This window comes from Heptranchias perlo, chromosome 18, assembly GCF_035084215.1.
Source record: "Heptranchias perlo isolate sHepPer1 chromosome 18, sHepPer1.hap1, whole genome shotgun sequence".
Lineage (NCBI taxonomy): Eukaryota > Metazoa > Chordata > Chondrichthyes > Hexanchiformes > Hexanchidae > Heptranchias > Heptranchias perlo.
Window position 1 is genome coordinate 34,732,955 of NC_090342.1, and position 105,368 is coordinate 34,838,322.

General features: G+C 40.3%; 2 protein-coding genes across 2 annotated transcripts; both read left to right on the forward strand.

Annotated features, from left to right (window-relative positions):
- The first annotated feature begins 18,139 nt into the window (after positions 1–18,139).
- Positions 18,140–75,829, forward strand: mkrn1 (makorin, ring finger protein, 1). Its single transcript, XM_067999688.1, has 8 exons — positions 18,140–18,663; positions 32,329–32,457; positions 44,475–44,719; positions 59,985–60,211; positions 63,731–63,945; positions 70,712–70,822; positions 72,734–72,878; positions 73,721–75,829. Exons 1-8 carry the CDS (start codon positions 18,578–18,580, stop codon positions 73,928–73,930), a joined length of 1,368 nt encoding a protein of 455 aa, XP_067855789.1. The 5' UTR covers positions 18,140–18,577; the 3' UTR covers positions 73,931–75,829.
- Positions 75,830–99,717: 23,888 nt separating this feature from the next.
- tmem121b (transmembrane protein 121B) lies at positions 99,718–102,451 on the forward strand. The gene has a single exon (XM_067999689.1). It carries the CDS (start codon positions 99,982–99,984, stop codon positions 101,137–101,139), a length of 1,158 nt encoding a protein of 385 aa, XP_067855790.1. The 5' UTR covers positions 99,718–99,981; the 3' UTR covers positions 101,140–102,451.
- Positions 102,452–105,368: the final 2,917 nt, after the last annotated feature.

The following is a 105,368-nucleotide window of genomic DNA, read 5'->3' on the forward strand; positions in this document are numbered from 1 at the left end:
TTTAGAAGGTTGTGGGATGATCTAATCGAGGGCTTTAAAATTACAAAGGGATTTGATACAGAAAAACTATTTCCTCTGGTCGGGAATCCAAAACAAGGGGGAATAATCTTAAAATTAAAGCTAGGCCATTTAGGAATGAAATCAGGAAGTACTTTTTCACACAAAGGGTTGTGGAAATCAGACATTCTCTTTCCCAATAAGGCTATGGATGCTGTGTCAATTGAAATTTTCAAGACTGAAATCGATAGATTTTTGTTAGGTAAAGGTATCAAGGGATATGGAACAACGGTAGGTAAATGTAGTTGAGGTACAGATCAGTCATGATCTAATTGAATGGCGAACAGGTTTGAGGGGCTGCATTGCCTACTCTTGTTCCTATGTTTGCCCGGCACCATTTTCTGGTGGCATTTGTAGATCACGTAACTGGTAAATGAAACTATTCAGTAGGCTTACCTTGGCAGCTTCCTTAAGGTGTACTACTTTTTTTCCACATTTTTTCCCAGGACTTGCAGATCGTGCATTAAGCCTGACCGCTATCTCCTACCAGGCACGCTGCTTTGCTGCCCTCAGGAAGGGTGCCCTGGAGTGGCAAACAAGACAACTCTCCTTGTACCCATTTGATGCAGTAGCACCTCCAGTTTGCCAATATTCAAACAGAAAGTTCACGAGCCCACAGACTCAGTTTCCTCCACTGTATTTATTGGGCCGGCCACTGGGTATTGCCAGCCACTGTTTTACCCCAAACAGCCTGTGGAAAGGCTGAAGTATGCATTACAAATATTTAGCTTTTTAAAAGTTGGGACAAATTTTGTCCCTATAGGCAGCTAGTTTCCTTTTAAGTGACCACATTCCTTTAGAGTTTCTCATCACCTCGTCAACAACCTCCCCCACTTCCCTTGAGCTCCCAGCAACAGGCTTATTATGGTTTGGGAGGTTACCCCCTTTATTAAAATGAGACTGAACCCAGAGTTCCTGGCTATATCAATACTCATCTACTGGACGGATGCTAATTCCACTGTGCCATTTTCTACTGAATTCATATGTGGACCTGCAATTGGTGTTAGTAAGCCATATGGTATCCCCCATTGATTTGAGATGCAGCCAATTTAATAAAAAGTCTTAAGTTGGTCAAAGAAAATCTATTCCTTCTGAAGTTGGAGCTGGAGTGACAGATTACAGAGCTGAACTTTCATGAACTTGTATAAAATGATAGAATGTAACTTTGAACTTCGCTGTCTTTTCAGCAGATAGCTTAAATGAAAAGGGTATAGGAGGTGATTGAAGCCACAGGCTGCTGGAAAGGGAGGGGGGCTCAAGCTTGTAAGGAACAGACAAGTGACAAGGACAGTGAATGGAAAGAGAGCTGCCAATGGCTGCAGCTTATATTTTCACTGCACCCACTACCTGAAAATGCAGCTTGCTGCCCTTGCTGTCTCCCTTTCCCACCATGCCATACCATCTGCCACCCACCATCTCCCACCTCAAAGGAAAAAGGAAAATAAAAGAAACAAGAGGAGTGAGAATCCACAGAGAAGCAAAGAGAAAACACAGAAACACAGGAGCAGAAAATCTGAGAAACAGGAAAATGAAGGTGACAGATACTGGTAAGAGAGACACTATTTTCTCCAACTTACTGCATGCAATACCTTGGGAGATGCAGTGGTGTGTCTGTGTATGTCCCGTTAAGTACAGTATTCAGGTCAAGTACGGTTGGAGAGTGGGGATAATTGTTCCCAGAGGAGGAGGGAAAGTGGGGAGGGGGGGAAATAGATAGGAACATGGTGGAAGAGGAAGATAGGTGGGGGAAGAGGAGGAAGGGGTGCATACCACTTAGTTACAGCTAAATTTCTTCCAGTGGGAGGGATTGCAATGGGAAAGGGTCCATTTTCTTCAGAGTGGGGAGGAAGGGGAGAGGAGGGGTGATTGGATAGGAAGAGGGGACAACATATGAACATAGGAATTGCTAGATGAAAAAACATCAAGGTCCATGTAGTTCACCGTCTACTATCTTGGTAGTCGCATGATACAATGATAATAAAGTTGTTGACTAATCATAGCAATCAAGGGAGAACAGGAGAGGGTAATAAAGGGGGACGAGGAAGGGGTGGTCAGTTTTCTTCTCGTTGGGAGGGGGTGCTCTGCTGGGTGAGGCTCCATTTCCATCTCGGTGGAGAGAGTAATTTTCTTCTCCGTTGGGGGGGGAGGGGTGGTGGTCAGAGGCTAGGTCTCAGGCTGTCGGGGATGGGGGGGTTGTGGGAGTGGAAGCAGGCAGGCCCCATCATTGTGTGAGAGAGCCAGGGAAATGGCGCCGGGAGAAGTTTTTTTCTCAGTGGGGGTGAGGGTAGGGCTGGAGATCAGTTGTTTCTCTAAGGTGGAGGAGGGGATATCCCTCTCTGCAAGGGAGAGGTGATGGGAAGAGGCCCAAGTTTCTTCAAGGCAGGATTTGCTTCGCAATTGTAGGAGTGACATAGGGGAAGGATGGAGTTTATTCTTGGTGGAGGGAAGAGCTCGCAGTTTCTTCTCCGTGGAATCCAGGAAGGGGTAAGAGATACACATTACTACTAGTGCAGATGATTAGCAGTCTCAGCTTACCATTCGCTACCAACTCACTGCATTTTTGGAATTTTGCTATTTGAGGCAGGCCCAGTTAATCATGCATGAGCATCTAATCACTTTCCATGTTTGCAGGCTACGCTATCTGTCCTTCTTTGTCTGTGTGGCCATCAGGTAAGTTAACACTTTTTGCACTTGCCGGTGGGGTTAGAATGTTATTAGGAAAAAAGGAAGAATAATCGAGAGGCATAATTCATAGAATTACGCAGAAATTACAACATGGAAACAGGTCGTTTGACCAATCTGTGTTGGTGTTTATTTTCCACATGAGCGGTAGTCTAATCCCATGTACCCACCCTGTTCCATTATCCTTTCGTTCCCCTTTCCTTCAGCCACCTATCTTACCTATTCTTAAATGTTGACATGGTCTCTGCTTCAATCACTAATTCTGGTCATGCATCCCACAGCCTCACAACCCTCTGTGTAAAAAAAAGTGTTTCTCCAGCTCTCTGTCCTAAATATCTTACTTTTAATTTTACATCTATGTACCCTCATTCTAGACCTCATAATCGATGGAAACAGTCTGTTTTTATCTATTTTGTCCCATCCCTCCATAATTTTAAACACTTCTATCAAATCACCCTGTAATCCTCTGTTATAATGAAAACAGACAAAATTTTTCAAGTCTTTCTTCATATTTGTATTTCCTCATACCAGGCAGCATTCTACTGAAATTGCACTGTGCCCTCCATTGGCGCAACGTCCGTCCTATAGTGTGGAGCCCAAAACTGCACACAGTACACCATTGTGGTCTTACTAAGATTTTATATAGATTCACCATTCATAATGCAATTAATTGCAAAAGCAAGTTTCAAAACTATAATTACCTTGTCACACAGTATAGTTCTTGGATCTAAGTGGTGATGCTGAATCACAACTGAATACAGACATCAGGGGCCTGATTTTACCAGGGGTGCGGGTTCCTGGCGGGTGGGCCAGTGGGCGCGTTGAAAACGTGCCCGGTGAAATTAGTGGGTTGCCCGCGCGATCGTAGCAGGCATCACACTAATTGGATCCACTTACCTTCTCCTCCGGGTTCCCCGTTGCTGATCTGCGCGTCGGGCGGGCTGCGCATGCGCAGTAAGATCTGTCAGCTGGAGGCGCTCTATTTAAAGGGGCAGTCCTCCACTGACAGATGCTGCCACAAACAGCAAAAATTACAACATGGAGCAGCCCAGGGGGAAGGCTGCTCCCAGTTTAATGATGCCTCACCCCAGGTATCATTAGATGGGGTGAGGAGGAGGGGGAGGACAGAGATCTTCCACCCAGCGGGTGGAAGGAAGCAGCCTGTCTCTGCCACCAAGAAGGCCTGGCTCGAGGTGGCAGAGGAGGTCACCAGCGCCACCAACATATCGCCCACCTGCATACAGTGCAGGAGGCGCTCCAATGACCTCAGTAGGTCAGCCACAGTGAGAACACGTAGTCTTTCCCCTACACTCCGTCTGCCACAACACTGCCCCCACCCCACATCTCCTTCGGCACTACCAACGCTACTCTGTCACATCACCCCTCATACCCACTCAAACCTCATCCTTATCTTACCTGTACCTACTCACCTCGCGAGTACTCACCCCGCCACTACCACGCAACCCAATCCTCATACAATCTCATGGCTCTATCCCATACTCACCCTCTCGTGCATCTCTCTCACGGCCAGCCTCACTCAACCTGCCACCACCTGTGCTGCAGCCACAGGGCATGCATCACATATGTGCAGTAGGCAGCGTAAGGCAAACGTGTCGTGAGCATGAAGGGGATGCACAAGGGTGTTTGAGGGTTTGTCATGGTTGTTACTTCTATTGAATTTCAGAACAACTCACATCACACATTCTATTGGCACCACTACTGCCATGTCTTCGTGAATCCTGTCCGGTTTGTGCAATAATGCCTGCTCCTGGGTATCACTATGAGGACCCACCACTGATGCCACCCAGTGTGTCACTGCAGAGTGGGTGTAGGTGTATTTGCAGGGCTGTTTTGCGCAGACGACTGAGAGACATCGGGGATGTCCCCGGTTGCAGCCTGGAAGGCTGTGGAGCAGAAGTTCGGGAGGGCAGTGGTGACTTTGACAGCGACAGGTAGGAAGATGGTGCACAGGCCAGCCAGGAGCAGCTCGGCATGAAAGAGGCTGCAGATGTCCACGGCTACATGTCGACTGACTCTGAGCCTCTGTGTGCACTGCTGCTCAGAGAGGTCCAGGAGGCTGAGCCTCGGTCTGTGGAACATGTGGCGAGGGTAGTGCCCTCTGCGACGCATCTCTCTCTGCGGTAGCCCTCCCTCCTGCTGTACAGGTGGATGTGTCACAGCACTCTGTTGTGGAGCTCCACGTGTCAGAGGTGGACAGCGTGGATGGCGAGGCTGGTGATGCTGTTCGCCCTCCGAGGAGGACATGACTGCAGCTACGGCGGCCCCCATCTGCAAGATGTACATCTGAGGGGGTCTGCAAGGTAGGTACATGTCTCCGGACCCCGGAGTAAGTGTGCAGGTTGGTGACTTCGACCATCAGGAGGAGGGTGGTGGAGGCCAAACTTTGTCCCAAGTGACAGAGCGGCCTCCTGCAATGGCTGAGGGTCTCCCCCACCCCCCCACCTACCTGTCAAATGGACCTTTGCAGCTGCCACAGGCTGACAGCTGCAACACGTCCATTTCAACTGGGAGTGTTTCCCCCAGTGTGTGAAACAGTCCCATGTTTATCCAAAATCACACACAGTCCCTTAATCAGGTCAGTTAATGACCTGAACAAGCAAAGTAAATACTCTCAAGTGGCATCCCGCTGGCTTTAATTGCCTGTGGGATTCCCACCAGCGGGGGCTAAGCACGCACGCCAGCGCGTCATCGGGGAACCCGGAAGTGGGCGGGATCGAGGCGCAATCCGGTCCCGCACCTGGATTTCGGGATTTTTGGGCCCCCCCCGCCGAGAACGCACCCGGTAGCGGGTGCTAAAATCGGGCCCCAGAGGTGTGCATACTGTGTCTGAGATCTGCATTGTGAAGTTTCTGCTTTTTACTGTGTTACTAAAAGATCCAACCCAAGTGTGAATATCAAGGAAGCTTTAATGTCTGTTATTCAGAAAACAAAAGTACCTTCATAGAAACTTACTACCATTGTTATGGATGGGATTCCAGCAATTTTAGGATCAGTAAGCAGGTTAGTTTTTTTTTTATTCGTTCATAGGATGTGGGCGTCGCTGGCAAGGCCAGAATTTATTGCCCATCCCTAATTGCCCTTGAGAAGGTGGTGATGAGCCGCCTTCTTGAACTGCTGCAGTCCATGTGGTGAAGGTTCTCCACAGTGCTGTTAGGAAGGGAGTTCCAGGATTTTGACCCAGCGACGGTGAAGGAACGGCGATATATTTCCAAGTCGGGATGGTGTGTGACTTGGAGGGGAATGTGCAGGTGGTGGTGTTCCCATGTACCTGCTGCCCTTGTCCTTCTAGGTGGTAGAGGTGATGGGTTTGGGAGGTGCTGTCGAAGAAGCCTTGGCGAGTTGCTGCAGTGCATCCTGTGGATGGTACACACTGCAGCCACAGTGCGCCGGTGGTGAAGGGAGTGAATGTTTAGGGTGGTGGATGGGGTGCCAATCAAGCGGGCTACTTTGTCCTGAATGGTGTCGAGCTTCTTGAGTGTTAGGAGCACTGCCTTTTGTCTTATTTCTATGTTCAGTCCTACCTATATGTGGAAATCTGTTTCCTTCTGCTCTTCAGTAAGTTAACACAAAATTACAGATCAGTTCTCAATGATGCTACACATCGGGGTTATGTTCCTAGACATCGAAGAATAAACCAGATTTCAAGAAAATAGTAAGAATCAAAGCATCTCTAAAGTTGCATTAATTCAAGAGCCTGACTACCTTGTGTTAATGCAAGGATATTTTATTTTAGTTACACTGAGAATAAAACTGAGTATATTCATATTACTATGAGTAGTGGTGTTTCATTATTTATGATTAGAAATTATTGCAGTTTGCTTCTTACTATTCTAGCTGGGATTACTGACACTTGTGGAAAATAACAGCCTTCAATCCAAAAATTTAATGACTGAAATTTTGTTGTCAAACTCAATTAAAAAAAAAACTGTCCTTAGCTGTGCTGAAAATATCCTCAGTCATATACCTGGTGATGGAGTACTATGGATTTCAGATAAGTGGTTATCATGCTGTTGATGGCACTCCTGTAATAAATGGCTCAATGGAGGTTTTGTCAATGGCAACACTGTAATGTGAAAGAGCCTGAACACTTGTGGCTGTTTATAAGACACAATTTTCTTTTTCTGGCTGCTGAGCTTTAAAATATTGGCCACTGCTGATGCTGAGTATCTCAAAAATTGAGCAATTTGCTTTCGAATGCAGATTGTTTGAGATAGTTACAACGATTAATTCAACAACAACTTGCATTTATACAGTGCCTTTAACGTAGTAAAACATCCTAAGGCGCTTCACAGGAGTGTTATCAAACAAAATTTGACACTGAGCCACATAAGGAGATATTAGGACAGGTGACCAAAAGCTTGGTCAAAAAGATCAGTTCTGAATGCAGTTCATATCAGATTAGGTGAGAAAGAGGGGCTCATTCAGCAAATAAAAACCAATGAGTTATTTTGAGGAGTTACTCAGTAACTTTTCGATAGAAAAAAGTAAACATGGTTAAGTTAAGCATCCAAAGTATTAACCAGGAGGCAACAAAAAAAGATTTTGACAAACCAAGGAAGATAGAAAGACAGAATCCACTCATCACTCATCACAGAGAAGAATTCTACTTTGGCGCAGCAGAGAGATTACTTTTTAAGTAAAAGTTATATTTGAATCTAAATTCCTATTCATATACTAGAGACTGAGACCCTATTGTTTTCTTAAGGTGGTAAGGGTTAAATGCTTTCCAAAAATGCTTATGCTATTGAGTGAACGATGACTTAATTAATGTTAATTAAATTGGATGCAGGAGAATTTGCAGTGAGCTAAATATGGCTACATAAATTTTAAACTGTAGGCATAAAGCAGTAAGTTCCCAAAATATACGTCCTATGTAACAGAATTTTTCAGCTAATCTTTCTTACATGGAAAAGACACCTTGAGGATGAAATTGGTCATCTATGATAATGAATTGGCAGCCTGTTTTACACCCTGTCTGATGTTCTTGCCCTTCTCATGAACAGGTGCAGAAAATAATCAATAAGACTAATGGAATGCTGGCCTTTATATCTAGAGGACTAGAGTACAAGGGGGCAGAAGTTATGCTGCAGCTATACAAAACCCTAGTTAGACTGCACCTGGAGTACTGTGAGCAGTTCTGGGCACCACACCTTCGGAAGGACATTTTGGCCTTGGAGGGAGTGCAGTGTAGGTTTACTAGAATGATACCCAGACTTCAAGGGTTAAGTTATGAGGTGAGATTACACAAATTGGGGTTGTATTCTCTAGAGTTTCGAAGGTTAAGCGGTGATCTGATTGAAGTTTCTAAGATATTAAGGGAAACAGATAGGGTTTTTTTTTTTTTTTTTTTATATTCGTTCACGGGATGTGGGCGTCGCTGGCAAGGCCGGCATTTATTGCCCATCCCTAATTGCCCTCGAGAAGGTGGTGGTGAGCCGCCTTCTTGAACCGCTGCAGTCCGTGTGGTGACGGTTCTCCCACAGTGCTGTTAGGAAGGGAGTTCCAGGATTTTGACCCAGCGACAATGAAGGAACGGCGATATATTTCCAAGTCGGGATGGTGTGTGACTTGGAGGGGAACGTGCAGGTGGTGTTGTTCCCATGCGCCTGCTGCCTTTGTCCTTCTAGGTGGTAGAGGTCGCGGGTTTGGGAGGTGCTGTCGAAGAAGCCTTGGCGAGTTGCTGCAGTGCATCCTGTAGATGGTACACCCTGCAGCCACAGTGCGCCGGTGGTGAAGGGAGTGGATGTTTAGGGTGGTGGATGGGGTGCCAATCAAGCGGGCTGCTTTATCTTGGATGGTGTCGAGCTTCTTGAGTGTTGTTGGAGCTGCACTCATCCAGGCAAGTGGAGAGTATTCCATCACACTCCTGACTTGTGCCTTGTAGATGGTGGAAAGGCTTTGGGGAGTCAGGAGGTGAGTCACTCGCCGCAGAATACCCAGCCTCTGACCTGCTCTCGTAGCCACAGTATTTATATGGCTGGTCCAGTTAAGTTTCTGGTCAATGGTGACCCCCAGGATGTTGATGGTGGGGGATTCGGCGATGGTAATGCCGTTGAATGTCAAGGGGAGGTGGTTAGACTCTCTCTTGTTGGAGATGGTCATTGCCTGGCACTTATCTGGCGCGAATGTTACTTGCCACTTATCAGCCCAAGCCTGGATGTTGTCCAGGTCTTGCTGCATGCAGGCTCGGACTGCTTCATTATCTGAGGGGTTGCGAATGGAACTGAACACTGTGCAGTCATCAGCGAACATCCCCATTTCTGACCTTATGATGGAGGGAAGGTCATTGATGAAGCAGCTGAAGATGGTTGGGCCTAGGACACTGCCCTGAGGAACTCCTGCAGCAATGCCCTGGGGCTGAGATGATTGGCCTCCAACAACCACTACCATCTTCCTTTGTGCTCGGTATGACTCCAGCCACTGGAGAGTTTTCCCCCTGACTCCCATTGACTTCAATTTTACTAGGGCTCCTTGGTGCCACACTCGGTCAAATGCTGCCTTGATGTCAAGGGCAGTCACTCTCACCTCACCTCTGGAATTCAGCTCTTTTGTCCATGTTTGGACCAAGGCTGTAATGAGGTCTGGAGCCGAGTGGTCCTGGCGGAACCCAAACTGAGCATCGGTGAGCAGGTTATTGGTGAGTAAGTGCCGCTTGATAGCACTGTCGACGACACCTTCCATCACTTTGCTGATGATTGAGAGTAGACTGATGGGGCGGTAATTGGCCGGATTGGATTTGTCCTGCTTTTTGTGGACAGGACATACCTGGGCAATTTTCCACATTGTCGGGTGGATGCCAGTGTTGTAGCTGTACTGGAACAGTTTGGCTAGAGGCGTGGCTAGTTCTGGAGCACAAGTCTTCAGCACTATAGCTGGGATGTTGTCAGGGCCCATAGCCTTTGCTGTATCCAGTGCACTCAGCCGTTTCTTGATATCACATGGAGTGAATCGAATTGGCCGAAGACTGGCTTCCGTGATGGTGGGGATATCGGGAGGAGGCTGAGATGGATTATCCACTCGGCACTTCTGGCTGAAGATGGATAGAGAGAAACTATTTCTGCTGGTTGGGGATTCTAGGAGTAGGGGGCACAGTCTAAAAATTAGAGCCAGACCTTTCAGGAGTGAGATTAGAAAACATTTCTATACACAAAGGGTGGTAGAAGTTTGGAACACTCTTCCGCAAACGGCAATTGATACTAGCTCAATTGCTAAATTTAAATCTGAGATAGATAGCTTTTTGGCAACCACAGGTATTAAGGGATATGGGCCAAAGGCAGGTATATGGAGCTAGATCACAGATCAGCCATGATCTTATCAAATGGCGGAGCAGGCACAAGGGGCTGAATGGCCTGCTCCTGTTCCTATGTTCTCCTGCAATGCATTGGCATAGTCAAGATTCTCATCTCACGTGGGCTGCAATGCTCAAACTTTTCTTCATGGCATACCCGATTCGTGTCGTACTACAAAATTCAAGTCTTGCAGATTTCCTTTTAGCACTCCTGTTTTATGTTCTTATGTTTCAGTGCTTAGGAAAAAGAGATTTAGGCACGGGGGAGGAACAGGGAGGACTTTGGTTGAGCACCAGTTGTGATGTGTGAACAGGCTGAGAAGGAGATTGGACTAAATTACTTGGTCTCCTCCCACTAAACCGGTTTAGTAGAAGGAAAACTAATTATAACGGCATAATTACTGGTCCTCTTTTTTTCAATTTACTCAATCTTTACAACAACATTTATTATAAAAATCTGTTGCCTACATCATGACCAATGGCAGCACATCAGCTGTTACAGTGCCAGTTGAACTCACCAGCAGCAGTTTGTCCCATTGGAGCATGATGACCTGTGACTTTCACCAGCAAGATCAGATGGCACTCTAATATCTGATTTTGCTGACATTTCTGGCTGGTGGTAAGGTCCGTCCAGATGCTCCCTGAGACTAAGTTTGGATTGAGTTGAGACTTGCCTGCGAGTAGGAAAAGCTGTGAATGTGAGTGAGTATTGAGCAGGGTGGGTAGGGGGCATTAGTTTGGGGTAGTGAAGAGTAAGAAAGTGGGGCAGTAGTTAATCATGGGTAGTGGGTGGAGGAATGGGGATTGGACTGTCGGAGCCAATAGGAATGATTAGGAGTAAAGCTAAGTAATTGAAAGGGGTATTGAGGAGAGCTTTGGTAGTAAAGGTTATTTTGTCATGATATTTTTGTATATATAATGTGAAATTCAATGTGTTATTTTCCTACTGCAATTAATTCAGCATAGACAAACTTATATTACTTGATATCAATTATTACTTATTATTAAGCAATGTCCAGATGTGTTCACTTATGAAAATTCTGTTGGTGGAGAGAATCCCTTCTTGACTTGGATCTTCTGACTGAGCCACAAGTCAAAGATCCCCAGCAGTCTCGTCTCTGAGTCAGAAGATTGTGGGTTCAAGTCTCACTCTAAAGACTTGAGCACAAAATCTAGGCTGACACGTCAGCGCAGTACTGAGAGAGTGCTGTTCTGCTGGAGGTGCCATCTTTTGGATGAAAGTTAAACTGAGGCCCTATCTGCCCCCTCAGGTGGACGTAAAAGATCCTATGGCATTATTTTGAAGAAGAGCTGGGGTGATCTCCCCCGTGTCCAGGCCAATATTCATCCCTCAACCAACACCTAAAAAATAGATTATCTGGTCATTATCACATTGCTGTTTGTGGGACCTTGCTGTGTGTAAATTGGCAGCTGCGTTTCCTACATTACAACAGTGACTACATTTCAAAATTACTACATTGGCTGTAAAGCGCTTTGGGACGTCTCGAGGTCATGAAAGGTGCTATATAAATGCAAGTTTTTCTTTTTTCTGCACCACCCACAATTCAAATTGCATTCACCAGCAAGGCTGCTGTTTCACCTTCAGTGCAAACTGTGATTAGATTTCATGTAATATGATACCATTAAAGCCAGAGAAGTAGCAGTACCAGTTGAGGGGGGGAAAAAATGGACTGATTTACCGTAGACACATTTTAAACACCAGTTGACTGAACAGAAAGTTATGCACATTAATATTGGTGGTCAAACTGTCACGGCAAGATTACTAATGCATCAACAAGATACATACCAGGGAGCAGAACACTTACACAGGTCATTAGATTGAAGATTGGAAGGTATTCAAAGTTCTCTGTGATCTGAATGGAGTGTTAGACTACAGAATGGGTATGATACATTCCACCATTATGGATCATTAAATTTAAATGAGCTACATCATTAAATAAAAATAAATTTAAAACAGAAATAGACAGTTTCCTAGAAGTAAAGGGAATTAGGGGTTACGGGGAGTGGGCAGGAAATTGGACATGAATTTAGATTTGAGGTTAGGATCAGATCAGCCATGATCTTATTGAATGGCGGAGCAGGCTCGAGAGGCCGATTGGCCTACTGCTGCTCCTATTTCTTATGTTCTTATGTTCTTATTTAAGGACCATGGAGATTTTTCACCTGCTATCCTGGCACGTGCTGGAATGCATATCAGGAAAATGCACACCCCAGCTTGTGATTTTCAAACTGGACAAAAGATCAACGGCTAGGGGTGTGCAATTTTCCAGCCTATACCAGGAGTGTTGAAGAGGAAAATCTCTCCTCATATTGGCTGCTATACAAATCCTCTGTGACCCATGGAATGAACAACATTATGTCAGTTTTAAGGGAAGTGCTGTCACATCTCCAAGCAATACTATAGTCAACTATTAGAAATGGGTTCTCGGAGCTTGGAAATACCATCAGACTAATGTCAGTCAGCTGAATAGCTGGCTTGAGCAACTGCAAACCATACTGGAACAGAACTCAGTACATCAAAGGCAGGACAATAATGGGTATGTCAGCAATTTGGTGGTGGCTCGAGCGTCTTACCTGCAGAGAGACATGTCATGTAGACACTAAGCCCATTGTTTAGATGATTGAAGATATCGCTTATTCTGATGCACAGGTATTAGTTAATGCTGATGTTTTGTATTTTTACCCCGCAAAAGGAGCAGCCATCTGATCTTCAGCTGGTAGTGCCATTACAGGGATGAGGGCCAGGGTTTTAATCCTCAGTTTGTATGCATTTGGTGAGGAGGTCTTCTAGGGTTACAAGGGAAATCCACCATGTTACGAGGATTAGGTGCAAACATTTTGTGTTTGTAAATAAAAATTTAGAACTTCACTTCTCCTAGTTGCCTCAGTAATTTCAAAAGTCTCAAATATCTCAAGTTGTACCATGTGTTTTGTGAATGAACTGTGTGAATTTTTTTCTTTAATAGAGCCTACTTGGATTTTGAGTTCATGTTTGTAACATTGCAATTGTATAATCATTATAAACTATTTCAGTCAAAAGCACAAAAGGGCACTTTGTTACTTAAACAAAATGTCATTTCTTTGTGTGAAATATTTTAAATTTCAGTTCACAATTTTGCAACTTTCTGACCTGCACTCTCTGCGGTAGGCTGTTTGATGGCCCTTTTCCCCCTTGTACATTCAATCTTGATCAATCTGATAAATCATTTTGTTGAACAGAGAAGGAAAACATCACAGATGTCGAGGAAACAAGCCCCACGTTGTCTTAAGCCTCCATGGAGGTGCTGTTGGAAGAGGTGAGGGAGAGGAAGGAAGTCTTTTACCCCAGCACTGGAAGGAGGCTTGACTAAGCATGACGTTCACCAGACCTGAAGAGGAAGGTGGCAAAGGTGGTCAGCTCAAGGAACATCACACCTAGAACCTGGATTCAATGTCAGAAAAGATTCAATGACCTCACTAGAGGAGCAAGGTTGAGTACAGCCCTGAATTCTCCATTTCTCTCAGTAACATCTGCCAACAGTCCTTCCCTCCCCCAGCACTCCGATCTATTCCTCCCCTCCCTCACTTCCCTCACCATCCAGCACAAGGGTGCACATTACCACCTCTCAGTTTGATTCCAAACACATACTCACCTCTTCTTTGCTCTCTTCACAACAGACACTAGCAGCACTCCCTTCTCACGGTACACTGCATAATGAACAACTTCTCTCAGGACTGTTTCCTCACATTACACTTGCATGCCATTCAACACCTCCCCATCCTGCTTGCATCTTGCTTCTTCTCCCTCTCAGAATCTGCACTGCAAGCAGAAGCCCACACATCTGCACTCTCCTTTGCTGGAGACACTAACTCTCACCCTCTCTCTCTGTAGGACAAGATAGCGCACAACATCAGGGAAAGGAGCAAGACCGGGGTAGGATCATCCAACTTCATGGTGCTGTTGGAGCTGGGTCAACGAGCTCTAGAACTTAGTGGCCCATCCAGAGATGTGTGCATCGGCTATTTTGAGGGTGGGAGTTTCACTGAACAGGGTCTCTGACGATGACAAGTATCCCTTCATTAAGTACAGAAAAATGTACAATGAATCAGCTTGACTACATCAATTTGCATTGTCATGTCTTCTGCAACTGTGCAACCTCTCATTGCCATCCTAACGAGGCCCACTTTCAAAAAGGGCACAAAGAATACACAAGCAACTAACAGAACCCAAGTCTACTTCAATACCTCGTGCTGGGTAGGCTTACTTTTGCAATCTTGCAAAGACTGGATCACAAGTAAACATGCAGATTATCTCTACAATAATAACCTAGTAAACAACAGTCTACATTTACTGACTTGACCAACCTATTTCACTTTTTTGAGGAAGTTCTTCTTCTGTTTGTATGGGTATCTCCCAAGATGATGATGTAGCTCCTGGTGCCAACAAAAAAGCCAATACCTCACAGCAGCCCATGTCACACTCTATGTAGCATAGGCAGCTGTTCAGGTAAATCACTCCAAGGGATTTAGGAACACAGGTTGAGGAGGAACCACCGGAGCATGAGTGAGGACAAATAAGTGGCGGTAACAGCAGAGGAACAGGAACTAGCTGGCTAAAGGGGAAGCTAAATGAAGTCCTTTTTCAGCTGCTGGGACCAGAGTTTGCAGCCTGCATATGGAGGAAGACTGCTATCTGATCATCAATACTTTATGCAGTCATTTGAAGATTCTGCAGTGACCGTGCAGGAATCCAGTAGCCATATATGAACAATGGTGCATGATTACCTTGCAGAACTGCACGCCACCAAGGAGCATATGGTACTTCCACAGTCATTTGCAGCAGAGTCCCCAGTGACAGAGGTCCTAAGCCCAGTCATAATTATTTTCCTAAATAGTCTGACTGAGGTTATTGAGACCTTGGGCTCCAATGTAAGGGAGTGTCTAATGGCCAGATTCAAAATGCTGGGGACTCGGCCAAAACAACCTTGGTGCAACGTTACACACCACTCAGTGCTGACCAGTGGTCTGTTCCGACAGAGATTCCTCCTGAGGGAGTGTCCGGCAGCTGGGGCGTGGCAGGAGTAGGAACCGGTAAGACTGCCATCTCTCAAGATGGGTCTACATTCATCCGAGGGGGTCATCAACCAAGGCTGTAGAAGATATCCTGAGTCCTTGTGAATCATAGAAAATTTACGGCACAGAAGGAGGCCATTCGGCCCATCGTGTCCATGCTGGCTGAGAAACGAGCCACCCAGCCTAATCCCACTTTCCCACATTTGGTCTGTAGCCCTGCCGGTCAAGGCTCTTCAGATGCACATCCAGGTATTTTTTAAATGAGATGAGGGTTTCTGCCTCTACCACCCTCTCAGGCAATGAATTCCAGACCCCCACCACCCTATGGGTGAAAAAAAATCTCCTCATTTCCGCTCTAATCCTTCTACCAATCACTTTAAATCTATGCCCCCTGGTTACTGACCCCTCCGCTAAGGGAAATAGGTCCTTCCTATCCACTCTCTCTAGGCCCCTCGTAATTTTATGGACCTCAATCTAATCACCCCTCAGCCTCCTCTGTCCCAAGGAAAACAACCCCACCCAATCCAATCTGTCATCATAGCTAAAATTCTCCAGTCCTGGCAACATCCTCATAAGTCTCCTCTGCAACCACTCCAGTGCAATTACATCCTTCCTGTAATGTGGTGACCAGAACTGTGCACAGTACTCAAGTTGTGGCCTAACCAGTGTTTTATACAGTTCCAGCATAACACCCCTGCTTTTATATTCTATGCCTAGGCTAATAAAGGAAAGCATTCCATATGCCTTCTTATCTACCTGTCCTGCTACCTTCAGGGATCTGTGGACATGCACGCCAAGGTCCCTCACTTCGTCTACACCTCTCAGTATCCTCCCATTTATTATGTATTCCCTTGCCCTGTTTGCTCTCCCCAAATGCATTACCTCACACTTCTCTGGATTGAACTCCATTTGCCACTTTTCTGCCCATCTGACCAGTCCATTGATATCTTCCTGCAGTTTACTGCTTTCCTCCTCACTATCAACCACACAGCCTATCTTTGTGTCATCCGCAAATTTCTTAATCATGCCCCCTACGTTTAAGTTCAAATTGTTAATGTATACCACAAAAAGCAAAGGACCCAGTACCAAGCCCTGCAGCACCCCACTGGAAATAGCCTTCCAGTTGCAAAAACACCCGTCGACCATTACCCTTTGCTTCCTGCCACTGAGCCAATTTTGGATCCAATTTGCCACATTCCCTTGGATCCCATGGGCCTTTCCTTTTTTGACCAATCTGCCATGTGGGACCTTGTCAAAAGCCTTGCTAAAATCCATGAAGATGACATCAATTGCGCCATCCTCATCGATCCTCCTTGAAAAATTCGGTCAAGTTAGCCAGACATGACCTCCCCTTAACAAATCCATGCTGACTGTCCTTGATTAGTCCGTGCCTTTCTAAGTGACAGTTTATCCAGAAGCCATTCACCTCGTCTCCGTCCACTTTCAAATAATGATGGCAAGGTGAATTGGCGGAAAATTAAGCTGTTGTGGCCCCTACCAAGTGATCAGCCATTAGCTTGTATTATTTGATACATGTGCTCACAGACAACTTGCACTTTAATTAAATGAACTCCATTTCTGTTCATGTATGCCAATGATAAGGGCATGTATGACCACATGCATGCCATCTGTGATTCTCTGCTATTTTAGGAAAATCTGCCATTCAGTAAAAATGCTGTATCTTTTCATGGTGCTGCCAACTTTCCATGGGGAAATTAAGAGCAAACAAGGCTTCTGTCATCTGCTTGATGCATTGGTGCTCAGTGGAGTGATTTTTGATAGGTATTACTGCTGGTGCTTGGAATGATATGGTAGCACCGAAATTCAAGGTTGTCGTCACCTTCATTGCTATCAACAGAGCTATCTCTCTGATGGATATTGTCTAAAGGTTTGACTCGAGAGATGGTATAACTTGTGTCACTACCTCCCTTGTGACAATTTAAATGTTTAGACAAATGATGCTCCTATGCATTTATCTGTTTCTTAAGTATGTTAGCTGACCTCGATTAAACCCTCAGACATGGCCTGTTGGAACACCTTGACCAGAGAAAGGAGGGTTTTACCTTGTGAAATAGTATCTGTATAAATCCTATACAGTTGATACAGTAATGTTTCCAAATATATTAAAACAGTTGACATCCTAATTTGAGTATCTCAGACCCAGCTTGAGGGGAACCCATTGAAATATGGTAGCACTGTGATATTAGTGGAACAAAACTAGTTCTCACCAGGATCCTGGTAAGCCCGGAAATTAAAAGATTGCTCTGTCATGTCACTACTTCCCAGGCAAAAAGGTAAACAACGCCAGAAGATGCGTGATAGTGGCCTGAAGTGATTTACTCACTGATTAACCCCTAAGCCCAAAGGAAAACACCAGTGCTCAACCCTCCTTCCTGGACAGCCCCGTCGTGGTAAAGAACTCGCTGACAATGGGACAAACTGTGGGCTCATCCTGCTTTTGCATCGCACATTTGCCAAATCAAAAACCTGCAGCACCGGACTGCTTGCATATTCCAGTAGCCATTGCTGTAATCCCATCTGATGTGATTAATAATGTCAGCTTCAGTGGGAATTAGGGTTTCAGAAAAACTTGTAAATTGTGTGGCATAAGAACAACACAATAGGTTTGTGACTGGTTAAAATGCCATTGCCATCTGTCACTCCACATGATTTCCAAATAGTGTTATAATAGTTTAGACTCTCCCGATTTATCGTGATTTTTATTCAGCAAATATTAGCGACTAGAAAATATGTATCTCCCTATGGTCCCATAATACAACTACCATTATATACAATATATAGTGTGAGTTATGATGATAAATGCCTCAAATGACATCGTATTTACGTTAACAACCTCCCATCCCCTTTGTGTTTAAATTCAGTATAACAGGATGTGACATTTTCACTCCGCCGTCCTGTCTCGCCAATCTCTCCCTGTCCAACTCGATGTCACGGTCACTCCCGCGCGTGCGCTCGTCGTCTCCGGAAATTACCGAAAGTTGACAAACCATTTTTTTCCGGAAATTTCCGATCACGTCTTCGGTGTGGTTCAGAGTCACTGTTGCCATAGAGATCCTGGACCTCTATGGTTATTCTCCATCTTCATCCTTTTACTCGTTCTCTTCCTCACTCGGTCGGATCTGACGTGTTTTTTTTTTATCTCTTACCTTTTTCACTCTTTAAACAGGAGTAGATATCGACCGCGTGGACGGGCAGTCACTGATCGGAACGAGCGATCCCTATCGTGGCCGTTGTTTTCGTTTACTGAAAGTACCGGTCATCGTGCGCTGGGGACGCCGTGCGCGAGCTGAAGCTGGAGCGAGCGCGTTCACGAGATCTGCGTGCGGGACCCCGAGCTCGAGTGTCTAAGCTTGAGTCCGAAACCTTCCTCCGGAAGTGGTGGCGCAGGGGCCGCTGGGAGGCCCGGCTGTAGCCGCGCGGTGACGGTGGTGGATAATGGCGGAGGCAGCGGCATCCATGGGGACGGCAGCGGCAGGAGGAGGCGGTAGTGGAGTTGGTTGGACTAAACAGGTTACTTGCAGGTAAAACAGATAATTTAGCACCTGTCACACAGCTCTTGTACGCTCGCGTGCAGCCAGCGACACAACGATAATAGGCCTGTTAGAGGCGATCTGTTTAAACATAAAAACACACTGCGAGTGGCGACAATAACAGAAAGCGAGTGGAACAGTTCCCGGTTGGACCAGGGCTCGTCTGTCTCTTGACCCCCGACATGGGGCTTTTAGGTGAGGCTTTTGACGGATAAAGCTGCAGATTTTTTGCTGAGTAGAAGAAATTGTCCCGTTAGCTGTCGGTTAAACTACCTCTTGATTTCGGCATTTTAAAGTGCTCCAAATAACAGCTGAAGACGGAACTTGATTTTATTAATCGTTAAAGGATTGTATACACCTTACTGTCATTTACTTTTTGAAGAGCTGTTTTTGTTGATTGTGAAGTGCTTTTGAAAGTTGCTAAGAAACTTTGAGGGAAATGAAGAAATGTCTTTTGTTTTGACGTGACGTCATGTTGTCAACCAAAAACCGCAGTGAGTTGAAGTTTTCTCAATTTTTACATGAGCTTAAATGCTTTAAAATTTATTGTACGTTTTCAGTTGTATTTAAACAATTGTTTGTCAACATTTTGTGTAATTTTCACGAAATAATTGGATGAAATCTTACCGTTTCTCTTTTACTGCAGATTCCACTGAGAAAATTGGTAGCTGAACTTTGTTTTCTCGTACCCCTGCCCACAAAGTGTAAACCTCCATTATTAGAATTTTGTTTAGTTTTATTGTAAGTTATTCAGTTTAGATGCTGTAACTTTGGGCACTTGGAGCAACAATAAAATATAGTGTACTAATCATGTATTAATTAATATTTTAGGTTTGGAGATGTAATTTGATCATCTTATAGGCAGATTCATAGAAATGGGAAGAACTGGAGAGAGAAAAATTATAACATTGAAAGCTTGGTGGCTTTGTATTTTTTTAAGTTTCTTTTTTAATGATGCAGTATATATTTTAATAGCAAATTTGTTGTGAATATTAAGGAGGAGTTCTTCCCACACCTGAGTGGTTTTCATGGCTTTCGGTCTGTGTAGTGCCATATTGCTTGAATTATAGCTGAGGCCTAACAAGATATCTATCATAAAATATGAAATGTTGGAAGGGAAAACAAATCCAGATTAAGCTTGGAAATATGTGATCATACATGCTGTACTAAAATGCATGTTTTTAAATGTATTTTACTTAGTGACGTCACTGCAAAATATTTTGTTTTTCATAGTTGACAATTTTTTTTTAGAAAATGTAATAATGGTGTGCTGGGCACCAACAGGACCTGTCCAAAAACGCCATTAGTATTGTTTGCATTTAAACTTTATATTTACACTAGATATGTTCTTAACAAGAGCTGTGGAATAAAGTTCATACAGCCCATTCCTATTACAAACTATCACTCAGTCATGCTGTCGTCACTTGTGAGTTACCAGGTCAGCTGCGCAAGGTTCCTTGGATATTATCATCATATGCAGTCTTGACAGTTTACAGTTACAGGTGCAAAACAATCTTAGATATGGTCTATGCTTATGAGCTGGAATCTGAAACTGACAAGCATTTTCCAATTTGCAAAGTTCCCTGACCAAACAATCAGTGCTTTGAATAACCTGAAGCTCTGTTTACTTAACATTTAGACTTTGTGGCCTTAAAATGTTATAACTCTCCTTACTGATACAGTAATACATTGTGTGTTACATTGTATAACTCCAAAAGATCCCAAGATAAATACAGATGAAGAATGCCATTCTCATCTTAAGCTCATTCTTCCAGGAAGACTTGATGGTCCTCTCATCACATCTAGTTCCTAAACAATTTCAGGGTTCCCCTCGCTACTCTGAAAGTTCTTTCTGTGCTTCGATCACTGTGTGTATAAACTTCCTCACATCAGTGCTCAATTTGTCTTTTATTAGTACTAACCTGTGTCACCTTGTCCTACTCTTGCAGTTTAGATGGCAGAAATATTCAGAATTTACTTTTTCCATACTTTTTACTGTTTTAGGTACCCGTGCAGAAGTACATATCTATTGCTTCCTTTCAAAGCTGAAAAGCCCAAGTTTCTGCAGTCACTCATAATTCAGTCCTGAACTGCTGGTAATCAAACCTGCAGCTCTTGTCTGAACTGTCTTCAAGGCCTGAATGTCTCCCTTGTGTGTCAGTAACTAGAACTGGGCACAGTGTTTGACCAGATCACTATACCATTTGAGCATGACTTCCTTTAATTTGTTTATTGTTCTGTTTTGGTTATATCATTCAGTATTCTATTTTCTTTGTTGATTACTTGTCCACTGTAGTTGGATATGCTGTGTCAAATCTGTTAAGACCACTGGATTTTTTTCATTTTCACCCTTTGCATTTTTCTTCTTCCATGCAGGATTCCTATGCTTATAAAACATAATTTTATTTGGCTTGCCATGAGCATTGTTACGGGAGAGCCACACACTCTAGACATCACACTCTTAAAGATGAAACTGAACCACTTTCCAATCTAAAATTCCTTGACCAAACAGTGATTTAACTTCAATTTAGCTCAGCCTCTGTTTATTTAACAGATAGACTTTGTGATCTTAAAGGCACTCAACTCCATTGTAGCTGAGTAATAATATGTAGTGCATTACATAATAAAGCACCTCTGTCCCTATATTAGAGCATAACATCCCTCTGACTTAGCATGAGCAATGGCATCCACTTCAGATCGGCTCAGTTGATAACGTTGTTGCGTCTGAATCAGGAGGTTGTGGATCTAAGCCTCACTCCAGGATTTAAGTACATAAATAGACTGACACTTCAGTGGAGTAAATAATGAGGACATACTGCATTGAGACATTAAACTGAGGCCCTGTCCGCCTGTTCTGTTGTCATTAATTATTCCATGGTTCTATCTAAAGGAGAGCAGATAGTTTTCCCAGTTCCCTGGCCAACATTCCTGCATCATCCAACACGAATAAGAGCAGATTAATTGTTCATTCATCTTATTGTGCTTGTGGGACTTTATGCAAAATGGCTTCTGTTATTACGCACATAACAGAAGTAACTGCACAATGTAATTCATTCTGAACTGCTTCAGGACATTTGAAATGAAATAAATTGTTACATAAATGTTATTTTTTTCTCTATGTATTTCTTGTGTTGAGTATGCATCCATCACATTCCAATTGTTACTATTTGCTACAGATGCAAAACAGTTGTATGACTTGGAGTCGGAAGTTTACAAGTAATTTACTGATGTCTAATTGACTTGAGAAATTTACAAGCAGCTACTGTTATCTGGACTCCCACAGGAAATACTTGAGCAGCAGCCTTGAAATCACCAGCCAGGTTAGAAGCTGAAGATCATAACTGTGCTTCAGAAACTCCAATGACCAGAGAATAGCATCACAGATAATTTACGAATATATTGTAATATATAAATCTTCCCCCAGGGTAAATCGCACTCAATCCCTTTCCAGCTTGAAAGTTTCTACTTATGTCTACTCTTTGTTTCTCACTTTTAATTATGCATGGTTACTAAGGAAAAAGGGTGACAAGAATTTTATGCATCTCCCATGACATTGCTCACGGTACATCAAATGAAGTGCTGCTTTATAAGGGTAGGAATGTGTTGTTCTTGTAAGATGGAGTGACCTTTTTAAGGTCATAAAGTCCAATTGTTAAGTATACAGAGGCCCTTAGGTCATTCAGAGTTTAATTGTTTGGTGAGGCCACTTTGCAGATTGGAAATCCCTGCAACATTCAAGTTCCAAGTTAGAATCGTCCAACTTTCTTAGTTTCTTATAAAGTTATTTTGTATCTGTAATCTTGATCCAAATTTGAATAAAATTTGCTACTAATCATATTCAGGGCTCAATAACAACTCATCGTTGTTGGGTTGAAATTATATTGAATACAATGCAAAATATAATGACGTGCGCTGAGTCCTTCCATACTCACCAGTTTTCTCCTCTGTTTTCAATTTTCATATTCCAGTTTATTGTTTTTTCAGAATATGAATTGGTATATAGTGTATATGCTTTTACTTTCAAAGTTACCTCAGTAAAAATTGAAGAGTTCATCCTTTAACTTGTATAAAACATCAAAGACAAAAACAAGTTTGAGTTACTTTTACTATCCTAAAAATATTTCCATTGCGGTTTTCCTTTTCAGTAAATTTCCATTGCAGGGGCAGGCTTTGTAAATCGCCATAAAATCAATGGTAAGCATTTCTAGGTGTAGAACATGTGCATATTAGAAGTTGTACTTGGCTAACTTGAGTCTCTTCAGCTAACATTAATGTCTGACAACCTGCATGTACCTGAAGTGCAGGCAGCTCCTTCAAATGCAGAAAATGCTATGGTTTAGATAGTTTAATCATTTTCTTGATATTTGTTAAGCTTTGGTATTTAAAAAGTATTATGTTAAAAGCCTTATATCTAGCAGCAAGTGCTCAGCTTAGTGGAGAACTCAAAAAGGAGACCAAAAGAAAATATACATATATGCACAGACAGATCTCCCATGGCATTGGTCACAGTGGATGCACTGATTAGCCCTACCTTGTGACCATGAATATGGATGCAGTTTGGCAGATTTCATTGTGCCACCCTCAGTGATGTGAAAGCTAAGTTTAAAATAACTGATGTCTTGTTTCAAAAACTGGCACTTAGAAGATCTACTAGCATATGATATTATGTCTTGTTGCTCATGGTGAGTCAGAGGATTTGCTGTTTTATAACAATAAGGGTGTTATGCCATGTAGAGCATAATATCAGGGTCACTGATTTACAGTGACTGATTCAAATGGTTGATCTCGCATTTTCCAGTTCAGGTTCCTCCATAATCATTTGGCATTAGGTAAGCCTTGATCTAGACATGGGTGCAAGAGCTGAATGCCAGAGGAGAGTTGAGTGTAGTTGCCCTCTACACAAGGCACTATTCAACTGAGTATGACACCAAAGAGCCAGAGGTCATTGGGGGCAAAGGAAAAATCCTTCAGTGGCTAGCGCCATATCTGGCAGAAAGAAAGATCGTTGTTGTTGTCTGAGGCCCTTGGCCCAATCATTTTCAGCTGCTTCATCAATGATCTACCCTCCATCATAAGGTCAGGTGTGGGGCGCTTCATTAATGATTCCACATTGTTCAGTTCCATTCACAACTCCTCCAATAATGAAGAAGCCCATGCTAGCCAACAACAGGACCTGGTTTATAAACAGGCTTGGGATGACAAACGATGAGTAACATTTGTGCCACATAAGAGCCATGTAATGACCATCTTGAACAAGAGAAAATCCAGCCAGGCTTTCAACAGCACCACCATTGCTGAGTCCCACACTATCAACGTCCTTGGGGTGACGAATGACCAGAAGCTTAACTGGATCAGTCATATCAACACCATGGCTACAAGAGGAGGGAGAGGCTGAGTACTCCAACTTCTGAAAGCCTATTTGCGATCTACAAAGCTCAACTCAGAAGTATGAATACTTCTTGTTGTCACTCATTTGGATGAATGGAGTCTCGGCAACAGTCAAGAGCCTCAATGTTATCCTGGACAGAGTAGTTTACTTGATTGTCACTCCTGCCACTGGACTTCTTACCCACCATCACCGGCTCACTGTGATTGCAGTATGCAGTGCAGTCACTCACCAAGGTTACAACATCTCCTTCCCCTGCGAATTCCACCATCAAGAAGGGCAAGAGCAGCAATGTTGTGGGAACGCCATCACTACCAAGCCTCCCTCCAAGTTAAAGACCATTCTTACCTTTTGCCGTTACTTATATCAGTGCTGAGTTAGTACCCTGAAATCCCCAATACCTCAGGGAAAATAAGACTTGGCAATTAATGCAACCCTGCCAGTGTCACCTAAATACTGAGAACAGCAGCAACAGCTTGCATTATCTTTTAACAATGAAAAAATGTGTCAAGGCTTCACAGAGGTGTAAAGAAACAATGTATACCGAGCCTAAGGAAAGTTTAGATGGGGTGACCAAAAGCTTGGTCAAAGAGGTGGGTTTTATGGAGGGTCTTAAGAGGAGAGGGAAGTGGAAAGGCAGAGGGGTTTAGGGAGGGAATTCCATTGTGCAGGGCCTAGGCTGCTGAAAGCACTGTTGCCAATGGTTGGGCGAAGGAGGGAGGGGATGCAGGAGACCAGAGTCAGGAACAGTGACGGCCATGAAGGGATTTAAACACAAAGCTGAGAATTTTAAACTCGAGGCACTAAGGGACTGGGAGCCCATGTCGGTCTGCGGGGGTGATGAGTGAGCAGAATTTGGTGCCGAATAGGATATGGCCAGCAGAGTTTTGGTTGAGCCAAAGTTTATGGAGGATGGGAAGCTGGTCAGGAGAGCTTTGGAATAGTCTGGTCTAGAGGTGACAGTGGTATAGATAAGTGTTTCAGCGGCACATGAGCTGGGGTGGGTGGAGACTTGCAATGTTATGGAGGTGGAAGCTGGCAGTCTTATTGGAGAGGATATGGGGTCAGAAAATCTGCTCGGTCAACTAGGATCCTGAGATTGCAAATAGTCTGGTTCAGCCTGAGATAATGGTGGGGAGGGGGATGGAATTGGTGGCATGGGTAGGGGTTTTGTGGCGGGTCTGAACACAAGAGCTTTGGTCTTCCCAATGTTTAGCAGGAGGAAATTGCAGCTCATTTAAAACTGGATGTTGGACAACAAGTCTGACAAGCGGCAGTGGAGAAAGAGAGATTGGTGTCGTCAGCATACATGTGGAAGTTGACCTCATGGTGATGTTGTCAAGATGCAGCACAGGAGGATTCCAAGGATAGATCCTTGCGGACCTCCAGGGGTGGGAAGAGAAGCCATTGATTGAGATGCTTTGGCTACGGTGTGATAGGCAAGAGTGGAACCAAACAAGGACAATTTCCCTGAGCTGGACAACGGAGGAGAGGCTTTAGAGGTGAATGGTGTGGTGTACCATGTCAAAGGCTGCAGAGATGATGGAGGTCAAAGAGGGATAATATGTCAGTCAGAGAATGTCATTTGTGGCTTTAGTTAGGGCCATTCCTAGGGGCGGAACCTGATTGGAGAGATTAAAGTATGGAGTTTCAGGAAAGATGGGCACAGATTTAGGAGGCATCAACACATTTAAGGACTTTGGAGAGAATAGGGAAGTTAGAGTTGGGGCGGTTCTTTGCAAGAATAGAGGGTCCAAGGTAGGTTTTTGAGGAGGGAATAATGACAGCAGTTTTCAAAGGGTGGGGGACAGTATTTGGAGTGGTAGTATGGGAGGGTAATGAATTCAGAGGAGAAGAGGGCAAAGGCAGCTGAGCTGTAGATTGAAATCATTGAGGATGAATTGTTGCTCAGTGCAGAGGCTGAGGGAGTATATCGGAGGGAGAAACTCTGGATGGGATTTGGGGCTGGTAGACAATGAAAATTTTAAAGTAGAGGTGAGAGGGGGTGGAAAAAGGTGAGATGCTGAATGGAGAAGATGTCCATGTGTAAGAGACCAATGTGTAAGCCCTAGCTAAGTTCTGCAAAACCCCTGGATTATTTCCAGGATATGAATGGAATCATCCTCAATAAGATTACAGATAGCAAGGGTCTTGTTCACAAACAGACAATTAAATTACTGGTGCTTTGACTCAGTTACAAACCTGTGTGCATTGTGAAAACTATAAATTAATGACTTTTTGCATATGATTTTGAATTTAATTTTATCTCTTACTGTTTTTAAAGTTGATAATACACAACAATATTGTACCTAAGATGCGCTCGTTGGAGGTAGATATCTGGTATTTCGCAGTAATAGGGCCGAGGAGTGGGGTTGAGTTGCACTTGGGGGCAGTCCTGGGCTTTGGTGACATGGACATAATCCTGGGGGAATGTCCTACATCTGTCACAAGTCACTTCAGCACAGCTTTTGTCTCTTACTGCCCTTGTCCCATTCGAGATCAGGAACATGAGATGAGAGTGAAACCTATTGTGTACTCCAATTATTATTATCTACTGTTGCTAAAATGATTGACCAGAGGAATCGTAATGAACTTATGTCAGTGTTGTCCCATTCTGTGGTGCAACACACAGTTACCGTTACTTTGTACCATAAAACCTTTGTTGTAAGTTGACTTTTCACTAACCAACATACTGCTCTAGTTTGCAAGAAAAGTTGAGAACTATTACATTTGAAACCTTGCCTGCTGTTTTAGATCTTTTTCTAGATCATGAAGAATATATTTTAGTATCCATTGTACTAGCAAGGAACAAGAGTTCAGCTGTATTTTTGGAAGAAGATTGTGTCGTGTTTTAGGATTTCTGAATCTATGCTACTGTGGGAGGATCTTGATATAATTCATGTTAAAAATACTACTAAAGTTAAATATAGATCTCAATGGGTTAAATTCACTGAACAGCCAAAATGGGAAATGTAGTTTCAGAAAGATAAGGTGTCTGAAGTACTGCTTTAGATAATGAGTCAATTTGGAGATTTCAATGAACGTTTATCCATCTTGTGGGATGTTTCTATTCATGTGAGCACAGCATGAGGTGTCTGCTGACCATATGCTCTTAGAGGGGATAGTTGGTTTGATTGACAGGACTATTGGTGAATCCCTGAAAGTGCAAGGAGTCAAAGGCCCTGCCCTTCCATTTCCTGTGATTATGCATGGAATATAGGGGCTAAAGAGACTTGGTGTAGTCAGTTGGCTGGCTGGGTCTGGGGAAGAATCCTGGTGTTTTGAGGGAACACACTCGTCTCAAGCCCAGACTCAGAAGTCTGACTAGGAAAATTTAAGCAAGCCCTCTAATCGGAATAATGTAGCATATTTATTCTCAAGGAAGGTTCTGTGGTTAGTTAACTTTGATTATATCTCTTACTCTGTACATTTACTTGCAGCTGAACGATTCTCTCACCTAATCTCACTAAAATGTTTCTGTTTGTCTTCAGAAAGATTGGAGAAGTGTACTTGAGGCCATGTCAATCCAGTTCAGATCACATGGGCATTGTATTGTTACACACGGATTATGCATTTATATAATTAAATATGGGGTGTTGGGCACACTCCTGATGCTAAGAGGCTTTCACTTGATCATAGGTTGATGCCTTTGTCTCCAAACCTGTTGAATAGTTCCAGAAATATTTGGAGTGGATTAATTTTACTTCAAGGCAAATCAGCAGTGGCACTCCCTCTGATGCTACATGCCATTGTGGAGTACTGCCTCCAGCACTTAGTCATTATAGGTTTATATGTTAGGGTGTAAAGTATTCTTGACTGCAGTTAACTTACTTGTCTATTTGGATGATATTCCATGAATGCTGCTTTATATGGATTTTTATTCCTGTATTACACCTTTTGACTTGTATATTGCTGTAAAATCCTTAAGGTGAGAAAGTTATTGGGAGAATAAAAATGTCAAATAGTGGAGAACAAACAACTGACTGTTCATTATGTTTTTTGAAGGCTTGGTTGCAGGGAAAATATGTGATCCAGTGTTCACACAGTGGTTCAGTGTTTCTTGGCTGCAACATTGTTGCATGGTTAGTTAGCTCAATAGTACCAAACTTTATTGATATAATCATAGTTAGGACCTCTTGGAAGAATCCCCTTGCATATCAGTTGCAGTAGAGATTGGATAGCTGCAAGGGACGATGTGCAGTGATAGACTAATTTGGGCTGCAGAAAGAACTGAGGTGGTAAAGAAAGTTGGGACTTGTGATGGGACTTGCGGGAAGATGATTTTTTATGTATTGGCCTTTTCTGAACAATTTTTGATACAGTTTTAGTTTAACGGTATTTATTGGAGTGAGGGAGAGGGGCCTGTCAGGAAAAACCTAAATTTGTACATGGAGATAAGAGTACCAGGGCATGGTAAATTCCACTTGTCAAAGATAAGACTTTCCAGCTTTGGTGAACTGAAGAAGGTAATTTGCCAAGTTACGCATAGGTGGTTCTGTCGCTATTGTCCTTGTTATTGTTTCTTTTATAATTTTTTCTACATGTATCTCGTCCCTTGTGTTGCTTTACAGCATTTTCTACCCATGTGTTTGGCTTTTCTGTTTTGGTTCCTTCTTGGGATTCATTTACTGATTGATGTAATCATTTGTGTTGAGTAGAACTTCAATTTAGACTTTTAAGGTCCTTTTTAAAAATCCCTTTGAATACTGATTTCTGGGGATTGGGAGATTGGTACCACATGGGATTGGTTAGGGAGCATCCCTGGCATTGGAGGATCAGTTACTGGTGAATGTAGGAGAGCGTGGAATGAGAAAAGCCATCACAGATCACTTTTAAGCTAAGATAGTCTTGAGTCCAGCTGTTTAATCTACTGAGGCACAGTTCTGCATATGTATCCCCTGATTTCCCCCAATGAAAATATGAAAAAAATTCAGCCCCCATCAACAATATTCCATCAATAGATGCAGAGGCAAAATGCAGTTCTGTGGGCAGTTCCAAGAAAAATCATAATCAGTAGGAATCGGCAGCTTGTCCCTTTGGCGAAATTTTTTATTTATTGCTTGTAGTTTCTGCAAAGAAAGACATTCAAAGAAGCTCATCTAACTGGTTTGTATGTTTAACCATTTCATGAACTGATTCAAAGTGCTGTATTTGGTCAGTAGTCCTCTAATGAATGGGTTTAGAGCCAAACTGGAGTTATGTGGTAATTTTGTTTTCCAGCTTTGGGTGCTTCCAGGTCAACATAGTTCACTGTGAAGATGTAGTTATTATTTCCAGTAAAGTAGCTCTGAAACAGATGGGGGAGATACCTGACCAATCTGGTCTCCCTGCAGCTCAGAAAATGAATGTATTTTTGTTAGGCAATCACAAAGTCCAAAAGAGTTTTGTCACTGATATTTTGCAGTATAAAATAGAAGGCTACTTTGAGTACGAACAGCCTCACCTGGAATTGCTGCCTTCAGTCCAGTTGCTTTAATATTTTCCAGTGTTTGTAAGATATTCATTCTTCATCACCTGCAGTTTCTCCTGCTACAACCAGCATTGACAGACCTACAATTACTAATACTTAACCCTACTGTTATACAGCTTAAAATAGAACCCATGTTTAGAAAGACAAAGTCTGTAATTGAGTGTTTTCAATGTTCAAGTGGGATCATTTGAAAATTTCATACCTCCCATTGTGTTTGACTGTAATTTGAGTGACTTGCCCAAAACCTAGGTCATGTCCTTTCCTCTGCCTCAAAATATTTTCCCATTGAAATCAAATATAGCTCTGAGAGTCTGTTCTCAGAACTTAGCTATAATTCATGAAACCGTCCTTGTTTCCGTTCTCCGAATATTTTGCAATGCATCATTGTCCTTGTTAAAATTTGGGTTTCTCCAGATGTTATTTCTAGTGCCCAACTTAAGGGTCAGTTCCCATAGACAAGCCTGCACTCCCTGCGAGACCCATGCTCAAAATAATCTGGGATGGCTTGCTCAGGGCTAACCATAGACCTGGTTATTATCTTTGGATTACACATAGGATTTTCATTATGCACCCATGTCACTTCAGAGGGCGATTTAATATCCATGACGCTAGATATTTTTGTAACAGACTAAAGGATCATAGCCACAGACTTGAGCAGTAACAGCCAGTTTGAATAATACAGCATTTTGAATCAGTTCATCAAATGGTTAAACATACAAACCAGTTAATTGAGCTTCTTTGAATGTCTTTCTTTGCAGAACCTACAAGCAATAGATAAAACATTTCACCAAAGGGACAACCTGCCGATCCCTACTGATTGATTTTTCTTGGAACTGCCCACAGAACTGCATTTTGCCTCTGCATCTATTGTGACTAGATTAAAGAACTAGAACTGATGTATACCAATTGTGTCCAAGCCTTGCACGATAAAACCCTTTTGAAATCAGTCTGTGAGACTGATGCACACTACTTCAATAATGAGCAGCTATTTCAGTAGAACATATACAAAGGCATATTGATGACCAACTGGGCTGTCCAACAAATGCTGTCTCTGCTGTAGCTGTGCTAATCATACTAACTGGGTGATGCACTTTAATAATTTGTCATTCCAGACACATAGTCTGTTAGTTATCAATAGTATTGTTTTGGCTAGCTTTTTTTCTGATATACTTTAAGCACAGCTGAAAGAATAGAAGATCATTCCTCAGCATGCAGTTGCAGAAGCTATTTGAAGGGCTGTATTTTTTTTAAAAAGCACTTTTTAAAGAAAATAAATATAACACGAAGGACTCATTTAACTACAGATAAACTACATGGGTGAAAATATTCTGTTTTTGTCCGTCCTTTTGAAGGTAATATGCCCAAAACTGCGCACAAACTGAGTATAGCCTAGCTAGTGATGTCTGCATGGTTAAATTAACATGATTTGACTGTCTAATGCATCAGTATTTGGTGGCTCATGGATCTTGACAATAGATGTTGCTGAGGAATTACCGAACCTGATCAGGGAGGTTTGGAGCTGAAATGTGGAAGACGTTTTTTTTCCGGAGATGAGCTGTGTTTTTCTATTTGTGCCTATTATTTTGTGTGCATGTTCTGTGACTATTCAATGCCAAATTTGGATCTCGTTGTAGAATCATAGAAATTACAGCACAAAATGTTGCAGTTTGCTCATCAGGCCTGTGCAGGACCAACTCCAATCCTATTTCCCAGCTCCTTCCCTGAATCCTTTTTTAAAAACTTCCTTTTTCAAATACTTATCCAAATCCCTTTTAAATTATACTGTCTTTGCTTCAATAGCCACTTGTTTTAAAACAGTCCATGTTTTAATAACCTGTGTGAAAAGAAATTCTTCTAATTTTCTCTGTTTTTTCCAGTGATAATCATCAGTTTGTGCACTTTGTTAATGATTCACCAATCAGTGAAAATAATCTCTCACTATTTGCCCTTTTGAAACCATCATATTTTTGAAAATCTCTGCTCTTTAATCTTCTCTCTTTCAGTGAAAAAGCCCCAATTCTTTGAGCCTTTTTTCAGAACTATAATGTTGCTTTCATAGTATAATTCTAGTGAACCTTTGCTGCACCTGTTCCATGACCCTAATATCCTTCTTATAATGGGGTGCCTAGAAATAGAAACAGTTCCCCAACTGTGGCATAGCCAATGTATTTTATAAATTCAGCATTACTTGTTTGCTTTTATATTGAATACCCCAGTGTATAAAACCCAAATTGCATGTGCCTTTTTAGGTCCCTTTTCTATCTGTACCCCATTTTTAAAGACCTGTGTATTTGCACCTCTAGATCTTATTTTTTTCTCCACTCTATTAAGAATCTTCCTCTCATTGCTCTTTGATTTATTTTGGAATGTAAGAAAGCTGTGGTAATTTAACACCACTTATTTAAGGAGCACTTCATTGTTTCCAAAGTTTAAAATTAGAAACATTCATAAAATGTATGATTCATTTTTTCAGACTTGTTAAAGTATCGTGATATTTTGTAGCTTTACATGGAGATTGTTTTAACTTGGAAGGCTTGCCATAGAATGTAAGAGGACTCCATACTGTCAAATATGAAAGAGCCTCTTTGATATTTATTTGTATCATCACATGAAATAATAAGATCCAAAACTGAAGAGTACTTCTTTTCTACTTTCAAGGGCAGCATTGTAACAAACCATAATCAGTGGGGAAACTAAAATTTACAGGGAGATACAGTGAAGCAAATGAGAATTTTTAATATTGTATTGCAGATATCAAGGGATGAATAGGCTAATACCAACTGTAAAACTCTACTTGTAGGTATTTCATGCATGGAGTTTGCAAAGAAGGAAACAACTGCCGCTATTCCCATGACCTAACAACCAGCAAGCCTTCACTGATTTGCAAATACTTCCAGAAAGGATGTTGTACCTATGGAGACCGCTGCAGGTAAGGACCACCTTACCGTGGCATTGTTAATCCTTATGTAGTCTTCAGAGATATTAAAGGTTTAGTTCAGAATTTCTTAATAGTGATTGCTTTTCTGCCAATTGATAGCACAGTGGTGAAATGTAATGGTGCTCCAGCATGCTGTGCCATTGAATGGTACACTATTTTGTGCACCTGTTCTTATCAAAAAGAGATGTCTTCTATTTTTAGCACTTAGATATTTCTCTTGTGCTCAGTGCCAAAGTCCACTTCCACAAGTGAGCCCTTGCTCCTTAACAATCAAAATGTGTCTTTATTTGCACAATATTGGGTAATCTAGCATTGCCTAGAAATCGAACAGAACCCTTTTATATTATAATAGTTTACTGAATTGACTTGAGCACTCTCATTTTCTCCTAGTCTGTTGAAGAATAAACACTCCATCGGCCTGTATGATTTAGGTATAAACTATAAATCAGATTTATTATAAATAACAATTACACTAATGGAAAATCAATACAGCAGATTTCACTTGATTACACAATGTTTAACTTGCATCTTTTTGGCTGTACAAAAACCACAAAATCGCTAACAGTCTGAATAATACTAAAACTTTGTGAGGTTTCATCTAACGACAATGGAGCCTTTAGATATTTGTCTCCATTTAATGAACCCAGGAGAACTGTTGAGTTGACAGCACACTGGGTAGGATCTACCTTTTATAAAACCATTAAAATTCAAAATACGAGATAACAAAGGGTCTTTTCTATAGTAGAACCAAGTTTATCAAATTAAAGCAATAGATCCCTAACGTGAGACAACAGTCTACTTACACTTGCTGTCAAGCATTTACCTTAAATTCATAGATTTCAAGCTGAAGCATGCAATCCGTGCTCAGTGGTTTCTGTTGCTTTGCAGTGAAAATGTAGTTGCATAGAGAATAGTGCCTTTGAAGTACCATTTTGCATACCATAGAATGATGTGTATTCTCTCCACCATGTATAAAAAGGATGCCAGAGACAGCATGCAATAATCAAATTTAAAGTGACTGACTACATTTCACAAATAAATGGATAAAAGTACTTGTAGACTATATGTAGACATTGATTTGATGTCACAATATGTTCTTATCAGAGAACGTTTTTTTAGAATATTTGGAATTATCTGTTAAGCCGGATAATAGGCTCTCACGTAACAGGGTTATTCAGTATATAGTTAAAGCCATTTTTGGTGACTTAATGTACGAAAGGAACGAGCATCAGTGGGTTGCATGGCCTTTTCTTATCCTGCCTCCTTTTTAATGTTCTTAGCTCCGATTCTTAAATGTAGTTTGTGCATCTGGAATCCTAGGTCATTTTTTTCAATTTCCGGTAGCTGACTCATTGGCAGAATTTGCAGCACCTGATTCATTGGCAGGGGAATTGAAATAGGTTGTCTGCTAACCTCTAAGTTTGGGAGGACATTGAAATTGTTGACAAAAATTCTTGTTACTTGATCGTGCATTATAAATAATTGTTGTGTGTGGAGGACTCCTTAAATAAACTCTGCCATTGGATGAATCTGACCAAATAAGACTGAATTTTTTTTTAAAAAACTGAATGTGCTGTGATCATTGGGTTACTCATTTGAAATGTATTGTGTTCAGCGTTTCTGTGGCATGTGCTCTGTGTATACTAGAGTACAAACAATAAACTTAATAAATGAGATAGACTTACCATGGATGAAAATGGTGTAAAATTTTACATCATGCCTACAAATAGAAGAAATAATATCAGAGTTTTAAAAATTGTGCAACTGCTTACTAACACTGAGCATGTTGTGTTATGCCATGTATGGTATAAAAATTGTTGTGTGAAAACATTCTAGATAGCTTTTCTCATGGGGTAAAAATGCAGATCATGGTATCGATGCTATATAGAATTTGTGTGTGTGTTGATTATATAAATATTGAAGAGAATCTCAGGCTGCACCATAATTGATCATGGGCAATCTAAGGTCTATCCGTAGCATAATTTTGTGTCATGTCCAGTGAGCTTGGCAAAGCGTCCAGAGCATCCGTAGTGCACTAAACAGACTTATTGGTTTAAGTTTCACAGTCACTGAGAAGGAACCAATCAAAAAAAAATTGACACACTCAAACATGTGCAGTGCACTTCAGCTCTCGAATTCCTAGTCACAAAAAATGAACTAATATCATCCCTCTAAAAAGATGTGTGTGTGTCTTCAGGCACCATGGCAGTTTTCCATTTTAGGGGCTGCCACGATGGATTCCCCAACCTAGCCTATTGTCTTCTATCCCCTACATATCTTAACTGGTCCCCTTGTCAATATCGTGTACATCCCCTCTTTTAACAGCTTAAGCTTTATATTTTTTCCCTTCCCAGATGTCCAATTGTTGACCTGCATTATTTGATAATGTTTTTGAGACCATTGTGCAATGAGCATTCTTTGAGCCACTAAGTTCATTATGACCAGCAAAATCTTGTGTGTGGTCGACTGTGTTGCTTTTTGCTCTTCAATGATGTGTTCAACACTTCTACTGATAAGCTAAAGGCGGAGTAGATGATAAGACAATGGAAAACAGAGCAAAAAAACCCAGCAGAACTGAAGAAACAAATAGAGCAAAAGGAGGAAAACAGTCAATAGAAGTGAGAGAAAAATTTCAGAATAAATTTACAGATCTTAAAAGGTTTAAAAGAAGTAAAAATGAAAACAAAAAGATAAATTAAAACACAGAGCCAAAAAATCAGTAAAGAAACAAAAGCAGTTAAGTAAAAGCATTGAGGAAAAGTATCAACAATGATCTGTGAAGAAGAATATAAGGCTGCACTTACACTGCTACATTTATATTGATACAAAATGATTTCAGGTCCCTCCCCGTAAGAGCCTATCATATACCCCTTGAGATTGATGCCAGTTGGAGTATAACTCCAGATTGTGACTGTCTTTTTTTTTTGATTGTCCTTGTTTGTATTTTCTGTAGCAGTTACAATTTCACGAAGTACGTTTGGGGGCATACCTTGGTGTGCTCTACATGTATGGATTCTGTGCTATGATCCCTGGTCCACGTTATTGTTTAAATAGATATTGAGCAGTAAAAGTGTGCCTCTGATCGTTGGGGAAATGAGCTCCAATTACGGGAGTGACCAGTGATGATGAGGCAAGAGAATATCTACTGGAGAATCATGAAATTTGTATCAACTGCCCACGAGCTAAGCCATGAGAGATCAAACAGTGTACATATTTTCTTAAAAACTGTTTTGCATCTTAGAAAACGTTTGCTGATCATTATAACTATTAGCACAATCAGTCCAAGTCATTGATGAAGTAATGACTAAAATGATCAAAGGTGTTTGGTGGTAATTACAGCCATAAATTGTTGGGGTCTTCCAACTAGAGATCAGAGATTGAATCTACATTTGATTGCTATTGAGACTTTAGTTTCTAGCATTTCCAAAATGAATGATGTTATTTTGCCTTGCTGGTTAGAAAGCATTTAAAACTGTGGAAAAAGAGTCAGTGTTTTTCCTCTTTCTAATTTGAGTTGGAAAGCTTCTCAGACAAACAAAAAAGCTCACATTATCATCACCTGTACTTTGTTGATAGTTCAAAAATGTAAGTCTCCTGGTTCCCCCAAAATATTGTCAAACCTAGTCTTCTTCCCTCCACATTCTTCATCAAGGAATAGTTCTCTTTGACCCTTAATCTTGATCCTCCAGCCACCCCTCCCCCAGTAAGTGAGACCCATGCTGTCTGTGGAGATCAGATGAAAAATTTTGGGGGAGGGAGAGAAGAGCTGGGGTCTGGCAGCTGTAGGATGCAATCAGACTAGGGATGTGTGGATATGACTCTTTGCCCAGTACCCATGTGCTGCCAGACCACTGTGCTGTCAGATACTGGGACCCTCTCCCCCCCCCCCCCCTCCCCCCCCCCCCCCATTCCTGTGCTGCTAGAAACTGCAATACCAAACTGTGCAGCTGGACCCCCAGGGCAACTCTGGTGTCTGCAGACCTTGCCCCCACCCCCCAAAAAAAAATTCTATCACAGACTACGCAACCCTTCCTTTTTCCTTTGTTACGGGCACCAGTAGGTGCAGCAGTTATGTCTATATTAGATTATTCATTGGATTCTTTCTTGCTGAACACAGCATCTGCAGGTTTGTTGGTCACTGCTTTCTGTTTCTGCAAATTGTATGGATTATGCATTACTGTGACTAATTTCAATCTGGTTATTCAGAGTATTTGACACAGATCAGTGAATCAAGCCATTGCAGTCTGCTCAATAAGTCAGCATAAGACTTTGGTTGGGTACAATGAGGCGAAGAAATATCTTTGAACTTTACCGTAAATGGCAGATATGTTAATCAATCAATTGCTAGGTAATTGACAAGATGTCAATCATTTGATTATATATAATTATGAGAGAGAGAGTTGCCTTTTGCTGTTTCTTACAGTATATCCTTAAATTATATATCTGTGTCTGAGTTACTGTTAATCAGCAGTCAGTCTGAAGCCAGCAGAGGGACTGAGCTAAATCAGTGGTTCTTTGCTAGAATTTTGCCACATAAGTGTGCAACCATATTTCAAGGATCACTGTTAATTGCTGAGAGGTATATAGCCTTCGTCTGATGGTGTGTATTCTTCTGCTTGCCAAAGATGACGAGATGACTTGGCAATGTGTCCATTCCAGAAAGCTGCAATACAGTGGCAATTGTTCTGTTTGATCCCTCGGTCTTGCTACATATACTTAGTTATTGGGGAGATAAAGACTTACTTGATTCACATGGAATATGAAATTGGTTTACAAGAATGATCAGTGATGCTCAATCCAAGTAGTATATCTAGCATAAAAAGCTAACACCCAGGTCCCTGCTCCTAGTACTGTCGAGCCCCAGACTCCCATGCTTCCAAACCTTGGATCCTGTCCCATTGCAGCCAGACCTCAGGAACACCTAATTGAGCCGAACTCCACACTTGAAACTCATTTCCATCAAAGGTTAGATTACACTCTACAATGTTGCTGAGCTCCAGGACCAACTGCACCCCTCCTTCCGTCATGGTGCTACTAACACTATGACTGTCCGTGTTACAAAACCTCAACACCTCCACCACAGCTCTGGCTAACCATAAGATCATTGCCCCCAGCTCTGCCAGTTATTTGATCTCCAGAATGCCATGTAATAATGAAAACTGACTCTGTCACAGTAAATCAGTAGCCTTGATGATTTATTGTGCATTAAATGACATGACAATGTTGCAAATCATTGTATCTTCCGATTCACCGTGAACAAACACCACACGGAGACTCTGTCCATGTATCTATAAATTCAGTACTTGGGTGTATGTTTCATTGAAGACGCTTAAATACCTGTCGTACACATTACTCCTGTAGGTGGTGCTGATATGGATGTCTGCAACATTAAAGTATCACACTCTGTAACACACAATGGCTGCTATTTTGTAGGGAGAATATTTGCCCCAATTGTGCAATCTGATCACCGGCTTCCCACAAAATGCTTTCTGCAATTTTCTTTCATCCACCATTTTTCCCTGTATTGCTGAAATTTCTTGTATCCACATTGAGGGTCTAAACAAAATTTCTTTAAAAATACTTTTAATTGTCTTTTGCATCTTTTAATTCATTCATTTAAAGTTCTTAAGGTCTCGGCCTTTCCCGAAAGCCTAAACTTGGACTTAATGCGACAAATCTTGGAGCAGCACATCCCCACTGGTTTGTGGCCCCCGCAGTTGGGCTGACCTCACCAACTCTGCTGGCAGCTTCGTGCCAAGTCCATGGCTGGATCTGAGGCCGCTGTCAGCGCTGTTGGTCCCCAGCCTCCTTGTGGCAAAATACGGATCAAGACACACAAAAGATAAATCGGGCAAAGAAAAATTGGTGCGCGCTTCACTTAGGAAAACAGATGAACTTCAGCCCAACAATCTTCCTTTACTGAAATTCTGGGTTTACCGTCTTGTTTATGTATTAACCAGGAAGTGCTTCATATCCAATCAATTACTTTTTGAAGTGTAGTCACTTGTTACGTAGGCAAATGCAGGAGCCATTTTGTGCGTAGCAGGGTTCCACAAACTGTACATTAGGTAACCAACCAATTAATCTGTTTTGGTGGTTTGGTTAAGGGACCAATGTTGGTTAGGACACCGTGAGAACTCCCTGTTCCTCTTTGAATAGTGCCATTAGATCTTATGTGCCCACCTGAACAGGCAGACGGGGCCTTGAAAAGACAGCAGCCTGACAATACAGCATTCCCTCTTCTGCACTGAAGTGCCATCCTATCTCTTGGGACATGAGTTCTGTAGAGATCAGTTCTGATTCAACTGATCATACTACAGTATTGTTATTTGAAGAGTACTTGTGTAAATTTACGCTGATGTCCCGGAGTGGTGTATGAACCTTCTGATTTAGAGGCGAGTGCTACAGCTCAATTAACACCTGGATTCCCACAGGGAGTACTTGAGCTCTATCACTACTCTGGCCTTCACTTTGCTCAACTGCTGCATTCCCTGGGCACATGTTGTTTTCCCCAGTCCACTGCTCTTCTCCCCTTGTTGCATTCCCCTCTTGACTGCTGCACTTTCCAGCTCATGTCCTGAACTACTCATGAAGAACACAACTGCAGATCTGCTGTCTTCCCTATAGAATATTCTTCCCTTTTAAGTACTAATAGAAATGCAACACCTTTGTGGTTAAATATGCTTTGGGTCTTGCACAGATAACAATCATATTGATTCTGTACATTACTTGAATTTATTTTTCAAACAAGACATACTTCTCTTCAGGCTACAAAATTAAGGCTACAGAATTACTAGACAGTGGGATCAGTAGGAAATGCTGTTTTAGCAGTTGAAGAGATAAAGGGCTGGATTTCTGTCTGGGGCAGGTTGATGACTGGGCATGGGTTGGGACAGGGATTCCACCCATCACCTAACCCAACAATGATCCCAAACTATCTACTTGGGTTGGACTCATTAAAAATGCAGGGTGTCCTGCCATGCAGAGGGAGCCATGCACTAATAGGCAACAAAATTCAGCGCGCTGCTGTACTAGAAAGTAGAGTGACAGTTCAAGGAGGCAGAAGCGCCCTGAGCATTTTCAGTATTGTTGATATGAAAGCTTCAGAATGAGCCACGGTCTCTCTTTTTGTAATGGTACAGGGGCAGTCGAGAAAAATATAGCCTTTACCAGGCCCCCTCCCTCCAACAGGACCATCAGTGGGCTTCCTGCTGCTGGCCCAGCATGTACCACCACTCCTCTTCTGTTATCAGCAGAGGAATCAGACGGTTTTCCTAGCACTGTCCTCTACGCTATTGTTTAAATGTGACTGGATGGTCAAGTGTCAGGCAGCCGAAATCCCTGCTGGGGGTGGGTGGGGATTTGGCAGTGGGCATTCTGCCCATTTTTCCTCCATCCCCCACTATACCAGTAAATCTAGGGCATTATAGCAGAGGAAAATCCAGGCCAGAATGTATATTTGCCTTTACATGCATACAAGTGATACAGTTTCTAATGTGTCCACCAAATAAGTTCTTTGTGCATGGGAATACTGGTCTATTGGGGATTCGTATTGCTAATTATTGGTCCATTACTAAATGTAGTGGGCTCAGCTCAAAAAAACTATTGTTTGTAAAATAATTATGTAATTGATCTCTGTCTTCTGCACTATGTAAAGATTGCTGACATCCACTCTTCCTCAAACCCAAGTGAATGTGTCTAGCTCATTCAAGCAACAATATTACATTATTCATTGAACCCTACCAATAAGGTGGTGCAGAAGTTAAATTAAATTTGTTGAAGTGGGAGGTTTATCATTGGGATGCCTTTCAATTCAGTTGGTCATCGAGAATTGTGATTAAGTTCAGTCCTCGCTTTCTGTCTTTGTTTAAAGATGTTATTGATCCTTTTGTACTGTAGTTGACCCTGAGTGCAAGAGTGACATTTGAGATAACTCTGTAGTATAAGTGACCTGATATGAAACTTGTCTGGAGTGACAGTAAGGCTATACGTTGTTAGTGACATTTTTTCTTGGGTTTGCCATTTTTAGCTATGCATTTCAGTTTTTTTGGCCTATTAAGATGGTCCAGTTGCATCAGGTAAGGTCCGTGGCCAGATCACAGTTGCAAACATTGTACAGGTTCCTGATATTGAATCTCCTCGTTTATACTTCAGGAAGAATTCAGCAGCAAATCAAGTACTATAAACGCAGCAGAGTTCCAAGTCTTTTTAGTGGCTTCAAACAACAAACCTTATGTATATGCAATATTCCTCCTGTTGTCAAAACCACCCCACTGTATAAACTGAGAGATTCAACACCAGTGGGAACTGGTACAGTTATAGAAAGCAGTTCAGTGTTATAAAAAGAGGATATGGGGAAATGATTTGATGGAGCTATTGAGCCCAAAGGCTTTGTGGAGCTAAATTAATATTCATAGACGTAAGGTGTTTTTACATTAATAATGTATTGTTGGCAGCAGGTACTCAATACTCCTATTGCCAGCGCAGTATAATATAAAGGAAGCAAACTCTGCACTTTGATATAACCCAGAGCCTAACATTTTATGGGTTGAAAAAGCAGCGATGGAGGTGTGGAGAAGGCAGGCCTCCTATCAGCTCTCTTAGCAAGAGACTGGTACCCTGCAGATGCAGTAAAAGGGGGAGAATGGTGCTTGGAAGTCACTGGCCAGCGAGGAACACTCTCCCAAAGCTCTGAAACCAATATAAAAGTGGCTGTACAATCATTATTGTACCATTCTTTGCTAAGTGTGTTAATTTATTTCCATTGTCGTGTCAATTTATTTCCATTGTCATGTTAATATTCCTTGCAACCAGCTTCCTTATATGACCAACACCCATTGCTTACATGAAAGAGTTTGATTTGTTCTCTTTAACTTTTATATATTTTAAAGGCATTCTAAAATGAACTTCTATCTTTTAATGTTAAAAATCAGTTTTACTTGTCACTTGCCGTAGTTCGCCTGCAACGTGAGTGGCAAAAACTCAGCAGAAGTATTAACATTTCAAAAATACTTCTTGGAGTATTAGGAATTTTGGTGCAGGTTTAGGTTCATCATTAATCTCTGCCTCAGTGCAAGTCTTGTATAACAGGTTTACATGCCATTCATACTTATTGGAACTGGTTCCAGGGGAATTAGTTCTGTAATATAGCCCAATATCCCTTGATGCCAAATTTGCCCTGTTTACATTGCAAAGTGGATTTAGAAACACTAGAACAAATGTGCAAAATTTGCACATATGCATGCAACTTCTGGAAAATTCCAAATGTGATTTCAAAGTAACAGGATATGCTCACTTTCTACAAAGTTATATTCATGACTTCATCGTTCTGGCTATTAGCCTTCTCTATCGAGGAAAGGTCTGTAGGGATCCACAGGGTCAAAACTGCTGTCAACCACCCTTGGCCAAAATACAGCAATGGACTTGATGTCAATTGCTGCTGGCGACCGTCATTTATTATTTCCGTGGCAGATAAAGCACTCAAGGTAAGGTTCATCTTGATACCTACAGGTGTATGAACACCACCTTATTTATGTTACAGCACTACCTCCCAAGACAGCACCATATCGTAAATGGCATATTACTGTTGAGCAAAGATTTAGGAAGTAGAAATGTATTCAAAACCTCATATGAATTTCAGGAATCCAATGTTGGCTTCAAGAAGATAAGTTGGAGAAAGTGCAGCGGACATAAATACTGCACTAACCTTGATTTATATCAACAACCCGCTTTGGACACCTTGGAGGTTTTTTGTGATATTTAGTTGAAATGGTTGCTTTTTATTGGGCACGTGAATTAGACCTAATACTGCAGATAGTGAATAATTTCCCTTTTAGATTTGAAATGTCCAATGGGCAACTTAATTTTTATTTTGACTGTTATAGTGGACTTGTAGATTTCACACAAGTGCTGCTGGATTAAGTTAGTACACCATGTAGCCCAGCATTGTTTTTTTAAGAACCAGTTTGTTTTGTTAACCTGGTGCTGATTGAGTTATTCACCATGGTCAAGGGATTGAGCGATTGCGTGGGTGTAATGTTCTTGGGATCTTTCTTCCATGTTCACCTGTCAGCATTTTACAATTATGATCTAGGAGGAAGAAAGTAATAAGGTGCAAAAAGGAGGTATGAAAAGAAATTGCAAGGGATATCAAAGTTAATAGCAAAAATTCTATAAATACTTTGAGAAAGAGAGTGGTGAAGGGGAATGTGGGCCCATTAAAAACAGGCAGATGAGACTATAAAGGACAGTAAGGAAAAGGAAGACTTGTTAAATCAGTACATTGTATCAGTTTTCACAGTGGAGGAAGAGGACAAAATACCAGCGTTACAAGGGAACCTAAAAATGAGTCAAGGGGAGGAATTTAGTGGATTTAATATAAGCAAAAAAAAATGGTACCGTAGCAAATAATTGGGACTTAAGATAGATAAACCTCCAGGATCTGATTGTTTCCACTCCAGGTTATTTAAAAAAAAGGCAAAGAAATTGTAGAAGCGCTAATCATAATTCTCCAAAGCACTCTAATTTCAGGAATTGTGCCTTTGATTTGAAAAATTGCATATGTCACTCCATTATTTAAGAAGGGAGGGAGAAACGAAGTAACGGCAGACTTGTCAGTTTAACATCAATTGTAGGGAAGTTACTGCAATCTATCATCAGAAACAGAGTGACTGAGCACTTGGACAACTATCAGCTGATCAACGAGAGTCAGCATGCATTTGTGAAGCTCGGCCATATCTGACTAATCTAGTTGTATTTTTCGAGGCGGTTACTAGCATGGTGGATAAGGAAGCATATATTTTTTTTCTATAAGGACTTCCAGAAGGCATATCTGAGAAGGTTCTGCACAAGAGATTATTAGCAAAAATGAGAGCACACAGAATTGGAGGTAACCTTGTGACATGGGTTGATAATTGGTTGTGTGGTAGGAGACAGATTGAGGATAAAGGGAATGTACTCTGATTCATGGGATGTGACTGTTGGTGTTGCCCAAGGATCTACTGGGGCTCAGCTTTTCACCATATATATTAATGACTTGGATGAGGGAAAGTTTGCAGATGACACTAAGTTGGGAGGCACAGTAAGTTGGATGAGGGCAGGAAGTTACAGAGGCATAGACAGACTAAGTGAGTGGGCAAAACTATGGCAAATGAGTTTAATTTGGGAACTGTGAGGTCATCCACTTTGGATCTGAGAGACAAATCAGAATATTTTCTTAATGTTGAGAGACTAGGAGCTATGGAGGAGCACAGGGATTTAGATGTCCAGGTACACATTACTAAAAGCTAGTGCATAGGTATAAAATGTAATCAAAAATGCTAATGGAATATTGGCCTTTAGCTCAAGGGGATTGGAATTCAAAAGTGAGGGAATGATTTTTCAGTTGTACAGAGCCTTGGTCAAACCCTTACTGGATAACTGCGTTCAGTTCGGGGCACCGAACCTTAGGAAAGATATATTGGCCTTGGAAGGGGTTATAGTGCAGATTCACCTGAATTACACCAGGGCTTAAAGGGTTAAATTATGGGGACAAGTTGTCTTGTATTTCCTTGAGTTTAGAAGATTGCGGGGTGATCTAATCAAGGTCTTTAAAATTATAAAAGTATTCAGTATGATTGATATAGAGAAGCTATTTCCTCTGGTGGGGGAATCTAGAACAAGAAGGCATAATCTTCAAATTAGAGCTAGGCCATTTAGGAGTGAAATCAGGAAGCACTTTTCCATACACATTAGTGGACATTTGGAATTCTTTCCCCAAAATGTGGATGCTGGGTCAATTGAAATTTTCAAGACAGGTCGATAGATTTTTGTTGGGTAAGGGTATTGACTGAAATGGAACAAAGGCTGGTAATGAAGTTGAGGTACAGATCAGTCATTATCTAATTGAATGGCGGAGCAGGCTAGAGGTGCTGAATGGCCTACTTCTGTTCCTATGTTCCTAAGAGAGAAGATTGTTATCACAGGTTTATGATGTTGCATTAATTGTAACATCCCTAATTGATATACAGGTATGACCACGTGAAGCCGTCAAAGCAAGGATTGTCGGAGGTTCAGAGTGGTCCTACGCCATTGATCCCGAAGGATTCTGCCACCGCATCAGCTACTAAACTTACTCCACTTACCAAATTAAATGGTGAAATGAGCACAAAAACAGCAGTGATTGAGGAATCCAGCCCTGCAACAACAAGCTCAAACCTGGAGGACTGGGTTAATGCAGCAGAGTTTATACCTGGACAGCCATACTGTGGACGAAGTAAGCTGATTCGACATGTTTACGTGCTTGATACTTAACGAAATAAAAAAAACCACAAACAACCTACTGTAGTATTTCTCAGTGTTTACTGTATATAGTCTCCAATATTCAAAGTTATTTACAATAACTTGTAACAAACAGTTCCCTATCTATTACTTGTATAGGGATAGGTAAATGGTTCAGATTTGATTTTCCTTTCTAAAAGAGCTTTTGGTTTCATATCTTTTTTGGATCAGATTTTGTGACAATCGAGGTTACAATGTTATAACTAAAAAAAGGGCAGTTATGGTGATTTATGTTAGATTTATGAAGGTAAGTTATGTGTCCCTATTACCCCCCCCCCCCCCACCCTGGCAATACACATACATGCTTTCGTTTGTAGCTGGAATTACAACGCTTCAGGAATGGCCTGCTTTTTTTCCCCACTTGCTGGTTCTCCCCTTGGATTCCTTCTGAAAATAACTTTATTCAAGATAATGTAACGTTGGATAAAAATACAACAAAATCCCACTGTTTATTTCACGAAACTCAGAAAAAAGGCATTTTAGAGTAAATGTTCTTTCTAAAGTCAAATCAAATGGGAGCCCTCACCCTTGGGACACAAAATGCCATTACGCTTTCAGGAATAAAGCTATAAATCGGTAACCCTGCCCAAAATCCATCTTTGCTGGAAGTTGCTAAGTAATGTTTGATTATTTGAAGAAGGGGATATACTTTGAGTATAGTACGTATTCCCTAGCGTCTCTCCTCAATTGTTTAATATTTTAATTGATTTTCTGTAAGAATACAGAAGGAAGATAACACCGGAAAACGTCATGACAGAGTTTGCAATCGTGATGCAGAGCACAGCATGCTAATCAAGGATAGGGAAGAGCTAGATGTAAGATATCTTTAGGTTCTTAGAACTGCTTTACCTTGTCAAAAGGTATTGTCAAGTGGAACCTGTGGATCGGAACTCCCTGGCATATTTCTGGAAACATCGAGGGAGGGGCAGGGACAGAGGGAGGCATAAGGACACCAGTCAGTGCAACCACCTGTCTGTTACTGGATGTCATCAATAAGTACTGAATAAATGTTTCTTAGGCTTTTGCTAAAATCACAAACAATAATTCCTGTTTTCATGAACTCTGGCCATGCTACATTTTACCAAACCAGCTCTGAAGTGGACATGTTTGCTAACTTCCAGTGCAGTAATCCTCACTGAATACATCTTCTAGCCACTAATGAGTACCATGTAGTGCTTTGTATAAAGTGGCTGATGAGCCATATTTAGATTTTAGTCCTGTTTCCCAACTTTCCTTTATTCAACTGTTAAGTGAGAATGCTTTAGTGGCTGATTTTTAAGGGATGAGGTGGCTCCAAGTGCAGATGTCTCAAGTGATGAAATTGAAAACTTTATTCACATCTGTCATTTTCAAAATGTAACTTTCTCAAACTTTAGTGGCTATGTGTATGGCTTAATATACTGAGGAAGTTTGCAGCTTCTGCCATTTCGTGAAGTTGCTGTATTTATGGTTCTAAGTAGTTAACATACTAAAATCAGCTCCGGTGGTTACCTATATATGGGCTAGCCTAATTTAGCTTTAACAGCTAATTTACAATGGAGCCCTCCTGGGATGTCGTACAGTACAGTGGAACTTCATATTAAAAAATTATTCTTGCAAACCTCTTGGTCTTTTTCCTGAGATTTAGCGGTAGCTACATAATTATTGAGGATACCTTGAACCACTCGTCAGAATTAGTACTTTACAGTTCCGCATTTGCTATAACAAGGCCTCTTGCAAAACCAAATATGAAAAGATCAATAAAAAGTGTGAGTGTAATGTAAGAAAATTGCATCCAAAATGCTTACATCTGTTTTTCAAATTGCAAGTGCTGGGAAAAAATGGTTGCGACTGAAAAGCCCAGTTATAAAAGTATAAATCTGAGATGAATAATTTACCATAATGTTTTTAAGCTAGCAATTTTAGTTATGTCTCGTATTAAAGCACATTCCTTGTGCCAGTAGATTTCATTATTAAAAACCCACCAACATGTTCAAGTCATTTTAAATTTTTGTCCAGGAAAATTAGTGTAAAATGAACATTAATGAATGGTTTAAATACACTTTTTCTTAAAAATCCTCATCAGGTGACAGATAAGTTAAACAATATTTCCTTTTTCCCAAAAGGATTCTCAAGTGCCTGATCCTGTGTGACTGCTTGTGGATGGTCAGGTACTGAAGCACATCTGGTTGTAAACATGTGCTGCTGTTGAAACCAGGAGGGGAAACTACAGCTCCATCTTTCCACTGTTCACCTAGTTTCAAGATGGCAGACTTGTCACAGCACTGTTGTGAATTTTTCTAAAATTTGGGTTTTTTTATCTTCAGTAGAATTGCTTTATCAACAATTCTCCCATAACCACATGATTTTGGCAGAGTAAATTTTTTTATTTGATTGAAATTTCCTTTTTAAAAAATAGTTGTACTCCTTTTCATTTTTGTCTTTGTTTATTATATACTTTCCCCAGCTAAGAGGAAGCTAGCTTCCTCAAATACCACTTTGAAACTGCCAGCCTTGGTACAGTAGTTACTCATGGCCTGATGATTCTTCTTGTGTCAATGAGATCTTGAAATTAAAAACAATTGTCTCAATGTATGCGTCCATAAGTACTATTTAATGCAGCATATACGTCTCATTTTCGCGCTAATTTTTATGAAGTGCAAACCGAGGCAATGTGACCTAGAATTTCTGTTAATTTTGACTATATATTCTAAGCCTGCATGAATTATACATGTATGAGGGGGGGAAGGAGTATATTTACATTTGAAGTACTTCTCCCTTTTCACTTAACTATTATTCCACCTGGGGGGAATATTGAGGGAGGGAAGTATGATCAACCAAACTGCAGACCATTTAGTCCGACCTGTAGAAGTCACTGAAGAAATCTAAAAGGTGAGACTTGAATTTGTCATCAGTGTTGTGATGTCCTAATTGATGGGCTGAAATCTAAGTATCACAGAAATTGGGAGCAAATTCAAATCTACGTATTTTTCATATTTTTAAATGTGTTCATTGAGTGCTATTGCTTTTAACTAATTGTGTTGGGTATACAGGCTTGACTAGGATATTGAATATTTTTCACTTTGGCAAGACTTTGAGGGAAGAAATTGTCAGAAAATAAAAAGCATTTTTCTCAGTTTAATGGTCGATAGTAATTCGTTCAGCTTTTGACTTTTAATTTCACTAGACAGGATGCTTAAAAAGGAATTGGTTTCCATAAATAACAAGTATTGTAAGTGCATGAACATCTTTGACCGGTTGCATATATTTGGCAGCTGGTATATGAAGCAATGATTCACAAGCATGATTGCAGCAAGTTGTAAATAAGGAGACACAGCTGGATTGAAATAGAAGACTGCAATCAAGCCTTCATCGGTTACAATCACATTATTGCTGTTCAGTCACACTTTACCTCTTCCCTGAATATTTTCATGTTACTGTTTGTCTTTATCTGGTAAGTCACAAGGTTTCTTTGCCTTTCCGCTGTAGTTGAGCCCTATGGTACTGTGTATATGGAATGTTTGTCCACCATGCTTTCAGACTTGCTCCAAACGTACAGCTTACATATTTTGCAGTGTTTAGTTTTTACTGTGTTATTTTGTCTAATTTAAAATAATGTTGTCTGCTAAAATTATAATGTGTCAGCATTTAAAGTAACATATTTTGTATAAAAGATTCATGTCTTTAAGAATTAAAACATTGTCAATTTAGTCACAATTGTACAAAAATGCACTTTGATCATATTTTGTCATTTAATTGATTTTTACATGTTATTTGATTTGTACTCCCTTTCCTTGTCTTCCCACCTCCCATAGCCTAGAGAGTGGGTAAAACAGATTAGCTTGTAGGTATTTTATGACCTGTGTCTATGCTGCTGTTGATCAGGACTAAGATCTCCTACCTGAGGTGAAATACTCTTTCACTGCAAGGTGGCAGCAAAACCCATCAATAGAAAACAACCAAGTTCAAATTTTTGTTTTATTTAATCCCTTTTTGTTTTGAGGTCATGTGCCTTTGTTCCTTCTGAGCTTTTCTTTACATTGTTCAAAATTCTTCTGTTTTTTTTCACTTTTTAAAAAAAAAGCTTGTTACTTTGAATTATATTTTTCCTCATGGTTTCATTTTATGTTTTTAAAAAGTTCACTTCATAGTTCACTATTAGGAAGGAAGGACATTTGAAGCCAGTTACTGTAGGTGGCTGTGGACAGATTCAACACCCAGTGGGAGATTTATTCACTGGTTTTGGCACAATTCAGGAGAATGAGCGTGAGAATGCCAGAAGATTATGGCATCAGATGCAAATAGTTTTGACACTAACTGGAGGAATGGAATGCATACAAGAGGGATTGGGGAGATGTGACCAGCCACACAGGGAAAGGGTTAAAGATCTTTACATACCTGTGAGAATTTTTGTTTTTTTTTCTTGTAAAGCCAAATGCTACTGTATACAGTCTATTCTCTGTGATTGAATCCAGTTTGGTGATATTAAGATTCAATTTTGAAATACCATTACTTGAAACCTATCAGACAAGTGGATTTAAACCAAGATCTGAAACTGGAATTGAATGTAAGTTTAAGTCTGCAATAAAGAATGTAATGATCCACAGTGTAGATTTTTTTTTAATCAGAGTAAGTTGTAGTCCAGGAATCCTACACTAATCTCTATTCAAAGTGGTATAAATGCAGCTAAGTCTCTTTCATAAGACCAACAGTAACCAAAGCAGGTATTGTCAGAAGTTCGGCTTCTCAAAATGAGCACCTCTGCTCACTATAACAGTATTTTAGCTAGGACCAGAGAATGTGGAGAATTTTTATTTATGAATTTGATGTGGTGAAGTGCTGTTTTGTGTTGGTGGAATTTTACTACAGCTGCTGTTTGGGTTGCTGTGATCCAAAGTCAGTCTGATATTACTGTGTGTATTTTTCAATAATGACAGTTAATCCAGTACCAAAGTTGTATGCCATTGACATGAAATATGGGGAGAGTTGGCACACAAGCCAAAAACTGAATTAAAACACCACATTAAGTTACAATTGTATATTTAATAATTTCAAAACAGTAAATTGTTCTTGTTAAGGAGCCAGTTATATATCTTTCCATCATTGCTTTTCTTGATTTATGATTTCATTTAAATCCTTTTAATTTAGATTAGTGTTTTGTATTCTCTGTGTAATGTGGTTAAAACATTACTTTGATTTATATTACTGCCGTGTAATTGGTCCTGAATATCCTATTGTTCGCCATTTGTTAATAGATAACTGTTGTGATCAGCTGACATCTCAGAAAAAGTAGTGTTATCTTAGAACAATCTGAGTGTAGGAAATTGACCAGTAGTTGTAGATTTCGGGATCACTTCTGCATTTTGATTTGAAGAATGAGCTGTAAATATTTTTGCAGTCCTTGAGCTATTTTACATGGATCAGGACAGAGGCCCTGTGTCTATGGTGCAGTTAATACAGCAGCATAGTTTAGTAGTATTAGCATTTGAGGTATAATTTACACACTTCTAGAATGTTTGTCAGGAATCTAAAAGAACGAGTTGAGTGAATTCTCCATCATTGTTAATTCAATGACAAGTCAAAAGAAGCCTTTATTCTGGACCAGAAATATGATCATTTAGACTAGGTCACTCTTCAGAGTCACTTACTTTCCACAGCAGTATAAGAAGCAAGTCACCACTATTGTATGTCTGTTCAGACAACTCATACTTTTGTGACCACTGACTGAATATCTATCATTAGTCCAGGCCAGTAAATTGCCAGAAAGTAGTACAGCGGGCACCCTGCAAACAGTGAGGTGATGGCTGCACAAGTATCTGATCAGTCACCCACATGAATTCACGAGTGAACCAGAAACTAGAAGAGATCAGATTGGCAAGATGTGTGAAAGACTTCCGACAAATCATGTCATCACTGGTTGAAGTGATTGTGCCATTGTCTATCATCCATTATCTCCTGGGCTCAGGAGACTACTTCAGATTCATTAATCAATGTTCTTAAGTACTATATGATCCCATCTGAAAGCAGGATGTTGGAAAGGCAGTATACATTGGAGTAGGATAATGAAACTAAACAAATTCCTACCTATGATGGACTTTGTAAAGAAGCATTAAGTCCGTGTGCTGGAATAAAACTGCCTAGCTCTCGGATCGAAACCCAATGAAACTTCTGTGGCTTTAACTGAAGGACTTGGAATACTTTGAAGACAACATTAGTTCAGTCACTTCCTGCTATTGGAGAGGAGTGGAGCTATGTCACACAGCAACTGTACCGATGTGATGACTGAGTCCATGCACGGCTGACCAGTCCATGAATGACAACACCACCATAGTTTGCTGCACATTTTGAACTGATTACAGTTTTTCTTTCAAATTGTCCACAGCAGTGTTCAAAAGAGAATTCTATTCTAGATTTCCAATGCATAAACAATTAAGTACAGGCTCAATAATGGAAGTACAATAATGCCACTATTATTCTCATCATTTAGCATATTTTTGGATAAACATGTGTAGTGTATAAACCTGATTAGAAATCTAATAGATCTGTTTGTAACATTTTTTGCTGTACCTCGACCTCTGATAAAACCCACGTTGTTTATGGTTCCCTTACGAGAAGAAAAAGTATACTAATTCTCTATTTCACCTGCCATATATTATCATAGCACTGCAATATTATAGGTCAGGTGTGCAAAGATGATATTTTATGTCTGTCTAACTTAATCAGTTTTCAGTTCCAAAACACTATTCCAACCTCCTGGATTAATAATTAGCCTAGTTAAATTGAATTGCTTTACAGAAGAAGGGTAACAGTTTGAAAAATCCAGAAAGTTGTTTCCTGAGTATCTGAACATAACTGGGTAATTCTGTAAATGTGATAATTGCCATGCCAGCGATAATTGTCACTTTTGTGCTGATTTTATCTGCATCCACATAAAACTCATGTGGCTAAATTAATTTCTTGTATGTATAGTTCTGCATTTGGAAATTTATACAGCATTATAGTGAATCCAGATATAGAAATTTCTAAGAATACTGTAGTTAAGAATGTCTGGATGGTTGCTCCTCAAATCAGAGAGATTTTAAAGATTAAAAAAATACAATTGCAGATTTAGAGATGATATGGGTTATGTCAGCATTGATATGCTAGTATGTATTTATGTGTTTAGTATTAACATATTGTTGAACTGATCATTACAATTTATTTTTAGTCTAAAGAAACTGTGCCTAATTTGCCTTGCTGTGCTTTAAAACTAAAACTTCACAGGAATGCTTATCCATGGCATTTTGAAGCAGGAGGAGCCATTAAATTTAGAATTTTCAACGTACATAATGTAGTGGTGGGAGCAGTTTCATTCCCCAGTGCCACTGAGTTATTTATCAAAGCATTGGATTGTGAAAGCACAAGCAGAAGTCAGGCATCTCCTTGCAAGGATAAAGATAATTTGAATGGGATGTTTCTGTTGGGCAGCTGTTATGTGAGCTCCTGATTGCTAAAAAGTATAATCACAACAACCCAGGAGTCATCCTGTCCTTTAGCCATATGAGTTGGAAGGCCGAGGCAAAATAAAATGCATGCCCTTATAGGAGTTACGTATTCTTAGAGAAAAACTAAAATCCTTCCAATTGTTTTACATTTTATATTTTTTTTGCCATAAAATAAGCTGAACTTCAAAAGTGTAGACGTGTCAGTTTAATACAAAATGCATCATTGTTTTTTTAATTAGGGTGCACTTTGGAACATTAAATTAATTAAATGTATTATTTGGTGCAAAATGTATTTATACAATGTCATGCATCACTCAGTTACTATTAACTTGCAAGTTATTTAAATGTGTACAGTGCAAGTACAGTACATGTCAAAGGATACAACTTATTAATATTCACTTAGAACATAAATTGTATTTGTTAACCTAAGCTGAAACTCTAGTAGCAATATGGTGGCCTCCTAGTGGGCAGTACTTATGCACTTTTCTTGGGAAGAACAGTCTAAAAAGAAGTAATAGTTTAAAAAGTTACATCAACATCCAATACAAATACATTCTCAATAAATTGTTAGGGATTCCCAAGTGGCCTGGAAAGTGCATTGTTATGTAATGTCCATCTGTTATAACCACCACACCTCTCAAAGCCCTTTTTTGTTCTTTTATGCATTATCTTCTATAAAAAGGGACTGTGATTGAATTTCTTCACTTAAACTTATACAAAAGCAAAAGGTAAATAGATATCCATTCCCTGGTACATATATAAATGAATTTGTTGCCACAGCTGATTAAGTTTTCTGGTTTCAGGTTAAACCAGTGGACATTCTTCCATGCCTGCCGCCCCCCCATATGAAAAATTTTGAAATATATTTATATGTTAACATGATCAGAATGATACCAGAGCTTAAAGGGTTAAATTATGAGGACAGGCTGCATAAACTTGGCTTGTATTCCCTTGAAAATGGAAGATTGAGGGACGATCTGATTGAGGTGTTTAACATGTTAAAAGGATTCGATAGGGTAGAAACAGAGAAACAATTTTCTCTCGGGGAGGGGATGGGGGGAGAGAATGAATCAAGAACGAGGGGACATAATAAAATTAGATCTAGGCCAGTTAGGACGTAAATCAGGAAGCACTTTTTCACACAAAGGATAGTAGATACTTGGCGTTCACTTCACCCAAAAGGCTGTGGATGCTGGGACAGTCGGAGCTTTCAAGACTGAGATTTTTGTTAGGGAAGGGTATCAAGGGATATGGAGTTGAAGTACAGATCATCCATGGTCTAATTGAATGGTGAAGCAGGCTTGAGGGGCTGAATGGCCGACTGCAGTTCCTATGTACTTTCTCCCCAGACTTCCCCCACGCTATAACTCTACTCGAGTCCAGGTTTACTGTTTCAGTGCCTTCTCTCCAGCTTTCCCATGACCTTCCATTCTTCAGTTGTGCTTGAGTCCAAGTTTTTATTTTAATACTAGTTTCCTTAGCCTGTTAACAATGTGATTAAAAACAACAACTTTCATTTGCATTGTGCCTTTAATGTAGGAAAACATCCCAAGGTCCTTCTCCGAGCACAATCAGACAAAAATTGACACTGAACCAAAGGGGTGACTAAAAGCTTGGTCAAAGAGGCAGGTGTTTAGGAGGGTCTTAAAGGAGAAGAGATATGGACTGGCAGAGGTATAGGGAGGGAATTGCAGAGCTTAGGACCGCTGACTGAAGGCACTGCTGCCATTGGGGAAAGCGAATGGGGGATGTGTAAGTGGCCAGAATTGGAGAATTCTCTGAGGGTTGTACGGCTGGAGGATGTTACAGATAAAGGGAGGGGTGAGGCCATGAAGGGATTTGAACACTGGATGAGAATTTTAAAATGGAAGTGTTGGTGAACCGGCAGCCAATGTAGGTCAATGAGCACTGAGGTTATGGATGAGTGGGACTTTGAGGGTTGATTTAAGGGCAGCAGAGTTTGGATGAGCTCAAGTTTATGCAGGGTGGAGGTCAGTCAGAAGAGCATTGGTGTATAACAAGCAGGCTGACAACAAAGACAGTGAAGGTGTCGAGAGAGGTGGTAGCGATGTAGAGCTGGGTGTCATCAGTCTACGTATGGAACCTGATGTCATGTCTTCGGATGATGTCGCCAAGGGGCAGTATATGGATGAGGAAAAGGAGGGGGCCAGGGATAGATCCTTGAGAGACTCCAAAAGGTAATGGGGTGGTACGAGAAACTATATTGCTAGAGTCTTTGGCTGTGATTTGATAGGTAAGGGTGGAGCCACGTGAGGCCAGTTCCACTCAGCTGCACAATAGGGTAACATTGGAGGATGGTGTGGTTGACCATGTCAAAAGCTGTAGGGAGGTCAAGAAGCATGAGGAGGGATAGTGTGCCATGGTCACAGTCAAAGAGAATGTCATTTGTCACATAGATTAATGCCGTTTCATTGCTGTGGCAGGGTCGGAAACCGGATTGGAAAAGTTCAAAACAGAGTTGCGGGAAAGATGGGCACGGATTTGGGAGGCGTAAAGACATTCAATGACTTTGTAGAGGGAAGGGAGATTGAAGATGGAGTGATAGTTTGCACGGACAGAGGGGTGGGTGATTACGGCAGTTTCAAAAGGGAGGGGGGCAATACCTGAGGAAAGGGAACAGTTTACAATGTCAGCTAGCACGAAGGCTAGGAACGGAAATTGGGTGATCAGCTGTTCAGTGGGAATGGGGCTGAGAGAGGGAGGTGGGTCTCATGGATATGATGAACTTGGAGTGGACATGAGGGGAGATGGGAGAGAAACTAAACAAAGACGCTGGTTCAGGGCTAGGGTGGAGGGAATCTCAGGGAATGTTTGGCTTGGTGCAGAAAGGGAGATGCGGCAGAGGCAGCTGAACAGATGGTCTTAGTGTTAGTAACAAAGAAGTCCATGAGCTTGCACTTGTTCGAGGTGAGGGCGGAGAGGGCAGGGGAAAGGGGTTTAAGGAGACTGTCATGGATAAAAGAAGCTGGGATTATCTTTGCGTTCCAGAATGATCCTGAAATAGTGAGCGGTTTTGGCAGAGGAGAGCGGGGCGTGATAGAGCTTGATATGATGCAGCCGGCTCTGGCGATGAATGGCTAAACCAGTTGTGCGTCAGATATGTTCAAATCTGAGTTCCTTGGATTTGAGGGAGCCAAAATGGGGGAGCGACAAGGTTGGGAAAGGGTAAGGGTTTTACTGGGGACAAGGGCATCAAAGGTGGAGGTGAGGGAGTGCTTGAGCAGATTGACAGCTGCAAAAGTATTGTGGCAAATGGACAGCCAAAGGCTAGACAGTTGGGAGTTTGAAAGAGCAGTTGTAAGTGACTTGGGAGAGAGTTTTTTGCAGAGCGGATGCAGAAGGAAGGGGATTGTGAGTGGCGAGGGATACAAGGAAGTGATCAAGATGGTCTTGCCTGTGGTTGAAACGATGGAAATAGAGAGACTGTGATCGAGGTGAATATGGGTGATACTTGGGATTTTCCTGCTTTTCACCAATTTTCCTGTGATTTGAACTTTTTTTTAAAAGAAATTTGATTACATCCAAAAATAAACACTGAAAATCATCAAAAGTTAATACTGAAAATTCTCCCGATACTTAACTGCAGTCATTTTATTTTAGTACTTTTTCTGAGTGTCAGTTTCACCATTCTGGATGTCATTGTTCACACTTAGATAAGGACTGAAGGCTATTATCTTGAATTTGGCAGAAATAATTTGACTAAGATCAATGGCCTCAATTTTCACAATGTGGTTGAATTATAAGGCAATAATGCAGTTGTACCAAGCAGTAGTTGAATTGCTGTGTACACCACATCCAGGCCCGGAGTTTCCTTGGCATTTGCACCTAGAGAGACCTGCAATCTGGACGCAAACAAGTTACACGGCTTTAAAGATTGTGAATATTTGGGTGTAAGTGAGTTTGCGCTCACGGGAGGAAACTCCAGGTCCCAGTCTCAGACTGTGCTCTTGAAATAAGCAGGGTATTTTTTGGACTCCGTCACTGATGCCACTTCCAGTTTGCAGTGTGAGAATTGTCATAACCCACTGAACTGAAATTTTTTTTTAATGTAAGTTTTGCTTTTTACGCCCATTATTGGAGTGGTGAATGGTTGTAGATTGGCTACAATCAAATATCAAATCTAACTGTCATTCCTTTAATGATAAATTGGTCAATTGGAAATGAAAACCGGCTTGTCAATAGAAAGGAGAAGAATTCTGCAGGGGTCTCTTCTGGGACCCTAGTATTTACACAATTCATTTAGAAAAAAAAATACAGAACAGGGTGCTGGTTATGAAATTTACTGATTGGACCAAACTGTAGTGAGGTGGCCAGCATAAGGGGATCAAAGTGACTTATCCAGATGGATAAATTCATCTATTAATACACATTGAACAGTAAATGTGAAACATGTATACAAGAAAGGATTTCACTGAAGAAAAGATTATTTCAGGATAGGCATGATACTGTTCTTTTAGAACAATATGTAGTGAAAGAGATTCCTGAGTCCCTTCAGCCCTCAGATAATTTAACTTAGCTGTGACCTGGAGTTGATTAACTGTATGCAAAGCTGTGGAAAACTGTGATACACCCATAGTTTTTCAGAAGAAAAAAAAGACAGTAATATCACTCGGAGTCAACTTCAGGAGACATCTGTTCTGATCACAGTTGCTACCCAATAAACAAAAAGTATATTGCTGTATTTTAAGAGAGACTTTTCCTGATACATATATATTAAAAAAGAATAAAATGACCCTGGAACAGCTGTCCAGGACTTCATGGTGTTTAATGGATGTGATCCCCCAAAGAATTCCCCAACCAGATGCCTAGTCACAGCCTGCAGTGCTTTATGGAGGAACCATTCAACTGCTCATTATTCCTCAAAAGTAGAAGGTGTATTTGCATCTAAAGTTGTGGGCCCCATAAGGAGGTAAGAAATCATCCTCCAAATATACAGTGAGGTTTTCCTTTCATGATTTCAATTTAACCTTTTGCGAAGACTTATCATTTTAACTGAAAAAATACACAACCTACTTGGGCTATACTGATTACATTCAAAGAATACTGTCAACATTGAAACCTCTTAAGTTCTATTAATTTTTGGTTGACAATTCTCAGTATGCAAATCATGGAATACTGGTCTTCTGAATGTATTGTAGCAACTATGTATACATTATGAAAGTTAGTGGGAAGAAAGTTGGGATTCATAACTTGGTCTTCAGTTGATTTTATTATCTTGTGTCTATATAAAAACCTATAGAAGTGATCCCAAAACTTTCATGAATGACTGGATTGCATTTAGCTCAGACTTTCTATGATCTAGATAATGTAAATTTTGTTTTTTTTAAAGCCTAAGGTATTGAAAGCTAAACTAATAACCCTTTGTATAGGACCAAAGTGAAAGTCATAAACCAATAGTGAGTATACAGACAGGAGTGGTATTGAAGTTTGCTTTTAGCAATGAAATGTGAAGTTTTTGTTTTCCTTTCATTGTAAACTAGCCCCTGCAATTATATAAAAGAAACCTGAATCCTCCATAAAATGTTAAGAGCACCTTAATACAGCTAGATTGTTTTTATTCTTAAGGTTTTAGAAATGAAATCACAGTTGTTATATTTCTTTGATTTTATAAAGAAACTGATAATATGTAATCAACATCCTGTGATCTATGCTGCTTGTATGGATATTAATTAAAGCACTCCTAAGTACAATTAAAAGTCTGACTGGTCCAGGCAACAGCAACCCAGGAAACCTTGCATATTCCTTTGTCCCTTGTCTTACAAATGCTTCAATCTGGAGAACTGCTGAGCTTTGTGAGGTGAAGCAAATACTATGAAGAACAGTAAAACCACCTGGTTATGCACTATGTAAAAGCCGACACTGGTGCACATGACATTTGGGAGATGTACAACGTATGTTTATGTTTGAGATGTCACATAAATTGAATATCAGCTCCTCCATTACCAGTGCAGTTTGTCCTGCTCTCAATTACCTGCCTTTCTGCTATAGTGGGTGTACAGCAGACTCACTTTGCAGCATTCATCCATTCTGGAAAAAATATTTGGAAGTTGCTCTCCACTTAATCAAGTAGAACATTTTTTTTTGAAATCTCCCAAAGTGACTTTTCACTCAAACATGTCTGCTTGAACTTTAAACAGAGGAAATGAATCCAAAGGAAATAATACATCCTGTTGGTATTGATGAGGAACTAGACTGGGTGGCAAAAGGAGCTGCAACAGGCCACTTAGGATCTGATCCAACAAGAAATTATAAAGGATTGAAGATGAGGGATTAGTGAGTTATCTGCCAGCTTTCTCGAGCTGAAAAAACAAGTAACTCACCTGGCTAGTTGTGATTTGAAATTTTCCAGCCCTTGTACACGTGGACAGGAGTAATATACAAGCCATACGTGATTGAATTCCCATCTTTTTGCCTGCTGTTTACTATACATAGAGGAGTTGAGAGTGAGACCTATATGACTCGTACAATGCCAGATGTGAGTGAATTGTTACCTTTTTACCTGGTGTATATTGTAATCTACATGTACTTTGGTAATTAACGGTTAGAAATAAACCGATTGCGTTTGCACTACTGACCATTTAGCTTGGCACAGAGTGACAAGCTTATACAGTACAATTGCACACGTAATTAATGTCTGCAGTTCACGGCTTACTAAAATTCAATGTTAAAACAATTCTGACACAGTTCCAAAACAATGGCTGTACTTCGAAATACCTTGTTTTTGGTTTACTAATTTTCTGGTTATGTAAGCAGGTTTGTAGAAATATTAAGCATAATAATTTTCCTTGTCTTCCACTTGTGCTCCTACTTCCACCTCTTCCACAAAAAATAAAACTGGTGCTAGGAAATTTCCTACCAGGCCTATAAGCAATGTCCATCATTAACTGGCCTGGAGGTCGTGAGTAGCACAAGGTGACTCGCCCTCCTTATTCTTCCCTGTGGAAAGTGCCTAGCCACCACTAACTGTCTTCCCATGATGGCCTGCACTCGAGGAATGTGACACAGAGCATTGATAAACCAGCACGTTAGGCCACCAGCTTTTTCATACAGGAAAAACAGTGGTGTACAAGTACTTTGGGAGGAAGGGCCTACAATTTAAAGTATTCTTTGCCTCCACCTCTTACCCATCCGATAGCCATTGTAAATAAAACTCTTCTCCTTTTAGAGGAATAAGTCAACTTTTTATAAGTGGCCAATTAGAGACCTACCATTTTTGGTCTTTGTCAAAAAACCTGCTCAAGCAATTCTTACAGTGGGTCCATCTTTTCTTGCCAAGATTGAATTTTTCTCATTGTATTGATGTACATGAATCAATCTCAGCACCGGGCAGGATCCCGATCCTTGTTTAATATAATGAGAGCTGCTTGATGGTGCGTACTGCATAAGTTACCTGAGCAAGTGCCTTTTTCCAGTCAGATGACCTAATGTGACAAGCATCATGCAGGCTTCTTTCTCATTGGAATACAATGGTTAGGAGAAGCTATAAATAACTTTTCTTACTGAATTTGGGGATGAAATTTCATAATGAAAACACCCCACTTCCCTAAAAGAACATTACTGCCCTTTCACGGCTAATTATTGCAACATTTTATGTTGGAAAGTCTTGTAATAAAGTCTAGGTAGACGAACATAATGGTAGTATATATTCTTGTGACATATAATTGTAGAGTCCTGTTGGTAATTAGTTATAGGACCATTTTAAAATTCTCGTTACAGCTGTACCAAATTACCGAGAAGCAAGAATGGAAGGTTTAATAATAGAAGAAAGCTATCAGGTTCCACAAACTGGTGAAGATGTAAAGAAACAGATGTGTCCATATGCTGCCTTAGGAGAATGTCGATATGGTGTGAACTGCGTGTACCTCCATGGAGATGTGTGTGATATGTGTGGTTTGCAGGTTCTTCACCCAACTGATGCCTCTCAGAGATCAGACCACATAAAGGCAAGTAACTGAACAACAAGGAAGGCTATTGTGCATAAAACATTTGGGTTGATGTAATTTATGATGAAGCAGAATTAAGAGAGAATTGATATGTACTTAATCTATATCAGCCTTAAGTTGTTACTTTTTTTTTTAAGTGTAGTTGCTGGGTAAAATGATTCCCATGCAGCACATCTACTTCACACTTGTGCAATTTGTTCTGTGGCCATTTTTCCCCTGTTGCTGCTTATTCACATTTAACACTTAATGGTAAGATTATTTAATGAGTGTTTCAGAATTTATTTAAACCTGCAGTTGAGATGTTTTACTGAGGACAATTAAATTATATAGAATATATATAGTGTCTATGATCATGAATTCCAGAAGTTTGCAGTTGAGTTAAAGCCACCTTGTCTCAATCACGCCTGAAGCCTACAATCTGCATGTTTTCTCGGCCTGCCCACCACCCCACCCCTACTCATGGAAAAAGTTCCCGTAGAGTGCAGACACTGAGAGCTCTGATTAGAATCATTATTTTCTTAGAAAATATGATTTTGTGCAGGACAGCTGATCAAATATCAGTACTGTCGTTTATAACTATGCTCAAGAATGTTTTAAGAAAGTAGGTTGTGAGAGAAACTGCATTATTTTGGAATACATACCATTCTTTATCTTAGTTCATGTAGTTTGTGAAAAATTAATAGCTGTGGACAATGCCTCTTTTGGAGCATTTTCGGTATGGCATTAGAACAAACCTTTTTGGGACACCTTTCTCATGCTTCACAAAGGTTGATGTGGTGGTCCGTATTGTCAATAAGAAACGTAGCCCTGCAAAACGGAATTTTTTTTTTCTGCTTAGAAAACTGTTTGTCTTGCTTTGAATTTGCTATCTTGAATTCTTAAATAATCTCATAGTTCAAGTAATGCATCTCGTCTGCCTGGGCTTCAGTGGTGGCAAGCGTCCATGTCTGGTGCCATTGTTTCTTGTCTATAAACCATAATGTTTTGTTAATTTTTCTCGGCTTCTCTGCTTATATTTAAAAAAAATACAATTTTCAGCTTCAAGACCGCATACACTAACCTATGTCCCAGCATCTGGCCAAGCAATTTTCATGGAGGTGGCGGGGGGCTTTGTTTCTCATTGGCCACTATTTTGTATTTGCCATTTTTTTGTTTTTTCTCCAATGAACACAATACCTTTTATGTATAATAATTAACATAATAAAGGAAATGTACACCATTTGTGACTTTGTACAGTTCAATCTATTAGAGCAGATCATTTACCACCATCCTCTTGTTCTAAAGCAGTTCATTCATCGCCCTTTCTATTTTTGCTCTGTTGAGAACATTTTCCCCCTATCGTTCTAACTAGCTATTTTATCTACATGCTGCAAATTGTTTATCATTTATTATGGCCTGTATGCCTTACCTCACTACCTTCCATACCATGGCCTGTATTCTCTCATGATATTGAAAAGCATGCCATTTTGATCTTGACATAATCAAATGTGTTTTTTCCAATCGTGCAACTTGCTGGTTCCTTGGTCCTTGAAACTTTCAAAACCAGTTTCCCCAGATTCTATCTGAGAAGAAAATGCAGTTCTCTGTGAGTGAACTGTGATTTGAGAACTTCTTTCAGACTGTCCAGTGGTGGATAGCAGCTACTGCGTAGTTAAGGGAAAGCAAGCAATATGATTATATTCTAAACTTCCAATTTTTAGATTCTCGAAGTAAAAGTGCAAGTACGTGGTATGGGGATGGTATGAATGATGGTAAAATAAGGCTTACAAGGTCTTAAAAAAAGGAGGAATAATTTGCAGTATGGGAGATAAGGTAGCTAATTACGGTGGTGCCAGGAATTGACTTCATTTGGAACATTCAAGGAGCCTTGTGTTGGAAATAATTTGTCAGTTAAACTAAGCAATTTACACTGGTGCTATGGAGGAGATTCTAGCAGGTATGTACAAAAAAAAGTTAAAATTCCTACTACTTTTTGGTCCCCAAAACCCCAGTATTCAGTTCAATCCCAGACCTTCTGTCACTTGGATGAGTTTCTAACAGAATCAAAATAGTCATTCATTCTATTTAAAATAACTTGTGCAATCTTTCCAGAAGATTAATTTATAGAGATAGATCTCAAGTGTGATTTTTTTCATTTGTAGATTTCTTGGGTTTCATGTTCAAAAAAAGAATGACCAATACAAATATCCTTTTCAGCTTCACATCCCCAACTGTTCATGCAATTATTTTCAGTGGTCCTATTTCTTAATGAAACATTTGTACAGCTGTCCTTCTTTTAATGGTCATTAGAATTTCCTCTCAGTCCTGTAAGTTCTAGCTATGTTTCAATATATCTCTTTCCTTGTTGACTTCGGAGAAAGTACCTATAAACATGAGGCTCTGTTTGAGATTTCTTATCTTTCAATTGCCTCCTTTCCAGTGGGCAAATTCCTAAAGGCAAGAGTCATTATCTACCAAAACATTGAGGGTATCAGCGGGCCATAACTTCTATACAGTTAAATCTTCTCTTTTAGCAGTCTTCAAAAAGATGATTGCTAGCACTTTTCAGTAAGAATAAAGGAAGCTTCTGTCTTGACATGGTGTGTCCAACAACTGAGTGTTCTGTCAGAGTTCAAATTACAGCCTTCATCACTATCTTTGACATTGTGTGGAGATGCCGGTGATGGACTGGGGTTGACAATTGTAAACAATTTTATAACACCAAGTTATAGTCCAGCAATTTTATTTTAAATTCACAAGCTTTCGGAGGCTTCCTCCTTCCTCAAGGTGAACGTTGTTGGAAAAACGTTTTTTCCAACAACGTTCACCTGAGGAAGGAGGAAGCCTCCGAAAGCTTGTGAATTTAAAATAAAATTGCTGGACTATAACTTGGTGTTATAAAATTGTTTACAATCTTTGACATTGGTAATGAATATATCCCTGGTAGACTTAGGGCTATATACAGACTACATAGACCCAACATACTAGATTCCAGTAGAGTCCTGATTGCACCAAGCAGCCTTGAACTTTGCCCAGTACAGAGAGTCTTGTTACATGACTGATCTCTGGACAAGCAACATGTCTTTGAATCAATAATATGAGTGTTGCGTAATATTACAAATGGGAAGGGATTTGTTTGCAAGTTTGAGAAAGACTGTTTGATTAAAATTTATGTTAAATAAATTGAAGCTCCACATGTTCGGTACAACACATGTTGTGATGAACTCTTCCAAGTGTTCGTGCTGTGAATGATGTAACAGGACAATCAAAAGCAAATTTGAGGACCACTGGTTTTAGTTCATTCATCATTTATGGTCATTATTTTACATTTACTGTATAATTTTACCTTTTATATTTTCATGACCTTTTAAGGGTGAGCTGTCTAAAATTTTGAATAATGCAGTATTCTGATCTATAACATTTACAGTATTTTAATCTGAACAAAGATATTAACTTGGCAAATTTGAGATATGCAAATCCAACTTAACTGAATTGCAATATTAATACGTTCTTCTGACTTGTGGATGTTCTTTGTTATAGGCTTGCATTGAGGCTCATGAAAAGGACATGGAGCTATCTTTTGCCATCCAGCGTAGTAAGGATATTATATGTGGCATCTGCATGGAAGTAATATATGAAAAAACAAATGCAAGTGAACGACGTTTTGGAATCCTGTCCAACTGCAGTCATACTTACTGTCTCAATTGCATTCGAAAGTGGAGGAGTGCCAAGCAGTTTGAGAACAAGATTGTAAAGTAAGTCCCTTGAATCTAGATTTGAAGAAATGTAAATTCCTTTGGTTGCTTACAAACTATAAAACAGATCCTTGTTTCTCTCTTTTTGGGTTTAATTTATTGTAAAACTACTTTGCTTTACTAAGGTAATTTTTGATTTGCATTATGAAAACCTTCTATTGTTAAAGCTTACAGTGCTAAGTGAAAACAAATTGTCTTCCAGTACCAGAATAGCAACTGCATCCCTTGCTGTGATATGTCCGGCTGACTATGCTAATTTACAGTAGTTACTGAATTAAGGTCTGTGCCAAGTTTTTTTTTTGAGGGTTTATTTATCTACTGCAGCCTATAATCTGCTGTTGACGGGAAATTTATTTTGTGACTATCTAGTGGTGTCCAGGTTCATGAAAGGCATCTGAAAATCTTTTGCAAACCAGATCTTTGCCCACAGAGGACTTGAAGCTTGTTTTACATCGGGTTGCAATAGGTTCAACAGTTTCTTGCAGTCTTTTTTTTTCTAAAAATTGTTAGTGTTTGCTCTTTTTTCACTTGCAGGGTTAGAGAGCTCTATGCTTTGGTGGCCGACCCACCTTGTTTATTTTGGCATGCAGATAGGACAATCATAATGACAAATCAAAAATCTGTTCCTAAAACACTATCTTGACTTTTGACACAGAATATTGAGATCTGAAATTTTCTTCACCACCACACATTTCCCTTGAAAGTAAGTAGAATTTAATTATTACCTACAGCCACTAAATTCTGTGTGGATAGGACAGAGGACATCTGCCAATCTGTGTAATGCACATGTTTATGTGATCTCAGTGTCTAGTGCTTTTGTGCTCCGTGCTCTAAACCCACCTCCACCTTAAGTCACAACAGAAACTCTTTCTCCTCTCTCTTTTTGCATGATTAATTTGTTTGTGGAAGCTCAATGAACAAAGATCATACCTACGGTAGGTAATTAAACAACCTTCCTCATTCCTTGAATATACTTGACTTACGTGTGAGCAGAGCTCTACCTTTTGGTTCTATACCTGCCCTGACACAAACTTGAATCTTTTGATTGATGTTTAATTTCCTCTGGCCAATCACTCTCTTGCTATAGCCTCCTTTCAAAAGAATAAGACCTTATTTGGAGAACACCTAATTCATTTCTTTATGGAGGTACATGTGTTATGACCTTATTTTCTGGTTAAAAGACATAAATGTCACCTAAAAAGACACACCATCTGATTACTAGTGCAATCGTACAATGCTCTTTTTCGTCAAGTAATTACTCCTGCTTACCAGCAAAACTGCTAAATACGTATATGCTTGCAGTGAATTTCCAGTTAATCTACTGCAAAAATACAAGCAATTGGTCTTTCATCAGTCAGGTGATTATATGTTTGCAGTTGCAAAGTTACAGTAGGCAATTGCATCTTCATGACTCCTCACATCAATCAGCATTAATTTGAGCTGCAGTGCAATTAATCATCTCAGCTGAATAGCGCACAGACCCTAGTGTAGAATTGAGGATGGTTTTGAATTGAGAAATGATTGTGACAACCCTGTTTTGGGGGAGAATAGAAATACTTTCACTGTAACTGTGGTAGTTATTAGTTTGGTATTAAATGGTGACTTTCACTAATTCCTGGTGTGCAATTTATAAGTCACACTTCTAAATAACATTTTTGAAGGTCAAAGCTTATATTTAAAGATGTCTAGAAATGATCAATCATGCTTTATGGCACCAAAATGATTGGATTTCTGATATTTTTGTCTTTTAACTGGAGCAGGAGGAGGAGGTGGAGGTTGAGAGGCAGAAATTTAGTGAGTAAATTCCACAGCTAAAGGCGCAGTCGCCAATGGTAGGACAAAGGGAGGGGGGTTGCACAAAAGGCTAGTCAGAAGAACAGAGGGTTTAGGGCTGGTTGTAATGTCGGATCCGGGAGGTTACAGAGATAGGGAGGGCTGAGGCTATGAAGGAAGTTAAAGACGAGGATGAAAATGTTAGAATTGGAGGTATTGGGAGACCAGAAGCTAGTGTAAGTCCTAGTAGGACTGCATTCCTGCTTCCACACAGAGAGCAGGCTGTTTTTTGTCATTGAATATGACAGGTGCAGGTTATGACACAGGCAGCAAAGTTTTGGATGAGCTGAAGGTTACAGAGGATAGGAGGCCAGCCAGGAGAGCATTGGAATAATAGAGTCTGGCGGTGACGGAGGCTCGGATGAGGAGAGGAGGCAGGTGATGTTACGCAGTCGACGTCAGTGGACTTTGTGACGGAGAGTATATGGGGTTGGAAGTTCAGCTTAGGGTCAAATAGGATCCTGAGATTGAGAAAACTATGCTTCAGCCAGAGATAATGGCCAGGGATAGGGATATAATTTGCAGAGGCAGAAGCAAGAAGGCTTTTGATTCAATCTCCACTCTGCTGCATCAGTTGGTCTAGTCAGTGGAGCAGTAGGGGACTTTATAACATCCGCACTCAGCTCGGGTTCCCACTCCTGATTGCTGTTCAATGACTGCTGCTAGAATGTAAGTGGATGTCATTCAAAAAATGGCAGACGTATTCAATAAGTACTTCACTTTACTAAAGAGAAGGATATGGGAGGAAATGAATCCTGCAGTGGTTGAAAGTGAGATAAGCAATATTATGATGGAAAAATGGAGACTTTTAGGCAAGTTCGCTAGGCTAGAAGAAGACAAAGTGCCAAGGCCTGAGAATGGAGAGTGGCCACTGTAGTACCCATTTTTAAAAAGAGAAACACAGTTAATCTGGGTAATTATAGGCCAGTTAGCTTAATGTCTGTGGTAGGGAAAATTTTACAAACTTTAAGGATGAAATTGCCACATATCTAGATAAAGAAAAAATAGTTAGAAGTAGCCAGTGGGATTTTAAAAGGGACAATTGCACTTGAGAAATCTCATAGAATTCTTTGAGGAGGTAACAGACTAGGTAGATGGGGAAATGTAGTGCACGTAGAGCACCTGGAATTTAGGAAAGCCTTTGACAAAGTATCACACGAGAGATTATTGGAAAAGATTAAAGGGTATAGAATTAGAGGGAGGATAGCAAACTAGATTAAGATTTGGTCAGAAGAAAACATAAAGTAGGAGTTAAGGGCAATTTACTGGTTGGAAGTGGGTGGTGGTAGCCCATGGGGTTCAGTTCTGGGGCCGCTTCTGTTCACTGTGCATATTGATGATTTGGATATAGGTGTTGAAATTTGCAGATGATACCAAAATAGGAGGTATAATCTTTTAGAAGACTAAAGGAAGCTGCAGAGGGCTAAAAATTGGCAAATGAATTCAATGTCACTAAATGTGAGATTTTTTTTAAACCAAAATGTAACAATGGTAATTATACTCTGAATGCAAATAGGCTCAGTGCTGTGGAAGAGCAGAGGGATTTGAGGGTACAGGTTCACAGGACATTAAAGGCAGCACCTCAGTTTGATAAGGCTGTGGGGGAAAAAGCTAATGCAGTTCTAGGTTTTATCACAAGAGGTATAGAATTTGAAAGCCAAGAGGTAATGATGAGCCTATGTAAAACCTTAAGAACCAAGAGTATTATATGCAGTATTGAGCTCCACACTATAGGAAGGATTTTGAGGCTTTTAGAGAGGGTACAGTGCAGATTCACTAGGTGCTGCCTGGTATGAGGAAATACAAATATAAGGGAAGATTTGTAAAAATTGGAGCTTTATTTTGTTAGATGATATGATAGAGATGTTTAAAATTAGTAAAGGATGGGACAGCATTGATGGACTGTTTTCAGTTATTATGGGGTTTAGAACATAGAACAAGGGAAACTTCTATACCCAGAGTTACGAAGCTTGGAATTCACTTTGAGTTAGTGGTTGAGGTAGAAACTATGTTAATATTCAAGATTAGATTGGCTAGGTGGATGAAGGAAAATGGGATAAAGGAATATGGAAACAGGGCAGGTAAATGTGGTTAGGACTGTTTGTTTACATGGATGGTAAATGCTGGCATTGACTAGTTGGGCTGAATGGCCTGTTTGTGTTGTGCCTTCTGTGTACTTGGGTGAGGTACAGGAGAGCTGCTGGCATTTGTAGAACCATACCCAAGCATTACATAATATGTTAAGACGTTGGGAGAAGAACAAACAAAATTAGACAAGGGAAAAAAATCCTCCAGCTAAAAACTCTACATTTAAACAGTCACAGATATCAAGACATTTTCAACTACAGTTTCTTTTTTATTGCATAATCTCTGGGTTTAGATGATTGTTATGAACCTTGACATTTCTGAGATTATTTGAATCAGATTACAACTTTGTAATTACATTTTAAATGTATGAAACCATATGAACCACTCAATTAGATTACGACCTTAATGCTGCTTGTGGACATCAAGAACATAAAAGGGGCTGGCATGTTGAAACTTTCCTGTGTAGGTCCTTTCTGCACACTGTCTATCAAATAGCTGATGAGGAAACTTTGAGACTTGAGATGAACCTTGATTTGATTTCAGAGAGGCAAGTTACTGAAGCTCTGCACCTCCAACTGGTGGAACCATCATTAATGAGATATAGTGTGTCTATGATGTGATCTGGAGGCTGGTGGCAATGCACTCAGATTTTGTGGTGTGTTGTATAAGTTACTATGCTGTTGGGGAGGTGTGCCTGGTATCTGCTGTAGATTAGTGAGGGTTAAATCCATGTTCATTGGTTGTCTGACTAATCAATTAGTAATTACCCTTCTTAGTGGGAGGGAGGCAAGTGGGATTTCTTCGAATTGATTTCAAGATAACATGCCTGGCAATGGGAGACATGAACTGAGTTGATCCTGTGTGGCAGACTCAGTAATCTGATACCTGATGCAACCTGGCTTATGGATAGACATGGAGGGGTAGATCTATCAACGGGCTTGGAATCTTCCTACTTAGCCAGTTAACTTGTACGCCAGTGCTGGTAAGCTGTGCAATTTTAGCCGGTTAAATGCCATCACTGTATCTGTGCACAGTAGAGGTCTTTAAGCCTTTGCTTTTGTCATCTATATCTATGTTCTGTAGATTTATGCAAGTGAGGTGTACTTCTGTGGGGACTGGAGGGGATGATCAAGACTATGCTCTCCTTATTAGACAAGTGGAAATTCTAGTAGTTTGCTTTGGATACTGTTAAGCATGGCAATGAATTTTGTGCATCTCAAGACATCTGACTAACCAAAAGTAATACAGCCAAGTATATTTGTTTTTATGTAAACTGACAGTAGCATCTGCATCGTTATTGAGGTACAAAGGCTGGAACTTAGACATATAATTAGCACTGGAGATTTTTTTTACCATTCGTAAAATTGCCTTTTTCTCTTTTAATGTTCAGGTGGTATTTAAGTATAGTTCAGTGAAATCTGAGATGTCATCATAGATCTCAATTTATGCAGGTCATCTGAATATTCAGGGTAATTTGTATTATAAATAGAATTTTAATTGCGTAAAACTGGCAATCATAATTAGACTGGTATTTCATGAGTGATATTGTACAGATTAACCTAATAAAAAAAAGTATAATTGTACAATATAGGTCGAACCTACATTTTCTGTTTATTGCTCCTTCTGCTTAGCAATCATTTTTAAAAGTTCTGAATTGCTTTTGAGAATTGACTATAATATGTACCGCACTGTCCTGAAAACCAGGGTCCAGTATTAATAGAGTGCATTTGAATTTTCTCAGAAATTGTCAGTTTCAAAGTATATCTCTAAACTAACAGTGTACTTTAAACAAAAAAAGCAACTATTAAATTCTTTAAGGTTATGACTAGGCAAATTTTAGGATAGGTGGACTGTTCCACTGGTTAGTGTAAAATATGTTGAGCTTGCATCAATTGCACATCACTTAATATCAGGATCATCATAAGAAGAAACTTGGCTTGTAATCTAAGATATATATTCAAGTAATTTAAATTGTGTAACATCAATATTTGAATAATCCGCATTATTTAAAAATAATTGTAATTTGTCAACTCCATGCCCCAGCATTCCTTTTCCTAAAAAGCTAGAGAGGTAAACCACTTCCTTCTTTCCGTCTTCACTGCTCTGAGTTGGTAGGAATATGTGAGTAATGCAAGTTAGCTCACTATAGGGAATTTAGGAGAAACTTCTTTACCCAAAGTGTGGTAAGAATGTGGAACTCGCTACCACGATGAGTAGTTGAGGCAAATAGCATAGAAATAGAAGGGTATCCTGATAGGGTTATATGAAGTCGGGAGGGAGGAGGCTCGTGTGGAGCATAAACGCCAGCCTAGACCGTTAGGCCGAATGGCCCGTTTCTGTGCTGTAGTTTTGATGTAACTCAATGTAACATCATTTGTTCAACATGGTGGAAATGCACTTCAGTATAATCTTTGCAGATGGTGTCAGATTACAATTAAAAAAAATAGAAGAGCTTTGTTGCAGGGCAGTGGCCCTTTCAAAATCTGTAGGCTGTTTGCATATATTAGTTAAATTATTTTTGATATAACATATCTACTAGATAAAAGATATACATTAAATACATTTGGTGTGTCTTGGTATTATTTCCACATAGACATTTTGAAACACATGGAAGGTAACTGTTATATTAGGGTTTATATTGGGAATTTTGTTACACTGCAATGCATATTTTAGTAATTAGTTAATGGAATTCCTTTTTTAGCTGTTTATGAAGCTATATATTCCTTTTTATAGCAGTTTTCTGTTAGTGAAGAGAAAGATAAGCCTATTTCTTTAAGTGTCTTTTGGATACTTAAGGTGGCTTGATGGTTACCTATTTTAATTGTGTATGAATTTAATTTTACAGATCCTGTCCTGAGTGTCGAATTACATCAAATTTTGTCATTCCAAGTGAATACTGGGTAGAAGACAAGGAAGAAAAACAGAAACTCATTAAGAAGTACAAAGAGGCAATGAGGTAAAATTAACATAGACACTTCTCCAGAATGTCTGCTGCTCACACTTACTGCCATTTCTATATTTTCAACATTTCTTTATTTTTGGCCATATTTAATCTATTTTGTACTTCAGCAAAACCACTTTTTTGGGGGGGATAAAAGTTGAAGGCATCGATACTGGAAAAAAGAATCGGTGCTGGTGGAGTTTCAGATACATGGAGTTGCAGTCTTTGCAGCTCTTTTTGTCTAAAATTGTAATGCTGATAATGACATTAGTGATTGGCACTCAGGCTGGAATTTCCTCGATCTGACTTACGCCGGTTTCTACGTCAATCTTGCTGATTGCACCTTAAGCTAAAATTTTCTGAGAATCTCATCAGCATATGCCCCAATGTAACAACCAGTGTAAAAGAAGTGGAAATCAGCCTAAATAATCGGGGCCCGAGGAAAGTACAGAATATGCGCTATCTTTAAGTCCCTTTTTATCTTATTGATGTTATGAAAATTAAAGTTTGAAGCCATCAAACCATCATTTATGTACATTAAGCACAGCATGTTTAAGAAAATTCAATTGTGGAAGCTTTTCTCTTTTTAATGTAATAAATTCTGATGCCATTAAAAAAAAATTAAAGATATAAGAAAATTCAGTGCAGGTCTCACTAAGGAGAAATAAGAACAAATTACTGTAAAACACCAGATATAGTTACTTTCGGTCATGCTGTACCTAAAATTTTTGGGCGTACATTTACGCCCGTTCAGAACTGGTGTAAATACAGGAAACTCATGTTCTCTGGCCTCTTGCATGGGGTGGTGCAATGCTAATATGCTAAATCAGATTACGGCGGATGTAACTCAGGAGTACTGCAAATGATTGAGGAAACAGATGTTTCAGGGTAAAACCACTGTAAATCAGTTACTCGAGTTTCCTTGGGGAAAATTCAGCCCAACGCCAATCTGACGCCATAATTATGCTGAAACCTTCCAGGAAATTCCGGGATGTACACCCACTCTATTGTGCACTCTTACCCAAACTCTGTAATTTCCTGCAATTCTGCAAATTATCTGTCTCTCCCCCTCCTAACAAAGTAAATCAAGTAAAACCCAAAAACATTATTCAACTTTATATTCTTCATTACTAACAGTTTGCTTTCTTGGCATGACATTTTTCACGGTCCTATTCCACTCACAATTCATCTATACCGTTACTTATTCTTACAAACCCAATTATTAGTACCAACCAGAAATTAATCCTGCTCTCATTGAAGGTAATGAATACACCTGTAATGAAAACCCTCAAGTCAGCTTTTCCCATCAAATCCCAAACCGATTTTAGATTGGGTAGCGGTCAAATACTATAATAAGCTTGACTCAACTGCCTGTACTACGTCCTACCATGGACATAAAAGTTAGTTTGTAGGAGGAGAGGGAATGCACAGATACAACTTCCACAGTTGGCATTGATCCAAATGTCTCGAGTCGGAAATCCAAGAATGGCTATGGTACTTTGCAGATATTGTTTTTAAATTTCAAACTGAGTAATTTTGTAATTGTGGCAGTGTGTTGTTTTAATGAGCTATGACACTCTGGTGGAGTGTGGGTTCACACTTATGACTACCTGAGTGTTTTTGCCAAGTGAGTGTACATCATGAGGGAAATTATTCTGGGCTGTACTCTCACATTTTCAAGTAATTGGCTGAAGATCAGCACTGGGTTGACTTGGGAGTGAATTGTTAGCTGATACTTATCTGGAGGACAGTGTATGGCAGAACATAGCCAAAAACAATTGGAGAAGATTCATGCAAACATGTTGCAGAATAAATATACTTTTTAATGATGAAATCGATCCAATGCTGTTTTACTGGCTGCTTTAACCAGATAAAGTAGGAGTTTTCAGTAAGCTATTAAATAATTATTTATCTTTTGCTCTGCAGCAACAAGGCATGTCGATACTTTGATCAGGGACGCGGCACTTGTCCCTTTGGGGGGAACTGTTTCTACAAACACGCATACCCTGATGGTCGTCTGGAAGAGCCACAACCCCAGAGGAAGCCAATTGGATCAATGGGTAGATATCGGGTAAGCACATTACAATATGTTAAAACAAGTGACTTGATTAAGAAAGTCACCTTGTGCTATTGCTTTCATCTGTGAGCTGTAAGTTGAACTATTTCAAGGGAGGTATGGTGGAACATCCCACAACATTTTTTTATATTTGGTTTCCTGGTGAGCTGTGCCACTTCATGTTTAGTATTGTTTCCTTCTAATTAAATGAGAGAGGGCAAAATTAAGATAGAGTTGGCAGTGATTTTCTTTACATTTGCTACTCCAGGTATGATTTTGACACTTGTAAATTATATATTTAATATTTTTCTGGTTAGTATGGCATAAATATATACAAAAAAATTGGAACTCCAAATCTTATAGGTTGAGGTCTTTGGTAAAGTGGTACCAGAATTACACTCTTTTGGAGGTCTGATTGGATTGGAAGTACTGCTTCTGAAACGAAATATTTCATGTTGACTTATATAGTTAGATGGTCCTGGTTTACACCAGAAGGATCTCACTGGTTCTTATACCATAATTTTGTGCTAGTACAACCTGAAAACAAAATTGAGATGCAATTTTTTCCATTGGCCTCTTCCCTACTCCGTTGTTGCTTGATCTCTACTGTCTTCAAAATGGGCACATGCACAAACAAAAATTTGTCATAACATTGCCTTGCTGAGAGCAAGTAGTCTTAATGCCTGACTGTGCAGATTGAAAATACTGAGCCTGAACTAATCCTGTCAGTTTCTCTGCAACTGTGGCATAAGCTGAAAGGAAATCGTTTGTCTAAATTTGGAGGCCAATTCAATATTGCTGAGATGTTTGTTCAAGACGTTTTTAATTTGTTTACAATGTCATATATTTTGTCACAGAACCAACGGAGGACACATCTTTGGGATTTCATTGAAGAAAGAGAAAATGCTGATTCCTATGAAGATGATGAAATGGTCACCTTTGAGCTTGGTGAAGTGCTGCTTATGCTTTTGGCAGATGGTCCTGATGATGACTTTTCAGATTCTGATGATGAGTGGGACTTGTTCCATGATGAAATGGATGTTGATTATTATGAGTTTGACCTATAGCACCCATTGTGGATTTTGGACTGTCTTGTTCATTGTTTTTTAGACAGTAGCTTTTCCTGTGTTGTGGCAGTGCCATATGTCTTAGGCAGGCCAGACATTCTGGATGCAGTTTCACTTTGGACGTTTGTGCAGAGTTCTTGTCGGTAGTGCATCAAAAAAGAAACTTGTTCCTTATGAAATATAAGTTAAATTAACTTGCTTTACTCAAGGTGATAAGCTGGAGGATAAATATAGCAACTGGCTATATTTATTCACATGGAATAAGAGTTGAGTTTAGGTACATAACCTAATGTAGGTGTCTGTCCTTGGTGGTTATGAAAGCGATATGACCACTTGCATGCACAAAAGCCTGAAACCAACAAGGGACCACATACACCTTAATTCATCTGACAGCTTGTGTTATTCCATATAATGCCCTCTCTGTGTAACTACATTTGTTTTTAAAGAGGGTGTCGTGCAGTCAGTGGCCTTTTTAAAAGTCAAAGTATAAATAATTATGGTTAACAACCTTGTTTTTTTCCTGTCTTTCTATTTTTTTAATTTTATATATTATGCTAATAGAGCTCAGGAGAACCTGGCTTAGAGGAGCTACTGAGTCCAGCTTGTAAGGGAGCTGAATTACCCATACACTATTGAGATGACCAGACTGCTTTATTTCAGGTCTTATTTGTTCCCGCATGCTGTATGGCTCAGCAACTCCCAGCCAATTCTCATCAATAAGGTCATCAGCACTCAGTTTATACAAAAATATTTTTAAAAATAACTCAAATAGATCAGAAAGAAAAGGATGTTAATCAGAATTATTTTCAGTTGTTCAATTTTGAAAAGGGATCCTACTGTTAAGATTCCCTCTTTAAGTATGTACGCTGTTCGACAAAGTTTGTTTGCCACAGTGAAGTGAATTGATGGCATTTAGAAAAGCAAAACAAAAACGTGATATGGCACTAGCAGATTCCATAAGAAATGTGAGGTTAACTGTTCCATATAACACAGTTGTTTTTTTATTTATTAACTATTGGCTGTTCTGACTGACATTTCTGTGTTAGTTGGCTTATTTAAATCCTTCATCTAATCTAGATAAAAAATAATGACAAAAAATTATGGGGTTACCAAAGTCTTGTTATTTATCCCTTTTTCATAAAAGTAGTCTCATTTTATATCTTGTAATAAGTTTATCTGACTGATTTCAGGTCAGATTTCATTTGAATTCTTAACATTAAGAATAGGGTGTTCTTGGTGATACTGACTCAATCTGCTGTTTGTGAATGGTCGGGTGAGACTTTCGTAAAGTACCAAATTCATCACTTGCAGGTTATAAGTGTGTAAAGTTGCAGATTTAGGCAGATTAACTGCCACCATTCTCTCCTTTACAAATACTCATCTGTTAACTAATTTAAGATGGATTAGTTGAATATGCTGTGAGTTATAAATGAATGAGGTTCAGTCAAATGTACCTATTTCTACTACCTTGTATTATAATATTTAAACTCCACATCCTCAGTCTCTGGCTTCATGGTATCTGCACAGTATGAACTCATTTGCAGACTGAAAACTAGCATACATGTTCCTATTCTCCTTTACAGGATATTAGGATTCAGTGAATATTTTTAATGAAAGCATGGGAATCTGAGTAATTGTGGCATGACTTGGATATTTAACAATGCAAATTAGCCCTTTTTTCCTCTTTGTGGAACTGCACGTGAGGTCTGAATTTGTGAAAGGTTTGCTGTTGTGAGCCTAATCATCTTGGCAATGTAAGTGGGAGGGAATGTAGATTGCCAAAGCTGTTTGAGACCAGTTACCATACTTCTAGAAATGTAGCTGGGACAGATGCCCTTTAAACTGTCATATTACAAGTATAAAACAGCATTTTTCTAAATAAATATCTTTTGCTCTAAACCATGTTGTTGTACGTGTCCTGGATTTTTAAAAACAGTCAAGATGCTCTTGTACTTCACAGGGATGATCTATAATATAGCATACATTGAATGATGGGTGGGATATCTCAGTGAATTGACAAGATAAATGAGTAGGCAGATTTGTAATTAAAACTGTCCGTGGCAGAAAGAACCAAATAGTTTGTTTATTCAAGTGTGCATTCTGATGTTATAATGTCCAAAACTCAGGGATGTTATAAGAAACTGTTGGCTGTTTAGCATTCCATTTGTCATATGCTATGCTGCAGCAATTTATGCAGGATTTAATTGCTGTACTTCATGTTAGTTAACCACTGGAGTTAACAGTTCCAAAAATTTACAATCTTTCTTTTATGTTTTTAAAGCTGAGGTTGCACTCGAGAACAGGTATACAAGTTAGAACACTGTCCTTTCACCTCCGGGCCCTGGATTTCAATCTGGTCTGGACTGAAAGGATGGAAGTTTCCACTATCTACCAACCAAAACTGTCCTATATGAAATGAATTCTAAAAGAGCATTATGGGCACTTTCTTAGTTGGCATCACTTTAACCACTGTTTAGTCTTTGAAGAAGGGAAAGGACATGCTTTGGCACCAATTAGGGCTTAGTTGACTTCGATAGCTCCAACTAGTGCTAGACTGAGGTGCATATTACATTCCACTAAATCCATTGGGCCAGGTTTTTTCACCAGCACGTAACCCAAATCCAAGCTGTGGCCAAGTTCTCTGTGATCATCAGGGAGTGATACCTGCCTTTGCTTAAGGTTCTCCTCCAAGCCTGCTCAGTGCAGCAGTTCATGGTGGGTGCTCTCAACGTTAAAGGAAGGTCGATAACCCATGGGATCATTCTGTGCTAGCCAGCTTGGCTATGCATTTTTGTGCAATAAATGTAGCAGCTCTTTCTCCAGATGTAGTTTAGTAGGAAGACCCTCTTCAGTGAGCAAATCGAAGAGTTATTTGACCGCTATAAGCTGCCACCAATTGAACCTTTTGAGCAGTTCCCAGATGGACACATAACTTCAGGATTTTCCACCAATGGTCAGGCTTTCCTGTCCAGAGGCTTCATCAGAACTAAAACCACCATTCTGTGCCTTCAAACAGAGTTTTATACATTCAGCATGTGCTTCTAGATCTGGATGTAGTCCAATGAGTGCTTGGCATGTTACCCTAAGGAACAGGCCCAAACACACTTCCCTGTAACCCCATCCCACAGAATATTCAAGTGGATGACCATCTTCACAGTTTCCAAGTGGGTAGGAATACTTCAGAACCATGTGCGACCTATCACCTTTGTTCCTTGTGCTCAGGAGGAGGCCATCAGCAAAGGATATCCTTAGATTTTGACCCCAAACCCCAGTGTTTTTGTGGTATGGTTCATTGACTATCTGAGGGGTTCTTAACTCGTGGAAATATGGTAACCAAGGTAGATGATCTTCTGTCATTCGTGGCAATCAAACATTAACAGAGGAGGGACTGATTTTATTCGAGATACTACTAAGTTCCCCAAATAATCTGAGATGTTTTCCCTCAATCTTGAATCTGAGCTTTCAACAAGTTCTTCAAAAAGGAAACATTTAAAATGATAACACTACCTAAAATCTTTCAGATGGTGTATCCACGAGTCTAACTGGCTGTAAGAGACCTGTTGAATGCCAGTGTTCACGTTGCAATTTGGCTTGTCATTGGAAGTTTCCAAGTTCAACTTTTAAGGTCATGACTATAAGTATTGGTCCCCAAATTTTCACAAAGTTCTGTTGTCACAGAACATCTCAGGTTGTAGCACTTGCATGCCTGTTTGTACTTGCATAGAATTACAAAGAATCTACAGCAAAGAAACAGGCCATTCAGCCCGAGTGGTCATTGCCGGTGTTTATACTCCAAATGAGCCTCATCTCACTCGACCTCTTCCCAACCTGCCCTCCATATCGCTTTATTCCCTTCTCCGTCATGTATGCAGAAAGCCTCACATTAAATGTGTCAATGCTATCTGCTTCAACCACGCCATGTGGCAGTGAGTTCCAGAATCTCACCACTCTGTAAAGAAATTCCTCCTAAATTCTTTTTGATTTGTTACTGGATATCTTATTTATGTCCCCCTTGTCTGGACTCACCCACAAGTGGAAACAGTTCCTTCACGTTTACCTATCGAACTCCTTAATTTTAATGTCTGTTATCGGGTCTCCTTAGTCTTTTTTCCAGAGATAAGAGGTCTAGCTTGCTCAAACTTTCATGATAGATTGCATCCTCTCAATTCTGGTTTGCATCCTCTCAATTCTGGTAACATCTTTGTAAAACTTTTCTGCACTTTCTCTAGTACTTTAATATCCTTTTTGCAGTATCAAGACCAAAACTGCACACAGTACTCCCAAGTGTGGTCTAACCAAGGTTCTATATAAATGTAACATTACTTCCCTGCCCTTCTATTCTATTCCTCTAGAAATGGTGTACTCTTTATGACCTTACCAACTTCTGTTCTGACTTTTAATGATTTATGTATCTGTATTCCCAGATCTCTCTGCTCCTCTACTCCTTTTCGTTTATTACCTGCCAAAGAATAAGTGGCCTCCTTATTCCTCCTACCAAAATGAACTTCCTCACACTTTGCTATATTGAGTTTAATTTGCCATTTACCTGCCCACTCAAAGAAAATATGTGCCAAAGTCCAATCTGACTGGAATCATTCCATTGTTTTCTAGCTTTCACTTTTGTGCAGGCCTAACCAGAATTCCCTCTAAATGTCTTCCTCGGACAGTACAGTGCATATCAACATGGACCTACATCACCAAGAGACAGATGTTTCAGAATTAGAATATGCCCCATATTTTCCTGTTTTGAACTTGTTTACAGTTTCATTAAAACTGACACAAAGGAAAAAAAAATTAGTTTACCCAATGAGTGATGTTACACTCGGATTTAATTTACTATTTGGTGGCCCAACAGGAGCATGGAATGGTTTGAAATTTTCTTCACACCCACAATCCTCTACTGGCTGAGTTTCCAAGTTGCCATTCTTCATGTGTGAGCCATGTAACCATGAAGGAGCATCATAGTTTAAGTAATTGACTGCACCTTTCCTTGTTGAAAGGTCACAGGCAGCTTCCCTGCAGACTCTTGGCATATTCCAAAGAACTCTGCCTTTTTGTCAATGGCAAAGCAGAATATGACTTTTATTGTAATCTATATTGGGAGAGCCTGACCAAAGGAATCTTAACCTCAAGTTATCTCACAATCATTCAAGGATTGGTTTCTTCTCTTTGCGAGGAGACCATAATCACAGGAAAACAGTACATTTGTACTCTGTCTAATAGAAGCAGCCATCTTTCGTGAGATCTCTACAGTTGAACCTACATTGATAGTGGTCTTCCCCACAGGTTTTTCTTGTTTAGATAGAATGGCCTTGAATGTGGATCAGCAGGGGTAGCCTCAGAAACAAAATTTCATTTGGGGTGTTGCTGCAGCCATCATTTCTGAATTGATATGGATGATGAATTTTTTCCTGTACAGCTGGTGGATGAAGGCAGGGGCACCATATTACAGGACAAATAAATTCATTTAGTGGACTGAAGATGAGTCCAATTGGTACAGCAACAAGCTTCGAACTATGAGTTGTACATGTGGATTTGAATATTTTCCATCTGGTGCTGGTTAAGGAAGTGCATAGCAGTTGTCCAGTATATTATCCCACTCCCAGTTCATATGTTGACATGACACTGCTAGCCCTTGGTGCCTGAACTACAGGGTCACAATCCTGGTGCAACATTGGTCCAGAGTGGACAACATGAGAGCCACGACCCTTAATAGATCTGTTGAACAATTTCATGACTAGATTGCCAGTGAATTTAGTCAAGATATATCCAGAATGTCAATCAACATATCTGCAATAGCGAACAATTACCAATTCCCTTGATTCTGCTCAAAGGCCACAGGCAAATCAGCTTTCAAGGCTGGAATCTTTCCTTTTCTTGGGAATCAGTGTTTCTGTATTATGTTATGGGGTTGTCATAATTCTTTAGGTGGCATGCTAGTGTTCATGTGGCCACCTCCTAAGGTTTGGAAGTTTCTTATGTTAGCTTTCCTCTTTCTGGATTGGCATAGGTAAAATTTATCCAACCGACACTCCTGGACATACCAACCCCTTATGCTGTGCAGGAAGAACAGCAGATCCCAACAGACTGATGTCAAAAATATCTTAAAGGGATGTTCTGTACATGATTTCCTCAGGAAAACATAGCCCAGTGCCAATCTGCTCCAGTAGTGTGTGAGATGTCATAACAGAAAAGTAAAGAGGACCCTTTGAGGTAAGCCATAATTTTTAATCCTTTTGGGTTTGAAGCTGTAAAGAGTTACATTTTTGCTGCTTTATAAAAAGGTCTTCTCACCTCTTATTTCCATTAGGTCCTTGAAGTTGCCCATCAGTCACAGATAATACAATTCACCAGCCATTCTTTGTAAAAATAAAGTAAATGGATGAGACTTTATATGTTAAAATGATTTCATTTCAATGTTTCTAAACAAATAGAACCAATGTATAATTTTTTTTGAAAATAAGAATGATCTTACCCCCATCTCTTCAGCCAAAGCTAGTAATTTTATTTTTTAATGATTGATATTTTGAACTTGTATTTTGCTGCAATCTAAGTGATTAACTAGTGGAAACATGTTGAAAGCTCAGTGCAATGAGTTTGGTGGGCTTTTCAAGTGAATGTTATCAGGTTTGTGAGCTTTTATTCATGGTTGACATCATCTCTGTTGGTGTACTTATGAGCCAAATTACACAATTTTGGCAAATGATTCAGTATGGCTGTGTTTGGCATATAAGAAGGAAACATGTCCAGAATTCCCACTCTTGAAGATTGGCTTCAAGTGATATTTCAAAGGCTGAAATCTAATTTATTGAGATTGATACTAGACAGTCATCAAAGAAAATTGTCCCTAATCATTTGGTTCAATGTGTTGTATGTATTCTAGAAAGTGAAAGAAAAAATATTGCTCCAATATACCAAACTCAAATTTCAATTAATGTTTTACTAACTTGAATCTCTGTCATCTTACAACATTTCCTTAAACACTGTTCTAATTTCTAAGTGTCCTAATTTTGAAACCTTCAATTATGCTTGGCTTGCATCTGATGTCAAGATGTTGCTATTGGAAACTGGCTGATCTGGTGTTGTAGTGATGCATAATGGCACAACATAGGGCTCTTTTATGCCTTGTTTATACTTCACATTGGTGATTGGCTGAATTTGAAGCAATTGCAATCACTATTGCCACATATTTCAAGATTTTGGGTGCTAAAATTGCTGTTTATACATAGTTTCTCCAAAAAACATCAGCAGTGAAATCCATGGTGTTTCCTACTGGAAATACAATGAAGCTACTAGTCTAAGCACAAAAGTAGTGCTATTTTCAAATAAAATCAGTAGATGTGAGAACAATCCAAAATACTGCAATTGTCACCAGAATCCAGCAAGACTTAGAAAATCTATCATTGATCCCATTATTGCAAAAATAAAGCTGATAAACTAGTAGGAGTAAAAGTTAGCAAATTTGCATGATCATTCTCATTATAAACCAGCACTTGAGAGCAATCACTTTGTAATCAAAAGTCCATTGACTTGAATAGTGCAGCTGTCTCCCAGTGTTTAATTTGTAATCAAGATGACTTGTGTTAAATTTATGTTCAAATGGCTTATTGATTGAAGTTTAATTTTCACAGCGTGTATGCAATTTCTTAATAGTTTTAAGTGCAATAAATTTAACAGGACTGTAGCAAAGGAAAATCTCTGGACTAGTTTTTTTTCTGACAACCAGTTTGTTCAAGGCTTCATCATTGTAAAAAATATTTTAGTCTAGCATCATTGGTTAACACTAAATACTGCTTGAATTTAAAATTCTACTTGGCAAAACATATATAAATAAAAAAAGTCTGTGTAAGATGCCCTGGTGACACTGAAAGTTGGTGCCTGTGCTCTAGGATAATAATGCACGAAGCTGAACCTACAATTCCTCAAAACTGCAAGACCCTGATTTCAGCCAGGTTGCCGGAAGGAAAGTACCAAGAGGATCGTTCCTTGGGGGTAGGGCAAGGAGAGGAAGAAATGAGAGATTATGTCAACCTGTAGTGCTACAAGCACTATCCATTTGTCAATTAAGAATGGTAGAGACATGAGAGCAGGTAATTTCCTCATTCCTTTTCTGAGTATAGTGCCTTCTCAGGTGGCCAAAATTAAAAAGTCTGTGGGTAGTCTAAATGTAAAGCTGAGATATCAGAATCTGAGCCAAGAAGATCCCTGTCCAGATTGTAATGTCAATAGTTTCTCAACATCTGTGAGGTTACTGAAGTCATTCACTAGTATTGATACTGAAGTTTCCTTAATCTGAATACAGATTCCTTTTACTAAAATCCTGAAATAAAGATGCATCATTTTGTGACCAGATTTATTCATTGAGAGTCCAAGGATTCCATGCGCCCCTAATTACATTAACTGGGGCCAATGTGATAAGCTTTTAAAATTTAAAGAATGCGCTTTTTAAGGTGAGAGTCCTATTTAATGTATTTTTTTCTCTTTGCCCTCAGCCTCTACACTGAATAACATCTTCCTTGGTTTCCACTAATAGCTGTCTGAAATTAGTAATTGATAGTTGAGTGAATGTTCTGTGGAATTGCCTCCCTGCTGAGAAGTGCATGGCCTTGGCTTACTGTTTCTCACAGCCCTGCTGAGATTACAATATCAGCACACCAACATTTATCACCATGCCACCTCAAAACATGGAGGATTAAGGAAAAGAGACCGTGCAGTGATGGCAACCTAATTCAGTGCCACAGAGCGGTGATGGACAAAGGTTCTGGTCCTGTTCAGCTCACTTCATGGTTTCTGTTTCATTGAGCAGGCAAGTACTAAATGGAGGCTCATAGGAACATAGGACATAGGAACAGGAGTAGGCCATTCAGCCCCTCAAGCCTGTTCCACCATTTGATGAGATCATGGCTGATCTGTATCCTAACTCCATTTACCCACCTTGGTTCCATATCCCATAATATCCTTGGCTAGCAAAAATCTATCGATCTCAGATTTAAAATTATTAATTGAGCTAGCATCTACTGCTTTTTGTGGGAGGGAGTTCCACACTTCTACCACCCTTTGCATGAAGAAGTGTTTCCTAACTTCTCCGCTGAATGGCCTGGCTCTGATTTTAAGGTTATGTCCCCTTGTCCTAGACTCCCCCACCGGTGGAAAATGTTTCTCTCTATCTGGCCTATCAATTCCTTTCAAAATCGTAAAAACCTCATTCAAATCACCCCTTAACCTTCTATATTTTGTCAAATTATGTTTGACAATTGCTCCTGTGAAGGGCCTTGGGATGTTTTACTACATTAAAGGTGCAAATTGTTGTTGTATATTCCAGGGAATACAAGCCTAGTTTATGTAATCTCTCCTCATAATTTAACCCTTCCAAAGCCAATATATCCTTTCTAAGGTGTGATGCCCAGAACTGTGCACAGTACTCCAGATGTGGTCCAACCGGGGCTTTTTATAGCTGTAGCAAAACTTGCTCCCCTGTATATTCTAGCTTTCTAGATATAAAGGCTAACATTCCATTAGCCTTTTTGATTATTTTTTGTACCTGACCACTACATATTAGTGATCAGTGTACATGGACCCCTAAATCTCTTTGGACCTCCACAGTTCTGATGAAAGGCCATCGACCTGAAACATTAACTCCACAGATGCTGCCCAACCTGCTGAGTGTTTCCAGCATTTTCTGTTTTTATTTCAGATTTCCAGCATCTGCAGTATTTTGCTTTTGTTTTATAAAAAAGGTTTTCTGTTCATTGTCCTGAGTGAAATGTCTTGAGATGTGCACAGTTCTGGTCTCCATATTGTAAAAAGGATATGGAGGCATTGTAGAAGATGCAAAACAGATTCACAAGGATGATACCAGAACTGAGAGGATATCCTTATCAGGAAAGACTAAACAGGCTGGGGCTTTTTTCTCTAGAAAAGCAAAGGCTGAGGGGTGACCTGATTGAGGTCTTTAAGCTAATGAAAGGATTTGATAGGGTAGATGTAGAGAAAATGTTTCCACTTGTGGGGGAGTCCAAAACTAGAGATCATCAATATAGGGAATTCAGGAGAAACTTCTTTACCTAAAGGGTGGTAAGAATGTGGAACTCGCTACCACAAGGAGTAGTTGAGGCAAATAGCATAGATGCATTTAAAGGGAAGTTAGATAAGCACACAAAGGAAAAAGAAATAGAAGGGTATGCTGATAGGGGTAGATGAAGTAGGAAGGGAGAAGGCTCGTGTGGAGCATAAATGCTGGCATAGAATGGCTTGTACTTCAGACTCAATGTAACACAGTTCCTAGCATTTCACCATTTAAAAAATACTCAGATCTGTCCTTTTTTGGTTGAAAATGGACCTGTGTTGAAATCCATCTGCTACAGTTTTGCCCACTCACTTAATCTATCAATGTCTCTTTGTAATTTCATGTTCCTGTCTACACTACTTACTATATCACCAATCTTTGTGTCATTGGCAAACTTGGATATATGGCTCTCTTTTGTTTTATCTAAGTCATTAATAAATATAGTAAATAGTTGAGGCTCCAGCACACATCCTTGTGGGACACCACTAGTCACTTCCTTCCAATTCAAGTACATACTCATCATCCCTACTCTTTGTCTTCTACCGCCTAACCAATCTCCTAAGCAGGTCAATAATTTGCCTTTAATTTTAGCTAAGAGTCTCTTATTTGGGACCTTATCGAATGGCTTCTGGACGTCCATATAAACTACATCCATAGACATTCCCCTGTCTACTACTTCAGATACTTTCTCAAAAATTTCAATTAGGTTCATTAGACATGACCTACCCTTTACAAATCCATGTTTGCTCTCTCTAATCAGCTCAAATTTCTCTAAGTGCTCAGTCCTTAATTATAGATTCCAATAACTTCCCCACAACAGGTGTGAAGACTAAAGGGTCTATAATTTCTTGGTTTCTCTCTCTCTTACCTTTCTTAAATAACGGAGTTACATTTGCAATTTTCCAACCTATAGGGACAATTCCTGAATCAAGAGAGCTTTGGAAGATTATGGCTAAAGCATCTGCACTTTTCTCACCTACTTCCTTTGAAACCCTGGGGTGGAAACCATCAGGTCCTGGGGATTTGTCAGTCTTTAGTGCCATTATTTTTTCTAATATTGTTTTCTTGCTGACATTAGTGAGTTCCAGTCCTTGATTCATTATTCCCTGGAATATCAAGTATATTGTCCTCTTCCTGTCCTGACACAAAGTAATTATTCAACAAGTCTGCTATTTCCTTATTTTCATTTGCAATATTACCCGCATCTGTTTTTAAAGGGCCCATGTTACCCTTGACCATCCGTTTTCTTATAATATAATTGTAAAATCTTTTTGTGCTAATCTTGATATCCATTGCAAATTTCTTTTCATAATCCTTTTTGCGGCTCTATCTATTTTGTCTTCCTTTGCTGTTCTTTATATCTCTTCCAGTCTGCTGGATCTACACTCTTCCTTGCGCTGTTGTATGCTCTTTCCTTTAGTTTTATGTTATTTCGCACTCTTTTATCAACCTTGGCTGCTTTATTTGGTAAGTAGAGCTCTTTCCCCTTAGGGGTATATAATGGTCCTGTATTAAGCTAAATTCTTTTTTGAACACCTCCCACTATTCATCTGTAGTTTTACCTGATAACGGTTTTGACCAGTTTGCTGTCGTCAGTCTCTGTCCCATCCCGTTAAAGTTAGCATTACCAAAATCTAGAATCTTAGTAACTGCGTTACGTTTCTCCTTTTCAAACCTAAAATTGAATTTGATCATATTATGATAACTGTTAGATAAATGTTCCCCTATTATTAGATTATTAACTAAGTCTGGATCACTACTCATTACTAAATCTAGTAGGCCTGCTCTCTTGTTGGTTCCAAAACATATTGCTCCAGAAAACTATCTTGAATGCATTCAAGAAATTCACTATCTTTCTGACTTGAGCTACTCTGCTCTTCCCAATCTTTATGAAAATTAAAGTCTCCCATTAAAATAACTCTGCTTTTGCTACAAGCCTGTCTAATCTCTGAATTAATACATTCTGCCACTTCATTGCTGCTATCCGGAGGCCTGTAGACAACTCCCATTACAGTTTTAAGTCCTCTGTTATCCCTCAATTCTAACCATGGAGTCTCCACTGATTGCTTTCCCTTACCTATGTCCTCTCTTACTAATGTTGTAATAGTATCTTTAATCAATAAGGCTACCCCTCCTCCTCTTCCAGTTTCTCTTTCCTTTCTACAAACCTTTTAACCAGGAATATTTAATTCCCAATCATGACCAGCTTGAAGCCTTGACTCACTAATGGCCACCATGTCACACCCTCTAAGCTATACTGGAGCCTCTAATTCACTTAATTTATTTCTTATACTCCGTATGTTAATATATAAAACTCTTATTTGGGCAAGAGACCCTAAACTGTCCTTTTGCCCTGACGCTGTCTTTCTCATACTGTTTAACTTAACACGTTTCTTATTTGTCACTCCTGCTGTAACTAGTTATTTTAGTATTCCCTTCACCTAGAATATCTATATCTCTATTTGTGACCTGAACTCTACTCTTATCCCTTTTTTTAACTTCTTAAACAATCATTTTACTATTGTTTCTGACTGAGCACCACCCCCCCCCCCCCCCCCCGGGCCCAATTTATCAGTTTAAAGTCCTTTTTACCACCTTACTTATCCTTTCCACGAGGGCCTTGGTACCAGCTCGGTTCAGGTGCAGCCCATCCCAATGGTACAGCTTCCTCCTGTCCCAGTACTGGTACCAGTGTCCCTTGGTGCCTTCTAGTATTATGAAAGGGATGGAATTGGAGGGGAAAGTCATGGCTGAGGGATCTTTGAGACTTCTTGCTGCTGATTATAGAAAACATTCTGGTGGTTGGGAGCAGGCTGTACACTCAAAGACAAAACATAGTGGCAAATTACCTAAATCTGCTCCCCCACCAATTAAAAACTCTGTGTGTGGGTCAAAGTGGCTCAGTAGTCATTAAATCACAGAATGACATGGTACAGGATGGAGCTCAGGATTTCACGCATGGTGAGTTTTAATGTATGCCATCGAAAGGAGGTGACAGGCATCAGCTAAGCATTTTCTCAAGGGAGTGATTGAAAGAAAGAGAAAAATCAGCACTATTTGCCTGATTAATTCTGTGATCCCAATGAGGCTTGCATAATATTACTATGGTCTCTCTCATTGTGAGTGCAATTTAAGCTACCCTTCATAGTCCTCCATAATGGAAAGATTTATATTGATGTACTCAACCATTAAAGCCATAGATACGTTCTCAGGATCAATGGTGTCAGTTGCTCCCACAAACGGTCTGAGTTAACTCACACTGTCCTATATCTACTTATATGATAGTTTAACCCAGTGATGTAACAATAGCATCCCTTTGTAATCCGGACCAGATACTTATGTCTTTCGCACATACATTTCTTCAATCTCTCCGAAGGCGAAATGAGTGAACACTTGATGAGACAGGACTTAATAAGAATTTAATTCCCATCAGATGAACATACAGAACAACAATTATGATCGATTCACTTATTTCCATCAATTCAACTTGTCTTCATATAATAATATAAAAATAAAGATTACCCACTTCAGTGGCTTGACTTGCAGCTAATTTTCTAACTCTTCTCTCCTGTACTCCATCTTTCTCACAGCCCTTTGCTGCCTGTCTCTAGCTTTCATAGCTCTCTGTGTTTTTAAAAGCCTAACTCCAGTGACAACTTTTAGTCAAAATGACTATCTTCCCCCTCTCCAAAGAGCAGAATCCACTAGCCTAATTTGGCAATGATCCCTGCTAAGTTCAAATGAACGGAATTATCGCAGCAGTAATCAGTGTGAACGATCACTGGAATGTCATGCTATCTTTCTTTGTTTTCAAGACACTGGTTCAGACTCGCTATTTGGAAGCCAATCTTTACCTGCCACCCTTGCTGTCCTGTAAATTTTATCCCCTGTGAGTTAAGTTTAAGTCAATAGTAGCATTTTTAATATAATACACCAATGTCTACTTGTGGCTGCATGATCTGAAATCACAAACCGTAACATTCCCGAATTATTCATTTAGTTCAATTGCCAAAGCCATTGACATCAGCATTATCCACCATTGTCATATATCCCTTGCCTCAGTTGATGCCAATCAACAACCTTGAGATTCTTTGGGTTGATATGAAAATGTACCAGGAAGATTTTGGATTTAAAGGTAGTTTTGTTATCCAGAAAAATGAATCATAGAAAATTTACAGCACAGAAGGAGGCCATTCAGCCCATCGTGTCCACGCTGGCTGAAAATGAGCCAATCAGCCTAATCCCACTTTCCAGCACTTGGTCCGTAGCCTTGTAGGTTATGACACTTCAAGTGCATATCCAAGTACTTCTTAAATGTGATGAGGGTTTCTGCCTCTACCACCCTTTCAGGCAGTGAGTTCCAGACTCCCACCACCCTCTGGGTGAAATATTTTTTCCTCAGCTCCCCTCTAATCCTTCTACCAATCACTTTAAATCTATGTCCCCTGGTGATTGACCTCTCTGCTAAGGGAAATAGGTCCTTCCTATCCACTCTGTCTAGGCCTTTTATAATTTTGTACACCTCAATTAAATCACCGCTCAACCGCCTCTGTTCCAAAGAAAACAACCCCAGCCTATCCAATCTTTCCTCATAGCTAAAATTCTCTAGTCCTGGCAACATCCTCGTAAATCTCCTCTATACCCTCTCTAGTGCAATTACACCCTTCCTGTAATGTGTTGACCAGAACTGTATGCAGTACTCAAGCTGTGGCCCAACTAGTGTTTTATAGAGTTCTAGCATAACCTCCCTGCTCTTATATTCTATGCCTCGGCTAATAAAGGAAAGTATCCCGTATGCCTTCTTAACCACCTTATCTACCTGTCCTGCTACCTTCAGGGATCTGTGGACATGCACTCCAAGATCCCTCATTTCTTCTATGCCTCTCAGTATCCTCCCGTTTATTGTGTATTCCTTTGCCTTGTTTGCCCTCCCCAAATGGATTACTTCAAACTTCTCTGGATTGAATTCCATTTGCCACTTTTCTGACCAGTCCATTGATATCTTCCTGCAGTCTACAGATTTCCTCCTCACTATCAACCACACGGCCAATTTTTGTTTCATCTGCAAACTTCTTAATCATGCCCCTACATTTAAGTCCAAATCATTAATATATACCACAAAAAGCAATAGACCTAATATCGAACCCTGCGGAACCCCACTGGAAACAGCTTTCCAGTCACAAAAAGACCCGTCGACCGTTATCCTTTGCTTCCTGTCACTGAGACAACTTTGGATCCAACTTTCTACTTTCCCTTGGATCCCATGGGTTTGTACTTTTTTGACCAGTCTGCCATGTGGGACCTTGTCAAAAGCCTTGCTAAAATCCATGTCGACAACATCAAATGCACTAGCCTCATTGACCCTCCTTGTTACTTCCTCAAAAAATGCAATCAAGTTAGTCAGACACGACCTTCTCTTAACAAATCCATGCTGACTGTCCTTGAGTAATCTGTGCCTTTCTAAGTAACAGTTTATCCTGTCCCTCAGAATTGTTTCCAATAATGTTCCCACCACCATGGTTAGACTGACTGGCCTGTAATTACTCTGTTTATCCCTCACTCCCTTTCTAAACGACGGTACATCGTTGGCAGTCATCCAATCCTCTGGCACCACGCCTGTATCCAGGGATGATTGGAAAATGATGGTCAGAGCCTCTGCTATTTCCTCCCTTGCTTCTTTTAACAGCCTGGTATACATTTAATCTGGGCCTGGTGATTTATCTACTTTCAAAGATGCTAATAACCTTTATACTTTCTCTTTCACTATGTTTATCCCATTCAATATTTCACACTCCTCCTCCTTAACCACAATGTCTGCATTGTCCCTCTCTTTTGTGAATACAGATGCAAAGTATTCATTAAGAACCATACCAACATCTTCCACCTCCACACGTAGGTTACCTTTTTGGTCTCTAATAGGCCCTACTCTTTCCTTAGTTATCCTATTACTCTTAATGTATTTATAAAACATCTTTGGATTTTCCTTGCCAATATTTTTTCATGCCCTCTCTTTGCTTTTCTAATTTCCTTTTTAATTTCACCTCTACACTTTCTATACTCCTCTAGGCTTTCTTTAGTATTGAGCTCTCGGTGTTTAACATAAGCTTTCCTTTTTTGCCTTATCTTACCCTGTATGCTCCTTGACATCTAGGGGGGCCTAGATTTGGCAGTCCAACTCTTTTTCTTTGTGGGAACATGTTTACTTTGAACCCCTTGTATCTCCCCCTTGAATGCCTCCCTCTGCTCTGATGTTGAATCACCTTCAAGTAGCTGTTTCCAGTCCATTTTTGCTAAATCACTTCTCAGCTTAGTAAAATTGGCCTTTTCTGAGAACTTTAACACCAGTTCTACCTTTGTCCTTTTCCACAACTATGCTAAATCTAACTGAGTTATGATTACTACCAGCAAAATGCTCTCCCACTGATACTCCTTCCACCTGCCCAGCTTCATTTCCTAAAACTAAATCCAGAACTGCCCCCTCTCTTGTTGGGCTTGTTACATTCTGGCTAAAAAAGTTCTCCTGAATGCAATTGAAGAATTTTATGCCCTCTATACCCTTCACACTGTTTGTATCCCAGTTAATAGTAAGGTAGTTGAAATCCCCTACTATTACTGCCCCTATTGTTTTTGCAGTTCTCAGAAATTTGCCTACATACTGGCTCTTCCATTTCCCTCTGACTGTTGAGGTTCTATAGTACACTCCCAGCAGTGTGATTGCCCCTTTTTTGTTACTTAGCTCAACCCATATGGCCTCATTTGATGATCCTTCTAATATATCATCCCTCCTCACAGCCGTAATTGTTTCTTTAACCAAAATTGCCATCCCCTCCTTTTTTATCCCCCTATCGCGTCTGAAAACCCTGAGCTGCCTTTCCTGCCCCTCTTTAAGCCATGTTTCTGTAATAGCTAAGATATCATACTTCCACGTGTCTATCTGTGCCATCAGCTCATCTGCCTTATTCATTATACTCCTTGCAGTGAGGTATATACCTTTAACTCCTTTGTTGTTTATTTTCTAACCTTCCAAACTCACTTACTAATTTTCTGCCTTCCATTTCCAGTTTTGCTTCTCTCCCTTCTGAATCTACACTCAGGTTCCCATCCCCCTGCCAAGCTAGTTTAAACCCTCCACGACAGCACTAGCAAACCTCCCTGCACGGATATTGGTCCCGCCCTGTTGAGGTGAAACCAGTCAGGCTTGTACAGGTCCCACCTCACCCAAAACCGGTCCCAATGCCCCAGGAATCTAAAGCCCTCCCTCCTGCACCATCTCTCCAGCCAAGCATTCATCTGCTCTATCTTCCTATTTCTATACTCGCTAGTGTGTGGCACCAGGAGTAACCCGGAGATTACTACCTTTGAGGTCCTGCTTAATAATTCCTTTCCTAGCTCCTTAAAATCTGCCTGCAGGACCTCATCCCTCTTTCTACCTATGTCATTGGTACCGATATGGACCACGACCTCTGGCTGTTTACCCTCCACCCTCAGAATGTTCTGCAGCCACTCAGTGACATCCTTGACCCTGGCACCAGGGAGGCAACATACCATCCTGGAATCACGTCTGCGGCCACAGAGATGCCTGTCTATTCCCCTACTATTGAATCTCCTATCACTATTGCTCTTCTGACCTTTCTCCTCCCCCCACCCCGTACACCTGAGCCACCCAGGTGCTATGGACTTGGCTCTGGCTGCACTCCCCAGAGGAACCCTCTCCCTCACTGAATACCGATTAGAGAGTGAGATGCACTCAGTGGACTCCTGCGTTACCTGCCTGGTTCTCCTTGACTGTCTGGCGGTCACCCAGTCCCTCTCTGCCTGCACTCTCTTAAGCTGAGGGGTGACCACCTCCTGAAACGTGCTATCCACGAAACACTCAGCCTCGCGGATGCGAATGGTTCTCCTCCCATTATTTTGTTAGCTTAGCATAACATCCTGGAGTCCAGTCTCTTGAAAACATTTCTAAGGAAAGAATAAGTCAAGATAGTAATGTTGCTGCATGTTGTACAGGTGGCACATCCTAGAGACTGGCTGGTGACCAGAGGTCTTAAGAATACAAACTTTTGCATAAGTGTAAGTCAATCTCATTGAAAGTACTTCATATTCAACATTCAGGGAGTAACTGCTAGTGCAAAGTACTTGTTTTTAATCTGAGAGCATCCAGAGTGTTCACAAAGTGCTTTTCAGTAATGACAGCCTTCTTTTCTCAATGCCAGACTTTTCATGATGGTCTTATAATTGTACCTTCTTATTCCATAGTCTCCTAAGAACTCTTAGTTATCATCAGGAGCGAGCAGTTTCCTTGACTTGCCAGACCCAAGTAGGGTGTTTCTGGTGTATTAAATCTATGGATTCTCTTTTCATTTCTAACTCTGATAACAGATACTTCATTTCCAAGGATCTGGGGCCCAGTCTGGGTGTATATAACTGGCATATAAATTAAGCGAAGCTTCATGTTGGTTGGCTGGCTGACATTGCAATACCTCAGAAACCAGTTTGGTCATCTATTCAACGGACAACACTTCCTTATTGAAGTACATCAACAAATCAGGTGAGACCTAGACCCACTTGCATCTAGACATAAACTAATTCTGGCATTGATGTCACCAAATTAATCATTCTGAACAGCTGCTAGAAACTTTGCAAAATGTAGTGATGCAATGCTGTAGTAGAGACAATGTACACTAATATGGGCCCTACATTTTGATCCTGTCACCTTTATACTGCAGAAATGGGGTTATCCAGAAATAGCCACTTTTCAAATCTATAGGTTTTGTGCGGATTGCAGGTTCGCTGAGTTGTCTCTTGTTCTCCTGGGAGGGAATGCATTTTACTTATTCTCTCTGATTCGAGAATCCTATAGATGGTTTGAGCAAAGGCACCAATGTTTACTGGCTGAGAATAGTACAGCTGCTGAACCTGCTTCAGCTCTTGCATCCAAGCTGTGATGTATCAAATAAATGGACAGATCTGATCCACTTTCACCCAGAGCTTCAAGTTCTTGGAAGAATATCTCTTATGTGTTATCTAGAAAGTCTTCCACTCTAAGAGTATGTAATCTGAATAGATTTTTCTGTGGTGTCATCATAACTTCTTTGACTCTCCAAACTATGCTTACAGTCAAGCTTTATCTATAATGTTCAATCAAATTTCATGTGCCTGATATCCAGCCTCTGTGTTTTAGGAGAATTTACCACTGTTATTTAGAATCATGATAAACAGCTATAAGATTAAATTACTGATCAATATCTTTAGTACTCCATAAACTTATCTTTTTTAATTGAAGCCCATAATGTCAGATGATCTATAGCATCTTTCTACAGAGCCACACTGCTCGACCTGGATTCAGTGAGTGGTTCCAAGCAGCTCTTCCTTAAATGGGTTATGGAATAAATAACAGGGTGTTGTAGCATAGTGGTTATGTTACTGGACTAATAATCCAGAGAACATGAATTCAAATCCCACCATGCCAGTTTGAGGATTTGAATTCAGTTTATTTTTAAACCTGGAAATAAAAAGGCAAGAATGTGAAGTGGTCCTCCTGCCATTACTAAATATTACTCCAAAAGCAAAATACTGCAGATGCTGGATTACAATATTACTCCAAAAGCAAAATACTGCAGATGCTGGATTACAATATTACTCCAAAAGCAAAATACTGCAGATGCTGGATTACAATATTACTCCAAAAGCAAAATACTGCAGATGCTGGATTACAATATTACTCCAAAAGCAAAATACTGCAGATGCTGGATTACAATATTACTCCAAAAGCAAAATACTGCAGATGCTGGATTACAATATTACTCCAAAAGCAAAATACTGCAGATGCTGGATTACAATATTACTCCAAAAGCAAAATACTGCAGATGCTGGATTACAATATTACTCCAAAAGCAAAATACTGCAGATGTTGGAAAAAGTTCTGGTCAGCAGTTCTGACGAAAGGTCATCGACTTGAAACGTTAACTCTGTTTCTTTCTCCATGGATACTGCCTGACTTGCTGAATATTTCCAGCATTTTCTGTTTTTATACTAAATATTACTGTTCAGACCTGTCCTCAAAAGAGGGTGCACTTTTGGTTTAACAGTCCTTAAAATTACATCAAAGCTGAACACCTCATTTCTGGCACTACTTTGTCATTTTCCTAATGTTTGTGGAGGGTGAGCAAATGATGAAGAAAAATGATCATCAACCTTTGATATATTTTTCTTTATAATTGTGCACATATTGAGCTCCTGCCTTCCTTAAACCACATGTTTTTGGAGCTAAAAATTAATTTTGGTAAATCATCATTCATTGCTGTGTTAAACATTGCTTGCCCTACACCTGTCTCCCTTGAAAAGAGCCCAGAAGTGGCTTGTAATGTTGACCAAAGAGAGTTTACCACTTTGTGATACTCAGGGACTTGACACAATTCTAAAGTCTCCTGGAAGAAATTTCTGAAACCAACTTCAGAAGAGTTCATACAGCAGTCACTATAAATGGTCTTGTTGTGCGCCCTTTTATGTATATTATTTTCCCAATAAGAATGTGTGAAAAATCAACCTGTTTCTTAAGGCCATTAATTCTTCTTTGGCAGCTAGATCTCATTTAAAACTATCTTAGGTTATTTATTTTGAGCTCATTTTCTGATACAACCCAAAGTTCCCAAATTGGATAACAGGCACTTTTTCTGACTTTGGCTTTGCTGGAGAAGTCAGTGAAGAGAATATTAGTAGCTACCTACCCAAACCTCGTCTGATAATGAGGCCTCAAACCACATTCTTGCCTAATGTTTCTTAGTCTGTTTAATTTGGGAAAGGTGAGAATTCTCCCATTTTCAATCCTGGCCCCACCTAAGTCATAAACTGAATGTAAGATCAATTGTATTGGTGAATGCACCTCTGTACTAATGGCCCAGATTGTGCTGTAGCAGGGCATCTAATGGCATGTGCCATTAGTTAGGCTTGGCCTTGCACGTTTAGGTTTTAAAATTTTTTGCGTGGCGAGTTGCTGAAAGTGCGAGCTGATAACGCGAGGGAAACAAGGCATACAACCATGTACATCCTTTGCCAATCAGATTGAAGGATTGAGAAATAAACAGAGAGAGAAGGAGGTGTAAATTAGAGTGGGTACAGAAAGAGAAATAGAGGGAAAGAAAGATTGGATTAAGAGAGAGAGAAAGAAAGAGACAACGGAAAAGTAAGAATTTTTTTATTTTAAATTTTTTCAAAATCTCCAACAACAATTAATATCTGAACAAATGAGACTCCACACTTTTAATAGTTAATTTTCAGTGCCATTGGCAGTAATTAACAGTTATCACGTCGTTAAGAGTACGTGCACTTGTAATGACAAGATTTAACTTTCTGTGGCGAGTTTAGTCCGTATCTACTGCGCAAATACAGCAACTTCACACCATTCAATGCATTGCAATGGTGAGGCAGACAGTGAAATGCCGTTTTCGTGAAGCTAACAGTGGAGCAGCACAACTCAATGCAACTTATTGGCTGCCACAGTGGTGTCAACAGACACTCTGAAACCCTCCACCTCCCTCTCTTCCTTTAAGACCGTCCTTAAAACCAACAACTTTGACCAAACTTTGGTCACTCCTAATTTCTCCTCCTTTGACTATGTGAAGCACCTTGGGATGTTTTTCTATGTTAAAGGTGCTATATAATGCAAATTGTTGATGAATATTACAATCTAGGCTGACACTTCAGTACAGTACTGAGGGAGTGCTGCACTGTCAGAGGTGCCATCTTTTGGATGAGATGTTAAATCGAGGCCCTGCCTGCATGTTCAGGTGGAGGTAAAAGATCCCATAGCACTATTTGAAGAAGAGCAGGCCAACATTTATCCCCCCAAAAAATAACTGGTTAGTTATCTAATTGCTGTTTTTGGGACCTCACTTGCACAAATTGGCTGCTGTGTTTGCCTACATAACAACAGTGATACACTACAAAAATTAATTTGTTGGCTGTGAAGTGCTTTGGGACATTCTGAGGATATGAAAGATGCCATATAAATGCAAGTTCTTTCTTTCCATCTTTCTTATTCCTTCACTAAAGCACATATCTTTTCCAATTATTGAGCTCTCCTTTATGAAAGTGAAGACCATTACGGATGATCACATAGGAATATGAAAAGTGGATAGATGGGGAGAAGCTGTGGGAAATTATGTATATTCTAAGAGTGGACTAACTCACAAGCGGTGAAGTCACAAGTATGCTCTGATCAATGGGATACAAATTATATATTCTGATTATGCTCAAGTTAGGTAAATCATTTAAAACAAACATTAAAAAATTGATTTATTTTTGCTTTGATTGTGGGCTAGTTCCTGCAACATATTTTGATTTCCCCCCCACAGTGTCTCTGTTAATACTTGTGATGGAAATGTCATTGTGGTTGGTATAATCTACTGTGATACATAACTGTTTCTTGATTGGAAGCCTTTAACTGGATTGCTTTTTTCTGTGGTTGCATTTTACTTGAAGGACTTGTTATTGTTATGGCTGCTGTTGTAACAGTAGTATTGTCATCAAGGTTGGGATCAGCATAAGCAACAATCTTGTCTCTACACATTCTGACGTAGAACATGAATCAAAGGACAACATTGTTGATATTCCCAGCTTTTCTCAAAGCTCAGTCTCTGAATAACAAGTTATTAAAGAGATTTTTTTAAAATAAATACTCAGTAGACCTTTTTTGTTGGCCAAGTAGTCATTTAAGCTGTATTGAAATAAGTCATCATATTCTTCATACTTCAATGGCCCTTGTGATACAATTTCAGTGAAAAAGATCCATGGTTGTCTTCCTCCATAGCACTGAAGACATTGGGGCTGGTTTAAACTGCTTCCACCATAAATGAGGCAGTTGAAGCCTGAAAATTACATTTGGTTGCTTACCACCCCATTTATGCTGACTCTCCAGGTGTCACCATCTTGGATAGGGTCCTGAGAAAGATGGCTGTTTCAGGTGGAAGACCAATTGTAATATGCAAATCGGGGTCCTATGGTGTACATAGGGGCGTACATAGGGACCCGTTTGCAATTTTGAGGTACAAATGGGCAGATCATGTGCTGCCGATGCACCGTCCATTTATACTGGTATTGAGCGGCTTAAACAACAGTCCTTAAAGGAACCACTGTCGGCTGCTCAAAAAGCAGCCAAAGAATTTTTTTTTCATTTTTGTGGGGCCAGGAGGACCATTCCTGCTCCTCCTGGCCCCATAAAAATATGCTGGCTCACTGCTAGGCCGTGGCTGCCTCCCCAAGATCACATCACATCCCCCCTCACCACCCCCTCTCCCTAGCTCCAACTGTCATCCGGTTCCATGTGGAAGTTGTTTGATTTCCCACTCTCCCCAAACAGCTAGCTGCCTCAGAGCTGGCTGCAAGCAAAGGAGGCCCAGAGCTCACAATGGCTTGTGCCTCGTGACGGTTAAAACAGGTGGGCGGTGAGCATGTTCTGCCCAAATACTGCCCATTGGCACTAATGTCTCTCTCGGCTTTTAACCTGTACAAACCAAACAAATACACAGCACAAATTCCATTCTTAGCAAGCTAAGGGTTAAAGATATGAATTATTGGTTACATTGAATTCAATAATAACACACTAATGCAGGTAAAGATTGTAAAGGGATATGGTGAAAGTAATTTAGGCACTTGGTAGATAATATATACTCTGTGTACAAACCATTCAAACAAAAGGGAATCTGAATATGAAGTAGGGTTGGTTGGATGGTGCAACTTTTAGTCTGTCGTATCTTCAGATTGTTTCAGGGAAAGTATTTAGGTTGTCACCCTACCCCCTCCTGTATGATCTCTTTCCAAGCAATCCAATATGACTATTAACTCACGCAACACTGTAAAACGTTGGGTAAAAGTTTTGTGATGTAATGAAATCAATGAGACATTTACGTTTCCCTCTTTTATTTTGCAAAATTTGACTGAAATCAGAATGTGAAACAGAATATGGTTACTAAGATTTTATAAATAAAAATGCATCCCTTCCCCTTGTTCCCTGTGATATTGTCAATTTAGGATTTCTTATGGAATTTGATCGGTAATTTATTTTGCAGGTTAGTTTCCAACATTGTGCCAGCTATTGAGGTTAACCTGGTTGGAAACTCCTTGGACCCCAACTTCCTCTTTCTCTGCTATCATTTCTTCAGATGTGCATTATGTCTAGACAATACCCCTGAACTACTTAAAATATAATCAACAACTGATGCTTTTTAGTAAGTTGTAAGGAAGCACCTGCTTACTAAAACCTTGTTATGGTATTTACACTACTGTATTCTGTATAGGTCATGGCATGCATGTTATATCAGTTTACTAATTGACATAGAAACAAAAGGGGTATGTGAACTGAAACTTTTAAAACCACGTGTGTGATGTACCCATCTTAGTCTTTAAAGTTTTTTAAAATAAGATTCTTAAGAGATCTGCCTACGTTTCATCTATCAACCACATATGAAAATATCCTTGCACAAATGAATCTTGAAATACAGATCATTGGGATACTATGGGAAGTAATTCATATTACAGGAAAGTTTATCCACTGTTACGAAGCAGATTAATTTATTATTCCCTTGATGCAATTCATTAAAATGTTTATCATCAGGGGTTCACCTTATTGCACATGAAACTCTTTCACAAGCTATAACAGAACTTCCACAAGGTCAGATGAAAAGTACAGGTTTCTAACAATGTTGAGAATAATGAGGTTGCCAGGTTATCTGTCATCTTAATTTGTTCATGTTATCTGTTGTTGATTGAAATTGGAAAGACATCATATTGGTAGTTGGTTAATAGCAAATGACCTAAACTTCAGAAACAGAAAACGCTGGAGATACTCAGCAGAGCAGGCAGCATCCATCGAGAAAACACAAGATAGTTGACATTTCAGGTATAAAACTTTCCTCAGAAATGAAAGATATTAGAGATGAACAGCATTTAAGAAGGAAAAGAACAAGAGAAAAAGGGAAACACACACACACACACACACACATTATATATATATATATATATATATATACACACACACACAGGAAAAGTCATAGCATAACCTGTAAAGTGCAACAGTGGAGATCAGGAAATGGTATGCGTAAGAGACAAAAGAAAGCATAATGACAGAAATCAAAGAAACAAAAGACTTATAACAGACCTAAACTTTAAGCCTTTGCCTATACTGGATAGCTTCTCTCTAAATTCAGTCATTATTGATAATGTAGGCACCGATCTGTGAAATCTCACTAGTTTCCAATGAGAGTCACTAATTTTATTTTCCCCCTTAAAAATTCCCTTCATTAATCGTCTGTAATCTATAGTACTGCATATATCTCAAGCAAAATATCACCATTTCTCAGCTTTGCAAATACTACAGTAGAAAGTCCACAACCAATAAGAAAACCGGTATCCTTAGAGATCTGTCGGAATATCTTGTTCAATAGTTATAAAGGGGGGTTCACATTTTCTTCAGTTTTAGAACTAGAACCCTAGGCATAAGGAGAATTTTTTTTACATAAATCCGAAGCTAATATTTCAATCTATTTGTTGGTTGATTACCCAAACTCATCTTATGATTTTGGTATTAGTTGCAAACTATCTGCAATATAGATACATCGGTAAGACTGCCTACAACTGGCCTCAACAACGACCCGTCACCAGGGACCATTCTGTAGAGAGTCAATGTACCAAAAACTATCAGTTTGATCAATATCTGAGTGAAACCGGACAGTTACTGGGGAGATCTCCAACGCCAGAGCTCGGCTGTAATGCAGATCCTCCCATTAATAGTGCACTCTGCTCTCAAATGGTTGATGCGTCTAATTTGATCGAGTAGTTTAAATCTCGATACTTTTGTTTTGTGTGCCCCCCAACTGGGTGATTCAGTAGCAGTCCCTTCCCTGCAAATCCATCCCTGTCCTTGGGATCCGCCCGCGTCTGCCTGAGCTGCACCGAGCGCCGGTGAGAAAAGGCTTTCGGAGGGGAGACAATGAGCACTGCGCCCGGCAATGAGAGCTCTCGATCGGCCGCCCCAGCAGCGACCGTAGTGGAGGGAAACCTTCGGGCGGGAGAGAACGATTCTCTTTTCATCAGGAACAGCTCCTTCAGGAGAAACTCTCAGACCTCGACCGCGAGTCTCAGCCGAGAGATCGGCGCCGCTTCCAACATCAAAGCCCGTCCTGCCTTCATCATCACTCCGGGAGAATTCCTCCACAACACCTCGGACTGCACCAGCAGCCCCGGGCCGCCCGCGGCCAACAGGACCGTCTTCTACAAGGCGCTCTGCCTTTTGCTGCTGCTTTTCCAGGGGGGGCTTTTCGATTTCTACCTGATTATTTTTACCGACCTGTACTGGTGCTCTTGGATCGCCACCGACCTGGTGGTCATGGCGGGCTGGCTGATCTTCTTCATCAAACACGCCAGGAGGAGAGGAGCCGGCGGGAAGGCGGCCCCCGATAAAGGCCAGTTCGCTTTCGCCTACTTGGCCTGGCTCATTTATGTGATCGCCTGCACGCCCAAAATGGTGCTGATCCTGGAGACCTCCATCCTCGACCTGATTGAGCTCAAGGTTCCCCTGGGCACGACTGGCTTCAAAATCGTGGTCATGTCGTCCGTGCCCTTGCTCTACACTCTGATAAACTCCGTGACCGAGGACCTGAGCTGCCACACCAGTCACCGGGCCCACAACTATTACAGCCGGACATGCCTCGACCTGCTCGACAGTTTCACTCTGATGGAGCTGATGCTGGCCGGTCAGATCCCCAGTGTTTACCTCAAGTACACGGTCACCGCCGTCTACTTCGTGTCGTTTTTCATTCCGGTTCTCTGGCTCTATGAACTCAATTCATTGCAGCTGGATTACAAGTGCGTCGTGTTCCGCTTCCTGTCCAGTTATGTGGTGAATGCCCCTCTCTTGGTGGTCAGGTGCTTTCTTGTCTTTATTTATGACCAACAGGTCTCGGTGTTCCTGTTCAAGAATGTCTTTTGGTTGTGCTGTGATTGTGCCGAGGTGCTGGAGAGATGTTGCAGTGTGAGACGTGTCCGTAAGTATTCGAGCCCTCCCGTGCAGTTCACACATTGCATTTCGGAGAATGAGATGTGTGCACATGGATACGTGAACACCCTGGCAGTGACAACCCAGTCCTAGCAGCAACGCCAAGGCAGCGAGCGATTCAGTCCACTCTGTAGGATTTTTTGTTACATTTTAAATTTTTTGTAAACTCTTTTGTATCTGTAATTAGGGATGCTTTTGAGTGTTTGTGTATCAATTCGTATTGGGACTAGTATTCGATTTCTGCACACCGGGTTGGATGTGAGAAACGTATTTTCTGGATCAGATATGCGTGGTGGGTCCTTGCCAGTCTGAGCCGATTCCCTTTAGTTACGCTTGAAGTCTAGTGGGTTTTGTGAGTTGCGTATCTCGGTTATTCACTTTCAAGGCTGGAGTGTGCGGTTTAGGTCAAGTGAACATATAATAATAAATGTGGGAGTCAACTTCACCCTTCCAGACTTTAGTTTTAACCAGCCCCCACTGGCCCTGTATCTTGAGCCTGATCCCGATACTCAAAGGAAACCTAAGGTTTACCTCGGTATAAATTTAATTCTGAAATCTAGGAGGTAAGATCGACTGCAGGTCGATATTGAAAGGTTACTACTTCATCTGAATTCGGTTTAGGCATTGAGTATGCAATTGCCAACATAATATAGTGAAGGCCAGTTATAAGTAGGACTCAGTAACAAAGAAGTAATTACAGGGATAATGACATTAGTTCCATAAAAGGAATTCAGCTTTCATTGTGCTTGCTTTGGAAGTTAGCAATCTAATCAGAACAGATAGAATGAAACTAGCACAAATCATTTGCACTGATGAGACCCGTAGGATACATAAAAGGGTTATCCAGAGGGTCCAATGAATGCACCTGAGGGTATTTACACCAATGCCAACAGTATTGTAATGGGGTGGTGAGGAAAAAGTGCACAAATACATATTATGTCATCAATTACTCATTTATGGACCTGCACTAGGTATGAAATGTCGAGGTGTATTTGCAGCAGGGTCGACCTGGAAAAAGTTATTTAAAAAAGCTTACCAAAATCAGGAATTATTTCAGTGTCACAGTATTACAATAAATCAAGATGGCTCCTGTATTTCCATTTAAAATTTGAACAGAGAAATGCCATCTTGTGGATTCTATAACGTTTTTACTGAAACAATGAGTATTGGAAATTTTGCAAGGTACACAATAGTTCTTGTTTCAAATTAATTTTTACTTGTCATCAATTTTGCATTTTACCAAAAGCAGCGTTAATGGAGAAAAGTTGAAAAAAAGCCTTATATAATTTGGATGCTTATTTTAACTAACCTTATTGTAATTTTCATCTGTGATTGTAGTGTTTTTGTACTGAAGTTGGATTAACATGTTCAGAAAAAAAGCCTATTTATATTTGTAAGGTGTTTTGCACAGTTAGTATTGAATGTTCACAAAATTGTGTATGAAGTCCTTTTAAAGATGTAAATAAATTTCTGTTTTGATTTTAAGTCTCTTCAGTTGATGTGATGGAAAATATTTGTTACTTGGAATTTTACTTTAGAAAATATTCATGGTCATAATGTGGAACAAACTAGCATGAAAATTGCAGGTTTTTTTACAGCTATTATACTTTTTGAATGGAAAGGAAAAGTCAAAGCAAGAACCTAATTTCAAAGTCACAGTGCCACACAATGGTCTACAATTCCACTTTCTCCACATTCAAGCAGGACCTAAAAGTCCTACATTTGTCAGTAACTAAGTCTGTTTAGAAAAGTTAATCCTGTACCATGTCCTCGTACTATTGGCTTTTGCGTGTTTGGAAAACTGGGTGGCACTATGTTCTTCCACCAATGGGTTTGAATCGTTCTCTGCTAGCTGCAAGAGTAATGTGTAAAACTGTGCCTTTTAAATTTTGTGTTGCTGTAGTGTCCCCCACCCCATTGCGTGACGTCACCCCACCAACGACACGGAGTCAGCACCCGCTTAAGGGTGACCAGAAACGGAACTGACTGGTGGAGGGAGAGGGGAAAGGTGCAGGGCACAGCTGGACTGGACTGTAAGAGGGTGAACGGGGACCAGGAGACAGGTAGTCGGGCAATTGGGACTCAAGACAGGGGGACTGGGGTCAGGGAGAGGATGATAGGGGACTGGGGGTAGGGATGGGAGCTTGGGGAGAAAGCAAGATTGGCGCATATAGGTCAGCAGATAGCTGGGAGGAGACAGAGACTGGGAAATGGGGTTTGGGGAGAGAGGAATGGAGTGGGGGTAGGGATGGGGGTAGGCGTGGGGCCCAGCATTTTCTGCAGAGCTGGAAGAAGCAGCAGCAGCAACATGGTGATTGGGAATGGTGCTGAGAGAGGAGCAGCCAGTAAAGGGGTGAGTGAAACCTGGGGCTATCACTGTGGTAAATAGTGAAAGATTGTTTCCACTGGTGGGTGAATAGGGAACATGGGTACGGAGATTGAGGATTCTCACAACCTGATTTTACATTACAAGCTCCTATACATGGAGCAGTGAGATGCAGGAGGGCCAAGTATGGTCAGCAGCGGCCCACAGTGGTGTTGTGGAGCCAGAAGGAGCACTCTGCTCCTGCATGCTCCACAGAAGGGGAAATAAAGAAAAATTTTACCTATCCTACCACTTCTTTAGCAGTCCCTTTAAGGATTGCTGTAGAACTGGAAAAACTCTACCTAATTTTTCATGTATTTTGCAGAAGGGTCCTGAAACAGGTTGAGGACCTTTCTTTGTACATTTAAATTGATCCAACACCGATCTCAGGCAACCACCAGGTCCCAGAAATTAGTATACATTGCACCCGTTTTACTCTCAAAAAACGGGCGAAAGGCATACTTTAATGTGTCCAAATAACTTTTGCTGAATGGGCCCACACTAAGTGTCAGGATGTCGGATCAGACCCACTGTGTATATTGAGTTTGACACCCCTGGTCTAAACCTAGTTTTACAGTCCATTGCTCAAACATACCCATAATCCGGTACTAAATTGACAATGTAACTCGAGGGTGTTTTAAAGATGGTTGGTGTGGATGTGGAAATACTACACTAGTACAGTAAAGAAATAACTTGCATTAATATAGTGCCTTTCATGTCCTCAGGACAGCCCAAAGCACTTGAGAAGTAATGAATTAATGAAATATAGTTATTGTTGGTATGTAGGCAAATGTAGCAGTCAACTTGCACGAAGCAAGGTATTATACATAGCAAGTTCTCACAAACAGCAAATGAGGTGAATAATCAGTTAATCTGTTTTGATGCTGCTGGTTGAGGGATGAATATTCAATCCATTGGGAAAGCTCAATGCTCTTCTTCAGTGTGATCGTTTACATCCAGCCGATCACTGCTCTTCAATGGGATCATTTAAATCCAGCTGCATAGGAAGATGGGACCTGAAAGGCAGAAACTTCAACAATGCAGCATTCCCTTAGTAGCGCACTGAAGTGTCAGTCTAGATTATGTGCTCAAGTCCTCAAGTAGAGCTTGAAGCTACAATCTTCCAACCCAATGGTGAGAGTGCTACCACTGGGTCAATCAGGCACCCAATGATGTGTGGATTAAAGTGCATCCTTGAACAGATACAGAGAGCTTTCATTTACATCTAAGCTGTGCTATAGCAGCCTGAAGGAGGAAGACGGTTTGGTGATGTCTTCGCAGGCCAACATGCTGAGGATCAGCAAATCCTTTCGAGCCGGGCTGTATGACGCGAAGCCCACAGACAGCACGGCCTCCCAGTCCTTCCATCCTCTATCACGGAAGTCTTAGAGGACAGCGAGTGGGAGAGCATGGATCTGCCACTGACTTTGGACGAGCTGATAAAGGCCATTCGGTCCTTCAAGAAGAGTAGAACTCCGGAAGCGATGGCTTACCGTTTGAGTTGTACTCTGCTCTGTGTGACCGGATAGGCCCAGACCTACTGGAAGTGCACTGGGTAAGCTTCTGGCAGGCAGCATGTCGAGTCCACGAGGAAAGGCATCATCACCCACATCTACAAGCGTAAGGGGGAGGGGAGAAATCAGAAATTGGTGACCCATTTCCTTGCTAAATGGCAACTACAAGATTCTGTCTAAAGTCTGCTCTGGAGCAGGTGATCCACCCGGATCAGACCTGTACTGTACCCAGCAGGAAGATGTCTGATAGCCCTGCACTGCTCGGAGGTACAATCGCCTAGGTGCAGGACAGGGGGGTGAACACCTGCCTCATCAGCCTGGACCAGCAGAAAGCCTTTGACAGAATATTACACTCATTCATGATGGACGTGCTCTCCAAAATGTGGTTTGGGGAGGGAATCCGCGATCGGATCCATCAGACGGTGGTCGACATGGAACGTTGT

Coding starts and splice junctions, on each gene's coding strand:
- mkrn1 (XM_067999688.1), top strand. CDS start 18,578: ATGGCGGAGGCAGCGGCATCCATGGGGACGGCAGCGGCAGGAGGAGGC. Junction 44,720..59,984: donor ACAGCCATACTGTGGACGAA/GTAAGCTGATTC, acceptor TTCTCGTTACAG/CTGTACCAAATTACCGAGAA. Junction 70,823..72,733: donor AAGTACAAAGAGGCAATGAG/GTAAAATTAACA, acceptor TTTGCTCTGCAG/CAACAAGGCATGTCGATACT.
- tmem121b (XM_067999689.1), top strand. CDS start 99,982: ATGAGCACTGCGCCCGGCAATGAGAGCTCTCGATCGGCCGCCCCAGCA.